The 144,179-nt window shown below is 43.1% G+C and overlaps 1 protein-coding gene across 2 annotated transcripts; it reads left to right on the top strand.

Moving 5' to 3' along the window:
• The first annotated feature begins 29,885 nt into the window (after positions 1-29,885).
• Positions 29,886-104,741, top strand: atl2 (atlastin GTPase 2). Of its 2 annotated transcripts, XM_068044529.1 has the most exons (14): positions 29,886-30,009; positions 58,160-58,407; positions 75,460-75,594; positions 84,677-84,781; positions 85,247-85,297; positions 86,155-86,211; positions 87,286-87,378; positions 88,203-88,341; positions 92,128-92,255; positions 92,371-92,427; positions 95,040-95,111; positions 99,608-100,039; positions 102,412-102,426; positions 102,557-103,278. In XM_068044529.1, exons 1-14 carry the CDS (start codon positions 29,925-29,927, stop codon positions 102,659-102,661), a joined length of 1,722 nt encoding a protein of 573 aa, XP_067900630.1. In that variant the 5' UTR covers positions 29,886-29,924; the 3' UTR covers positions 102,662-103,278. The 2 variants fall into 2 exon arrangements, with proteins under 2 accessions (XP_067900630.1, XP_067900629.1); XM_068044528.1 differs by lacking the exon at positions 102,412-102,426 and having other exon boundaries at positions 103,185-104,741.
• Positions 104,742-144,179: the final 39,438 nt, after the last annotated feature.

Raw genomic sequence — 144,179 nt, 5'->3', positions numbered from 1 at the left:
TTTAGAAGAGTAAGAGGCGACTTGATTGAAACATATAAGTTCCTGAGGGGTCTTGACAGGGTGGATGTGGAAAGGATGTTTCCTGTTGTGGGAGAATCTAGAACTAGGGTCACTTTTTAAAACTAAGGGGTCAACCATTTAAGACAGAGATGAGGAGAATTTTTATCCCTCACAGGGTAGTGAGTCTTTGGAACTCTCTTCCTCAAAAGGCAATAGAAGCAGAGTCTTTGAATATTTTTAAGGCAGAGGTAGTTAGATTCTTGTTAAGCAAGGGGGTGAAATGTTATCGGGGGTAGGCAGGAATGAATGAGGTTACAATCAGATCAACCGTGATCTTGTTGAACGGCGGAACAGGCTCGTGGGGCCAAGTGGCCTACTTCTGCTCCTAATATGTATGTTTGTATGGGTCCACTGGCATAAGAGTGTCCATGACCTCCTTTGTTCTGCAAATGCTCCATACCTCCTTTTTAGGGATTGCATGTGGCCATGCAGAAGGAAGTGGGATATGGGGAGGGAGGCACCACAAAAGAGCTGGCAAAGGAGGTTAGGCATCACCTCATCCCAACAGAATCATGGCTGCATCTCAGCCACAGACCACCTTCTTTCACAGCTCACCCTCATTAACTAATCCGAGAGTTGACATGAGGATGAGCAATATAGAAAACCCCAGCAGGGGACGAGGGACTTCCATTAGCAGAACTGTCATGTTGATCTTTCTGCAAAGTATGACTATCTCCCTCTTACCACTTCAGGACAAGAGGACCCATAACAAAAGGGAGACCTTGCAGACTGGGGGAGGAATTCCAGACCTCTGGCCTCTCTCGACAGTTGAGGAGGCACTGGAGTTTGTGGGGACCCAGGGCGGCCACCCAGTAGCGGTTGTTGAGACAGGAGTCTCTGCGCAAGAGAGTGAGAAATGTCTTCAAATGACATACAGCACACTTCTGGAGATCCACATCATGGATGGTTGACATGACGAGATCTGCACATCCTGACCCACAGATGTTTGTGTTCTTTCATGCAGGTCAGCGTCCGCAGGAGACTACAGCAGAAGGGGAACATCATTCAACCTCTGAGGAGGAGGAGCAGTCAGAGCATGCACCGTCATATGATTCTCCTGCACCTTCCACCAGCACAGATATTTCACCTCGGTTAGGCATCACCTCATCCCAACAGAATCATGACCATCCATGTCATGAGTGCTTCCATGTCTTAGATGTGCAAGTGCATGGCTTCCTCCATAGAGCGGTTGGCACCCTCATGGAGAGGGTGATGCCACAGATGCGAACAGATCGCCTTGGCCGTGTGTTCAACGCAGCAGTGGCAAGGCGAGAGAAGAACGAGGCGCCTGGAGTCTTCTCCAGCTCCTTGCCCTTCTTTGGTCAACCTTGTAGGGAGGAGGAAAGGCTGACCTCCACAGCTGGAGGCTCTTCTCAGGGCGCTCTGAATGTGGTTAGCAGCTCCTCATCCCCTCCACCAGTGACGCCAGCTCCAGTAGCCATGACGCCTGAGGAGAGTGCTGCACTTATGCAGGAAACCCTCAGGGAGCTGGAGCCCTCCAGGCCTCAGGCAGCCAGAGGATCCTCACCAAAGTCATCACAGGCCAAGGGGCAGCATTATCAGCAACCTGCCTCCAGCCCAGCTGCTAGCGCAAGGGTTACTCCTCAGAAAAGCACTCAAAAACGTATAATGAAAGCTACCTAGACACACTTGGGGTTTCATGTGTGTTTGACATTTGCCATCTGTTTTGTCTTATAAAGATTTTTCGTTATTGAAGTGAACCTGCATTGTAGAAAATGCTTATTCTTTTATGCATTAATTGTGAGTTGCTGATTTCACTCTTCCCCCTTAGTCGCTGCCAGAGTAGGCACAGTCTTCCTTTGGTAAACATCTCACATGGTTAAGCTGGGCACTATGCACGAAACCCAAATAGAAAGGTGACAGACTGAATGCATTGAGGTGAGTCTTTATTGATTTTATTCTGAGTGGCCATCATGGTGGCTGGAAGTATGAGACTGTCTCTTGCCTCTTTGGCCCGTCCCTCAGTTTCTCAGGCCTCGTGTAAGAGGTTCAAAATCCAGTGCTGCCTGCTCATCACCCTCCTCCGCATCCTCCTCATCGATTGAGGAGTGGCGGTCAATCATGTCCTCGTCATGCAAGGCCTCCCCCCTCTTCAGTGCTCGATTGTGCAGACCACACCATGATATGCGAGACCCTCGCTGGGGCATACTGCAGGGCTCCACCGGACTGATCCAGGCAACGGAATCTCATCTTCAGCAGCCTATTAGCCTGCTTGATTGTCACTCGGGTGGAGTTGTGGCAAGTGTTGTACTGCAGTGCGAGGATTCCTCACATCTGTCGGTAACCATGTCTTCAATGGGTAGCTCTTGTTCCCGAGAATCCATCCCTGGAGGCGAGGGGGGCTGGAAAAGCTGTGCCACTTGGGACTGTTGAAATTTGAAGGCGTCATGGCTACTTCCCGAGAAGCGGACATAAATCTGAAGGAAATGCTTTCAGTGGTCACATAGCAACTGAACGTTGATGGAATGGAAGATGTTGATGAAGTTGGCTGGCTGGTCCATTGGAGCCTTGATGGCCACATGCGTGCAATCTATCACACCTTGCACCTGGGGGAATCCAGCGATGGCCCCAAATCCGATAGTCCTCTCGGCCTGACTGTCAAGGTCAGTCCATTGGCATTCGGATTTGAAGGCCATCTTGAACAAAGCATTGGTCACCTCCTTAATGCTGCAGTAGGTTTCTGCTTGCTAGATGCCACACACGTCGCCAGTGGATCCTTGGAATGATCCAGGCGTGTAAAAGTTAAATGCCATGATGATCTTCAAGGTCAAGGGCATAAAGTGACTACCGAATCCCATAGTTCGCAACTCATCCTGCAGCATGGCGTGTAAGTCAGTGACAATCTCCCCGGAGAGCCGTAGTCTTTGCTGACAATGCCGCTCGAACATTTGGAAGTAGCTAATTCAAGTCCGATACACTCTGGCGCAGGTGGACCTTTCTTGGCATGGCCGGCTGCTGCTGCTCTCATCGTGGAGCTTCATAGGCAGGCACAGCTGCCTCCTGGCCCTCCCTCCATTGGAGGCGCTGCATCGCGCCATGGGTGTCCAAAAAGACAGGATGTATGAGATCCATGCTAGGTGATCAGTAGGCCTCCAGAGCACCATCCTTGCAGAAATGAAGTTGCCTTGATAGTTTTGCTTTTGCTACTCCTCTCAACTGTCTTGCTAATGGCCCTCAAGGCCAACCCTTGCTAATAACTAACCCTCTCACCTGATAGGATGGCCACCCGTGCAGAACACCCAAGACCAAGACCCCAACCTGGCACTGCCACCTGAGATCAAGCCCACACGTGCAGAACACCTGACACCAAGCCCACCCAGTACTGACACCCAAGACCAAGCCTACCCATGCAGAGCACCAGACACCAAGTCCCCCGTGCAAAGCGCACAGCACTGCAGGCCAACAATGGCCTCCGCTCCCCACCCCCTCCACCCCGCCTCCCGTATCCAGTGCTGGTCATGTCTGCCTACTCATCACAGCATTGAGGCCTCACCATGGTGCTACCAGCTTTCAACAGTTGGGGATCCGAAGGCATGTGAGGGCCCCCCGTCGTCCACTTAATTTCAAGCTGCTGCCATTGAATCACGTTCAATTACATGCAAATATATTATAAGTAACTGTTCTACAATTTAAATGGCAGTCCTGTCACATCGGGGTGGCACCACCACCTTGGTGCTTTTCCCGCCACTGACTAAATCTGGAACCGACGTCATGACATCAGCCTTCCAGGCGGATGCATCCGACACTATACACCAGCCCCCTCAATGCCTCCATTCCTGCTCATTAAATTCAGCCCAGTATTCCAGATGTGATCTCATCATAGCCCTGTACAATGGTCGCAAGACTTCTTTATTCCTGTACTCCAATCCCCTTGCAATAAAGGCCAACATGCCATTTGCCTTCCTAATTGCTTGCTGTACTTGCTTGCTAATTTTCTGTGTTCCTTGTACAAGCACACCCAAGTCTCACTGAATATCAACGTTTACAAGTTACAAGATAGGTTGTCTACCAATATCCATTATAAGCCCACTGACTCCCACAGCTACCTCGACTACACTTCTTCACACCCTACCTCCTGTAAGGACTCCATTCCATTCTCCCAGTTTCTCCGTCTCCGACGCATCTGCTCTGATGATGCTACCTTCCATGACGGTGCTTCTGATATGACCTCCTTTTTCCTCAACCGAGGATTTCCCCCCACTGTGGTTGACAGGGCCCTCAACCGTGTCCGACCCATTCCCCGCACCTCTACCCTCACCCCTTCCCCTCCCTCCCAGAACCGTGACAGGGTTCCCCTTGTCCTCACTTTTCATCCCACCAGCCTCCATATCCAAAGGATCATCCTCCGCCATTTTCGCCACCTCCAGCGTGATGCCACTACCAGTCGCATCTTCCCCTCCCTTCCCCTGTCAGCATTCCGAAGGGATCGTTCCCTCCGCGACACCCTGGTCCACTCCTCCATTACCCCCACCACCTCGTCCCCGTCCCAGGGCACCTTCCCTTGCAATCGCAGGAGGTGTAATACCTGCCCATTTACCTCCTCCCTCCTCACTATCCCAGGCCCCAAACACTCCTTTCAGGTGAAGCAGCGATTTACTTGTACTTCTTTCAATATAGTATACTGTATTCGCTGCTCACAGTGTGGTCTCCTCTACATTGGGGAGACCAAGCGCAGACTGGGTGACCGCTTTGCGGAACATCTCCGCTCAGTCCGTAAGCAGGACCCTGAGCTTCCGGTTGCTTGCCATTTCAACACTCCCCCCTGCTCTCATGCTCACATCTCTGTCCTGGGATTGCTGCAGTGTTCCAGTGAACATCAACGCAAGCTCGAGGAACAGCATCTCATCTACCGATTAGGCACACTACAGCCTGCCGGACTGAACATTGAGTTCAATAATTTCAGAGCATGACAGCCCCCCACTTTACTTTCATTTTTAGTTATTTTTTCTTCCTTTTTTTTTTGCATTCCTTTTTACATTTTTTACAATCTTTTTTTGCATTTATTTCATTTCATCTTAGTTTGTTCAGTTTGCTTACCCACTGTTTTTTTCAGGTTGTTTTTCTTCAGGTTTGCACTTGCTGATGTTCAATATTCAGTATATTCACACCTAATCTGTACTAATGCTTTGTCTTTCAACACACCATTAACATATTGTTTGCCTTTGCTCCATGACCTTTTGGTCAGCTATGTGGCCTGGTCCAATCTGCACCTTCTCCTTTGTTATCTCTTGCCCAACCCCCACCTCACTTGTTTATAATCTGTGACTTTTCTAATAATTGTCAGTTCCGAAGAAGGGTCACTGACCCGAAACGTTAACTCTGCTTCTCTTTCCACAGATGCTGCCAGACCTGCTGAGTGAATCCAGCATTTCTTGTTTTTGTTTCAGATTTCCAGCATCCGCAGTATTTTGCTTTTATTTACAAGTTTCATGCCTTTTAAGAAATATTCTGCTCTTCTATTCTTCCAACCAAAGTGAATAACCTCACACTTACCCCCCCCCCGCATCTGCCAACTTGTTGCGCACTCACTAAACCTGTCTATATCTCTTTGCAGCCTCTCTGTGTCCTCCTCACAGCTTGCATTTCCACCTACCTTTGTATCATCAGCAAACTTAAATACATTACTCTCTACCTCTTCATCTAAATTATTGATATAGATTGTAAATAGCTAAGGCCCCAGCACTGATCCTTGTGGCACTCCACTAGTCACAGCCTGCCAACTTGAAAATGCCCCATTTATGTCTACTCTTTGCTTCCTGTCCGTTAACCAATCCTCCATCCATGCTCCCCAGCTCCATGAGCCCTTACCTTGCCTATTAATCTTTTGTGTGGCACCTTATCAAATGCCTTTTAGAAATCCGGGTGCACTACATCTACTGGTTCCACATTATCTACGCAACAAGTTACATCCTCAAAAAACTCAAATAAATTTGTCAAACACGATTTTTGTTTCGTGAAACCATGTTGACTTTGCCTGATCATGCTATGATTTTCTAAGTGTATTGTTAAGACTTCCTTTCCTGATGTCATCAGGCTAACGGGCCTGTAGTTCCCAGTTTTCTCTCTCTCCTTTCTTGAATAGCAGTGTTGCTATTGCTAACATCCAATGTGCTGGAACCATTCCAGAATCCAGGGAATTTCAGAAAATCATAACCAGTGCATCCACTATCTCTGCAGCTATCTCTTTTAGAACCCGAGGATGTAGGCCAACAGGTCCTGGGGATTTGTCGGATTTTAGTTCCTTAAGCTTCTCCAATACCTTTTCCCTGCTGGTATCAATTACCTTAATTTCCTAACTCTTTTGAGCCCCTAGATTACCCTCTATTTCTGATATGTTACTTGTGTCTTCTATTGTGCCACAAAATATTAGTTCACTATCTCTGCCAATTACCTCATTCCCCATAATAATTTCCTTTGTCTCTGCTTCTAAGGGACCGACATTTACTTTTAGCTACTCTCGTCCTTTTTATATATTTGTAAAAGCTCTTACAATCTGTTTTAATATTCCTAGCTAGTTTACTCTCGTATTCTATTTTTTCCCTTTTTATCAACTCTTGTGGTTTCTAAAACAGTCTCAATCCTCAGACTTGCTACTATTCTTTGCAACATTATAAGCCTCTTCTTTTAATCGAATATTATCTTTAACTTCCTGAGTAAGCCAAGGATTGATCTTTCTTGCAGAGTTTTTATTTTTCAATGGAATGTATTTTTGTTGAACATTTTGAATTGTTTCTTTAAGTGTTTCCCACTGTTTACTCGCTGCCATACCTTTTAGTCTACTTACCCATCAACCTCAGCCAACTCTCTCCTCATCCCTATGTCCCCATGTGGTGTATAGGGACTTCCAAAAGGTGTTTAATAAAGGGCCACATAATAGGCTTGTCAGTAAAATTTAAGCCCATGGAAGAAAAGATCTAGTGGCAGCATGGAATCCAAATTGGCAAAAGGATAAGAAACAGAGAATAGTGGTGAACTATTGTTTTTCAGACTGGAGGAAGGTATAGAGCTAGATTATGTGCAGGAGGCGGGATTCCCAGTGCCGGGCTGAAGAGGCAGGGGGAACCCCGCCTCTGCATTTTTTCAGACCCCCAGAGCGATCTTCTGGTCTTTTGGGGTCAAAGTTTAAGGAGGCGGGATCCCTGTCCCTTTAAAGAATTTAAAGGGAAGGGGATCCTGCCCCCAAGAGCTTCTGGCCAATCCCAGGAGGATCGCCAGAGGTGAGGTAGATGAGGTAGGGTTGCAGGGGCCAGTCCGAATGGCCCCGGCGAGAGGGGGATATAGGTGGATGTTTGGTCCAGGGGGTACAGTAGTTCCCGGGGGGGATCTCCGTGGACCACAAATTGCCCACGAAAGAGATGCCCCTCCCCAAACCCACAGGGAGGGCACCTCATTTTACAAGGTGTCCTCCCCACGCGGTGGAGGCCCTCCCGCTGCTGGTAAGACCCCAATGGCATCGGGATGAGGCCCTTATTTGGCCGTCAATAGACCACTTAAGGGCCTCAACTTAGAGGCCTGCTACCCAACCCGAACCCGACGGGACCCGACGACATGTGTCAGGTTCGGGTCGGGTCGGGCCCATCTTTGGGGTATGACGTTCGGGCTCAGGTTGGGTCGGGCCGAGTCCAAGTCGAGTCGGGTTAGGTCGGGCTGGACACTCACGGTAAGTGCTCTGCTGGTAAGTATAGAAATTGAAAAAACTTACCTGAGCTGGGAGTCCGGGACGAAACTGAGTCTGTGCAGTGAGCGAGTGATGTCACGATGACGTCATCACACAAGCGCTGCAGCTTTGTGGAGATTCCGAGTCCGAAGGTGAGTAAAGGGATGGTCGGGTCGGGCTTGGGTTGGGTCGAGCCAGGGTGGGTTCGGGTCGGGTCGGGTCGGGCTTGGGGCAAAATCGGAGGGACTTGGGCTGGGTTGAGCTCGGGTCTGCGGTGCTTCGGGTCGGGTTCTTTTTTCCCGACCTGAGCAGGCCTCTACCTCAATTGGCCTCTGGGCGGGTAAGTCATCATTGGCCTATCCCACCCCCGGGAGAATTGGAACTGGGAATCCTGGTGTCGGGTTCCATGTTGGGTGATTCTGCTCCGATTCTCTAGCCACCCCCGCCACAGAACCTGCTGTTGGGATGGGAACAAGATCTGGCCCATAGAGTGGAGATCCCCATGGTTGGTACTAGGACCACTACTTTTCTTCATCGATATTAATGACTTGGACTTGGTTTTACATGGCACAATTTCAAAATTTGAGAATGACACAAAACGTGGAAGCATAGTGAACAGTGAGGAGGATGGTGATAGACTTCACAAGGACATAGATAGGCTGGTAGAATGGGCGGAGAAATGCAGAATAACTAAAGGGTACAATTCTAAAGGAGGTGCAGGAACAGAAAGACTTGATCAAAAAAGGGTGTATTATATTAGCTACTAGCCTACCTTCATACTCTCTTTTTGCCCCCTCTTATTTCCATTTTCACTTCCCCTCTGAACGTGCTACATGTGCACAAATCATTAGAGGTGGTAGGGTAGGTTGAGAAAGCAGTTAAACTGGGTTATATAAATAGAGGCATAGCGTACAAAAGCTAGAAAGTGATGATGAATCTTTATAATGCACTGGTTCGGCCACAACTGGTGTATTGTGTAACTCTGAGCACCGCAGTGGAGGAAGGTTTTGAAGGCCTTGAAGAGGGTGCAGAAAAGATTTACCAGAATAGTTCCAGGAATGAAAGTCTTCAGTTACATGGATAGATTGGAGAAACTGGGGCTGATCTCCTTCTAGCAGAGAAGGCTGAGGGGCGATTTGATAGAGGTAGTCAAAATCATGAGGGATCTAGAGAGAGTAGATAGAGAGAAACTGTTCCCATTATGTCCAAACCCCAACCATCTCCAGCTGCTTCATCAATGATCTTCCCTTCAACATAAGGTCAGAAGTGGGGATGTTAGCTGACAATTGCACAATATTTGCAGCTCCTCAGATACTGAAGTAGTCCATGCCCAATTGCAGCAAGAACTGGACAGCATTCAGGCTTGGGCTGATAAGTGGCAAGTAACATTCGTGCCACATAAGTGCCAGGTAATGACTATCTGGAACAAGAGAGAATCTAACCATCTCTCCTTGACATAATGCCATTGCTGAATCACCCGCCATCAACATCCTGGAGGTTAGCATTGATCAGAAACTTAACTTAGCCAGCCATATAAATACAGTGGCCACAAGAACTGGTCAGAGGCTGGGAATTCTGCAGCAAGTAACTCACCTCCTGACTCCCCAAAGCCTGTCCACCATCTACAAGGCACAAGTCAGGAGTGTGATAGAATACTCTCCACTTGCCTGGATGAGTGCAGCTCCAACAGCACTCATGAAGCTCGACACCATTCAAGACAAAGCAGTCCGCATGATCGGCACTCTGTGCACCTCCTTAAACATTCACTCTCTCCACCACCGGCGCACAGTGGCAGCAGTGTGTACCATCTACAAGATGCACTGCAGCTACTCGCCAAGGCTCCTTCAACAGCACCTTCCAAACCCTCAACCTCTTCCACCTAGAAGAACAAGGGCAGCAGATGCATGGGAACACCACCACCTGCAAGTTCCCCTTCAAGTCACACACCATGCTGCCTTAGAACTATATCGCTGTTCTTTCATTTTTGCTGGGTCAAAATCCTGGAACTCCCTTCCTAACAGCACTGTGGGTGTACCTACTCCAGATAGAACATAGTAGTTCAAGAAGGCAGCTCACCACTACTTTCTCAAGGGCAATTAGGAATGGGTATTAAATGCAGGCCTTGCCAGCAATGCTCACATCCCAAGAATGAATAAAAATATTGCAGAAGTATCAAGAACCAGAGGGCACCGATTTGAGATGATTGGCAAAAGAACCAAAACAACATGAGGAAAAACCTTTTTACATGGTGAGCGGCTAGGATCTGGAATGCACTGCCTGAAAGGATGATGGAGCCCGATACAACTGGGGCTTTCAAAAGGGAATTGGATAAGCACCTGAAGGGAAAATATTTACAGGAAAAGGGCAAGGGAGTGGGACTAGCTGGATTGTCTTTGCAGAGAGGGGCAGGGACTTGATGGGCCGAATAATCTCCTTCTGTCTGTAACCATTCTATGATTTTATGTTACTTGCTTCCAGGTACACATCCTTCCGACTGTTGGAAACAATGCGCAGAATTTAATGCGGCCATTTAATCCAGGTATGGTGGCGTTGGGGAACGGAGAATCATGTTTGATCAATCCGCCCGGAAATCTGCCTTCGTGACATCAGTTCCAGATTTTGTCAGCGGCTGGAAAGCACCAAGGTGGTACTGCCGCCCCTACGCAATGGGAGGCTATTTTAAATTGCTGAGAGGTTGCTTATAACGCATTTACATCTCATTATTTGAAATTTAATGGTTGGCTCTTGATTTAGTGGATGGTGGGCAGCACTCGCCTTTGGGTTTACAACTGTTAAATGTTGGCAGCACCAAGGCGAAAGGCTTGACGGGGAGGCAAACCTAGGCATTGCTGCATAGGTGAAGAGGGTGGGGGTTAGCAGACCACTGTCGGACCGTGTTACTGTGTGCCCTGCAAAGGGCCTCGGGCTCTGTAAGGAGGCTTGGTGTTGGGGACTCGGGGTCTCTGCAAGGGGTCTTGGGGGCTCTGCAAATGTTTTATGTGGATTTGTGGGGCCTGAAATGGGTTACCAAATTGCTGTGTGATATGTTTGGTTGCTCATACAGCAGGAAGAGAGTGCTATCTGCAAGGTTAGGCTTTGTGTACCGTCAGAGACTCCGCCGAGAGAATTGTAAAAAGATCAGTTGCCAAGGCAGGGTCGTTTCTGCATTGACAGCGCTCTGTCGGCCCACAGGTCACCTGGCATGGGTCTCATACACCCTGTCTTTTTGGATCCCCATAATGTGATACAGTGCCTCCGACAGAGGGAAGGTCAACAGGCTACTGTGCCTGTCCGTGAAGCTCCAGGTATGACAATTGCCATGGATCCACCCAAGTGACCATTGAGCAAGCAATTGGGCTACTGAAGATGAGATTCTGCTGCCTCGATCGACCCAAGGGAGGCCTGTAGTATGCTCCGGTGAGGGTCTTGTGTATCTTGTGGTGGTCTGCTGTGTTCTGCACAATCTAGCTCTGAAGAGTGGGGAGGCCGTACACTAAGATGAGATGCCTGTGTGAGATCTGGCGTTTGCTTTAATTGTAAGACTTAGTTCAATTACAATTGGGAGAGCAGATCTAAAAGGGACTTCCAGCTCAGACTAGCTACAAAACCACATGGGTATGAGGGTGTTTTCACAACCTTCACACACTTTATTAAGTTTTCTGCAATAAGCACAAAATCGTGATACTTAGCAAAGGGCAGTGTCAGCAGTTGCATTCACGATGGAACACCAGTCCTCAACCTCCAGTTAACTGGGTGCTTTGTCTCTTGATTGAAGTCTGTCTTCTCTTGATGATGCACACTTTTGGGTTCTTACAAGTTCTTACTTTATTCACCTTTCCCAGCTTGGTTCTGTGCCATATTAGGTCATATTCCTTTTCCAACCTTCTGATTGGTCAGTAATTACTTAACTGCTCTTCTATAATGGTACCTCACTGAAGCCTGGCACATAATCCATGATTTTCACGACCTCTTAGCACCTGGTTTATGCTTCCTTGACTCTATGAGCTCCTTCACAAAAGTCATATCTTGATCCGGTGCCGCCCTGCTGTGGCGTTTTATTCACAGCAGGGGTGCCCAACCTTTTCACGTGAGGGGCCGCATTATAATTTTTTTCCTACATAGGGGGCCGGTGAGCAAATTTCAGAAAGATAAAGGTATTATAAATTTATTTTACTATTAATCAAAAGCACAAAAATGTGTATTTTTGTGAACAAGCTTTAAATGAGAAGATTAATTTATTAACTTACTTTCATGTCACTATGTTGAACACTGATTTAGTGAGATACCTGGCATTGTTTCTGCTTGCAGAGTGGACAATGTCTGCCTGCACACTTGATGTAGCGATGGGGAGTATTCCGGATAGATGACCATCTGTCAGGAATGACCTTGATCGCTCTCTCTCTGCCTCTGTGTCTCTCTACCTCTGTGCCTCTCTGTCTGTGTGTGTGTGTTCCTCTCTGTCTCTGTGTATGTCTCTTTGTCTCTGCCTGTCTGTCTCTTATTCTCCTGTCTGTCTCTCTAGCTCTGTGTGTGTCTTTCTCTCTCGCTGTCTGTCTCTCTGTCTCTTGTGTGTGTGTCTCTGTGTGTGTGTGTGTGTGTGTGTGTGTGTGTGTCTCTCTCTCTCCCCTCCCTCTGTGACCCCTCCACCGCTCCCGGGGCCCGGTTAACCCAGCACCCTGCCCCAGGGCCCAGGTATTATGTCTCCTGGTTGTCTTCTAGTTCCCATATGTTAGAAATAATCACACTTTAGACTTGGAAAGGCTGGACTTCTTTGTTTATTCATTCAGCTTCCATGCTGCCTGGTATAGGACTGCATTAGGCCAGTGTCCTGTTGCACATCACATGACTCTCTGGTGCAGCCGTGAATGTGGCCCTCTGAAACACTTACACATAACAATTAGTTCCTAGTTAATTAGTTACTAGCACGTTACAGATAGTATAACAATATACAACACCGGGCCTGGGCCCTGCCGCCTCCTCAAGTGGCTCCTCCTCGGTGACGGTGGCAGAAATGAAGAGACTGGGGCCCGAGGCACAGGCCGGGTCCGTTCACAGGAATTGCCAGTGCTGGGCCTGGGGCCCAAGCTCAAGGCCAGGAAGGCCGCACTGGGAATGGAGTTCGGTGGGAAACGCTGGCAGACATGCAGCTCAGCCCGGGCGACGCCATCTTAGTAAAGGAGCCAGAACATCAGGTACTGTAGACCATCCACCATCTTGGTTAAGAGGACATGTGCAGTGAGGCGCCTCTGCCATGTCAGTAAAGGAGTTGCAGCCGTTGTCAGTCGCAAGGCTTTGGTGAGCTGGAAGAAGCCAATGGTGGATTTTCAGCAGATATTTCTCATCATTGGTGGGCTGGATGGAAACCTTTTCTGGGCCAGATTCTGGGCCAGACAACCCTGATCCACAGTGACCGCTTAATGGGATTGATATGCGCTTATCTCGTTTCACAGCTTCGTGAACAGACAGGGATTATTTACAGTTTTTTTTACCAGTTAAAATGCTAACTGTCTGCCTGGGTAATCCACAGTCCAACGACTTTTACATAATGGGTCTTTACATAGTCTGAATTAACTCTTTCCATTGCTTCTCGCCATGTCATGACTTGTACAGAACTTTCACTAAAGTCATGCTTTGTGGTTATGTACATACGGAATACAATTTTAACCATTCTACTTAAGGAAATGACAACTAAGTTCGAACAGTCCTATAATAAATAAACTCAATCCTACACCTGAGCAACACTCCACCACTGACAAGGAGGACTCAGAGGAGGGAGAGGAGCAAGCAGCATTAGATGGTGAAGACCTTGCACCAAGGCCAGGCAGATTGAGCAACGTACCAAGGAGACTAGAGACAACCTCAATCGCCTGCTTCCAGCCACCTTGATGTCCACTCACAGAAACTCCAATAAAGACTCACTTTAGCGCACGTAGTCTGTTGTCTTCTTTCCATTTGTGTTCCCTGACTTTCAACCAGCTGCAATGTGCACTAGTGCCTATGGGAGAACATATGTTATTGAGGGCTATGGGCAGATTGGCATTCCACTAAGGGGGAAGGGGGATGTCAGCAACTCACAATTAAGGCGTAATGAAAAAAGGCTTTCAGACAATGATCATTAATGATTGTAACAAAGAATTTTTAATTAATCAATAACTTGCATTTGTTCTACACCTGTGAGTCCCTAAGTGTAGCTAAGTGGTTTTCTTAACACGTTTGCGTAATATATGCTCCAAGCAATGTGATCCCTGCGAAAGCAGCTGAGCTGGAGGCAGGCTGCTGATCAGGCTGTCCCTTGGCCTGAGATGACTTTGGCAGACATCCTCTGGGTGCCTGAGGCCTGGAGAGCCCCGCCTGCTTGAGGGTTTCCTGGACTGGTGCAGGACTCTCCTCAGGCATTGCGGTTGCTGGAGCTGGGCTCACTGGTGGAGGGGCTGAGGAGCCGGTGTCCACACTCGGAGTGCCCTGAGGGGAGCCCTCAGATGTGAAGTGCAGTCTCTCCTCCTCCCTTTCAAGGCTCACTTGAACCTCCCTGCTCACCAGAGAAGGACGAGGAGCAAAAGAAGTCTCCAGGCTCCTGGTCCTTCTCTCGCCTTGCCATTGCTGCATCAAGCTCATGGCCAAGGTGATGGTGTGCAGGTATGTGCATATCTGTGGAATCTGACTCTCCATGAGAGTCGCCAACCTCTCAATGGTGGAATCCATGTGCTCGCATGCCTGGGACATGGCAGCACTCATGGCATGGATGCTCCATCAACTGCTCAAGGCTGAGCATGGGCTCTGACAATGCCGCCAGATGTTGCCTTACCCCTCTTTGCAACTCCAGCATGCCCTGTGCGTTGACACCAGAGGCTCATCATCAGCCTGTGGCTCAACAGCGTCTGCAGTGCTTTCACCAGCTTGTGACCCTGATTCTACAGCCAAATGTAAACCCACCGAGGTGAAAGTACCTGCACTGGTGGAAAATGCAGGAGAGTCATGGGACAGTGCATCCTCTGTCTGCGGATCCTCCTCAGAGGTGAAATTTGTCCCTCATCCACTTGAGGCTCCCGCAGACAGCGACCTGTGTGAGAGAACACAAACAGATGTGGGTTAGGATAAGCAGATCTAATCATGCCAACCAGGCGTGATGTGGGTCTCCAGAGTTGAACTGTATGTTGATGGAAGTCAATTCTCACTCTCTTGCGCGGAGACTCCAGTCTCACCATCTGCCAAGGAGCAGCCGCTCTGGGTCCCTGCCACTTCAAGTGCCTCCTCCTCCGCTGTGGAGAGAGGCCTAATCTTAGGGATCCCTTCTCCAGTCCGTGATGTCTCCCTTGTGTTGTTCCTTATGTGGAGGAGGCTGACAGGACTGGTTCTGTGAGGGCTGGCCGCAGAGGACATCTGCTCGACTTACACCAATGACGTACTCCTCATGTTGACCTGCAGAGGATGTGCAAGTGCCAGCAGATCTACGCCGCAGCATCCTCCACCAGGATCAACTGGGAGAAATGTTCTGGACTCCTGGTGGGTCAGTGGCAGCTGGACTCTCTGTTGGAGGAGCTCAGACGTTTTGCCTGGAGCACCATGCACCTCTTCTACCTGGGAATCATAGCGCTACGAGGACGCCTGGCTGGCAAACTGGCAAGAGCTGGAGGCCAAGGTCACCACTTGCCTAGGGCGCTGGACAGGATTGCTCCAAGTGCTGTCCTACAGAGGTCAAGCGCTGGTCATCAACCAACTGGTGACAGCTATGCTGTGGTACTGGTTGGTCACTTAGATTCCCTTCCTCTGAGTTTGTTGTCTAGATTCAGAAGAAGCTCGTTGACCTCTGGGACAAAAGGGTGCACTGGTTCTCTGGTGCTAAGAATCCCACTTAGGGTGGCGGTGAGGCACTGATGTGTCTTCGCACCCGGACAGAGACATTCCCTCTTCAAACCCTGCAGAGACACCTGTACGTTGAGGATCCTCCTGGATGGTACGCTCCAGCAATGTATTTCTTCCACCAGCTGCACAGCTTCTATTCCAACACGCAACTCCTGTTTGTAAACCTGGGGAAGAGTTGGGGGCGGTCTCCATGTCTCCTTGCAGAAGCTGCCTTTCTTTTATTAGAAACTGATCAGGGTCAGGAGCTCCTCTCTCAGGAGTGGCAGCTATCCTCTGGGAGCTGCTGCTCAGGAATCCACACCTCCATCAGTAGGGGTCCATGTGGCTGGTGGAGAAGAGGCTCTGGCTGCCAAGATGACCAGAGTTGGGAATATACTGGATGGCAGAGGAGCAGGATAGATGTCGCCAGAGAGCTGGCATGACGTGTGTCCTTGGGTGGCCTACAACTCGTAGCCAAAGTCTTTGAGAATCTCAAAGAGTGGTGCCAGCCCCGATTGCACTTGAGGTGGCTCGGGCATGTGGAACACTACTCCCCCCCACCCCACACTGACCCCCATTTGGACAGAATTTCTCATTGGTGCCAGGCCCTAAACCTCCCTCAGGAATCATGGTCCCACAACTTGAGCCGTCTCTCGGAAATCCCCTCCGTGCCATTCCACTCTATGTGGAGGGGTTTCCTGGACGGGCTGCTTTTGAACACCCTCCACTTTCTCACCCTCGTCTGCCATCCAGCCATACTGTGGCATTCCACCCTTCCATCTGGTGGAGGCTGGGGTCCCCAGTGGGAGGCTCTCTGTGCGGGAGTCTTCCCTTTCTCCATTGAGGACTTGGCATGGAGGGTGTTGCAGCGGCAGTCCCGTGCCATAGACTGTTAAGTCGATTCATAGACTCCCAGGCAGCCTGTAGTTTCTGCGGCCTGAGGAAATCAGTGCTTCACATCTACATAGGATGTATGAGGTTTCAGTCCCTCTGTCATTCTCTCAGGGGGCTACTCTTCAATTTCTGGCTGCACTTCAGTCCCATGCTCCTGGTCTTTGGCTAACTGGTACAGAGGGGAGCGAGCAGATCGGAGGACCTGCTCGTGGGACTGCTCCTGGGCCTGGCCAAGGTGACCATCAACAAGCCCATGCAGCGGGCGGTCATGGGGCTCATTCGGCCCCAATGCCTGCGCCTCTTCCGTGGCTAAGTCCATGTCTGGGTATCACTGGAGAGGAGCACGCGGTGTCTGCCAGTACACTTGAAGCCTTGCGCGACCAGTGGGCACCGGGGGGGGACTGGTGTGCATTAGCACCCCGGGAATGTCACCTTAATTTGATTGGCTTTCCTTTTAAAGCTTTTAGTTTTTGCTACACTGTATTAGTGGTGCCCCTTTCAAAAGTGCCACTTGGTTCTTCTCTAACCTTCTGGTTAGATCAACAGAAGTATAAATAGGAAAAGACTGAAACTGTGGTTGTTCGGTTATGAGGTGCATACTTGTAATGTGCTTCTCTGTAAATAAATGCTTATAGAAGTGTGTAAAGATTGGCTCCAGTAATATCTTTCACCACCTGGCTTTCTTGTATACAACAATATATGAGGATGTTTCCAGGAATGGAGAATTTTAGCTATGAGGAAAGATTGGATAGGCTGGGTTTGTTTTCTCTGGAACAGAAAAGGCTGAGGGGAGATTTAATTGAGCTGTATAAAATTATGAGGAGCCTAGATGGAGTGGATAGGAAGGATCTATTTCTGTTAGCAGACAGGTAATAACAAGGGGGCATAGATTTAAAGTAATTGGTGGAAGGATTAGAGGCGGAGTTGAGGAGTACTTTTTTTCACCCAGAGGATGTTAGGGGTCTGGAACTCACTGCCTGAAAGAGTGGTAGAGGCAGAAACCGTCATCACATTTAAAAAACACTTGGATATGCATTTGGAGGTGCCGCAATCTACAGGTTACGGATCAAGAGCTGAATGGCCCAAATGGCCTCCTTCTGCAGCCTCACAGCTCCAGCAACCCGGGTTCAATTCTGGGTACTGTCTGTGTGGAGTTTGCAAGTTCTCCCTGTGTCTGCGTGGGTTTTCTCCGGGTGCTCCGGTTTCCTCCCACAAGCCAAAAGACTTGCAGGTTGTTAGGTAAATTGGCCATAATAAATTGCCACTAGTATAGGTAGGTGGTAGGGAAATGTAGGGACAGGTGGGGATCTGGTAGGAATATGGGATTAGTGTAGGATTAGTATAAATGGGTGGTTGATGGTCGGCACATACTCGGTGGGCCGAAGGGCCTGTTTCAGTGCTGTATCTCTAAACTAAGCTAAACTAAACTAAATCCTTCCCCGTTTCTAACTTAAATTATGGGCGTAGACCAAGGGGACACAGGTTTAAACCAATAAAAGGTAACTTTATGACTGATATTAGGAAGTTCTTCACGCAGAAAGTGATTGCACTTGGAATGGAATTCACTAGACCAGCAAAACAAAAGCCCTGGTTGTATTTAGAAAGCAACCAAGTCTAGTATTGAATGGTTTTGGATGATGAATTTAAGGGAGACAATGCAAGAGGACTGAATGCAAATGGAGGGCAACAGGGAAAGAATACAAAGAGAGGGCAGGGAGGGAGAAAATTCTTGAACAAATAATGTCCAAATGGTCTTCCTCATCTGTATTTATCTTGTGATCTTATGAAATACAGAACTATAACCTAAATAGCAAACATCATCATTTCACAATGTCAGTCAGCATCTGTGGTCTGCTGAACATGACACAAATCAAGACAACAGGACCTCACACGATTCCAACATTCTGTTCCTCCAAACTCTGATGATTAAAGCACCAGGGAGAGTCTGCTACTCCCCTTCAAGTAATTCATATTACCACCTTTTTTACTGGAGGTAGGAACTCTTGCAAGAATGGGTGTTCCCACTCTCCTTTTCAGACTATAGAGGCAGCTATCAAGACCAGTAGTGCTGGAAGTCTGCAAAGATGGTGGGCCTATGAGACATGGGTAGGTGAGGAGCAGAGGCAATGGATACCAAGAGGAGGGGGAAAAGAAAGCAAGGGGAGGGCAAGGAGAAGAGAGAATGCAAAGGGGACAAAAGGGAAGAGAATACACGGGATGAATCAAAAAGAGAATGCGATCGTAGAGAATGCAAGTGGACATCAAGAGAGGGAGAGAATGTAGCAGGAACCCAAGGGGAAGAGGAAATACTGGGCAGAGGTAGAGGAAGGGGTAAAATGCATTGAAAGGGAAAAGTGTTATGTACCTTGCATGGCAAGAGGAAAAAAGACAGAATTCATGGCAATGGGAGGGATCACGATGTGTACCAATAGGGCAATGAGTGGAGAAATGACAATCATGCTGGGTAATTGCCAGGCAATGACAATCTTCAAGAAGAGAGAATCTAACCATCTCCCCTTAATGTTCAACAGCATTACCATTGCTGAATTCCCCCACCATCAACATCCTGGAGGCTACCATTGACCAGAAACTTAACTGACCAGCTACATAAATACTATAGCTATAAGAGCAGGTCAAAGGCTGGAAATTCTGTAGTGACTAATTCATCTCCTGACTCCCCAGAGTCTGTCCACCATCTACAAGGCACAAGTCAGCAGTGCGATACTCTTCACTTGTCTGGATGAGTGCAGCTCCAACAACACTCAAGAAGCTCGACATCATCTAGGACATTCACCTCCTCCACCACTGGCACACAGTGGCAGCAGTGTGCACCATCTACAAGATGCACTGCAGCATCTTGCCAAGCCTCCTTTGACAGCACCTTCCAAACCTGTGATCTCTACCATCTAGAAGGATCAGGCAGCAGATGCATGGGAACACCACCACCTGCAAGCTCCCCTCCAAATCACACACCATCCTGACCTGCAACTATATCACAGATCCTTCATTGTTGCTGCGTCAAAATCCTGGAACTCCCTTCCGAACAGTGCTGTTGGTGTACCTACACCAAATGGACTGCAGCGGTTCAAGAAGGCGGCTCACCACCAACTTCTCAAGGGCAATTAGCAATGGGCAAGAATTGTTGGCCTTCCCAGTGACGCTCACATCCCACAATTGAATTAAAAAAACACAATCTTCTGACTCAGAGGCAAGAGTGCTACCAACTGACCCATGCCTGACATTTGAAGTATGAAGGAGAGGGTACAGAAGCTGGCAATATTTATATTCAAGAGGAGTGACTTGGGCTGATGTTACTTAAGCATTCAATTTCCTGAAGGGCATTGTAAAGATAAAATATCAATGTATTTAATAGTCACAGATTTCACAAGAGGGAATGATTTCTTGGATGTGCTAATTGTAAAATCAAGCCCTGGATGAATTACTCTCTCTTTCCCACAGAGATTTCAATTTGCAGGGTTAACTTTCCCACCCCTTACCAGGAATGGAGATTGTAAATTCAGGATTCTTGTAAATAAGAAATAGGAGCAAGAGTAGACCATTTGGCCCCTCATGCCTAATCTTCTACAACTCCATTTTCCTGCTGTTCTCATATCTATCAATTTCAGTCTTGAATATATTCAATGATGGAGCATCCGCAACCCTCTAGGGTAGACAATTCCAAAGATTCACACCCCTCCGAGTGAAGAAATTTCTCCTCACTTCAGTCCTAAATGATCAACCCCTTTTCCTGAAGCTGTGCCTCTGTGATCTAGATTTCCCAGCCAGGAGAAACAACCTCTCAGAGCTTGATTTTCAGTTTGGGGTTGGGAACCTGACTCCCAGATAATTTTCAGGTCCCGACCCCATGCTGCATCTGTGTCACTCACGTGACACTATCTTTAAATGTAAATGCCCTAACTGGCCCGCAGGTGAGCTCAACGCCCAATTAGTGGTGCCAAGTGTTAGCATGAGCGGCAAAGGCAGATGGCATCCATGATGGAACCTGCTGCTGCCTTACAGAAGAGAGCAGGCAGCACCTTGGACGACCAGCTGCCTTACCACATAGGAAAGTGGCTATACGGCCAAATGAGAGGTAATGCGCACAATCCAGCACAAGATCACCAGGTCCTGAGATCTTTCACCTCATAAACAAAACTTTAACCTATCCCTGCATTGAACTTGACAGTTGTGCACTGACATGCATCAGAATGTTCGAATTCACCAACTGAAAATTGCATTCTTACTCTCCGTGGCAACAAGCTCCGTTAACAAGCTCCTCAAGGAGCTTAACAGGCCGTTGATTGGAGGTAAATGGGTTCCCAACTCCCTACCCCCCACCCTCATTTTGAAAATTGGAGCACGTCCTGGAGGTGTTGGGATCCAGAGATGCCTTCTGGGAATGCAATCTTCAAGCTGTGTCTGCACCCGTGCTTGCCCCCAAAGTGCTTTGAAAATACGGTCCTCAGCATTTACCCTGTCAAGCCCCTTCAGAATCTTGTATGCTTCAATGAGATCACTTCTAATTCTTTTAAACTCCACAGAGTATAAGCCCAATTTATTGAGCATCTCATAGGACAACCCTGCCATCCCAGGAACCTAGTGAACCTTCGCTGCACTTCCTCCAAGCAAGTATATCCTTCCTTAGATATGGAGAACAGAACTGTGCATCTGTACTCCAGGTGTGGTCTCACCAAAGCCTTATACAATTGTAGCAAGACTTCCTTATTCTTGTCCTCCAATCCCCTTGCAATAAATGCCAACATGCAATTTTCCTTCCTAATTGCTTGCCATACCTGTGTGCTAACTTTCTGTGTCCCTTGTATGAGTACACCCAGTCTCCCTGATCATGAACATTTAAGTTTCACACTTTTTAAAAAATACTCTGCTTTTCTATTCTTGCTACCAAAGTGAATAACCTCACACTTCCCCACATGATACTCCATCTACCATCTTGTTGCCCACTCCCTTAAACTGTCTATACTCTTTGCTGCCTCTTTGTGTCCTCCTCACAGCTTACTTTCCCACCTAACTTTGCATCATCAGCATACTTAGATACATTACTCTCGATCTTTGTCTAAGTCATTAATGTATATTGTAAATAGCTGAGGCCCCAGCACAGATCCTTGTGGTACTAGTTACAGCGTGCCAACTTGAAAATGCCCCATTTATCCCTACTCTGCTTTTTGTCTGTTTACCAAACCTCCATCCATGCTGATATATTTCCCCCAACTCCATGAGCCCTTATCGTGCCTATTAACCTTTTGTGTGACACCTTATCGAAAACCTTTTAAAAAACGAAGTATATTACATTTACCCTTTATCTCCCCTACTAGTGACATCCTCAAAAACCTCTAATAAATTTGTCAAACATAATTTCTCTTTTGTAAAACCATGTTGACTTTATCTAATCATGCTATGATTTTATAAGTGCATTGTTAAGACTTCCTTCATAATAGATGCCAGCACTTTCCTGATGACTTATGTCAGGCTAACTGGCCTGTAGTTGCCTATTTTCTCTCTTCCTCCTTTCTGGAATATGGAGTTACATTTTCTAACTTACAATACGCTAGGACCATTCTAGAATAAAGGGAATTTTGGAATACCATAGCCAGTGCATTCACTATCTCTGCAAATACCTCTTTTAGAACCCTTGGACATAAGCCATCAGGTCCTGGGCATTTGTCAGCTTTTAGTCCCTTACGTTTCTCCAATAATTTTTCTCTGCTAATTACCTTAAGTTACTCATTGTTATTAGCTCCTTGGTTACCCTCTATTTCTGGTATGTAATTTGTGTCTTCTACAATGAAGACAGACACAAAATATTTGTTCAACATCTCTGCCATTTCCTCATTCTCTATGAATATTTCTCCGGGCGCTGCCTCTAAGGGACCTCCCCACAAAGTACTGGAAATACTCAAGAGGGCAGAGCCGAAGTGATATCACCCCTCTGTCCTCGTCATCCTATGCTGTTCCAGTGAAAATGGACATTAGCTCGAGGAACAGCACCTCATTTCAATTAGACACTATACTGCCTTCCGGACTCAACATTGAGTTCAACAATTTCAGATGGTAACCTCTGACCCCTTTTTAATTTTGGATGGCAGTGTTGATGATAATTCTGCTTTTGCCATTTACACCTCCTCTAAACCCATCTTTTATTTCTTTACTTGACCCATTACCTTCTCCTTCTGCCTTGCACTAGCATACGAACATACAAATTAGGAGCAGGAGTAGGCCACGGGCCCTTGACCCTGCTCCACCATTCAATAAGATCAAGGCTGATCTGATTGTAATCTTAGACTCCACATTCCCGCCTACCCCAATAACCTTTCACCCCCTTGCTTATCAAGAATCTATCTACTTCTGCCTTAAAAATATTTAAAGATTCTGCTTCTTCTGCCTTTTGAGGAAGAGAGTTCCAAAGACTCACGACCCTCCGAGAAAAAAAAATTCTCCTCGGCTCTGTCTTAAATGGGCAACCCCTTATTTTTAAATAGTGACCCCTAGTTCTAGATTCTCCCACATGGGGAAACATCCTTTCAACATCCACCCTGTCAAGACCCCTCAGGATCTTATATGTTTCAATCAAGGTGCCTTACTCTTCTAAACTCCAGTGGATACAAGCCCAGCCTGTCCAACCTTTCCTCATAAGACAACCCACCCATTCGGGGCCTTAGTCTAGTAAAACTTCTCTGAATTGCTTCCATTACATTTACATCCTTCCTTAAATAAGGAGACCAATACTGCACACAGTACTCCAGATGTGGTCTCACCAATGCCCTGTATAAGTGAAGCATAACTTCCCTACTTTTGTATTCAATTCCCCTTGCAATAAACGATAACATTCTATTAGCTTTCCTAATTACTTCCTGTACCTGCATACTAATCTTTTGTGAGTCATGCACGAGAACACCCAGAACCCTCTGCGTCTCAGAGTTCGGCAATCTCTCATGCTATGCCTCATAATATGCTTCATTTTATCCTTCTTGCCAAAATGGACAATTTCACATTTTCCCACATTATACTCCATTTGCCAAGTCTTTTCCCACTCACTTAACCTATCTATATCCCTTTGTGGCCTCCTTATGTCCTCTTCACAACTTACTTTCCTACCTATCTTTGTGTCATCAGCAAATTTGGCAACCATACCTTCGGTCCCTTCATCCAAGTCATTTATATAAATTGTAAAATTTGAGGCTCCAGCACTGATCCCTCTGACACACCACTCGTTACATCTTGCCAACCAGAAAATGACCCATTTATACCTACTCTTTGTTTCCTGTTGGCTCGCCAATCTTCAATCCATGCCAAACTGTTCCCCCCTACACCATGAGCCTTTATTTTCCGCAATAACCTTTGATGTGGCACCTTATCAAATGCCTTCTGGAAATCTAAGTACAGTACATCCACCGGTTCCCCTTTATCCACAGCATGTTATTTCTTCACAGAACTGCAATAAATTGGTTAAACATGATTTCCCTTTCTGCCTGATTATCTTGAATTTTTCTAAGTGCCCTGCTATATCGTCTTTAATAATAGCTTCTAACATTTTCCCTAAGACAGATGTTAAGCTAACTGGTGTTTCCTGCTTTCTGTCTCCCTCCCTTTTTGATTAAAGGAGGTGCATTGGCTATTTTCCAATCTAATGGAAATTTCCACAAATCTAGGGAATTTTGGTAAATTAAAAACAATGCATCAACTATCTCATTAGCCACTTCTTTTAGGACCCTAGGATGAAGTTCATCATTTAATCTCTCCTGCAATACACCTAGAACAGGCCTAGGGTAGAAATTTAAGCTCTCCCCCACAGTGGATATGGAGGCGGGAGAGCATAAAATCAGGTGGGATGGTGGCAGGGCGGACCCCGCCACATTCCCACCTCCACCAAAATTAAGTCCGGGGCGGGAAGACCAAGAGACTGAACGAGGGACCTGATATCAGGCAAGGGGGGGGCCCTCTGAGAGCCACCCCTCTGTTCTTACTAACGACACTCCTACACCCCCTCCTCCATGACCCCCACCCCAAGAGATCCTTCCTGTCCTGATCTACCTGTGACCTGGGTCCAGAGGTGTTCCTGGGCCTCACGTAGGTGCTCCACCAGCAGCAGCCACTACCTTTGCAGTGGCACTGGTCAGTGGAAGAGCTGCTGGCCTCTGATTGGCCATCAGCTCTCTGAGGGCGAGACTTCCATCACCAGGGTCCTTGATCCTATGAAAGGCCCACTGCTGTCCACTCAAGTGCCTAATTGGCACTGGATTTGGCGGGCCTTCCACAGAAGAGGCAACGTGGCGCTCTCGATCATTTTTCTGAACCTGAAGACCCCTGTCGCCAACATAAAATCTTGGCCCTACCCTTTTCTCTTCGCCCCCATGCACTTTCCCTATCTCTGTACTTGCTTCAAGCCTGATAATCTCTAAATATTTCCAATTCTGATGAAAGGTCATTGACCTGAAGTGTAACTCTGTTTCTCTCTCCAGAAATAGTGCATGCCCTGCTGAGCATTTCCAGCATTTCCTGTTTTTATTTCAGACCTCTAGTATCCATGGTGTTTTGCCTTTGTAAATTCTCTATATTTGGAATGAGATTGATTTTGACTTAAAATGTGACCTATTTTCATGCTTCACAACTGTGAAAATAAACGCAGCTATATCTTTAAATGAGATTACAGTCTACTTCTTGTAATCAGAAATGTCCATCACCATTTCTGGGACGTAGCAGCTCTGTGGATGTCACATGAACGTACAAGTTTTCCTATTCTGTACTTTGGATGAAATAGCATTGTTTTCCCCTTAATAAAAGCGATTAAGGAAAGCTTTGAGTAGCTATCTTTAGAAAATGACAGGAACAAAATATATTCACAGTGATGTTATTGTTTTGCAAAAAAACAAACTTTCCACCAAAGTGCACTTTCGGAGTATTTCAATTTCAAAAGGATTCACTCCTATAAATGTATATAAGGGCCTTGGTTTTGCGGTCCCAATAGTGGCAAATGCTGAGACCTTCGCCGCAATCTATTTCCTTCAACTGCCAATCCAATTTCCCTTTGAAGTCATTGATTGCCTTTGTTTCCACCACCCTTGTGGGCAGCGAGTTCCAGGTCATTACCACCCGCTGCATAAAAAGTTCTTCCTCATATTCCCCAGCATCTCTTGCCCAAAACCATAAATCTGTATCCCCTAGTCCTTGTTCCATTAGTTAATGGGAACAGTTTCTCATTGTCTAACTTATCTAAGCCTGTCAGAATCTTGTACACTTCTATTAAATCTCTCCTCAATCTCCTTTGTTCTAAAGAGAACAACCCAGTTTTTTCACCCTAACCTTGTAACTAAAATCCCCCATCCCTGGAATCATTCTGGTAAATCTCCTCTGCACCCTCTCAGACTCTCACATCTTTCATAAAATGTGGTGACCAGAACTGGATGTAATACTCCAGTTGGGGCCTAACCAGAGCTTTATAAAGGTTCAGCATAACTTCCTTGCTTTTGTACTCAATGTCTCTGTTTATGAAGCTCAAGATCCCACATGCTTTACTAACCACTCTCTGCCACCTTCAAAGTTTGATGCACATGCACCCCTGTTTCTGTTCAATCTTTATTATTTATTATGTATTAGGTCTGATAGACTCTTGTTAACTGTCTGCTAATATTGTGCATGGAAGATGGCAGGATCCCCAAAGACACATTGTACAGCGAGCTCGCCACTGGTATCAGACCCACCGGCCGTCCATGTCTCCGTCGTGGGAGTCAGTTGCCAGCATTCGCCAGAGCTGGCGGGCAGCCATAAAGACAGGGCTAAATTGTGGCGAGTCGAAGAGACTTAGTAGTTGGCAGGAAAAAAGACAGAGGCGCAAGGGGAGAGCCAACTGTGCAACAGCCCCAACAAACAAATTTCTCTGCAGCACCTGTGGAAGAGCCTGTCACTCCAGAATTGGCCTTTATAGCCACTCCAGGCGCTGCTTCACAAACCACTGACCACCTCCAGGCGCGTATCCATTGTCTCTCGAGATAAGGAGGCCCAAAAGAAAGAAAGAAAAGAAGAGGTCTGATAGACTCTTGTTAACTGTCTGCTAATATTGTGTTTAACTGATGTTACATGGCCTTTGACTAACAAAGTAATATGTCAAACTGACATTTTATGAGTTAATTAAAACCCAGAACCCAGTTCATTTTCATTCCACTGATTTTAATGGAATAAAAATCAATAGACTTACAGGCCTAAGGAGACTAAGTGGGGGAGTGGGACTGACTGAGTAGCTTTGTGGAGACCCGGCATGGACCCGATGGGGCGAATGGCCTCCTTCTGTGCATACATGATTCTATGAATCTATTGAGGGTTGGAACAGCTCTGCACCTTCTGGTGTGTGCACTTGCGCTGAAAACCAGAAATTGCGATGCGCCTCAATGGGCTCCAGAGGAGCATATGATGATGGTCCTGCTGAGCCTCTCTGTAAAGTGGCAAGGACCCGTGAGTCGACAGTTTGGACTGATTGCCCACAGTTATGCTAAATGTTACAACCAGGTGAGAAAGGTGTCAAGGGTTTTTTTTACTGTCTTCACCTGGTCTTATTGTAACAGGGTTTAATTTTAAACACACTATGCTTTGAGCTCCCCCTCTGTGAATCCTTGTTCACAGCTTTCCAATTATAAGGCAAAGAAAGGAGCACACCAGGTTTTCTTTAGGTTTAAAGAAAAGTGGAATTTATTAAAGCTTAAACTTAAACTCTAATACGGTTAAGTCCTACGGATATACGACGCGCCTATGCTAGCATGCACACGTGACACACACATGCAAATAGGGACAGAAAAGAGAAGGAAAATAAAATGGAGAGGTTTGAGGCAGTCTCTAAAGGGGGTTTCTTGTTACTGTTTCTGTGTTTCCAGCTCGCCATAGAGTCCTTGATTGTAGACAGCTCTTACTTTAGTATTCTTCTTAAACCTAGTTCACTGTAGGAGACTTTTCTCTCTTGGTGTTCGTATGTCTTCAATGGTTTCCGAAGCCGGTGCGAGCTAGATGAGAGCAGACAGGAGAGAGGTGTTCTCAGTCCAGGAGCTAACAGCCTTCTGATTTCAAATTCCTTGTTGGAAGTTCAAATTCAAAAAACTCCAACAGTCAGCCAGCCATGTGACCAAACCAGTCCGACCACGACTGTTTCTGTATTCAGCCATCTTAGCAGTTAACCTGGAATGCTAGCCTTTCCACTTGGAGCAGGGAATAGCCCCTTTGTTCTTTGAAGTACTGTCTGTGGATATGCTAATGTCTCTCTCCAGCCAAAGTCTCCAATTGTTTTTTAAAGCAAGTTCTTTCTTCACCAACAACTGTTTAAAATCAATGTTCATGTGGCGAAATTAATTTTCCTCATTCTTGCCTGACATAATTTTTGTGCATGTTTTTTTAAGCTGATATTAGCAGGCACAGAACCTGCTCGGGAGATTCCACACTATAAGTTAATGAAATAAAAACAGAAAGTGCTGGAAATACACAGCAGGTCTGGCAGCATCCATGGAGAGAGAAACAGAGTTAACATTTCAGGTCTATGACCTTTCATCAGAATTGGCAAAGGTTAGAAATGTAATAGGCTTTGAGCAAGTGGAAGTTGGGAGGGGGAGAAGAAGAACAAAAGGGAAGGTCTGTGATAGGGTAGAGGGCAGGAGAGATGAAATGACAAAGATGTCAGGAGATAAAAGGCAAAGGAAGTAGTAATAGTTGTAGTAAAAGACAAAGCATTTGTCCAGAGACAGTGTTAATGGCAGAATAATGAACAGCTCTGTCTAAAAGCCAAAACATGAAAAACAAATTTAAAACTGGTACATGGCTAAAACAGCGATCAAAATGGTGGTCATGGTCTGAAGTTGTTTCATTCACTGTTGAGTCCAGAAGGCTGTAGAGTGCCTAAGGTGGGCTTATAATGAATATTAGTAGACAGCCTATCCCCAGAAATGGAGACAGAAAAATCAAGGAAGTGTCAGAGAGGGATCATGTGAAGGTGAGAAAAGGGTGGAAATTGGAAGCAAAGTTGATGAAGTTTTCCATTTCGGGGCAACAAACGGCACCGATACAGCCATCAATGTACCGGAAAAAGAGTTGGGCGAGGGGGCCTGAGTAAGACTGGAACAAGGAACGTTCGACATACCCCACAAAAAGGCAGGCATAACTAGGACCCACTTGGGTACCCATAGTAACACCTTTTGTTTGGAGGAAGTGAGTGGATGGACGGTTTCTACTTTGGGGAGACCAAATGCAGATTGGGTGACCACTTTACAGAACACCTCCACTCAGTCTGCAAGCATGACCCCAAGCTTCCAGTTACATGCCATTTTAATTCACCAGCCTGCTGTCAGGCCCACATTTCTGTCCTGGGTCTGCTGCAGCTTTCCAGCGAAGCTCAATGCAAGCTCAAGGAACAGCACCTTATCTTCAGATTAGGCACTCTACTTCTTCCTCCTCCCCTCCCCACTTGCACTTGCTCAAAGCCATTTCTAACCTTTGCCAGTTCTGATGAAAGGTCATTTTCCTGAAACATTAACTCTGTTTCTCTCTCCAGAGATGCTACTGACTATTTCCAATACTTTCTGTTTTTATTTCAGATTTCCAGTGTCCGGAGTATTTTGTTTTACTATAAATTAACGAGCCCGTTAACCTATTGCACCCCTCCACAAAAACATGCAAATTTTTTCCAAACAGCTGGCTCTTTTGCAATGCAAACCTCTCGATTTGTAGGGTAGTTTTTTTTTTAAAGTTTAAAACTCAATTTTTAAAAAATGCTTTGAAAGGAGCGAACTCTGCTGTAAAGCACAAACGCATTACTGGCTAACCGATGTGGGAATCAGGTCGGAATGAAACTGATGTCAAACTATCTTTAAAATGAATTAAATATTCTGGATGCGCATATACAATTTTGTACAACTGCCTCCTGTTCTGTCTGTGGTGGGAACACCTGGAAAGCGTGTGTATTGTGTCAAACGCGGTATGCAATCTTAATTTTCATATTTATAAATGTGTCGATCCAGAGTGATTCTTACTGAATTTCTTTTCAGTTGTACTTTTAAAACACTGCAGTTTCTGTCACAGCGACCAGGTGCCATTTATTTAGGAGTGGCGAACACATTCATTTTTGTTCTGGAAAAAAAATTGACCTGTTTTATGATGCCTAAATATTCCGAAAATGAGGTTAAAATTGAATTGCATTGTTGTCATTTCAATTCACATTCCTATTACTGGTCCTTCCGTTCGATGTTGACAACGGATTCTTTTTGCTGTGAATGTAGTTTTTTTTATTACCTTTTGCCCTCCGATGAATGGAATCGGAATGGCGATTCGAAGGACTATGAACCTGTCGTGCACTAGGACCTTGTGCCGCCAGGCTGCGAGGTTCCCCCAGCGGAGCCGCGCTGATAAAAGAGCCGCTGTCAACCTTTGACGTCAGTCACTTTCCTGATTTAAACTGTCAAAGATGGCAGCAGGCACCGAGTGGAGAGGGTCACATATCTGTCGTCGTGGCGGTGGCGACGACGATGAAGACGACACCCTTACCGAAGGTAACAACACGTCTACCAAACTTGTACTCTAAATTTAATCTGGGATCCTCGGCGCGGGAGGAATCCCCCCCTCCCCCCCCAACTATCGCTGCGTCCGGTAAAAGTTCGTTCGTTACTACCTTGGGAGAATTTGAACAGCGCCGCGCGGTTGAGAAACCGCTCGCGTGAAGGGAAAGTGGGGGAGGAGGATTTGGCACCGAGTGATCTGTTACTGCGCAGGCGTGGTGGAGAAGGAGGTGGGGTTGGCGCGGAGTGATCTCTCCCCGGACAGGCGCTGTGAGGAGGTTTGGCTCGCGGGCGGAGAATTGCTCTCCGAGCTGATGTATCTGGTCGCTGGGAAAAGATGCTGTTGAAAACGGCAGAGAGATCCGAGGAGATGCGGCTCGGGCTCAGGAGGTCTCCGGGACGGAGAGCCGGTGAGTGTGATTGGAAGAGGAGAGAAAGGAAGAAAAACGCGCTTCAAGGTTTTAAACGGGGACGAAGTTTTAAAATCTGGACACATGCTGGGGCCCTGAAATCTCGGGGGTCGAGTGGCGCGCACTGGGCGCCCGGGTCGGGTTCTGGATCAAATAAAGAAAACCGTTTACTGCTTCAATGTAAAATAAACAGCAGGTACGGAAAGCCGCTGATCACACGAGCAACAAAGTGTGGATTCCTGACGCGCGTTCCTGCAATTGGGATTTTTAATGTTTCAGCATTTTTTAAGTGTAATTTCCCTTACATCAGCTGCGGCCGGAGTGTAAACAAACCCCTTATGGAGGGTGGGGGAGAGAATCGGCTGAAGTAAAATGAATTGGAGGAGTGTGCTTTGGAGGCGCCTCCCGACGTTGACGACTTGTAGCGAGAAGTCGATCATCCCGCAATGTTTGGTGTCCTGTAGTGTCAGATTCCTGGGAGGCGGCTCTGTCTTCGGCAGTTTTCTTCGCCCATGTATTTGGGGGGGGGGGGTGGTACTATCACGTGCTGCGGTTATTACAAGAAAATTCATTTCACAAGGTATTACCAGTTTGCAACACGCCTGCACTCTGACCTCCTCTGCCCGATGGTGTTCGTTTGCAACTCTGCCCCAACCGTTGTGGGAGAGGAGGGTTCGCGCCCTTTTCATCCGCCAGTGACTCGGTGCTGCTTCACCTCCAAGGTCTCCTACCTTCAGCGTTCCAGTTGCATATTTTGTTGGGGGCTGGTTATATAACAGCACGAAAATACATTTTTATGTTGAGTGGGGGAGGGAGAGAGGGAAGAGAAGTGATTTGATCCCCGGCCTGATTCATCCTGCTTTGACAGGAGTCGGGAGCAGGTGGGCTAAAGGAAGGACTTGCAATGCAAGATATTTAGGAGCTGGCTGAGTGAAGGTATAGCCGGGATATTTATCACGTCGTTTCGTGAAAGTTTACGTATCGCCACATTTCTATTCGATTATTTGATTTCAGTCCGAACTTGTCCAAGACAATCAAATCTTGTAGAAATCCTTTCGGGGTCTTCTGCTGAAAAAAAGAGTAGCAACATGCGGCGGTTGTATTTTTCTGCATTGTTAGTATCCACTTTGGCCTCAAATACCCAGCATTTCCTGCTCACCGTCCTGAATCCCTCATTTCAGTGTTCTTTCGAGCCTGTGATCGACAGCTGTGACCACTGTTGATCTAACTGGGAGGTGTTCGAATTGATTTCCTGTGTAATTTTTGGACACGATGCTTTTTTCCCTCAACTCGAGTGAGGCTGTTAATAGGATTTGGAATGAAGGCCCAAAGTCGTAAATGATGCTACTGTATCTTTTACAGTTAAATGCTTGCAAGATTTTAAAGTGCAAAATTGAAGTAAAAAATACAGGTCCAATATTAGTTAACCACTTGTGCAACATTTTGCATAACTGTTGTAGATAAGATTGTCAATGCCCTTGACATGTAACACATTATTTCCAAGTGCTTAGGTAGACTCTTTGACATCAGGCCCCTCTCTACTTGGTGAGGTGATAATCCTAGGGATGTGGATGATCGTTAAAGCTGGGTGTCAGCCAGTTTAGTGGCACAGCTTTGTGTTGGTTTAATTTTTGACCTGAAATTTGTATTGGAATGAGTAGATCTCTTGATAAGGTTACAGCAGCTAACTTCAGATCCATGTATCAAAATCCCAATAATCCATGTCTATTTAGTGAAAAAGATTAAATCTTATTTTTTATCAGGTATAATGCACATTGGCATTTTATTCAGATTTTCTCTTTTATAGCCTGAAGGTGATCTGTTGAGAACTATTTTCTGTGGGTGCCAATAGCCGTTCAGTATCTTTTTCAAGTGGCTTGCAGATGACCTAGACAGTTTGTGTGTGCTATTTGTGGATGGCATCATGTGCATTCTACAGTCAGTCGAAGTCCCCTCATGTGCTGTCCAGGTGTGAAAATCCCAGTTTTATTTTGTTTACCTCCCTGGCATCACCTCTCAGTGCTATGACAGATTCTTGAAATTAGTCATTGTACAGTCCAGCTGAAACAACAGCACTGCTTAAATATGGTACTCTTGTTGAAATTGAAATGGCAAGGTTTTTTGGGTATACATTCCTCCTTCCAAGTTGTTCTACCTTGTCTTTCTTGTATTTCTCTCGGCTCTGCACCAACTGTGACCAGACATGCAGATGACTTGTTGCAAGCCTTTGCTGATTTCATTGAAGTGACCATTAGAAGATGCATGTAACTGACCTCTCATTACTCAGCTGGGTAACTTGCCTTGAGGACTCTCGGCGGAATTTAAATTTTTTTTATTTGATTATGGGATGTGAGCGTCACTGGCAAGGCCAGCATTTGGTGCCTATCCCTAATTGACCTTGAGAAGCAGTGGGTGGCCCAGTGGTTAGCACTGCAGCCTCACAGCTCCAGGGACCCCAGTTCGATTCTGGGTACTGCCTGTGCGGAGTTTGCAAGTTCTCCCTGTGACCGCGTGGGTTTTCGCCGGGTGCTCCAGTTTCCTCCCACAGCCAAAGACTTGCAGGATGATAGGTTAATTGGCAATTATAAATTGCCCCTAGTATAGGTAGGTGGTAGGGGGATATAGGGAAGGTGGTAGGAATATGTGATTAGTGTAGGATTAGTATAAATGGGTGGTTGATGGTCGGCACAGACTCGGTGGGCCGAAGGGCCTTTTTCAGTGCTGTATCTCTAAATAAATAAATAAGCTGGTGGTGAGAGCATGAGAAATAGGAGCAGGAGTAGACCATTTAGCCCCTCAAGCCTGCCCTGCCATTCAGTAAGATCATGGCTGATCTGTCCCAGGCCTCAACCTCTCTTTTGGGCCTGCTCCGCATAACCCTCGACTCCCTATGATTTCAAAAATCTATCTACCTCTTTTAAATACATTTAGTGACCTAGCCTCCACAACTCTGAGAGAGAATTCCAGAGATTCGCCACCCTCAGAAGAAATTCGTTTGCATCTCAGTTTTAAATGTGACTCGCTGCCTTGAATGGCTGAAGTCCATGTGACACAGGTACACCTACAGTGCTGTTAGGGAGGGAGTTCCAGGTTTTTGACCCAGCAACAATGAAGGAACGATGATTATAGTGCTCAGTCAGGATGCTGTTTGGCTTGGGGGGTGGGGGTGGAATTGCAGGTGATGGTGTTCCCATGTGTCTGCTGCCCTTGTTCTTCTGGGTGATGGAGGTCAATGACTTGGAAGGTGCTCTTGAGTTGCTGTAGTGCATCTTGTAGATGGTACACACTGTTACCACTGTGTGCAGGTGGTGGAGGGAGTGAATGTTGAAGGAGGTGGATGGGGTGCCAATCATGCGAGCTGCTTTGTCCTGGATGGTGTTGAGCTCTTAAGTTTTGTTGAAGCTGCACTCATCCAGGCAAGTGGAGAGTATTTCATCACACTCCTGACATGTCTCTTGTAGATAGTGGGATGGCTTTGGGCAGTTGGGAGTTAGTTACTCAGTGAAGAATGTTTAGAGGAATTTTTGGTGTAGTGGTGATTCATAAAATATTAGCCATTAGGGTGCTTTTGGAGAATTTTTAAGTGGTAAAGTATTTCAGTGTTGCTAGAATTTTGTGAATGTAGTGGAATATTTTGAATAGTTTTAGCTATTTGTTCAACTTGTGTTTGCATAATACCCTTTTTAATATAATGAATGTTTCAAGGTGCTTCAAAGGGTAGAAGGTTGAGGAAGTCATCTTGGGAGGCGGTAACAGAGTGGTCACGGGTTGTTTTTGATTTAAATTTTTGAGGTTTGAAGAGATGTGGCCAGGTGGATTGGTTTAGAAAGGAATTAAGTGTAGGGGCATGATGGAAGGTTATGCTAGGACATATGAGTGAGGATGATACCAAGTTTTCCTTTCTAAGTTAGCTATTGCTGTTTATTGGGTAGAGTAGTCAGGAGCTAGATTGGAAGGGTGTCAGAGGTGTTGGTGGTTCTCATGGTAGTGACTGGGAACTGGAACGGAGATGGGGAAGCTAGTGTTTTGGGGTCAGGGCTGAAGTAGAAAGGATTGATGGGATGGGTTGTATGGTGGGGGGGGGGTGGGGAAAGAGAGGAGACAGCTTCCACCATTAGTGAAAAAAATCCATGAGCTGCTTGCAGTGGGGTGACAAGTGTTGAGGATCGAAGAAGTGGAAGTCATGGAAGACTGTGATTTGAGTTTGATGGTTACCCTAAGGATGAGTAATAAGGATTTGTCTGCATCTCGAGAGGTGATGCTGTTTGAGGTGGTCAAATGAGATCAGATAATGGGCAGTTAGGTCAGTTGCACTGTGCACTCCTGCCTGTCACCCTTAGATTTGAGGCGGTCATAAAGGAAAATGTTATGTTAGGGAGCCGCAGGAATGGGCGATTTGATGGAAATGAAGATTTGCAAGCCAAAAATAAGGCTGTTGGGTAGATTGCTGGAGTTGATTTAATTAGTGGGGAGCTACATGATTGGAGTTGGTATACTTGAGAACTAGATGGGCAGCAGAGCTTGTTTTCCAGGTGCTAAGGATAGAGGGATGGGAATTGAGAAGGAAGTCAAAAAAGTTTTTTAAAAATAAACTACTTTCGTGAACTTTGGACTTTCTGGGGTTTATGCATCTTTCAATTCTGCAGCATTCAGTTGAATTTTAGATATTTACTGTTATGATTTCATGGAGTTAATAGTATGAGTTTAGTCTTGGAAATGTGCAGCTTTGAATCGTAAGCTTTTTTTTTTAATCATGAGAAGAATGGAGTTGATAGATGTGATTGTCCTCATCTAGAGGATGCATCCCAAGTATAAATGACCTGATTTGCAAGGAACCAACCGTAGATACAGAAAACTGTGCCATTGGATCAAGTGCTTCTTGTTATGCAAGTGAAATGCAGGGAGCTGGAGTCACTTGCTGCATCGTGGTACATTTTAGTCTTTTGAAATTGTTTAACATTTCCAGTGAAAAATGTCTTCTGGTATAAGTGGCCTACCAGCACCGGTGAAATAGTCTCTGCATGAAAGATCACTCTTTAAGCTGTAGTTATAGAGGAGTGACAAATATTTAAAAAAACTTCTGACATTTGAAGTTTGCTGCACTGATGATGGTAGACATACTTCTAAAATTGGAGTTCAGATGTTGCTAGTTTTTGAGCAGATGTGATTTTGTATTGGTAGCACAGTTGGAAGCTGCAGCTTTTTGTAAGTGTGTCGCAAGCATGTGAATGAGAAGCATTGGAAATTAATAGATTTCCTTTAGCAGGATCAAAATCCTGTTGCCACTGTCCTCCAGCTTAAAAGTGCTATAGTTCTGGTGGTTGCACTTGATGTTTGTACTTTCAAATTCTGGTGCTTGTGGCACAGTCATCGTCTTCGACAGTCCTTCGGGAGTGAGGATGACTTTCTTCCACTCCAGGGTTGTAGGTCCTTAGTTGACTGAATAGTCCAATTCTGGATTTGCACACTTTGCAATAGATGGTGTTTGGTGAGGCAGCTGAATGGGATGCTTGGATTTCCGAATGCTGCTTCTGTTGTTTGCACTTGGTTGCTGCCTGGGCATGTTGACGTTGTTCGAACTGGCTAGCACCTTCGCAGATGCTTCATTTTGGGCGGTCTTGGGCAAGTGATTCTCACGAATCTGTGGAGGCGTCACATTTTTTTCAACGAGGCTTTAAGCACATCCTTGGAGCATTTCATCTGCTCTCCTGGTAGCCTCTTGCCATGACCTGAGGTTGGAGTAGAAAGCTTGTTTTGGGAGTCTTGTGTCAGGCATGCAGACAATGTGGCCAGCCCAATGTAACTGGCTAGCCATGACCTGTCTTGTGGCACTGTGCTGCCACACCAAAGGCTGCAGATCATATATTGCAGCTTCTCTGTTTGCTTCATATTGTCCCCAAACTTGGTGTTATAAGAAATCATATTGGAACTAATATACTTCAGTTTTATGTGCTTTTAATTCATCAATCCATCAGCATAGTGTAATATATCTCAAAGTGCTCTCTTCAGACACAACTGAACTGCAGAAGAAAAATTCATAATTATTGTGTGGTGTATTCACAGTTTCAATAGAAATTTATGGAAAATACACAACCCCTTCATTACCAAGTTTGACACTGGGTTGAAGGACAGTGGAATTGCTATCAAACTTTATAAATCTTTACTTTTTAGGATTAGTTACACATTTCAATCTAAGTTAAATTCTATGTGAAAGACGAATGTTTAAGATGGAACCCTTCATCCATCTATCTTTCTGTAGATAAACTTCATTTGTATTTCCAGCATTTTCTGTTTCAAACCGTTTTTGTACTCCATTTTAAACCAGTTGATTTTTGATGGATTTGTTCATGCATGTACTTTTCTATGTTCATGAACTTGTAAGAATGAGAAGATAAGTAGAAGCAAAACTTTTCTGGGGTGAGGGGAGGAAAGCATTTGATCAGTTAGTCGTAATCTGATTGATAGTATAACTTAAAAAAAATTCCCCCTTGAGGTAGCTAAGAGCTGTTAGAAGTATTAGTACTTTGCAGCAATGAACAGTGATCCTGGAGGGACATCGTGGTTACAGAATTATTCATATAAATTAACATTTGAGTTTTCATGGGACAGTCTTTTGCAATGTTAGCTGTTATTGATGAGACTGAAACCAGTAAGCTGTACCTAGAAGCAAAGAAATCTTCAAATGTTTGTGATCTACATGTAATTTTATTTAGAAGGATTTTAAAAATATTTGACATCTTTGCATGCTTCAAAATCACTGGTAGATATCTTGATATTCAAATTGAGCTGCTATGGTGATCTCTGTTTTTACACTTTTTTTGTACCAGTTGCATAACTTTGTGCTAATTTACAATAGTGTTTGAATCTGAAGTATTCTGTTATTTCATGGCATTAGATGCACCTGTAAGAGGGGAATTTGTGAATCCTGGATGCACAGTAATCACATCAGTATTTTCTTCCATGAAATGTAGGTTAGCTGATTGAAGACCCACAGCAATTGCATAGTTCTCGAATTGCCAGTTGCATTCTTTAGTATAGTCTACGTAATCTTGCCCTGTAACTTTTGCTAAATTTTTTTTTGAAAGTGAGCTTGATCCCACTTAACCTGAGGTGGCAATAAAATTACTTTTGAGTGAAAATTGTTAATTGGCTTTAAATTCCCAGGTTTAAGGAGATATTTTGCATGAAATCCCAGGAAAGGCTGTTGAAATTTGGGTTAATAAGTTTTGGATCCTTTACTGTAACACTAGGCAAAACTAGATCTTCTGAAGCTTAATTTGCCATTTGTGCATGAGTACTGAGGCTCATACGAAAATTAAATCAGCCAAATGTTGCAATGGACACTATTTTTGAGGGAAATGTAGCTTGTTTTTCATTTTTTTTTGCAATTGCTTTATAATCTGTCAGTGAAACTTGGGGAAAAATGTGTCCCTACTGTTCATTACTACAGAAAAAGCATTACCTATTTGTTAATCCTCCCAGAGCTTACTACATAGCAACAGAAAACTAGAATGTTATACTCGCTGCGCTCTCTCGCGAACACTCTCTCTCAGCTGACATACGTTGTCCAGGCCTCGCTGCCATAGAGCGTCGTACTGAGGACACTGGCTTGAAACACTCTGACTTTTGTGTTCCCTGTCAGTGCGCCATTTTCCCACACCCTCTTGGCCAGTCTGGACATAGCAGCAGACGCCTTTCCCATGCGCTTGTTGATTTCTGCGTCGCAAGAAGGTTACTGGTGATAGTTGAGCCTTGGTAGGTGAACTCTTGAACCACTTCCAGAGCGTGGTCGCTGATATTGTTGGATGGAGCATTTCTGACGTCCTGTCCCATGATCGTTTTCTTGAGGCTGATGGTTGGACCAAATTCTTTGCAGGCAGCCGCAATCCTGTCGATGAGTCTTTGCAGACACTCTTCAGTGTGAGATGTTAATGCAGCATCGTCCGCAAAGAGGAGTTCCCTGATGAGGACTTTCCATATTTTGGTCTTCGCTCTAAGATGGGCAAGGTTGAACAACCTGCCATCTGATCTTGTGTGGAGGAAAATTCCTTCTTCTGAGGACTTGAACACATGTGACAGTAACCGTGAGAAGATGATCCCAAACAGTGTAGGTGTGAGAACACAGCCCTGTTTCACGCCACTCAGGATAGGAAAGGGGTCTGATGAGTAACCTCTATGCTGAATTGTGCCTTTCATATTGACATGGAATGAGTTGATACTTAGTAGCCTTGGACACCCGATCTTTGCTAGTAGTTTGAAGAGACCACGTCTGCTGACGAGGTCAAAGGCTTTGGTGAGAAACGTAGAGGGGCATCTGTTGTTCACGGCATTTTTCCTGTAGCTGGTGAAGGGAAAGCAGCATGTCAATGGTGGATCCCTCTGCTCAAAAGCCGCACTGTGCCTCAGGGTAGGCACGCTCAGCCAGCTTCTGGAGTCTGTTCAAAACGACTCGAGTGAAGACTTTTCCGCACTAAGCTGAGCAGGGAGATTCCATGGTAGTTGTTGCAGTCACCGCGGTCACCCTTGTTCTTGTAGAGGGTGGTGATATTGGCATTGTGCATGTTCTGTGATATTGCTCCCTCATCCCAGTACAGGCAAAGCAGTTCATGGAGTGCTGAGAGTATAGCAGGCTTGGCACTCTGGATTATTTCAGGAGTAATGCTGTCCTTTCCAGGGGCATTTCCGCTGGCTAGAGAATCAATGGCATCACTGAGTTCCGATTTTGTTGGCTGTTCGTCCAGCTCATCCATGACTGGCAGAGACTGGGCTGCACTGAGCTCTCGCTTTACTAAAACCGCATTTTTGTTTTTTGCTGCAGGAATGCAACTTTTTGCTAACACAATTGTTCTACATTTGGTAAAGATATCTTATTGAGTAAGATGAGTCTATACAAAAAGGGTTGAATGTTTTATCTATACTATAAAATCCCATGTAGTCTGCACCTTTAGCTCAGATTTGTGCTTGGTATTTCCACTGATGCCAGCAGCCCTCCAATGTTTTATCATTAGGGACCATTCTTTGGTGAAACTGTGACTATGTTCTTTTTGAATTGTGCTCTCGTTCCTTTTTAAGTTTTACACAGTTCTCATTCCCACAGCTACAGCGTTGGAATCAATTCATAGCACCATATGGTATTTTAAGATATAATCTTAAATAATTTGCTAACATTGCAGCCCCAGTATTCCTTTAGATTCTATTTGGGTAAACATGTATATGATTCTTTAACAGTCTGTTCTTTCCAAATTGTTTAGAGCCCTTCCCTCGCTTTTGACATTTCTGCTGTTTGCCATGCCAGATTCAGCTTGCAATAATTTTAAAAGTAACATTGCAGCCAGAAATGTACAAACTGGTGGGTTTATTGGGGGAGGTGGTTGCTGGTGGTGGGAGAGGGACAGAAATCATAACATAGTGCAATACTGCTAAATCGTTATTTAATAGTATTCATATCTTTTGGATATTTATACAGTCTAACTGTATTCTTTTCCCCATTTTTTGGGAAGCTTGCTATCCCTTGCCGCCTTCAGCAGACTAGAACATGTCAGTTAAGCTGAGCACCTCGTGACACTGACCTAAATGGGAACCTTGCTGCCTTGGGGCCTGAGTCAGCAGGTTTGGACAAATGAGTGATTATGAAATGTAATGTACATTAGTTTCTTACTAGGAACAGGAGTAGGCCATTAAGCCCATCGAGCCTGCTCCGCCGATACGATTCAATAGGATCATGGCTGATCATCCACTTCAATGCCTTTTTCCCACACTATCCCCATATCCCTTTGTCACTGGTATTTAGAAATCTGTCAATCTCTGCTTTAAACTTACTCAATGACTGAGCTTCCACGGCCCTCTGGGGTAGAGAATTCCAAAGATTCACAACCCTCTGAGTAAAGATATTTCTCTTCATCTCTGTCCTCAGTGGCTTCCGCCTTATTTTGAAATTGTGTCCCCTGGTTCTAGACTCCCCAACCAGAGGAAACATCTTACCTGCATCTACCCTTCTATCCCTTTTAAGTATTTTGTAGGTTTTCAATGAGATCACCTCTCATTCTTCAAAACTCTAGAGAACAGAGGCCCAGTTTCCCCAATCTCTCTTCATAGGACAGTCCTGCCATTCTGGGAACAAGTCTGGTGAACTTTCGCTGCATTCCCTCTGTGGCAATAATATCCTTCTTAAGGTAAGGGGATCAAAACTGCACACAGTATTCCAGGTGCAGTCTAACCAAATATAATTATATACAATTGAAACAAGACTTCGCTACTGCTGTACTCTCATCCTCTTGTGATAAAGGCTACCATACCACTAGCCTTCCTAAATGCTTTCTGCAGTTCATGTTAGCTTTCAGTGACTTATTGACAAGGACACCCAGATCCCTTTGTGCATCTACACTTTCTAATCTCTGCTAATTTCTAATACTCTGCACATCTATTCCTCCTAGCAAAGTAGATAACCACAGATTTTTCCACATTATATTCCATCTGCCATATTCTTGCCCACTCACTAAGACTGTCCAAATCCCCTTGACGCCACTTTGTATCTTCCTCACAACACATTCCCACCTAGTTTTGTGTCATCAGTGAAATTGAAAATATTACATTTGGTCCCCACATCCAAATCATTTGATATACGTTGTGAACCGCTGGGGCCCAAGTACTGATCCTTGCGGTACCCCACTCGTCACAGCCTGCCAACGTGAGAATGATCGTTGATTCCTACTCTGTTTTCTGCCTATTAACCAAGCCTTAATTCATGTCAGTATATTACCTCCTATCCCATATGCTTTAATTTTGCTGACCAACCTCCTGTGGAGGACTTTATCAAAAGCTTTCTGAAAATCCAAGTGTACTATGTCCACTGACTCCCCTTTATCAATTCTGTTAGAAACATCCTCAAAAAAAACTTCCAACAGGTTCGTCAAACATTATTTCCTATTCGTAAATCCATGTTGACTAAGCCCAATCAGATCATTATTATCCAAGTGTCCATTTATCACATCCATTAGAATAGATTCTAAAATTTTCCCTACCACTGATGTAAGGCTAACAGGTCTGTAGTTCCCTGTTTTTCTCCCTCCCTTCTTAAACAGTGGGGTGACATTTGTTACCTTCAAATCTACAGGAACCACTCTGGAATCTATAGAATTTTTGAAGATGGTCACCAATGTATCCACTATCTCCATAGCTACCTATTTTCAACACACTAGGATGTAGAATGTCAGGTACTGTGGACTTATCAACCTTCAGTCCCATTAATTTCTCCAATACAATCTTCTTACTAACTAATTTCCTTCAATTCCATTCTCCCTTGTCCCTTGGATCTCTAATTCTGGGTGATTTCTTATTTCTTTCTCAGTGAAGACGGACACAAGGTAATCATTTAGCTTCTCTGCCATTTCTCTACTCTCCATTATAAATTCTGCTGACTCTGCTTGTAATGCACCCACATTTGTGTTAGCCAAACGTTTCCTTTTTACGTACTTATAGAATTTTTTACAGTCTGATTTTGTCTTTTGCTAGTTTACATTCATATTCTATTCTCCCTTTCTTTATCAGTTTCTTGGTGCTCCTTTGCTGTATTCTAAAATCCTCCCAATTCTCAGGTTTACTTCTATTTCTGGAAACTTTATAGGCCTTTTCTTTTAATTGTATACAATCCTTAATTTCCTTTGTTAGCCACGATTGACTGCTTTTACTTTTGGGGGTTTTTAATGCCTTGAAGGAATGTATAGTTGCTAGAAACTATGTAATAATTCTTTCAAGACTATCCATTGCCTATGTACTGTCATACCTTTCAATGTATTTTCCCAATCCACCTCAGCCAATTTGCCCCTCATACCTTCATAATTTCCTTTGTTCAAATTTAACACCCTGGCTTCAGGTTGAAGTACCTCACTTTCAAACGTAATGTAATATTATATCATATTATGGTCACTCATCCCTAAAGGTTCTTTCACAACAAGACTATTAGTTAACCCTTTCTCATTACATAATACTTGATCTAAAATAGCCTGTTCTTGCGTGGTTCCTCAACATGCTGCTCTAGAAAACCATTCCTGACACTCCAGAAACTCTTCGGCCATGGAATTAGTGTTCATTAGATTTACCCAATCTGTATGTAGCTTGAAATCACCCATGATTACTGTATTACTCATGCTACATGCTTCTCTCTAATCTCCTGATTAATACCATGCCCCACACTACCACTACTATTTGCCCCTTGCTGTTTCTTAGCTCCACCCAAACAGATTCCACATTTTGTTCGTCCGATCTGCAATCCTCCCTTACTAATGTACTGATCCCATCCCTTTATCAGTGCAACACCTCCTTTTTCCTTTTTGCCTGTCCTTCTTAAATGTCAAATAGCCTTGAATATTCAGTTCCCAGTCTTGGTTACGCTGTAGCCATGTTTCCATAATGGCAATTAGATCATATCCATTTCCCTCTATTTGTGCCTTTTCAATCATCTACCTTGTTGCGAATGCTGCGTGCATTCAAGTAGAGCGCCTTTAATCTTGTCTTCTTGACATTATTCTAAGCCTAGTTGATGCTTGCCTTTGTTGCGCCTGCCTTCTAATGTCGCTAGCTAATTTTCTACCTCCTGTTACCAGCTTTACTTCCTTCCAATTTGAGCTACCCTTCAGGTTCCCATCCCCCTGACAAGCTTGTTTAAACCCTCCCCAACAGCACTAGCAAATCTCCCTGCAAGGAGATTAGTTCCAGTCCTGTTGAGGTATAGCCTGTCCATCTTGTTCAGGTCCCACCTGCCCCAGAAGCGGTTGCAATGCCTCAGAAATCTGATGCCCTCTCTCCTACACCAATTCTTTGTGTTCAATCGATCAATCCTCCTATTCCTATAGTCATTAGCATGTGGGAGTAATGCTGAGATTACTGCTCTTGAGGTCGTGCTTTTTAATTTCCTTCCTAACTCCCTAAAATCTGCTTTCAAGACCTCTGCTCTATTCTTACCTATGTGGTTGGGAGCAAGGTTGCAAGCATAACAATGAATGGTTCTAATATCAGGGTATGCCTTGGAAAAAATCAAATGCCTGCCTACTATGTTCATTACCCTTTTTTTGAAATCGGGAAAATTGCACAGTTATAGCTCAGGCTAGAAATTGTTAATTGCACTTTAAGAATTAAAATTATACAGAAGCAAGAATAAATCAGCCAAACATAAACAATGCTCAACTTAATCTGCTGGTGTTTCAAACCATTGAGTTCCAGATCTTAGCTTTATCTTGTTATTGGAGAACTGTTAAGATAGAGGAACTTTTAACAGTTGTCGTATCTGTTTCCATTTCAAACATTTGTGCCTAGACTAAACTAAAATGTGTTTAAGAAGATAGAGAATTTTATGAATGAAGCTGGATGAGTAGGTTCCATTATGCCATTACAAAAGCAAAATAATGAGGATGCTGGAAATCTGAAATAAAAACACCAGATTCTAATGAAAGGTCATTGACCTAAAACATCGGCCAGGATTTCACGTTGGGCGGACAGGAATTTTACGGGTCCCCAGGCTTTAACTGTTCTGAGGCGGGACTTCCACCCACTTGAGGGAAGAAATCCTGCCTCATTGATCTGCTGGCCAATCAGTGGGCTGGCAGCTTAGTCCCAGCAGTGCCACTGGGAGCGATGGCCACTGCTAGGACTGCAGCCCAGCAGACCACTGAGGAAGACATCGAGCTTGGAGTCCAGCTAAGTTTTTTTTTTTTTTTTTTTTTTTTTTTTTTGTTGTTGCCTCACCAGGGGCAATCGGTTGGGCTCCAGTGAGGCAAGGGTGGTCGTTTGGGGGGAAAGGTGGGTGTGTTGGGTCTTGGTGGTAGTGGGGGCAGCCCTCCATCTGACACCCTGTGCCCGATGAGCAGCACCAGCCCCCCCCCTCCCCCTCCGAGATGCTTGGAGGCCACCTGCTTTTCCCGGCTCTAGAACGCCCACTTGCCATGTGTCAAATCCGCGTGGAGACGGGCAAAGGTCCTTCAGTGGCCACTTAAGGGCCATGATTGGCCTGGGGCGGACGGACCCCCCTCGTAAAGTGGGTTGGAGGCGGGAGCGGGTCAGAAAAGCCTGCCGAAGCCTCCCACTCCATTTTACTCCACCCCTGCCACCATCCGGTTCATTGGGGTGGTGTAAAATTCTGGCCATTAACTTTGTTTCTCCCTCCACATATGCTGACTGACCTGATGAGTATTTCTAGCATTTTCTGTTTTTATTCCTATACCATTCATATAGAAAGAGGGAGCGTGCATTTAAGAACTAATCAAACTTGGGGTGCTGAAAATATAATGGTCAGTGTTGCTTGTAAAACAAAATTATGTTTGACAAACCTTATTGAATTCTTTGAAGGAGTAGTTAAGGATAATGCAGTAGATATATTGTATTTGGATTTTAAAGTTTTCAGCAAGGTACTGCATAGTAGACTCATGGCTAAGAACAAAAAATGTTGGAAATACTCTGCAGCTCAGGCAGCATCTGTGGAACAACACAACATTTCAAGTCAATGACTTTTCATTGGAAATTTGACAAATCCGTTCTGACCAAGGTCATTGACCTGAAACATTAACTTTATTTCTCTTTCAACAGAGCTGCCCGACCTGAGTATTTCCAGCATTTTCAGTTTTTATTTCAAATTTCCAGCATCTGCAGTATTTTACTTTTTCCATCAGAATATGCGGAGCCAGGGGACAAGTAGCAGAATTAATAACAAGGTGGTACAAAGCAGAAAACTGAGTAGAGGTTAAAGTTAGTTGCTCAGATTTGCAAGTGATCCACAAGGATTAGTGCTGGCACCACTACTCACTATTTACGTAAACAATTTGGACTAGGGAATTGGAAGTATAATTTCAAAATTTACAGATACCAAATTTTGGGGGGGGGGGGGGGGGTGGGTCTGGGGAGGACAGTCAAAATACTGGAAAACGGTACTAAACTTGCAGAATGGGTGTAATTGGCAATTGAACTTTTAAGTTGATAAGTGAGAGTACATTTTGGTAGGAAGAATAAAGAGGCTATATACTCTTGGAAAAGTAAGTGCCTAAATGAGATAGGGGTACAGGTACGCAAATTAAAGTCGCATCACAAGTTAAAAGACGACTTCTTAAAATTAACACCAGTACTTGGTTTTTTTTATTTCTAGAGGGATAGTTTTGAAAAGCAAAAAAGTTACCTTGTGTAGGACCTTGGTTAGACTGTATTTGGAGTACTGCAAACAGTTGTGGACTCCATATTATAATAATAACATAGACACTGGAGAAGATACAATTCTAGTTAATTTTTTTGCATCAAACTATCAGGAAATATTCAAAACATTGGGGCCTCTTTCCTCTAGAAAGGAGAGAAGTGACTGGGGGTGACCTGAGAGATCTTTGAGATTATGAAAGGGTTTGACAGAATAGATGAAGATCTTTTTTCTTGTGGGTAAGACCAGAACTAGGGACCATAATTGTAAGCTAATCGCTAATAAATCCAATAGGGAGTTCAGGGGCAATGTCTTTACCCAGAGAATGGTTAGAATGTGGAACTCGCTACCTTAAGGAAAAATTGAGGCAAATAATATAGATGTATTTAAGGGGTAGTTGGATAAGTACATAAGGGAGAAAGCAATAGAAGATTGGTTAATGGAGTTAGATGAAGTAGGAGGAGGCTCATGTGGAGCATAAACACTGGCATTGACCTGTTGGGCAAAATTGCCTGTTTCTGTGCTTTAAGTATGAAAGTTATTTACCTTTTTTTACTTTGTAAGGTTTGTAGTGTAGTGTATCTAGTTTGGGAATGATCTTGAACTTTTAAACCTTCAATGTATGTTTTCAAACTTATCCTGCTAGTTTTATTCTGAAAATTTTAATATAGGATTTATTTGACTGAGTAGCTCTTTTAGATGTCTGCTGCTTGTCTCCAGGCAACAATGGATGCTGGTTTGATAACTTAGAAGTCATATGCCACCATCTGTTCTCCATCCCAGCATCAACTACAGTTGAAAACCCTAGGTCTGCTGTGACCAAACTGCTAACTTGGTGCTAACTAGCATTGTTGGCAGTCTTGGATGCAATAAGAATGTTTGATGTAGGATGTGGAATGTCAGTGGTATGCTGTTCTTGAGGCAGAGCACAAATGTATCAAGGAACTTTGCTTTGCATCTCATAGAAATGGTTAGTTTCGTGTCTTTTCCTGGTTAATCTATAGTGTATGCTTTCTGGCCTTGATGTCCTTTCTATAGTGGAGTTCTCAAATCTGCATGTAGTAGCCTAACCATTGAAATTGTACATCTACTTGTCAGTAAATTTCTTTCCAGAGAGAATCACTAAAATTATTCGTCTGTTAGCTATTATTTAGCCAGCTAAATGTTTAATGGCTTTAAGCAGTTGAATTTTGGAGGCTGGGCTTAAAAGCAGTTCAGAGTGGTATGTGTTTGACAGCTGTCTGGAGTATCTGTTGAATCTAATTTTGCTATCTGCACTTTGTAGCTGAGTGCATAGCTCCTTGTATGTGTTGCTGAAACAGGGTTGAGATGTCAAAGGCACCTGTTGGGAATTAGTAAAATCACAATAATGAAGTAGACCATATTATTTAGTTAGATTTATGCAGAACATCACAACGGTGTAGCGAAATCTTCTTATACCTGATGTTTTAAACCCTGTGATATGGCCATGCCTAGTTGGTTTGCTGAAACTTGATGTCACAGAATCCTAGAATGATACAGCACTGAAGGAGGCCATTTGGCCATTGAACCTGTGCCAGTTCTTTGAAAGAGTTATCCAATTAGTCCCACTCCCCTGTCCTTTTTCTAGTAGCCCTGCAAATTTTCTCCCTTTAAGTATTTTTCCAATTCTCTTTTGAAAGTTATTTGGTCACCACCCTTTTCGGCTGTGCATTCTAGAGCATTTTTGTTTTTAAAAAAAACATCTCTCCTCTGTTGATAATTGTTTACCAATTATCTTAAATTTGTGTCCTCTGGTTACCTGCTGTCACTGGAAACAGTTGCTCTTTATTAACTCTATCACATCTCCTTGATTTTTAAATACCTCTATTAAATCTCCTCATGACCTTTCTGCTTGGAGGAGAACAACTCCAGCTTCTCTAGTTTTTGTGTAACTGAAGTCTGACATCCCTGGTAATCTTGTAAATCTCCTCTGATCCCCTCCTTGACATCTTTCTTTGTGTGGTGCCCAGAATTGAATACACTACTCCCGGGGCCTAAACCAATGGGTTACAAATTTAGCATAAGGTTCTTGCTTTTGCATGCTATGCCTCTTTATACAGCCAAGGATCCCTCCTACTTTAACAGCTTTGTCAATTTGTCCTGTCACCTTCAAAAGCTTGTATGTATATCCCCAGGTGTCTCTCTTCCTGCTCCTCCTTTTAACATTGTACCTTTTTATAATTAAAATACGTCTCCTGATTCTTCTACCAAAATGGTTAATTCCATACTTTCGCATTAAATTTCATCTGCCATATGTCTGCCATTTCACTAGTCTATGTTCTCCTGAAGTCTGTTATTATCCTCTTTTGTATCACCCTCCATTCACATCCCAACCCTACCTTCTATGTCCACCCACAGGGGGACAAAAACTATCCCCCAATTCACTTACTTCTGCACTTTCACAATCCCAGCTATCAAATTTTGTCCCTCTGCTTGCCAGGACATTGCTGCAGCTACTGATTTGTTCAACTGTTCCTGTGTCTCCATCTTTGCCCTAATCCCCATAAAATCATTACAATCTCTTGCTGTGGCTGTTCCCTGATATGGACTTCATTTCTGCTACCTCAAGTCGAAGGGACTTATTCCTGGTGTCCTGGCCAATATTTATCTCTTAATCAACTCACAAAATCAGTGTATCTGGTCATTAACACATTGCTTTTTGTGGGAGTTTGCTGTGTGCATACAGGCTCCTGTGTTTTCCTACATTACAACAGTGACTACTTCAAAGGTACTTAATTGGCTGTAAAGCACTTTGAGACATCTGATGGTTGTGAATGGGGCTATATAAATGCAAGTCTTTTTCTTTTTTTATTTGAATGGATATGGTGGGCAACTGGTCTGGCCATTCACAGCCAGATCTGGCTGGACCACATACAGCACTATCTGGTCCTGCTCGCATCTGCTAAAACTGCGCACTATTTCAGGATAATCCTGGAATGAAAACATTAGCCTGGGCTTCTTTTCTCTATTGCAAACAGTCTTTAAACTCCTTTCCTCTGCCTCCTAGACCCGTAAGTCCAACAAGTGTGAGGGGCTCATGGAATTGTTTGTCATTAAGGTTGAGACTAGCCTCTGCTGCTTCCTTCCTTCCACAAGCCCACTGGGCCAGACTTCCTCTAAGTGTCTGCCACTGCCCTAGCCCTGAACTTGCATCTTTCCTTTGTTTTTTTCCTGTCTCCCCCAATGTTCTCTCCATGAGATCCACCTCTTGCTTCGTTGACCCTATTCCCCCTAACCTGTTGACCACCCACATGATTCTCTTCATGGTCCCCATATTCTCTCCCCTTCGCTTTTCCCTTCGCTTTTCCCTTCGGCTTTCTCCTTTAAATTTGCTGTAGTCACTCCTTTCCTTAAAAACCAAACCTTGACCCCACCAACCTTGCAAACTGCTGCCTCACCTCCAACCTCCCTTTCCTTTTCAAAGTTCTTGAACATGTCGCCTCTTGAATCCATGCCCATTTTTCTTGGAACTTTATGTTTGAGTCCCCCCAGATCTGGTTTTTGCAGCTGCCACAGTACCAAAATGGCTCTTACCAAGTCTCAAATGATGTATGTGGGTGTGACAAAGGTACACAATCCCTTCTTGTCCTTTTCGACATAGTTGATTACACCATCTGCCTCCAGCACCTCTCCACATCGGCTAGCTGGGTGACTCCATTCTTTATATAATTGTAGCCAGAGTATTATTTGGAATGACTTTTTTTTTCCCCCACTCCCACACTATTACTTCTGGTGTTCCACAAGAATCTATCCTTGGTACCCTCTTATTTCTCATCTTCATGCTGCCCCTTGGTGACATCATCCAAAAACATGGCATTAGTTTTCACACGAGTTGCAGACCTCCAGCTCTGCCTCACTACCACCTCTCTTGACTCCTTCACTGTTAAATTATCAGAGAGCTTATTCAGCATTCAATACTGGATGACGAGCAGAAATTTCCTCCAGTTAAATATTGGTAAGACGGAAGCCATTGTCTTTGGTCTCTGCCACAAATTCTGCTCCTAACTGATGATTTCTGTCCCTCTCCCTGGCAACTGTCTGAGGCTGAACCAGGATGTTTGCAACCTTAGTGTTCTTTTTGATCCTGAATTGGGCTTCTAACCACCTATCTGTGCTGTAGCTAAGACTGCCTATTTCCACCTCTGTAATATCACTTGACTCCTGTCCCTGTCTCGGCTCATCTACTGTCGAAATTCTCATCTATTCCTTTGTTACCTCTAGCTTTGACCATTCCAACACACTCCTGGTCAACCTCCTGTGCTGCCCATGTCCTTACTCATAACAACTCCTGTTTATCCATCACCCCTGTGCTGATCTACATTGGCACTTGGTCAAGCAACGCCTCAATTGAATATTCTTATCCTTGCTTTCAAATCCCTCCATTGTCCCGTCCCTCCCCCTCTCTGTGATCTCCTCTGGCCCCACAACCTTCATACTTGTGCTCATCTAACTCTGGCCTCTTGACCATCCCAATTTTAATTTCTCCACCATTTGTGGCTGTGCCTTCAGCTTTTTTTTAATTTCCAAAATATACTTTATTCATAAAAATCTGTAAAAATTACAGTTTAAAACAGCATCAAGTCAAAAAATGCAAACAGTGCAAAGTTAATCAGTTTCCTTCTATACAATTGAGTTGCCTCACAACCCTTCCATTTCACATTTGTCCTGCCAGATACATTTTTACATTATACAGGAGACAGAAATTTTCCCGATACAGTTCAAGGGTTTCCCATGGATCCAGCCCCTCAGTTCAGCTTGGTGGGGGGGGACCTTACACTGTGGTCTTTCCCCATTGAGCCTTTGCTGCGGCTGCCCCAAGCTTTAGTGCGTCCCTCAGCATGTAGTCCTGGACCTTGGAATGTGCCAGTCTGCAACATTTGGTGGTGGACAACTCTTTGCGCTGGAAGACCAGCAAGTTTCGGGCAAACCAAAGGGCATCTTTCACCGAATTGATAGTCCTCCAGCAGCAGTTGATGTTTGTCTCGGTGTGCGTCCCTGGGAACAGCCCGTAGAGCACAGACTCCTGTGTTAGAGCTGCTTGGGATGAACCTCGACAAAAAGCACTGCATCTCTTTCCACACCTGCTTTGCAAAGACACATTCCAGGAGGAGGTGGGCAACCGTCTCTTCCCCACCACAGCCACCGCGGGGGCATTGTGCGGAGGGGGCGAGACTTCGGGTGTGCATGAAGGATCTGACGGGGAGGGCCCTTCTTGCCACCAGCCAAGCTACGTCTTGGTGCTTGTTTGAGAGTTCTGGTGATGAGGCATTCCGCCAAATGACTTTGACGGTCTGCTCGGGGAACCATCCGACAGGATCTGGAATTCCTTCCCTGAACCTCTCCGCCTCTGTCTCTTTCTTCCTTTTTAAGATGCACTTTGGAACCTACCTTTTTGCTCATCTGCCCTAATTGCCTTATGTGGCTTGGTGTTAAATTTTGCTTTATAATGCTCCTGTAAATTGCTATGGGAAATTTTATTACTTTAAAGGTGTTTTCTCATGAGTTTTGTGACTTCTCTCAACTTTTGACGTCCTGCCATATGTACCCAAGTCAAGATCATTAATATGTAACATAAAGAGCAGTGGTCCCAACTCCAAACCCTGGGGGACATCACTGTATACCTCATTCCACTCCGAACAGCAATTGTTCACCACTACTCTGCTTTCAGTTCCTTAGCCAATTTCATATCCACACTGCAACTGTCCTTTTAATCCCACGAACATCAATTTTACTAATCAGTCTAGTATGTGGTACTTAATGACATGTTATGAATGCTTGTAATGGAATGAAGATTTTAGAATTTATACTCATTAACATTTTGCGTGTAGCAGATTTTGTGGAAAATTCCCATTTTTAATATTGCTGATCTTATTTTGATTTTTATTGAATGCTGGCTTTCTAATCACTCCTTTTTCTGTAGCTTGATTCAGGGTATCCTGTCTCTACCTCCCTGTATTTTTTTTGTAACTGGAATGGCAATAGCATTACTTTTAAATAGAGACTGGGTGAGGTATTTTTATCAATTCTGTTTTAAGGACACGCAGTTTTTATTCTTCTCTTGAAAAATATTTTACATTTTCATTAATTGCCATGTCCCCATGCCTTTTTTCCAAATGATTTGAGATTATATTACTTGAAGGGCTTGATCTGTGAACTTCCATATTTCTGAATGTTGGCTGCACATTTTCCCCAATTTCTCTGCCCCCTCAACATTAAAGATCCCACAGTATTACTGTGAAGAGGAGCTGGGAAGTTTTCCTGCTGTCCTGGCTAATGTCTATTCCTCAACCAATATTTCTTAAGCAGATTATTTGGTCATTAACAATTGCTGTTTGTGGGTCCTTGCTGTGTACAAATTGGTTGCCATGTTTGCTACTTTACAATAATGAACACTTCAAAAGTACTTCATCGACTGTAAGCACTCTGCGATGTTCTGAGGTTGTAAAAGTTGCTTTATAAATGCAAGTCCTTTTTTAAGAACTCCCATTGCAATATTGCAGTAAAATAAATTGGGATTTCTGCTTTGCCTGTTTCTCCTGTTAATTCTGTAACACTTCGAAGCACAATCTTGTGTACTGAATATCGGAATTATAAAATGGAAATATTTCTGGCTCTAATTTGTTTATTATGGAGGTAGAGTACGTGCAAGAAGGATTAGATCATTTATTGGTCAAATGGACTACAGTTTCTTAACAGGCAAAATACTTTTGAAGTTTGTCTTGGCCATGTCATTAGAGTGACCAGATTAGATTTTGATGTTTTCAGGATGAAATTTGGTGACTTAAGATCTTCACAGCTTGTGGAATTGAATGTGTCAAAGTTGTATTAACAGCCAGAGAGCTAATTGTAGCAGTCTATAGCGAGCTGAGTGGCTTTCTGGAGTAATGTGCTTATCAACTGCCCTATTTACATGGAGTTATTTTATGACTTATTTCATTGACACTTTTTCATACTTTAAACCTCTGATAGGCCACATTTTCTGACTTGTAACTGAATTGTAACCGGGAAATTTTATACAAATTTGCAGTAAAACTGGATAAACCTGGTTGGGTATTTGCAGTATTTTTGTTTTGTAAGTTCAGCTACAGCATTATTGGGTGAATCATAACTTAAACGCAAGTTATAAAAGCAAGATGTTGTGGATGCTGGAAATCAGACAGAAAAAAGAAAATGCTGGAAATATTCAGCTGGTTAGGCAGCATCTGTGGAGAGAGGAACAGTTAATGTTTTGAGTCAAATACCTTTCATCAGAACCATTCTAATGCCAGACCAGAGTATTTCCAGCATTTTCTCTATTTTAGATTTAGGTTGCTTGGCTTAAACATTAAACATGTTCATTTCACTATTTGTTACTGGTGTCATAGAAATCACCTAGATGCTGTACAGTTTGTGATTTTCCCACTTGTATTTCTCACTTGTGCTTACTGTAAAAATCAACTCCTATTTAACAAGCCTACATTTTCGATGATCTGCAACTTGACCATGTGCATGAAGAGCCTGGGCTGGCGTCCTGCAGGACAAATGATTTAACATACGTTGAGGCAAGTACTATTTGGGCTGCCCACCCTTCCTCCTTGATCGCTGATGGGAAAACAGGTGGGTCTCGGGCTGAAAGTGGTAATTTATTTAAGTACAAGATATAGGCAAACAAGTGACCAGCAGAGAAAGTTAATTCTAGCTAGCACTTCAGTGCTTTTGAGAACAAAATAAACCCTAAGCTTTTAAGTAACGTTTTTAATGCTCCTTGAGTTCCTAAGGTGACCCATACACGAGGCATGCAGAAGTCAATCTTACTAATTAAACATGGTAGGGTGGCACAGGGGTTAGCACCGCAGCCTCACAGCACCAGCGACCCGGGTTTGATTCTGGGTACTGCCTGTGCGGAGTTCATCTTGTGACCGTGTGGGTTTTCGCCGTGTGCTCCGGTTTCCTCCCACAGCCAAAGACTTGCAGGTTGATAGGTAAATTTGGCCATTATAAATTGCCCCTAGTATAGGTAGGTGGTAGGGGAATTGAGGGAAGGTGGGGATGTGAGAGGGTAATGGGATTAATGTAGGATTAGTATAAATGGTGGTTGATGGTCAGCACAGACTCGGTGGGCTGAAGGGCCTGTTTCAGTGCTGTATCTCTAAAATAAATAAATAAATAAAAAATGGCTGAGATAGTGATGGGAGATGCTCATGTTTAAATAATAGTGGCGAAACTCAGCATAGGTGATCAAGAAAACATTATGCACCTGTTCCTTCATACAAATATAGTTTTCCCCCTTTTCTGTCTAATTACTTTTGGATATTAGGATAAGCCTTATCCTTCACTTTAATACAGGCTAGCAGGCTCATTAGACGTAATCTACATTATCACTACATTAATACAAACCTAGTACATGCAGTACTTGAGGCTGAAGCCAAAGTTGCTCACAACCATCAAACTCATTGGGCCTGGTGAAAGGTTCTCTGACAGTTCATGGTAGTCTAATCAAAACTTGAGTTCCTGAAGTACGCCATCCGAGTCCGTGTGCGTTACCCCTATTAATTGTGAGGTAAGCGTGGTGTTAGTACAGTGTGTGTTCCCAGTACATACAGTTATGTATGCTTGATACATAAGCGTATTAGTGGTTACACAAACTGCTTTCTCTCCTCTCACCTCATGCGCGCACCCACCACCAGCAGCGCCACCCACATGCTTATTAGTAATACAAGCTGTTTGTTATTCTCTGGACATTTCACACATGATTAGCCAAGACTAACCTTCAGAATCCTTGTGTCTTAATCTTTTTACTACACTGAAGCCTTTCTCTAGTCGCACTGCACAGCTGCTAATGCTTGTCTGTCCATTAATTAACGTTCCACTCACCATCCTTTGGTCTTGAATTTTAATCCATTTTAACCCTCACCATTGTCCTTACCTCAGAACGTTCTCAGCTGCTGGTCTTGAAAGGATAGACTGTTTTCAATTTAACGTTTGTCATTTTAGAAAAATAATTTGTTACAACATTTATTATTTCCATTTGATACTGGACTTGTGCTTTTGTCATCATTTGAGGTTTCAAATGTTGTATTGACTTTTGACATTTATTACCCACAAACCCCTGCTTTGTATACTTTGTATTCATTGAGTTTCTATGTAGTTTATATTCTATTCCAGAAAGCTAGTTAAAGAAGGACAGAACTGAGAGACACTTTTCACACACACTTTTTAAATATTTAGTTACATTACAAGCATACACTTCCCAATCCAAAACCACACTTTGTCTATTTATAAGGGGCTCAATTGAATTCCCAATTAATGCCCACCATCTACATACAATTAAACCCAATTAGTGGTGCACTTGGGTTTCTAAAAAGAGATTTGCTAAGGTGCCACATGAAAGGTTACTGCACAAAATAAGAGCGTGTGGTGTAGAGGGTAACATATTAGCATGGATAAAGCACTGGTTAGCTAACAGGAAGCAGGGAGTTGGGATAAATGGGTAATTTTCAGGTTGGCAAGCTGTAACTAATTGGAGTGCCACAGGGATCAGTGCTGGGGCCTCAACTATTTACAATCTAGGACTTGGATGAATGGACAGAATGTATGGTAGCCAAGTTTGCTGATGACACCAAGATAGGTAGGAAAGCAAGTTGTTAAGAGGAGGTAAAGATAGTCTACAAAGGGATATAGATAGGTTAAGTGAGTGGGCAAAAATTTGACATGGAGTATAATGTGGGAAAATGTGAACTTGTCCACTTTGGTAGGAGGAATAGAAAAACCGTATACTATTTTTAAAATGGAGAGAGCTTGCAGAACTGAGATACAGAGGGATCTGTGTATCCTGGTACATGAATCACAAAGTTAGTATGCAGGTACAGCAAGTGATTAGGAAGGCAAATGGAATGTTGGCATTTATTGTAAGGAGAATGGAATAATAAAAGTAGGGAAGTTTTACTGCAGCTGTGCAGGGTCTTGGTGAGATCACATCAGGAGTATTGTGTACAGCTTTGGTCTCCTTATTTGAAAAATGATATAATTGCATTAGAGGCAGTTCAGAGAAGGTTCACTCGACTCATTCCTGGGATGATGGACTTATTTTATGAGGAAAGGTTGAACAGATTGGGCCTTTAACAATTGGAGTTTAAAAGAATGCAAGGTGATCTTATTGAAACATATTATGAGGGGACTTGATGGGATGGATACTGGGAAGATATTTCCTCTTGGGGAGACTAGAACTAGGGGGCACAGTTTAAAAATAAGAGGTCTCAAGATTGAGATGAGAATTTTTTTCTTTGAGGGTTGTTGGTCAGTGGAATTCTCTTACTCAGAAAACATGTAGAGGCTGAGTTAGATTTTTGATAGACAAGGGAGTCGAGGGTTATGGGGGAGAGACAGGAAAGCAAAGTTGAGACAACAATCTGAACAGCCATGATCTTATCGAATGGTGGAGCAGGCTTGAAGGGCTGAAGAGCCTCCTCATCTTCCTATGTTCCTATATGTATGTACATAAAATTGAGAGATATCTAGAGATGATCTAGTGTAAATGTTCAATTTTTTTTTAAGCCTGTTGCACCATTAGGCTGGACCTAAAGTAGTGGTTCCAGTGGTGCACAGTGCACTGTTGTGGGTAAATGCTGTTGGTTCCATGCTAAAACATAAGAATTTTAGAAGTTTGTAAGTTGTGTAAAATTTTGAGAAGTGCATCAGAAGGTTTGCTGGTTTGAGGGAGGAGGCAGAAATGTTCAGAATGCTTGACTTTTGTCATGGGTCTTGTGTACCAAATTAGGAAAATACTATAATAGCCTTGTCGGCCAGAATGAAGGGTACATATGCTATCCTAAGATGCACTAATACAATTCAGGCAAGTAGATCAGAAGTATTATTGCTAATGTGCATAAAGAGCTTGCCTACAAAATTTGGATTATATTACCACCAATGCAAAAAATAACTTCCCTACACTTGAGACTTAAGATTTAAATGCTGAACATCTGACTTGGCGTTGGGCTAGTAGAAGGATACAAAAGTATCTGGTGCTGAATAGTTATTTTGAGGATCCATTAAAAATGAGATTCACAGTTATACAAATTGTTAACCTGCAAATCAAAAGTTAATTGCAAGAATGTAATTTGAAATTAAATGTTCAGGCTGGATTTCTTTTGGGGGGTGGGGAGGGAAATTGATCTAAAATTTCTTGAGTATGTCCTGCAGCAGGAAAGCCAGGTTTTAAAAAAAAATCTAGATGGTGCACAAGTGAACCGTGTTCCAGATGTTCTTGGCATTTTTTTTTTTGAGGCCAAAACATTGCAGACTTTTAGTGAGCCTAAGGATTTGTTTTAAAAATATTCTGAGTAGGGGATGGGTTATTTGTCTATGGGTGAATTCCATCATTGACCACGGGCTGCTCACTGTCGTGTGTTCGCTCTTTATTGTTTCATCTAAGACTGTTGTGATGTGGGACTGTTTCTTCGACATTGAGGTGTATCTGCGTTTAGTTTGCAAGAAAAATGTTATCCTCAAACCAAAAAAATGATCTGACTTGAGCAACGTGCTGGCTAGTAATGGTTAGGTTCGTGTCCTTATTCGTGAGCTTCTGGTTAGCATGTTAATATGCAGAGTGTAAAGATAAAGATTGAATCTTTTAGTTTTAGTTTGGTACTTAACATTTCTTTCCTTTTTTCTGTTGCCTGAATTAAATATTCAAATTTTGCTATGGGTACATGTAAAAATAATCTTGCAGTGTTCAAGAGAAAACTTTAAAGCCACAGGTGTATCTGCATAATTGTAGTCATTGGAGAAGGTGGGAAGGAAAAAATGATGTGGGCTGAGTGTACCACTAGATCATGAGATTCAAAGTTGAATTTACTTCTGCTTCTGAGTTACTTGATGACAATCGAGCCCCAAAGCTTTAATACTTTGCTAAAGTTATAACCCATTTCAAATTTGCTGATTAAAAAGTGAGCAAGTGCCTAAATAGTGTTCTGACATCTTTTTAAAAGTGTAGACTAATTTAAAGGGAGGAAACCAAGCTTAAATAAGCTGTATATAATAGGCAGAGAATAAATTTTAATTTTGAATGTTCCAAAGTGGGTTTAAATTGCTGTCAAATAGTATAAGATTTAATTTAATACTTGGCTCAAGATTATTACTGGAAATATGCATTATTCAGACTTGCAGCTAAGAGTAGCTGCATTGTAACTTTTTTGGTTTGTTTAAAAAGTTGTGATGAACAGAACTGTTTTAATAATTTTGCTTTTTTTTTTTGGTTTAGACCTTCGTAGAGCTCAGCTTTTTATTGTACTCCAGTCTGCCAACTATTAATTGCTTTGCCTGGCTAGGGTTTTTGGGCAGAAAATGTTTTGTCTCTCTTGGGTTAGGCATTTTATTTTTCTAAAATATTTCAACTTTTGATTCCTGATGTGCTGAGTTTAATGGATTTCAATTGGGATTAAATTGCTTTGAAGTGATTCTGGACTAGGAAAAGAAAAATCTAACCAAGTCAAGTAGGATCAAATTGCATTGTTAATATTCATTTATAGCTTAGAACGGCTAAAATATTTTTGGTTTTAAACAGATGAGCCTGGTATCCAGGAGGTTCCAATGAATTCAGACGATGTACCAATGAAAGAGGCAGGACCAATACAGGTAGTGTTGGCACATGAAGATAATCATCATTTTGATTTGGATGAAGCATCCTTGGAGCGAATTCTATTGCAAGACCACATTCGGGACTTGAATGTTGTGGTTGTCTCTGTGGCAGGAGCATTCCGTAAAGGCAAATCATTTTTGTTGGACTTCATGTTACGGTACATGTACAATCAGGTAAAGGACTATGCAACTTTTTTTTTTACTTTAAGCCTAAAGTAAATTATTTTGAAATGTGAATGCTGTTGGAAATATCTTCAGTCACTTAACAGTGACCATTTTATATTCCCATCTGAATGCTTTTATGAGTTAGAAATTTGCTAACAAAAAGCTTGCAATCAGTTGGTTTCAATTGCAACTGTAGTTCAGTCACAACTTGTAGAATGCTTGCTTAATTTTTATATTTTTTTATTTTATTTTTATTTTAGAGATACAGCACTGAAACAGGCCCTTCGGCCCACCGAGTCTGTGCCAACCAACAACCACCCATTTATACTAACCCTACAGTAATCCCATATTCCTTACCACCTACCTACACTAGGGGCAATTTACAATGGCCAATTTACCTATCAAGTCTTTGGCTGTGGGAGGAAACCGGAGCACCTGGCGAAAACCCACGCGGTCACGGGGAGAACTTGCAAACTCCGCACAGGCAGTACCCAGAATCGAACCCGGGTCCCTGGAGCTGTGATGCTAACCATCCAAAAGCACAAGAGCTCTGAACTTTGAATCCATTGCACTCCAGGCTTAAATGGAGAGCCGTAATGTTCTTCAGGGCCAACTTATTAGTAACTTGCACTACAAATTTGCTTTGTTTTTCCCCCTCCTTACATGGAAGTGATTCCTTGATGAGATGGGATACACCTCTCACTCTGTACCTTGCCCAAATCTCATTATTCCTTTGAGCCTTGATTGTGACTGTTACTGTTGATGGGTTATTTGATTGCAGAGGACGTCACAGCTGATCCTGAGTCTGTCCAAATCTGACGTCCATGTCTATTTTCACTGAGTCCGTCACTAACTATCAGGCTTCAGGAGTCCTCATTTAATTAGCTCTCCATAATCCAAGCTACAAGACCATTAATGTCACCTACTGAACAGTGACACTGAAACCATCCTGAATTGTGATGTTCAGGTACTTGCAAGATAAACTTCTGAATTATTTGGCTAACATTTAGTTAGGATATGACTATAGAAATTATTCCCTTAAAATGTAATCTTCAGACTTCCTTTGAGTAGATTTAAAGAGCAAAGCCACCTTGATGTGTTCTCCTTTCTTTCACTCCTGTTTTCCAGCAAAGATGCCAATTATTACCCCGCCTGTAAATATTTCCTCTCTATCCCCTTGCAAGTTTAACAATTACAGTGCCAGCTGTGGCTCAGTGGTATCACGTCTGCCTCTCAGCAGCTTTAACACAGGAGTCTGTGGTCCACGGGCTGTTCCCAGTGACACACAGAGATAAACATCAACCGCTGCTGGAGGACCATCAGTTCGGTGAAAGATGCTCTTTGGTCTGCTTGAAACCTGCTGGTCTTCCAGTGCAAAGAGTTGTCCACAGAACGTTGTTGGTTCAAGTCCCATTCCAGGAGTTGAGCACAAAAATCTGGGCTGACACTCATGCAGTACTGAGAGTGTTGCACTGTCAGAGGTGCCATCTTTTGGGTGAGACCTTTAAACCGAGACCCTGTCTGCCCTGTTCGATGGGTGTAAAAGATCCGAGGGCACTTTTTTTTTTTTTTGAAAAGCAGGGGAGTTCTCCCTAGTGTCCTAGCCAATATTTATCCCTGAACCAGATTATCTGTTTCTGCTGTTCATTATCACCTCACTGTTGTGGGAGCTTGCTGTGCAGAAATTGGCCCTCTTTTTCCACCCCCCACCCCCCTGAAAATTATGCTTCATTCATAAAATTTGTAGAAATATGTTTTCATAAAATTTCAAATTAGTCATTACAGAGAGTGCAATATGTTTCAAGTTCTTTCCGTACAGCATGTGGCACTCTGGTGCCAAAATACAAATGCAGTTGCATGTGATATTGACAGCATACATTTCATGTGAAACACACAGCCTGAGGTGCTTTGCACAGTTTCCAGCCCATCGGTATACCAGGCAGGCTGTAGTATTTTTTCCCCCAAAAAATTTTTAAAAAAACATTTCAAAACAGCACCATGTTGACATTCCAGAAAGTGCAAAGGAAATCAGTTTTCCTCAATACAGGAGTGAGTTGCCTCACAACCCTTCCATTACATTTTACATACAATGTACATTTTACAGCAAAACCATATTTGGTGTAGCCCGAGGGGTTTTCCATGGGTCTAGCCCCTCGGTTCACTATGGCGGGAGGACCTAACACAGTGGTCTTTTCCCATTGAGCCTTTGTGGTGGCTGCCCCAGATTTTAGTTCGTCACTCAGCATGTAGTCATGAAGCTTGGAATGTGCCAGTCTGCAACACTCAGTCGTGGACAACTCTTTGCACTGGAAGACCTGTAGGTTTCAAGCGGACCAAAGAGCGTCTTTCACTGAATTGATGGTCCTCCAGAAGCAGTTGATGTTTATCTCTGTTTGTCCCTGGGAACAGCCCGTAGAGCACAGACTCCCTGTGTTAGAGCTGCTGGGATGAACCCTGACAAAAACCACTGCATCTCTTCCCACACCTGCTTAGCAAAGGCACATTCAAGAAGGGGATGGGCAACAGTCTCTTCCTGACCACAGCCACCTTGAGGGCAGTGTGCAGAGGCAGTGAGATTCTGGGCATGCAGGAAGGATCTGACTGGGAGGGCTCTTCTCACCACCAGCCAAGCTATGTCTTGGTGTTTGTTTGAAAGTTCTGGTGATGAGGCATTCTGGCAAATGACTTTGGCAGTCTGCTCGGGGAACCATCCGATAGGATCTACTATCTCCTTATCCCGTAGGGTCTTGAGGGCATTCCTTGCAGACCACTGCCTGATGGATTGGTGGTCAAAGGTGTTTTTCTGCACAAACTTTCATGAAGGCTAGGTGGTACAGCACCAGTCCAACTGGATGGAGCGTTCCGTAACAATGTGACCCGACCCATCTTTCGCAACACCGGGGACAGCTAGAACCTCCGCATGTAGGGACACTTGGTGTTTGCATACTGGGGCTCTAAGCACAGCTTGATGCAGCCTCACACAAAGGTGGTCATCAGGATGAGGGCGATGTTGGGTACGTTTTTTTCCACCCTTATCCAGAGGTTTGAACATGTGTCCCTCCAGACACTGTCCATTTTGCATCTCCAGATAAAGTGGAAGATGGCTCGGGTGGCTGCCATGGCGCCAGACCTGTGCCACATACAGCAACAATGTGAGCGCCTCACACCTGATGACCAGGTTCCTATCTACAATGGAGAGGGAAAGCTGCTCCCACCGGCTCAGTTATGGTGTACCATGGCTACTCACTCCATCCAGGTTTTGGTGCACACCCCGGCCCTTCTGAACCATATCCCCAGCACCTTCAGGTAGTTTGACCTGACGGTGAAGGGGACAAAGGATTGGTCAGTGCAGTTCCCAAAGAACATGGCCTCGCTCTTGCTGTGTTTTACTTTGGCTCCCGAGCCAGTTCGAACTGGTCGCAGATGATCTTCTGTCTGTGAATGGGCAGTGGATCCGAGCAGAAGACGGCGCTGTCATCCATGTATAGGGAGGCTTTGACCTGAGTGCCTCTGCTGCCTGGGATTGTCACTCCTCTTGTGCCTGCATCCTTGTTGATGCAACAAACAAGATGGGAGAGAGGACTGTCCTGGCTGACTACAGATTTGATTGGGAAACTTTCCAATTCCCACCCATTGATTGAGACTGAGCTGCTGATGTTTGTGTAGAGCAGTGTGCGATATCCTATCAAAAGCCTTCTCCTGTTCCAAGCTGATGAGGCAGATGTCTGCCCCTGTCCTGTACATAGTCGATAGTCTCGTGCTACTCGGGGATACGATTAGAGATCTTCCTGCCGGGTACAGTACAAGTCTGGTCAGGGTGAATCACCAACTCCAGAGCAGGCTTGATCCGACTGGCAATGACTTTGGGCAGAATCGTGTAGTCAACATTAAGCAGGGAGGTGGGCTGCCAATTTCAGATTTTCGCCCTCTCTCCCCCTTCCTAGATGAGGGTGATGATGCCTTCCCTCATGGATTGTGGCATGCTGTCAGCCAGAAGCATACTCTCGTACACTTCTAGCAGGTCTGGGCCAATTCCCTCCCAAAGAGCCAAACACAACTCAACCGGTAAGCCGTCGCTTCTGGGAGTTTTACTCGTCTCGAAGGACCTGACTGCCTTTGTCAGCTCACCCAGAGTTAGCGGTTTGTCCAGACTCTCCTGCATGCTGTCATCTAAGGCCTCCATGATAGATGACAGGAAGGACTGGGAGGTCTTGCAGCTCGTGGGCTTCACATTGTACAGCTCAGCATAAAAGAATTTGCTAATCCTTAGTATGTCCGACTTCAAAGACGTTACCGACCCATCCTCTTCCTTCAGGTTGCTGATCACAAAGCTCTCTGTGTACCTTTTGGAAGAATAAATGCGAGCGGACTCTGGACCGAAAGATGATGATTTTGGAGGCTTCCGTGGCAAAAAGCGAGGCTTTCACCTCTTGGAGATCCTCCTTGACCTCGACCCTCATCGACTGCAGTTGGAGGAGATTTAGCATTCTTTTCTGGCGTGACATTTCCCCCCCCCCCGCCCCCACGATTTGAGGATAAAGAAGCTCTTGAAGTTCACCTTGATCGCTTCCCACCAGTGCACCAGAGACTCAGTGGGGTTTCATGGTTCTCCAACCTTTTGTAATCCCTTTGGAGTTCTTCAGTGTTCTCTGGGGTTAGCAGTATAACATTCATCTTCCATGTCCCCCTGCTAACCCGCTGGCTGTCCTGTAAGTGACAGTAAGCCAGTAAGAGGCAGTGGTCAGAAGAACATCGTGGATCTGACCGTAAAGTATGGGATACAAACAGGAAGTCAATCCTGGAACGGGCATACCCGTCCACTCGACCAGGTGTATCTACGCTGCGCTCCATCTGCAGCGTTGCTGAAGACATCGTGCAGCTTGGCATCTTTTACTGTTTCCATTAGGAATTTGGACGTAGCATCCAATTTGTTGTCGACCCTGTGGGATCGTCCAGCTGCGTTGATGCAGTTGAAGTCACCACCAAGACTGACCGACCTGGATGTCGCCAGCAGCAGTGGGAGCAGCTGGAGGACGGTCAGCCGTTCGCTGCATTGAACTGGGTTGTACACGTTGATTAACTGGAGTGGAGCATTGTTGTACATTACATCTGCTATGAGGAGGCGACTGCCCACCACCTCCTTAACTTCGGAGATGAAGTTGCCTCCCACTGTCGATTACCCAGGCCGGAGGAACAGGAATCAACTCCCCCTGAACAGATCGATGGCCCATGGGACCACCATTGCAACACTGCCTGTAGGTGTTGAGGTGTGGAATTCCACAAACAGTGGGTTGGCTTTGATCTTGGCGACGTAGTCCAAGGTCGAAACACATTGCATAGTGGATTTAATGCTACGCATGTTAATTGAAGCAATCTTTATATCCATTTTAAAGTTGGTTGTTGCTTCCCTCACCTGCTGTCCTTGCTAGTCCCAGTCCTTGGGTTAGTTCCTGCATACCCATTGTGTACACAAGTTGTTTCACATTTGTATAGCTCAGAAACCCCTCCTGGTTATTCATGGGGGGGGTTGTTCCACTGGGGTAATATTGGGGGGTCTTGTAGGCAGCAAGGCTTGGGCTGTCCTCTGCTGGAGCTATCTTTCCCCTCTGTTCCTCTTGAAGATATCACCTGCTGCCGGCTTCCTGGAGCTGGAGTGCGCCAGACCCTTTGTTGCTCTTGGTCTCCCAGAGCTGGAGTGTGCTTGGTTCGGCGCTTTGGTGTTGGGGCGTGCTAGCTCTATCACAGCTTCCAGTGCCCTGGAGCTGGGGGACTTTCTCTTCCAGTTCCTTTTTTGAGTCCTGCTGCTTTTGCAGGTTCCTCATCCAATGAGGAGGAGCTGCTGTAGTCTTCTCAGACGTTAGCCTCCTCTTGCCACTGGTTTGGGTGGTGGCCTGTTCCTCCTTTTGGAGGCTTCTTTGTGGTTTTCCTTTTTAGCACTTGCCAGTGACCTGTTTGTCCATCTGCTGCCTCCTCCTGCATTGATTCTGTCTGCAGAGGAGGAGTTTCCAGGCACTGGGTAGGTGTTGGGTGGCTGATTGCAGCTGCTCCCCTTCTTATCAGATGGGCTTTTCTCGTTGTGGGGAGGATTGCTTGTCTCCTTCCCAGTAACAGACGCGTTTACTGTACCTTCTCCCGGCCTTTCCTTGGCTCTTTGCCTGTGCATAACTGAGGCAGTGTTTGGGGCAGGTTTTGTAGAGGTGGCCTGCCTCACCACACTGGTTGCAGCACACTCTGTTTACAATCCTTGGTCTGATGGCCTTCCTCCGTGCAGTTCTTGCAGACGATTGTGCTGCCACGTGACCAGATTTGCCACAGGTACGACAAACTCTGAGCTGCCCAGCGTAGACCAAGAAGCCTCGACTTCCCCCAAAAGGAAGCTGGAGGGAGAACGGATGATGGCTCCGTTGGCACCGACCTTCAAGGTCACCCTGACCTGACGCTTGCTGGTCCAAATCTCAAAGGAGTCCTTAACATCAGTGCTTCTCCTTGCCACCTTGACGTACCTGGTGATTGAAGAGTACATCCACGACACAAATATGGGGGTTGTGGAGGTGGATTGTCACCACCCAGGCGCGTAGCGACGGCAGCGTGAAGATTGGCTCCACTGTGAGGAACGACAGTGGCGCCTGGTTTCCCCTCTTCCTAACCACCTTCAGAACTTGATGCATCCTGCCACATTCTTTAATGTCACATTGAAATATCCACTGCTGGGGAAGTCTTGCAGGCAGAAGTTGTCTGCAGCTTGGAATCCACAGCAGTCGATCAGGATTTTCTTTATGAAGATTCAGTCAACAGGTGCACCTCCTTCATTATCCTTCACCCCCATCCGAACGGTGTTATGCGCTCCCTGGCCTGAAGCTCTAAAATTGTTTACAGGCATTTTGCTCAAAACTTACCTGAAACCGGATCGAAGACCACTGATTGTGGTCTCTCCCCTGCCAGGTAAGGTAAGGCCGGCCTTGGACTTTGGCCTTGCTGGTTTCCTACAGTACACGTCAAAAGTACTTCATTGACTGTAAAGCGTTTTTGGGTTGCAAAAGACACTAATTGCAAGTATTTTATTGGATGACATTTTATAGGGAGTTTGTGAAACTCTGTTATCCCATATGGTGTTCATATTTAGTTCAAATCAAACGCTAGTATTTACTAGGGAAATGTTGCCACCCTTTTTAGGTCCATATATAATATGCAAATGACTTGTTTCCTCTTTGCATATTTATAGGTCTGAATTGATCTCCTGTTTTGCACACAAATGCCTTTTTAGTATTTTTTTTTTTTTAAAAATACAAACTATACTTGCCAACGTTTTTGTGTGGTACAAGTATTGTTACTGACGCTCTAATCTTTGCAATTTACGCCCCATAATATTTGAGAGAGAAATGCCCCATTGGAGGGTTTTATTTTTGGATAATTGAAGTTTAGTGGGTCTGCTAATTACTGGAAACAAGGTGCAATAGCTTGACTCGTTCTATATTTAACTTTGGCTAAACATTAGTTTCATTGTTTTAATGTTAACGTTGTGCAGCACTTGACTGCTAAATTAATCAAAACTACGTACAAATTGCTTTAAGTGGCGATTTGAAACTGAATGGGAGACTCCCAAGGATAGCCAGAACTAAAACTAGGTAAACCATTTGTGTTGTGCTTTTCCTCCAGTTAAAGTTGACAGTAAGCTCTGGTTCTGTATATAATCCTTGTGTAATTTTTGTTTTTTGTGCTTAAAAGCTGGCAATGAGCCATATATTTTTAAATGAATGGAACTGTACACTCCAGGAACTTTTTGAACCATTTAGTTCTTGGCATGTAGGCATCTGAGCACTTTTGTACAGTATAGTTACTTGCGCAAAAGCAATTGGGTGACATTTGAATAACATCCAAAGCTCATGCCACACAACAATGTGTTCGATTAAAAATGACATCAAAGGCTGAACTGTGCAGGCAGCTACTTTTACTGGATGGATTTTATTTCCTATTAAGGTACAGAATTTGGCATTAGTGAAAATAATGGAGACACTCAAATAAAACTTGGTATACTTGTGGTGTGATTGTACGGAACATACGAAATCTGAACAGGAGTAGGCCATACAGCCTCTCGAGTCTGCTCTGCCATTCAGTAAGATCACGGCTGATCTTGGACCTCAGTTCTGCTTTCCTACCTGATTTCCCCCATATTGTCAGCAAATTAAGTCCCTTCGTCAAAGTCATAATATAGATTGTTACTATCTAAAGCCCCAGAACTCCCCTAGTATTAGCCTGCCATTTTGAATTGGCACTCTCTTTTTCAGTCTGATCAAAATATTGTCTTGCATTGCCGTGACTCTTTCTTTAAATTTATTAGTTTGAGTTAAACTCTTTATCACTCTCTATCATCAGCCCCCATCCCACTTGGCAAGTTTAAGATGTATTAGGGAGGTGATATTCTTTCATACCTCCTTCATTTCAAACTAACAGTTGCAATCCAATTTTGCAGTGAATTGCGCTTTTTCTACCTTTTACTACTTTCTCTTTTCCCCCGAGAGTATACACAAGCAAGAAAAAGTCCATGAATGCACAACCGGAGCCAGAATGTCTGCAGCTTCTCAACTAAAATGAGCATGCACCCATAATTGCTATTTACTGAATAGCAAATAATTTTATACCTGCAGAATAATCTACATCAGATGGCATAATGTTGCGAACTTTGCATAAAAAGGCATCATTTCAAATTACTGTGAGCAACATCAAGAGTACCTGCTTAAAATGTGTATTTCTTTTTTTGAATTTGTTACTTTCATAGTTTTATTTTTCAGCAAAAGCAGTGCATTAGGATTAATAAGGGCTATGAACCCTGAAAACCAGGAGGCATAATTTATTTTCTTATCTATGTATTTTTGACATGTTCCCAGGGCAATGTTTTTTCATTTTGGGGAATTGCCAAGTCAGGTTGGGGTTCAGCACTTTTTTTAAAAAAAAAGAAAATGCTGAAAATACTCAGGTCAGGCAGCATTTGTGGAGAGAGAGAGAGAAACATAGTTAACGTTTCAGGTTGACGACCTTAGAACTGGAAAAAGTTAGATACCTTGGACGTGCAAGCGGAGTGGGAGATGATGGTTCAGGTCAGGAAACTAGACGCCCTGGTTCACTGTACCTCGAGCTTCATTGGTACAGCAGCACCTCTTTCAGTTAGGCGCTTTATAACCTGCTGGACTGAACATCTCTCTTTTCTGCCCCCTGCCCCTTTTTCTTTTTGGATGGCAGCTGTTTGTTTTTTCCAGACCCTTTTTTTATTTGTGTTTCTTGTCCCATTACCATCTCCTTTTGCCTTGCACCCTCATCCCTTTTTGTCATTTAATCTCTCCTGCCTTTCATCCTGTCATAGATCTTCTCTGTTTCCTTTCCTTCCCTCCCCCTTTTTCCCTGTCTCTATACTTGCTTTTAAAACCTGTTACATCTCTAACTTTTTCCATTTCTGCTAAAAGGTCATCGACCTAAAGCATTAACAGTTTTTATCGCTCCACAGGTGCTACCAGACCTACTGAGTACTTCCCTCAGCTTCTGTTTTTTATTTCATTTCCAGCATCTGCAATACTTAGCTTTTGTGAGGAGTCTACCAGTTTGGCCAGCATCTTGGCCACATAAAATACATGATCCAGGATTGCCTTCCCTGCCACACATACTCCTTTTCCCTCCATACATTGTTGTAATTGGTGCACGCAATAGTATAAACTTCAGTCTTTCTCATGTAAAATATGGATTAGATTTAATGCTGAGCTATTGAGTATTTTTCAGGCTCGACAGACCTTTAGTAACTTCTGTAGCAGTTTGCTACTGAAGTTCTGGTTGTAAGCAACAACCAAAGCAGCATAGGATAAATTTAATTCTACTTTAGAAATAGCAAAAATGAACTTTTGTTCCATATTGAAACACTAAACAAAATGCTTATTTAGTTTCCAGATAGCCTGGTGTTTGTTTTTTAATGAAAACCTGCCCTGATTTGAGCTGTTGAATAGTCAGTTTACCCAGTTTGTTGTGCACTCCATAGTAGTTGAAACCAATTAAATTTCATTTTGGCGAAATGTTAAAAGAATTAAAAAGGAAAATGAAATCATGAGCTGATTAAAATTGGACAAATGTAGTTCCCTAAATCATGATGTGGTTTTACAGGTGAAAACTGGCTATAATCGTGCAAAATATTTTGGTGTCTCCACTTCGTATCTATCTATGCATGCCTCTTGGAAAGATTATTCTGCACTTCTGAATAGTATATTCAAGCATTCTCTGATTTCTATTCAAAGCTTAAGTTCTGTAGGTATTTTTGAACCTCAAATTGAAGAAGCCATGCATTTGGACTGTACTGACCTTGCATCTCGTGAGAACAAAACTTGCACTTCATTTTTGTGTAGTGAAAGCTAATGCTTTCAGAAAAGTTTGTTATTGTGGAATATGCACAGTTTCATGTTTTCCCATTTCTTGGTAAACAGGTTAATAAAGCAACAGTAATTTCACTCGCACTTAATCAACGTAAACAACTTGCATTTACATATTGCCTTAAATGTAGAAAAACATCCCGAAGTCCTTCAGAGGAGTAATTAGGGTGGGGGAAAAAGCTAAAAACTGTTAGACAGAATTGAGGGAGAACTGAAACCCCTGTTCTTTTACCTTTGCTGTCTGTAATCAGTGTGTTTTTGAAAAGGAAGATGTGTGTGTTTCTTAACCCTTGAGTGTATGGTCAATTTGAAAAACCAGCAGCACGCTTTTCATGGGTTTAAATTTTTATTTTTATTCACACATGCAACCCAAAAGTCTAACGCTATGTCTCTTGCACTCGCTTGTGCTGTTAAAAAGAATAGTACACTTTTACAAATTACAAGCAAAGGAATAGTTCAGAAGTGTCATGGTTCTGTACTTTTCTCTCCGGGACATATGTGGTGTCTTTAAGGTTGGCAAAGGATCAGTACTGTTTTAAGAACCAGCAGGCCTCTGGAATTACCGAGAAGGTGCATTTTCGTGCCTTGAATACAACCATTTGGAGACTGCAATTCAAAGGGTGCATTCTTGTTACCGTGGATACAGCCTCTTGGATTGAGCATCATGTGATCCATTTGCTACAATTCAATTTTATCCTCTTTCAAAATCCTCCCAAGTACAATAAAAAAATTTCTCTACTGAGGTATCTTTATTGCTTTCTTCTCTCAGCCTCTGAGTGACTTCTTCTCAATCTCAGTGATTTCAATCTCCATCTCAACTTGTCATGTTCTTTTTCCTGAGTTCACTACCTTTTATCTTCCCTAAATCTCTGTGTAAACTCCCCAACCCATATTCAGAGCTGCCCTCTCAACCTTGCCATCTCTCGATGGGACTAGCAAGACCATGTATCAGTAACAGATAAGGCCATCTCTGATCACTTCCTTGTATCACTCTCCACATCCACATCTCCCTTCCACACCCCACCCGTACCTCATTCTGTATCTGTCCCTGGAAAAAAAAAACTATCCCCCTATTCAATAACAACTCTACTTCCAAAATCTCAACTTTGGCCCTCCATTTGCCACAACATTTCTGCAGCTACTGATTTGATCAACTGCACCTTCACCTCCACCTTTTGATTCCCTAATCCCCAATAAATAGATCGGTCTCTTTTACCCTGGCCGTTACCCTGATATGGCCCTAGTCTCCTCTTCCTTAAGTCCACAGGACGCAGACTTGAAAGGATATGGTAAACAACTGCTTTAGCCATCCATCTCTCCCTCTCCTTGGGTCTCCCTCTCTCCCTCTCTCTCTCTCTTTTTCTTTTGAAATAGCTCTTATCGGTCACAAGTAACGTCTTATGTGACTGACGATGTAAACTTTCCTTCCTTGTCGAACTGACACAGTTGACCTCGCCATTCTCCTCCAATGCCTCTCCACTGTTGTCTAGCTGGGTGGGACTGCTCTTACCTGGTTCCATTCTTAGTATCTAATCTGCTTTGGCCTCCTTCTCTCGAGAGACAATGGGTATGTGCCTGGAGGTGGTCAGTGGTGTGTGGAGCAGCGCCTGGAGTGGCTATAAAGGCCAATTCTAGAGTGACTGGCTCTTCCACAGATGCTGCAGAAAAATTTGTTTGTCGGGGCTGTTACACAGTTGGCTCTCCCCTTGCGCTTCTGTCTTTTTTCCTGCCAACTGCTAAGTCTCTTCGACTCGCCACACTTTAGCCCCGCCTTTATGGCTGCCCGCCAGCTCTGGCGAAAGCTGGCAACTGACTCCCACGACTTGTGATCAATGTCACAGGACTTCATGTCGCGTTTGCAGACGTCTTTAAAGCGGAGCCATGGACAGCAGGTGGGTCTGATACCAGTGGCAAGCTCGCCGTACAACATGTCTTTGGGAATCCTGCCATCTTCCATGCGGCTCACATGGCCAAGCTATCTCAAGCACCGCTGACTCAGTAGTGTGTATAAGCTGGGAGTGTTGGCCGCCTCGAGGACTTCTGTGTTGGAGATACGGTCCTGCCACCTGATGCCAAGTATTCTCCGGAGGCAGCGAAGATGGAATGAATTGAGATGTCGCTCTTGGCTGACATACGTTGTCCAGGCCTCGCTGCCATAGAGCAAGGTACTGAGGACACAGGCTTGATACACTCGGACTTTTGTGTTCCGTGTCAGTGCGCCATTTACCCACACACTTGGCCATTCTGGACATAGCAGTGGAAGCTTTTCCCATGTACTTGTTGATTTCTGCATCTAGAGACAGGTTACTGGTGATAGTTGAGCCTAGGTAGGTGAACTCTTGAACCACTTACAGAGCGTGGTCGCCAATATTGATGGATGGAGCATTTCTGCTGTCCTGTCCCATGATGTTCATTTTCTTGAGGCTGTTGGTTAGGCCAAATTCGTTGCAGGCAGCTGCAAACCTGTCGATGAGACTCTGCAGACACTCTTCAGTGTGAGATGTTAAAGCAGCATCGTCAGCAAAGAGGAGTTCCCTGATGAGGACTTTCCGTACTTTGGACTTCGCTCTTAGACGGGCAAGGTTGAACAACCTGCCCCCTGATCTTGTGTGGAGGAAAATTCCTTCTTAAGACTTGAACATATGAGAGCAGCAGGGAGAAGAAAATCCCAAAAAGTGTGGGTGCGAGAACACAGCCCTGTTTCACGCCACTCAGGATAGGAAAGGGGTCTGATGAGGTGCCGCTATGTTGAATTGTGCCTTTCATATTGTCATGGAATGAGGTGATGATACTTAGTAGCTTTGGTGGACATCCAATCTTTTCTAGTAGTCTGAAGAGACCACGCCTGCTGACGAGGTCAAAGGCTTTGGTGAGATCAATGAAAGCAATGTAGAGGGGCATCTGTGTTGTTCGTGGCATTTCTCCTGTATCTGACGAAGGGAGAACAGCATGTCAATGGTCGATCTCTCTGCACGAAAGCCACACTGTGCCTCAGTAGATGCGCTCGGCTAGCTTCTGGAGCCTGTTTAAAGCGACTCGAGCAAAGACTTTCCCCACTATGCTGAGCAGGGAGATTCCACGGTAGTTGTTGCAGTCACCGCGGTCACCTTTGTTTTTATAGAGGGTGATGATATTGGCATCGCGCATGTCCTGAGGTACTGCTCCCTCGTCCCAGCACAAGCAAAGCAGTTCATGTCGTGATGAGAGTATAGCAGGCTTGGCACTCTTGATTATTTCAGGGGTAATGCTGTCCTTCCCAGGGACATTTCCGCTGGCTAGAGAATCAATGGCATCATTGAGTTCTGATTTTGTTGGCTGTACGTCCAGCTCATCCATGACTGGCAGAGACTGAGCTGCATTGAGGGCAGTCTCAGTGACAACATTCTCCCTGGAGTACAGTTCTCGGAAGTGCTCAACCCAGCGGTCCATTTGCTTGCGTTGGTCAGTGATTATGTCCCCTGATTTAGATTTGAGGGGGGGCGATCTTCTTGATGGTTGGCCCAAGAGCTCTCTTAATGCCATCATACATTCCTCTGATGTTTCCGGTGTCTGAGGCCAGCTGAATATGACTGCATAGGTGTTGCCAGTAGTCATTTGCGCAGCGCCTGGCTGTTCTTTGTGCAGTGCTTCTGGCTACTTTAAGTGCTACGGATGTTAACTCGCTGGGGGCTTTTTTGTAGTTCAACTGTGCAATGCGCTTAGCGGCTATGACAGGGTCCAGCTCTTCAATATGAGATTGAAACCAGTCTGCATTCCTCTTCACACGTTTGCCGTAGGCGGTCAAAGCTGACTCCATGAGGGCGGCACAGTGGCGCAGTGGTTAGCACCGCAGCCTCACAGCTCCAGGGACCCGGGTTCGATTCCGGGTACTGCCTGTGTGGAGTTTGCAAGTTCTCCCTGTGTCTGCGTGGGTTTTCTCCGGGTGCTCCGGTTTCCTCCCACAAGCCAAAAAGACTTGCAGGTTGATAGGTAAATTGGCCATTATAAATTGTCACTAGTATAGGTAGGTGGTAGGGAAATATAGGGACAGGTGGGGATGTTTGGTAGGAATATGGGATTAGTGTAGGATTAGTATAAATGGGTGGTTGATGTTCGGCACAGACTCGGTGGGCCGAAGGGCCTGTTTCAGTGCTGTATCTCTAATCTAATCTAATCTAATCTAGATGGCGTCTCTGATGTGGGCCCACTTGGTCTCAGCATCCCCTGTGGGAGTCTTTTGAAGGGCTGTTACAAGTGAATTTAGAAATTTTTGTAACAGCTGTGGATGAGAAATTCTGCTCGTGTTGCTGCGCGGGTGGCCCTTCTGCTTGGAGTGATGCAACTTCTTTGGTCTGAGTCTAACCTTGCTGCACACCAGGGAGTGGTCAGTGTCGCAGTCCGCACTGTGGAAGCTGTGTGATTTGAACACTGTTTAAGGAGGCTCGCCTTGTGACAATGAGGCATAGTCAGAGAATCACTTGCAATCACCCTGCTCCTGCTTAGTTACCTCTGGTGACTCCCAAGGATCTATCCTTGGTCCCCTCCTATTTCTCATCTACATGCTGCTCCACAGCAGCATCTGAGAGTACAGCATTAGTTTTCACTTGTACGCTGACAACACTCTGCTCTACCTCACCACCGCTTCTCTTGACTCCTCCACTATGGCTAAACTCTCTGACTGCTTATCTGACATCCAGTATTGGTTGAGCAGAAATTTCCTCCAATTAAATATTGGGAAGACTAACGCCATTATTTTCGGTGCCCGCTCCAAACTCTATTCCCTAGCTACTGACTCCATTCCTCTCTCTGGCAACAGTCTGAGATTAAGCCAGTCTGTTTGCAGCCTTGGTGTTCTATTTGACACCAAGATGAGCTTATGACCTTATTTGTGCCATCACAAAGACTGCCTATTTCCATTTTTTGTAACATCACCTGACTTCACCCGTCTTCGCTCATCTGCTGAAACCCTTATTCATGACTTTGCTACCTCTTGACTTGTCTATTCAAGTGCACTCCTGGCTAGTCTGTTATATTCTAAACCTGGTCATCCAAAACTCTGCTGCCCGTGTCTTAACTCTCACCAAGTCCCATTCCCCTATTCCCATGAAGTTGTGGCTTGCGCTGCTGACTGCAAAAAATATACAAACTTACCAAGTTCGTAGTTTGCAGGGAGAACTACTTGTTCTTCCTGCAGCAGGGTCTACCATTAGGATGACCAGCATGGGGTTCCAGCGTGGCGTACTGCTAGCATAGCCATGCCCCCTTTTGATGTCGCAAGCTGAAAACATGCCCCTGTAGTCTGTTCAGCTTAATGAAAGGTAAGTTTATTTTAATGATTTTTAATAAGCAGTAAGGGTCGTATCTGGTAACCAGGTAATATCAGGAGATAAATGTATGGTACAAGTCAGCAAAATTGTTTCTTGACTCTGGAATTGAAATTTTGTATTTGGCGGCAATTATTTAAGATTGTGTTTTTCACTGTGTCTGACAGCGAGAACAAGCAGCAGAAATTGCATTTCATGCAGATTACTAGAAAAAAAAATCATAGGTCGATTTAGTTTTAAAACCTCAAGGGAAAAAAATCAAATCATTGCATGGAAACCTATTTGGCTGCAGATAGTTTGGAATACAAGAATTAGGAGCAGGAATAGGCCATTCGGTCCCTCTAGCCTGCTCTGCCATTTGATAAGATCATGGCTGATCTGATTGTGTCTCAACTCCACTTTCCTGCCTGTCCTCATAACCCTTGACTCCTTTTGTTGATCAGAAATCTATTTAACTATCTATTATATTCAATGACCCAGCTACTGCTGCTCTCTTGGGGGGGGGGGGGGGGGGGAAGAATTCCACAGACTACCCTCAGAAAAAATGTTCTCCTCATCTCAGTCTTAAATGGGAGACCCCTAATTTTTCAACTGTGTTCTAGACTCTGCCACAAGGGGAAAGATCCTCTCTGCATCCACCCTGTCAAATCCCCTCAGGATCTTAAATCTTTCAATAAGGATCACCTCTCATTCTTAACTCCAGTGGATTTAGGCCCAACCTTTTCTCGTAAGATAACCCCTTCAACCCAGGAATTAGTCACCACATAATCTCCTCAATTCTAATAGCCCTGCATTCTGTGTATTGCCAATTTTCCAAATTGCGTTCAGAAGCTGAATTCAGTTTATTAGTTAAAGTTGCTATCTGTCTTGGAGTTTAGTGGGTCTGAATGCAACATTTGAATCTTGGGGTTGCAAGAGCTTGCTTGTATGCTATCCCTATTCACGTTCTGGGCAAACTTGCCATTGTAAATTACATCTCCATTCTGCATGAGATCTATACCCATGTTAGTGAAAGTTAGTTCCTTGTAGAACCTTAGGATTTGACTCTCCATAAACTAGAACAGTGGCATAATCCCATATCCTTTTTTTTTCATGTTACAAAAAGTAATTGCATCAATAATTTAATGAGACTTTTTATATAATCCAATTTCATTCTTGTGGCAAAAAAATTAAGTTGGTCTTGCAGAAAGTTCTAAAATCAAGGATTTTATTGATAGATATGGAAGGGTAGCTTGAACTCTTGGGGCAAAATTCAAAAATAGCCTATTGCTAGCAAATTCTCCAACATATGAAACATTTTTGCAACTATTTGTACAAGTTCTATTTGTAGTATTTGTTTTTCCTCTCTGCAGAATCCTGGTACGTGGCTGGGTGGAGATGACGAGCCATTGACAGGGTTTACTTGGCGAGGCGGATGTGAACGAGAAACTACTGGTATACAAGTTTGGAGTGAAGTTTTTGTAATCAACAAGTCTGATGGAAGCCAGGTATGCTCAACAATGAACTTTTACAAAAACATTAAATACTTCACTGGTACCATTTTGTGCATGTTTAGTTTTTTTTAAATATGGGAACACTATCTTCAAATGCTCTAAATTGCCCTAATGTGTGCCATTCGTTCTGAGCTAGTTAACGGCAGCCAGAAGAGCAAGAGGTTAAAAGCTATGCTAAATCAGCCATTTGTCATTTTTGGAAGGGAGGAATTTGAAGTGGGGAAAAGTAAAAAATGTAAAAGCAATCCTTGTCCATATCACTGCTTCCTGTGGCTACCAGTAATCTCTGTTTTAAGGATACATTTAGCCTGCAAACGAGATTCTTTCTTATAACTTGTAGCCTACCTTGAAGCAATTCTCATTACTGGGTTATTTTCATATCTCTCTACACTGCCATAGTCTTGAGTGGTAATTTACTAGTGCAATATTCAAGGGTCGCAAGAACACAAGAAATAGGAGCAGTAGACCATATGGCCCATCGAGCCTGCTGCGCCATTCAATACGATCTTGGCTGATCTTGGTCTTCTGTTCCACTTTCCTGCCTGTTCCCCATATCCCTTGATTCCCTGCAAGACCAAAAATCTGTCTATCCCAGCCATAAATGCATTCAATGATGGAGCATCCATAACCTTCTGAGTAGAGAATTACAAAGATTCACAATCCTTTGAGTGTTGAGTAATTTTGCCTCATCTCAGTCCTGATTGGCCCTTTATCCTGAGACTGTCCCTGTGTTCTAGATTCCCTGACCAGTGGGAACAATCTCTCAGCTTCTACCCTATCGAGCCCTTTCAGAATCTTGTATGTCTCATTAGATTGCTTCTCATTCTTCTAAACTCCAGAGAATCGAGGCCCAGTTTACTCAGCCTCTCATCATGGGACAATCCCCTCATCCCAGGGACCAATTTAGTAAATCTTTGCTACACTGCCTCCAGTGCAAGTATATCCTTTCTTAAATGTGGAGACCAAAACTGCACACAGTATTCCAGGTGTGGTCTCGCCAAACCCTGTACAATTTTAGTAAGACTTTATTCCTGTACTCCAATCCCATTGCAATAAAGGCCAACATGCCATTTGCCTTCCTAATAGCCTTCTGCACCTGCATGTTAACTTTGTGTGTTCCTTGTATGAGTAACCCCTAGTCTCTCTGCACATCAACACTTACCAGTATATTCTGCTTTTCTGTTTTTACAACCAAAGTGAACAACTTCACACTTCCCTACATTATACTCCATTTGCCATCTTGTTGCCTGCTCACTTAACCTGTCTATATCTCTTTGCAGCCTCTCTACATCCTCCCTGCAGCTTATCTTTCCACTGAGCTTTGTATCATCAGCAAACTTAGATACATTACTCTCTGTCTCTTCATCCAAATCATTAATATAGAGTGTAAATAGCTGAGGTCCCAGCACTGATCCTTGTGGCACCCCACTATTCACTGTCTGCAAACTTTGAGTAATTTGTAACCAAAGAACACCTCAATTTAGCTGCTTGGATGATTTTCCTCTCACCACGTGGCCCCGCTTTCCCAGGTTCCATTAAGGATACTCCCAAATCTCTCACTCCTGTAACTGCTTATGTAGGCTAATGTAATGAGACAGGATTAATTAATAACCTCATAGTAAAGAATCCTCTAGACATGATAGAACTTCACATTCAGTTTGAGGGTGAGAAATTTGGTTCTGGAACTGGTGTTTTAAACTAACTTAAAGGCTTTACAAGGGTATGAAGACAGAGTTCGCTAAAATGGAATGCGAAAAATAGGTTAAAAGGTAAGATGTTGGAGAAGCAGTGGCAGACATTTTAGAGATATTTTATAATTCAAAGGTATCTTCCGTGGGGAAAGAAAGACACTGAAGAATGCACTATCCGTGGCTAACTAAGGAAGTTAAGGATATCAAATTGAAAGAAAAGGCATACAATGCTGTGAAGATTCGTGGTAGGTCAGAAGATTAGGAAAATTTTAAAAACCAGCAAAGGATGACTAATCAAATAGAGGGAGAAGAGTATGAGAGTAAACTAGCAAGAAATATAAAAACACAGTAAAAGTTTCCTCAGGTGTCTAAAAAGGATTAGTGTTGGGGGTAAACCATTAGCATGGATAGAGGATTGGCTAACTATCAGGAAATAGGCAGGATAAATGGGTCATTTTTAGGTTGGCAGGCTAATTAGTGGAGTGCCACAGGGATCAGTGCTGGGCCCTCAACCATTTATGATCTATATTAATGACTTGGATGAAGGGACCAAGTGTATTGTAGCCATGTTTGTGGATGATACAAAGATAGGAAAGCAAGTTGTAAGGAGGACATAGTGTCTCCAAAGAGATATCAATAGCTAAAGTGAGTGGGTGGAAAAAATGGTAGATGAAGTATAATGTGGGAAAATGTGAGGTTGTCCACTTTGGCAGGAAGAATGGAAAAGCATATATAATTTGAATGGAGAAAGACTGCAGAATGCTGCAGTACAGAGGGATCTCAGTGTCCTTGTACATGAATCACAAAGTTAGCATGCAGGTACAGCAAGTAATTAGGAAGGCAAATGGAATGTTGGCATTTATTGCAAGGGGGTGGGGGGGTGTTGGAGTATAAAAGTAGGGAAGTCTTGCTACAGCTGTACAGGGCATTGGTGAAACTGCACCTAGAGTACTGCATACAGTTTTGGTTTCCTTACTTAAGGAGGGATATACTTACATTAGAGGCAGTTCAGAGCAGGTTCACCAGGCCAATTCCTGGGATGAAGGGGTTGTCTTATGAGGAAAAGTTGGGCCTACACGCATTGGCAGTGACCTTATTGAAATAGATTCTGAGGGCTTGACAGGGTAAATGCTGAAAGGGTGCTTCCCCTTGTGGGGGAAATCTAGAATTAGGGCCACAGTGTCAAAATAAGGAATCTCTCTCTTATGACTGAGATGAGGAGGAATTTCTTCTGAGGGTCATTAGTCTTCTCAGAGCAGTGGAGCCTGGGTCACTGAATATATTCAAGGCTGAGTTAGACAGATTTTTGATCTACAAGGGAGTCGAGGGTTACGCTGGGTGGGGGAGGGGGGTGCGGCAGGAGTGTCGTGGGGGCAGCAGGAAAGTGAGAAGATATTCCATTTTGTGGGACGTTGCCACCAGTATGGGACCAGAAAGAGCTGTACTGTTGAGACAGGCTCCACCTGACCGACAAAGGGATCTAATGGAAAGGATTATAGGGCTATGGATAGGACTTCAAAATAGCCATCTATTCTAATCCCATCTTCCAGCACCTGTTCCGTAGCCTTGCAGGTTACAGCACTTCAGGTGCAGGTCCTGGTACCTTTTTTAAATTAGTTGAGGGTTTGTGCCTGCACCACCGATCCGGGCAGTGAGTTCCAGGCACCCACCATCCTCTGGGTGAAAAGGTTTTTCCTCATGTCCCATCTAATCCTTCTACCAGTCACCTTAAATTTGTGCCTCCTGGTAATTGACCTCTCCACTAGGGGAAGCAGGTCCTTCCTGTCTACTCTATCTAGGCCCCTCATAATTTTGTACACCTCAATTAAGTCACCCTTCAGTCTCCTCTGTTCTAAGGAAAACAACCCTTGCCTTCCAATCTTACCTCATAGCTGCAATTTTCCAGCTCTGGCAACATTCTTGCAAATCTCCACTGTACTCTCTCTAGAGCAATTATGTCCTTCCTGTAATGTGGTGACCAGAACTATACCCAATACTCTAGCTGTGACCGAATCAGCATTTTATACAGTTCCAACATTACATCCCTGCTTTTGTATTCTATACTTCGGCCAGTAAAGGAAAGCATTCCATATGCAGTGGTTAGCACCGCAGCCTCACAGCTCCAGGGACCCGGGTTCGATTCTGGGTACTGCCTGTGTGGAGTTTACAAGTTCTCCCTGTGTCTGCGTGGGTTTCCTCCGGGTGCTCCGGTTTCCTCCCACATACCAAAGACTTGCAGGTTGATAGGTTAATTGGCCATTATAAATTGCCCCTAGTATAGGTAGGTGGTAGGGAAATATATAGGGACAGGTGGGGATGTGATAGGAATATGGGATTACTGTAGGATTAGTATAAATGGGTGGTTGATGGTCGGTACAGACTCGGTGGGCCGAAGGGCCTGTTTCAGTGCTGTATCTCTAAACTAAACACTCTATCTACCTGCCCTGCCACCTTCAGGGACCCGTGGACATGTACTCCAAGGTGTCTCATTTCCTCTATCCCTCTCAATATCCTCCCATTTATTGGGTATTTCCTTGCTTTGTTTGCGCTCCCCAAATGCATTACCTCACACTTCTCTGGATTGAATTCCGTTTGCCACTTTTCTGCCCACTCAACCAAGCCATTGATATCATTCTGGAGTCTACAGCCATCCTCTTCACTGATAACTACAGGGCTAATTTTTGTGCTGTTTTGTGCAAATTTTCCAATCATGCCTCCCACATTTAAGTCCATATCATTAATATATACCACAAACGGCAAGGAACCCAACACAGCCCTGTGGAATGCCACTGGAAACTGCTTTTCATTCACATAAACATCCTTCGACTATCACCCGTTGTTTTATGTCACTGACCCAATTTTGGATCCAACTTGCCACATTCCCTATATCCCATGGGCTTTTATTTTTCTAACCAGTCTGCCATATGGGACCTTGTCACATGCCTTACTAAAATCCATGTAGACAACATCCACTGCACTACCCTGATCAATCCTCCTTGTTACTTCCTCAAAAAATTCAATTATGTTAGGAAGACACAACCTTCTCTTAACAAATCTCTGCTGACTATCCCTGATCCGTGCCTTTCCAAGTTACAGTTTATCCTATCTCAGAATTAATTCTAATAATTTATCCACCATCGCGGTCAGACTGACCGGCTTATTATTTGGCCTGTCCTTCACATCTTTTTTTAAACAATGGTACAACATTTGCAGACCCAGTCCTTTGGTACCTCGCCTGTATCTAGTGAGGATTTGAAAATGATCCTGAGAGCATCTGCTATTTCCTCCCTGGCTTCCTCTAAACCGCCTGGGATACAGACCAAACGGCCCTGATGATTTATCCACTTTTAAGGATGCCCGATCCTTTTAGTACTTCCCCTTTCATTATGCTTATCTAATATTTCACACTCCTCTTTAACTATGTCTCCCTCTCTTTTTGTGAAGACTGAGACAAAGTACTCATTAAGAACTCTGCCTACATCTTCTGCATCCGTGCATAAGTTACCTTGTACATCTGATAGGCCCTACCCTTTCCTTAGTTATCCTCTTGCTCTTAATGTACTGAAAACATCTTTAGGTTTTCCTAGATGTTACCTGCTAATATTTTTTTCATGTCCCCTCTATGCTTTCCTAATCTTTTTTACTTGACCCCTGCGCTTTCTAAAGTATTAAGTTTTTTGTGATAAGCTTTATTTTTCTGCTTTATCTTGCCCTGTATGCTTCCAGTAAACCAGGGGCTCTGGATTTGGCAGTACCACCCTTTTTTCTTATTTGGGACTTGTCTACACTGCCCGTAAAATCTCACTTTTGAATGCCTTCCACTGGTTTGCCACTGATTTTCCTTGAAGTAGTTGCATCCAGTCCACTTTCGCAGCCATGATCTTGTTGAATAGAGGAGCAGGCTCAAGGGGCTGCGTGGCTGCCTCCTGCTCTTAATTCATATGTTCGTACCCCATCCTCTTTTTTTTTTTTTTTCTCGCGCTCTCTCTCTCGCTCTCTATCCTGTCTGACAACTCTATATCCAGGGATGATGAGCTGCCATTTTTGCCCCTCTTTAAGCTAAGTTTCCATTATAGCAGTGATATTATGCTGCCATGTGTCTCTGTGCCCTCTGCTCGTTTGCTTTATTTGCTATAATCCTTGCATTTTAATAAATGTCTTTTAACACTGCCAAATTCCTGTGCTGTACACTTTTTAACCTTTTGCTTCTTCTGTCTTTCAGAGTCACTCACTAATTTTCTGCCTCCCGTTCCCTACTCTGAATTTGTCCTATCTGAAACTTCCCTCTGATTCCCATCCCCTGTCAATCTAATTTAAACCATCCCCAACAGCACTTGCAAACCTTCCTGCAAGGATATTCGTCCCAGTCCTGTTCTGGTTTAGATTGTACAAGTCCCACCTTCCCCAGAATCTGTCCCAATGCCCCAGAAATTTGAAGCCCTCCCTCCTACACCATCTTTCCAGCCATGTATTCTCCTATATACTCACTAGCACATGGCCTTGGGAGTAATCTGGAGATTACTCCCTTTTCAGGTCCTGTTTGCTAATTTCTTTCCCAACTCCCTAAACTCAGCCTGCAGGACCTCCTCCCTTTTTCTACCTGTATTGTTGGTACTAATGTGGACCACGACCTCTGGCTGTGCACCCTTGTCCTCCAGAATGCTTTGTAGCTGTTCAGTGATATCCATGACCCTTGCACCAGGGAGGCAATATACCATCCTGGAATCACGTCTGCGACCACAAGCACCTGTTTGTTTCCCCCTGACTATAGAATCCCCTATCACTATTGCTTTCCTGTCTTTTCTCTTCCCTCTCTGCACAGCTGAACCACCTATGCTGCTCTGGTCATGATTCTTGCTGCACTCTCCAGAGGAACCCTCTCTCCTGGTACTCAGAACTGAGTACCAATTAGAATGCCTTCCAGAGACTCCTGCAATACCTGCCTTGTCCTTGTCTGTCTGCCAGCCACCCAATCCCTCTGTACCTGTGCTTTCTTAAGTTGCAGGGTGACCACCTCCTGAAACATGCTATCCACATCTCTCTCTCATCTTCGCGAATGCACCTCAGTGACACCGGCTGCTCCTCTAGTTCCTAGATTTGGGCTTGAGTTTTTGCATTTGGTGGCACTTTCTGCACATGTAGTTGTCCAGGACATGGGTAGGGTCCTGGAGTCCCCACATGGCACAGGATGTGCATTCAATGGGTGTGAGCAGCCCTGCCATGCCTCAAATTATTTATTTACTGCGCTAAAATTGGAAGTGAAATAAACGCAATAAAATAGTTATAAATAAAACAAATGAGTAACCACCTACTGACTACTGGTATTTTAGCTTCTACTTAGTAGACTTAAATGTTAGCAACAAAATAAAAACCAGCAGAAAAAAGAAAATAAAGTAAGAAAATACCTACCAGATACTCACCGACTAGTTCCCTGTGCTTTGCTGCTCTCTGTCCCCTCTCGTGCTGTTTGTAGCTCTGAAGTCTCTCCCAGCCAATCACCTACCTGCTTCCCTGAGATGTCTTTGCTGTTGATGTGGAGGTGTGCTCTGCCGCTGTGTCTCTGCTGGTGGTTCCCGCGCTGTTTTAAACTCCTCTCCCAATGCAATTTTAAAAGAAAGTATAAAAGGAGTGTTGAAAATAAAGTAAAAGTAACTACTGTTAAAGATGAATTTAACTGTCAAAAGCAAAGCTCATGAGATCTAAAATAAAACTGGAACTGGAGGCAATAATTCATACTGAATCAGATGCAGTAGGAACAACTGAAATATGGCGACACAAAATCCTGGGCTGGCCACAAAACATTGCAGGCTATAATGTAATTAGGACAGGGAAAAGAAGAATGAGGTGAGGGAGCAGGGTGGAGCGAGGTGGGCAGGTTAGCTGTATCAAATTAGAGACAACATAATGGCAGTAGAAGAGAAGGGACATAACAAGAGATTAGAAACAGAATCCATATGAATTGAAATGAAAGATAAGGGATTGACCATGCTAATAGGTGTATACGGAAGACCACATAAATAGTGGAAAGGAGGTAGAGGAAGAAATATCTAAGTAATAATGTGAACTGAAGAAAGAGCATAGCATAATCGTGGGCGGTTTTAACTACCCCTAATGAACCAACTAGAGGTGGAAAAAGGGGCAAGGGAATGGTGTTTTACAATGTGTGTAAGACTTTTTTTTTCATACCCAAGATATAAAAAGCTCACTGTGAACATGTCCATTGCTGGATCTAGTAATGGAAAATAAATTTATTTAAATGTTAATTTTATTTATATTTCCATATTTTTATGCAATGCAATTGCAATGCCTTTACTTTTGGAATCCTTTAAATTTTAATTTTATCCCCTTGAATCTAGCTACTCTGATATTTACTATTGCTCCTTAGTTTAAATTTCTTAGCATCTCCTTGCCCCTCTGCATTAAACTCCTCTTGCCATTCTGTTTAGCAGAATCATCCAACTGTGATCACCATGCTCTCTACTCTGTTACCCCTCTAATAAACACTTTTTTGGAAACACTAATTACAACTAGTCAGTCAACTGACAGCCCCAATAATTAACACCCAGTCAGGATCTCAGCTGATTTTGTTACCTGCTACTGCCTTGCACTTTGAAAGTAAGAAAACCACTTTAAATTTCAGTGTGATCACACCATATCTAATAGCCCCCCCCAATACTTGAATTCCCGCTCTGTTCATATCTCTACTGTGTTTAGCAAGCCACTCCTTTTTAGTGGATTCATCCACCTCTGTCATTAAGTTCTGTGCTCAGTGGCAGCTGAGATTATCAAGTAGCTAATCTTGCACCTGAATAACTCCAGTTTCCTATTTAATGAACTGAAATTAAGTTGATCTTCAAGTGCAATTTAAAAAAATATAAATTACTCAATTAGATAAATACTTGAAGAGAAAACAATTGCAGGGCTATCGTGATAGGTAGGTAATGGGACTAAGTGGATAACTAAGAACGAGCACAGGCACAAAAGGCTGAATGACGTCTTTCTGTGCTGTATCATTCTGTGATTCATCAAGGCAGCACTTGCAGTGGTATCTTTCCTGGCAGTTCTTTGTATATATGCAGCCCGCTACCTTTAAGTTTTTTTTTTTAAATTTTAAAATCCTACCATAGTGGCTGGTAGCCATCTTGGTTCCCTCATATGTAAACTAGCTCTCATTGTAACACAGGCTTGGAAATGACATAAAAATGACCAATGAACAACTTGGGTCTGTGCTGAAATGCATTTTGAATGCAGTATGTTAACTGAAATAAACACCATTGCAGCAATTTAAGTAAACAGATTATTCCAAATTACCAAATGCTGGCATTTTCATGCATGTCATTTAAAAATAAACGATTACCTCAAACTTTGGAATTATTTCCTTCTAGGTTGCAGTGCTTTTAATGGATACTCAGGGGGCCTTTGACAGTCAGTCAACCATAAGAGACTGTGCTACAGTGTTTGCTCTCAGCACCATGACAAGTTCTGTTCAGGTAAAGATCAAATTTCCAACTGTTTGGGGATGCAGCAGTTTTTGTCCTGTTTGCTATTACATTATCATTCATTGGGGGTCTCAGAGATTTTTTAAAAAGCCAGTTTTAATGTTTAGTAATTCGGTAGTTTGTCTTTAAAGAATGTGAGATTTCGATAATAGATTTAATACATGTTAAATCAAATTTATGGTCAGTTAGACAGCTTCTCAATACAATAAGTAGCAAATGTCATAAATATATTTAGTATTGTAAAATTGTCTGGAATGCACTGGGTGGTGAAAGATTCAATAGTAACATGAAAAAGGCATTGGATATATGCTTAAAATTTGCAAGTCTATGTGGAAAGCGTAAGGGAATGGGACTAATAGGATCCTTTTTCAAAGAGCCAGCACACGCACAGTCGGCCATTTTCTGTGCTATATGTTTCTATCACGACAAGTGTTTTTATCTAACTTTCTGTTGTAGGTATACAATTTGTCTCAGAACATTCAAGAAGATGACCTGCAGCATTTGCAGGTATAGTAGCCATTTTATTTCCAGGGAAATCTTGATATATCGGACTTTGTTTTAATAATTTGTTACATTGAAGGTCTGGCATAATTCTGACTTCAGGCACTGAATTGCGTTGGAATTTACTGGAGTCTGATTAGTTATTTTGGCCCTGTTTTTGTTTTCCTGCACATTAGCTCTGACCCTTTCTGCTAAGCTACCTCCTTTTAGTATTCCTAAACCTTCCCAACATTGGTCTTCTGCTACTGATGTAAAAAACAATATTCTTCTCTGTCCCACATGCTGACAAGGAGATAGTCAGCACTGGGTAGCTCTTTGGAGTTAGTGGAGACGGTGGCATAGGAAACATCTGTTCTCTGCCCCTACTGGGGAAAAAACTGATGAGCCCAGTACTATAGGGATAGTGCTGACTCTCGTTTTACCAGGTAGCTAGTAGACCAATCCTCACTGTAGAGGCTAACTCAATATCTGTCAGGCTAGGTTAATGAATACAGATGTCGTAAGTAAATGGAGGCGGGGTTTGTGTGTGTCTGGAGAGAAGGACTCCGCAGAAGCTGTTCTTACTGAGCTCCTTGAACTTTGGTATATTCAAAATCTATTGTTCAGTTATAATTTCTAATAATACACGTTGAATCAAATTTATCATCAGTTAGCCAGCTTCTCAATGCAATAAGTAGCTAACTGATGAGGAGCCAGCAAATGTCATAAATATATTTAGTAATGCAAAATTATCTGGAATGCACTGTCTGGGTTGTGAAAGATGCAATAGCAACTAGAAAAAGTCATTGGATGTATACTTTAAAATTTGCAAGGCTATGTGGAATCTACCATGTGCAAACTTTTTTGTTTTTGCCCTTTTGTAGCTCTTCACAGAATATGGCCGACTGGCTATGGAGGAGGTGTATCAAAAACCCTTCCAGGTTTAGTATATTTAGTATATGACTTGTATTGTGACTGCATTAAACACTACAATTTAGATATTACTTATGTGACCTTCCTTCACTGTTCCATTCCTTCAGAGTCACTAGGATTTTTACTTAGGTACCCAAGACTGCATTGATGAGAATTGAGTGTTTATTTCTAAGATAATTGAGTATGTATTTAAAACAGTTGGGTTTTACTTTGCCAATAAACTTCTAGATCCCCAAGTATCAAACTGGAACTGCAGATCATGGCAAAGCAAATGCTTAAATTTAGCTATATAACCAGCTAAAATATTTTTCGTTCGGCTATACAGCTGAAATTTACTTTCCAAGGAAGGGCATTGTTAACGTTGATTTAAAGATACCTGATTGGCCTATTTTGAGGCAGCTGCATTTGTGAAAAATTTACATATTTAGCAAATTATATTAAGAACAAAGACTGTTAAAATATATGCCTGTAATTGTGGATTTTTCCATTTTCTAATCATAATGGGACTAGTATCCACTTGTCTACAACTTTGGCATTCTTGCTGGAGTCATAAGATCATACTTGTAAGTTCCACTGAGATTTGAGCACATAATTAGGACTGATACTTCAGTGTCGTGCTGATGCAGTGCTCCACTGTTGATGTTGAGTGAAACATATAAACAGATACTATTTGTCTGTTCAAGTGACGTAAAAGATTCTTTGGCCATATTTAAGGCTGGGATAAACAGATTTTTGATGTCTCAAGGCATCAAGGGATATGGCGAGCAGGCGGGAAAGTGGAGTTGAAGCCCAAGATCAGTCATGATTGTATTGAATGGCAGAGTAGGCTCAATGGGCCGTTATGTTCTACTCCTGCTCCTATTTCTTGCGTTATCTGGTCATCTATCTCCTTGCTGTTTGTGGGGCCTTGCTATGTGCAAATTGATTGCTGTGTTATATACATTATATTTCAGAAGTAGAATATTTGCTATGAGGTGCTTTGAGACATCCTGGTGACCTAAAAGGCTCTGTGCAAGTGCAGATTCCTTTTTAAATTGCTGATAGTAAATCAAAATTAAATTAAGTGTATTCTTTCTACGTAGACTCTAATGTTCCTAATAAGAGATTGGAGTTATCCCTATGAACATCCTTATGGGTTGGAAGGAGGCAGGAGCTTCTTGGAAAAACGGTTGGAGGTAAGGTTTTAAATGTTATCCTCAGTCTTGCATAACTTTCTTTAATGCTTTAGGCACATGCTGTACATCAATACACCAAGTTGATTAGATTTATTTTTTCTCAGCATTCCTATAATCTGGAGAAGAATCCAGCATTTTAATAGGTTGAAGTTATGTGGCTAGGAAGATAGGAACAGGAGTAGGCCATTCAGCCCCTCGAGCTAATAGCCAAAAGTGCCCCCTGCTGGCTAAATGAGACTTTTGTTACTGTCTTGGGAAGACGTAATAAAAGGATTGCGCTCTCAGGGATGGTGGTTGTGTTTCTTAAATAGCTGGTACTAGACTGAGGAAGGCTAGAAACCAATATTGAATTAGAGGCATTTGTTTTGATTTGTGTTCCTGCCAAAGAAGCAGAATATTCTCACTTTTAAAACTGCCTTATAGTAGGAGTATGTGCTGTCGCTGTTGTATTTCCAACGTATAATTTAATTTCTCTCTACCCCACCTTATTCCTGCCATGGATTGTCATGTGAACTGTTTCCTCTGCTGATGTTGGTTTGACCTACCTGTTAGAGGTGCAAAACAAGGTAGCTCAGGTGTCCCTGCAGCATTTTAATTTTTTTTTTTTAAGCAAGTGCTTAGTGTCTGCTTGGTGCTTTCTGTCTTTTAGTACCTTGCTAAGGGAGTCTGGCAGGAAACTTATTCCAGGAGAAAAAAATAATTGCTTCAGTGGACCATGCCACTAGGTGGTTCCTGTTGATAACCATCTTTTGCAATGAATAAAGCAGTAAAAGGGTCAGTGACTGTTATGTTTCTTCAGTTGACTATATTATTTTGTCCCTTAGATAAAGCAAAACCAGCACGAAGAGTTGCAGAATGTGAGGAAACATATTCATTCCTGTTTTGCCAAGATCACCTGCTTCCTAATGCCACATCCAGGCCTGAAAGTTGCCACAAATCCTAGTTTTGATGGAAGATTAAAAGGTATCTGAAGGCCCTCATGGTGCTGCTGTGCACTTAAGTTGCATGCATATATTTTCTGGATGATAAATTCTCTCAATCCAGAAGAGCTGGTTGGTGTGACCAGATTTGGCTAGATGTTTGGCATCTTTTGACTTCTATTTTGTGTATTTATGAAGAGACCAGGAATCAAAAGTTCAAAACGATATATTTACATGGACCAATGTTTTATTTTATGGTTCCTTATTACATCCCTGAAATCCTGCTAGACCTTGTGGTTCTGACTGGAGTCGCTCCCACTCTCGCTCATTCTCTCGTTTTCTCTCGCTTGTTCCCGCCAGCTCGTTCCCGCTGTCTCTACTTGGCATAATGGAATATTCCTATCATGTTCTCTTGCATTTTAACTATTCTGGGAAAAGATGTGTAACTGTATTATGAAAACACCTCACTTAACTCATCAATTTTCTTTACATTGAGCTTTGTTCAGTTGCCTTATAAATGTATGCTCCATTGCTGGTGAGATTATTAGTGACATAAATCCCCTTAACTATGACCACCACGGCCACGTGCCTGTATAGGTGTCGCCTTTAACAACACCAGTTTTATTTTTCCTGTTGTGTTGCTGACAGCAGTTCTATATGTTCATACAGAATTGTAAGTATTGCATTTAAACTTCAAATAAACAAATCTCTTTTTGATCAATAAAAGTTAAAATACCTGAAAGGGCACATTCAAACTGACAGTTCAAGGCATTACCTCTGAAAATGATCACTGATCTGAGGTAGTGTTGTGCAAAATCTGAAGCTGAATTTCTAAGATATTTGTATTCACCTTCCATAGAGATTAATCTATTTTCCATCCCTATATTAGAATTTGGCATAAGATTTGACTTGGTAATCATTAAATGGGAGGAGCTCCAGCCAAGTCTTTAATGTGTTGAGCTCTAACTAATAAGTGATTTGCCTCCTATCACTCTAATCGATGCTTTTCTTGGCAATTCGTCATCCAGTCACCCAACCCAATGATCTTTTTAGATAAGTATTCCCCAAGGAGAGGTTGACCACTTGGCTGATTCTGAAAAATGTCTCTAGTTTTCCTGGCCAGGAGAAATGACAGAAACGTCATAAATAAAGGCTTGTTTCTCTGATTTTAATAGAATTAAATATTTAAGCACTAAATTACCTTTCATGGCCCTGTTCTGTACCCTGTACTTTGCATCTGTCACAGTTCTTACAGGAATCTGATTAGATATTTAGCTCTGGAGAGAAATAGACTTCGTTTTCTATTCAGTGGTGAAATTTTCCACACTAGTCAATGTTATGGGTTTTATGGTGATACTTTTATGGGTTTGGTTTTATGTTCAGAAATTGTAATGATCCAATGAACTTGCTTTATTTGGAGCAGTTAACTGAGAGGTTAAGAACTGATTTTCCCAGATAATTTTGAAGATGCATGTTCCATCAAACTCTCTTGGTCATCTTGCCTCCTACACAAAATGATTGCTATTGTGCTCTCATAATTTTCAGTGTCAAATGTATTGCATCTTCGTCACACTTATCTGCTGACCCGAATAACAGTATTTGAAGAATTTTTGATAGGATTTTAAACATTATTGGTCTAATCTTCTAATATTTTGGATTAAAAATTAATCTTTCAGATTTGCTATTTAAAGATGAGTTACTGTTGCAAACCTCATCCTCTATAACCCAAGTTAATTCATCTCCATTTAAGAATTTGTGAAACCGATGCTGCTGTCTAACTCTTGTTTAGATTTCTGTCGACCTTAATCAAGAAAGGTGTTCCGACCTCCACAGTTGCATAAAACACTGAAACCTACAGCTGCTTAATTACTCAATTAAAAACAGCTATGTCTCCACTTCTGGTCTTCAGTGGTAGAGCTAGGTTTTTCCAACTTATGGGGTGTTGGGATGCATTGAATTTAAGATTTAGATATGAGAGGAAGGGGACTGAGCTGGGGAATGCTGACTTGGGTCAAAGTTGGGGTCGGGAATAGCAGACTCTCAGACCAGTCCTGGAGGCCAAAAGCTGTTAACTAAGTTCCTGGAAGGAAATGGAGGCAGTCCTCCAGCTCCAATAGACAATCTTACTGATATTCGGAGAGAATTATGACCCAACCCCTCTCTCACTCTGGCTCTGCCACTGCTACTCTTAGTTCTTACTGTCACCCACGGAATGGTCAGGCAGCCTCAAACCCTAATGTCACGAAGAGCTTCTGGTCTATGCTGGAGTGTAGGCCACACTTGTATTTCTGGTCTTAGGTCTGCTTTCCTTCCCTCTCTGACCCTAGCTGAGTTTAGGCTAGAATCTCCCCCCCCCCCCCCCCCCCCCCCACCCCAGGATTTCTGACCATGGTTGTAAAGTAGCCGGTATTTTTATGTGCCAAATAAATTTATCTTCCACAGTTGTACCTACTCGATGGCTGCTTTTTTTTAACAATATGTTTAACCATTTTGGCCAGATTCCGTTTACCACAGGAGCCTTTGTGTGGTTTATAGCAAGGCATTCCTAACTAGCCTGTATTTAAATGCAGATTAAGATTGGAAAGGAAGGACACTACATAAAAAGTAGAAGCAGGAGTAGGTCATCCAGTGAACTACTTTTTGAAGTGTACTTACTAATGTTACAACCAGGTGAGAAAGATGTCTAGGGGTCTTTTACTATCTTCACCTGGTCTTATTTAACAGTGTTTAATTTTTAAACAAGCCATGTTTTGAGCTCCCCCTTGGTGAATCCTTGTTCACCGCTCTACAATTATAAGGTAAAGAAACCAGCACATCAGATTTTCTCAGGTTTAAAGAAGAAAAATAGCATTTTATTAACACTTAAACTCTAATTTGGTTAATGGATACACGCTGCGCCCACGCTAGCATGCGTACGTGATACACACATGACAAAAAAGGAGCAGAAGAAAAGATAAGTAGAACAGTTTGAGGCAATATCTTATTACTGTGCTTTGAGCTCACTGCAGTCCTTTTGTAAGTAGTCTTGCTTTTCGTTGGGGCCCAGTATTCTTCTTAAACCTTGTTCACTGTAGGAGACTTTTCTCTGTTGGAGTTCATATGCAGTGGTTTCTGAAGCTGGTGAGAATGAGATGAGAGCAGACAGGAGAGAGGTCTTTTCAGTCCAGGAGCAAAGAGCTTTGAGTTCAAATTCTCTGACAAGTTCAAATTTCAAACAGCCCCAGCTGCCAGATAGTCATGTGACTAAACTGGTCTGACCAGATCTTCTGTGTATTGGGGAAGCAGGGACTGTATCCTTTGTTCCAACGCTGTCTGCTAGTACGCAAAAAAGGTCTTTCCGGCGAGGGGCCTGGCAATTCCTTGTGATGGGCCCTCTTTTCTTCCTAGCAGCAATTTTAAGTTTCAATGTTCATGTGGCGAAATAATGTGTGCCTCATTCTTGGCAGGTGGGGGGGCCTGCATGACACTATTGTAACGTAAGAAATGTGGCAGACCATTTATGCACATGTGTGGTCAACCAGAGTAGTTTTGGCAGTAAGCATAATTTAAAATCACTACAGTATACTATACATGGATGTTTAAAATATATGGATGTGATTGTGTTGCATTAGTATTGATATTTTTAAGGCTGATGGTCCAGTCGTTTTTAACCCTTTTCTGTTAACCTGTGACTGGAGTACCTAGTTTGTCAAATTCTTGGAATCCTTTTGAAAGCATTTGCACCATAAAACAAGCTACTGGAATGAGAACTGCAGTTAAATATGTTTACTTTAGGAGTAGCCTTGTAATGTACTATGATTTGCAAATACTTAGTATTTTGTCCCAATAGATATTGATGGTGACTTCAAGGAGGAGCTCTGCAATGTTGTGCCATTTCTACTGTCTCCTGAAAATTTGGTAGAGAAGGAAATAGGAGGATCCAAAGTGACTTGTCGCGATCTTGTTGAATACTTCAAGGCAGGAAACATGAATAGTTTTTTTAGTTTATTCATTCAGATTTTTTGTGACGGTGCTTTTATTTCAGAAGGTATTATCATATTAATGATCCTGTAACTCCTTTTGTACCCTTCAGGCTTACATCAAAATTTACCAAGGAGAGGAACTACCTCATCCAAAATCTATGCTACAGGTACTTTAATCTCTATCTTTAAAAAGCTGTAGCTTCCTGGTACTAGTATAATCAAGAAAAGTGTTCTAATTTTTCTTGTCTTTGTTGACCTGCTATAGCCTAAATTGTTTAAAATGGTGTTTTAAAGTGCTTGCAGTTATGACAAAATAAAATAGTAAAACAGTATATTGCAGTTTCATTGGGCCATGGCTTTCAAACATATAGATTTGCTTGGCGGTGGGTGGAGAGGAGAACAGAAGAAGCATTCTACATTGATCAACGTTTAAAACTTTAACTCTGGAATATTGATCCTTTGACATAAACATTCCAAAATCCTCCAATATGGAAATGAATATTGCAGTTGGTGAAGGAAATCAAACTTCCCTTCTTCCCCACCGCCCACCCCCTTCTCTTGTCCTACCCCCTCCATTTTGTAGTCAAGTCATTTATTAATTTGCAACTCGGCTGGATATTTGAGTTAATCATGGTTTTTATGTACTTACAATGTTGTATAGATGTACAGAAGTATTTAATGATTCTAAATGGAAATTTCCCCAATTCATGGAAGACATTTTATAAATACATGATGTCTGTATAGAGGTTGAGAATCATTATGAAATAACTATATCTCAATTGAAAGATCTCCATTTTAAGTTTCTGTGCAGCATGACTTAATATATTGACCTAAATCAAGCCCTTCCAAATGACATTAACTCGATAATATATTTGAAATCAGCGGTTGAGTTATAACTCCCAGCTGATCAGATGTATGACAATTTTGCTGAGTCACTCAAGTACACCAAGAGGAAACTTAAATTTTTGTATGAAATACCATTTTGTTGTCCTCTTGCTCCAAAACTCAAGCAAACTGGCAAGAATATTTGCAATGGATATACTATCACCAGTGAGAAGATCATAAGACTGGAATGACTTGCTCCCATATACTTGCCATCCTGAAGGGAATGCATGTGCCCTCTATCAAAGATGTGCAATGATCAGAGAAGTATGAGAAATTACATAACATCCAATGGAGTTCTGGTACCTTAGCTTTAAGCTTAGCAGCTAGCTGCATTTTAAATATCCAAATGTTATATTTTCTATACTGCCCTGCATGCGAGGTTATTCAAATGTTGATCTCTGAACAAAGTTGTTACTAATTCTAAGATCTTAGTGTTTGATTTTTAAATTGTGCTCCAGGCCTACTTTTGAAGTACCTCTGGATTTGCTTTTCCATATACATTTGGGGTTGTACCTTTTTTTTTTTTTAAACCATTGTAGACTGTAGATATTGCCTCAGATTGTATACTTTGATCAGTCTAGCTTGCACCGCGCACCCCCCCCCCCCCCCCCACCCCATACCTGCACAGTGAAAACTAGTCCACACACTCTGTCCTTGCCAATACCACCAGAAATGTGGGGCTGCATTTTGAGAGTCCGCTGCCAGAGTAGGCGGCGGACATAAAAGAATAAAAGCGCCCTGCCTGCACGGGCAGCATGTCTGAGCCGCCGCGGTTTCCAACGTGGTAGCTCACTTGCATGGCTGTGGTGCCTGCCCCCCGCAATGACATGCAGGGGCTGGGCGAGCCATCGCGGGCGACTGTCTGGCGCCAATGCGCAGGCACCGGTGCCATTTTTTTAAGGGCTTGCAGCCCCTCGTAGATATTTCAAAATTAAAGGACCAGCTAAGTCACATTGCACCAAAACATAATTTCATGATGCTAGAATGCATTCTCTCAGCCCCCTAATGGCATTTCCGGCTATTCGTGCCCTTTCCATGCCCCAGAATGCGAATATTTAGAATTTGCCCTTTTTTTTTTTTTTCTCCCCTCCAAAGTTTGGCAACTTTGCTCTTTTATCCCTTCCCATCACCCCCACCCTGAACAATCTGCATTATTTTAACCTCTCTCCCCATGCCCCCGCGCCCCCCCAACCCAGGTGTCGTGCCACCTTTCCCTGAACTGGGATTCGAAGGCGCGGCGTTGTCGGCCACCCGAATGAAGATCAGTGTGGCAATTTAGGAGGCGACGGGACCCTCATTAATTCAGGTTTGTAAAGTACTTTGCATATTTAAAACAGGGGTCCTGTCGCTGAGCAGCAGGGAGGCCACCACGAGGCTTCACCATTGCCATCTGGGTTGGTGGCGGGCCTCCACCACACCAATCTTCATTGCCCCCCTGGCACCAACATTCCCGACGGCAGAGGGGCTTTAAAATCCAGCCCGTGTTCTCTACTCCTGTTGTATATCTCAGCCTTCAATCAGCTTTAACATATTTAGTTGTGAGAGGAAGTGAAATTGCAGCACTGGTCCTGCACCTTTGCTGATCTCATCATGAACACTGCTCACCAGAAATTCAATCTCCTGGATCCTTGCACAGTTATCACACTGATTTCTCCAGAATTGAAAACATTTGAATGGGGAAAGGCTTTGAATTGGAAACTGCAATTGGTGAATGTCTGATTTAGTGGCAATTTGCAGTTGTAAATTATGTACAACTGTCACTCTGCAGGTTGGTGGTTTTCAGAAAGTGCCTTATGAGATTCATTTGCAGTGCTTTGTGGGTTTGTGAAAAGCTCTCCTCTCAGGCAAAAGGTTGTAAGGAGAAAGATCATTTAAAGCAGTCATTGTTTTATAGGCAACAGCTGAAGCCAACAATCTAGCTGCTGTTGCAGGAGCGAAAGATGTCTACACCAAAGCCATGGAGAAGGTATGTAACTGTTGCCCTGTGCAAAATTTCTCTCCTAAATTGCTTGTATTCATCTAAAATATAGTGCATATATCTATCTTGGTATGGTTTTTTTATTCACATGCTATGTGTCTCATTTCCACTGCTATACCTTCTGATATACCAACCACTTCAAATTGAAGGAAGGAAAATTTTTAATACTATTGCATTCATTATGCAAGGTTAGAGTAAACAACAATAAAAGCAAAATACTGCAGATGCTGAAAATCTGAAATAAAACCAAAAGGTGCTGGAAATACTCAGCAGGTCTGGCAGCATCTGTGCAGAGAGAAGCAAAGTTAACGTTTCAGGTCAGTGACCTTCCGTCAGAACGTCATTTAGAGTAAATAACAAACCTGTTTCAGGCATTTTCTACCCATCAGTGATTATTGGCGATCTATACAAGATCCATTTTTCGGTCTGTAATTTACCTAGTTTTAATTCAGTGGCATTTTATTATACTAACAAATTGATTACACCAAAGATGTTTTCTGACTTAGGAACTTGCAATGTAGTATGTATAACTGCTACTTGCATCCAGTTAATAAATGTTCTATGCTATTTGGTGAAGACATTTCTAACATGTAATAAAAGGTAACTCATACTTGTGTTTTTCCCCCACTGTAACTATTCTGTGTTGCAAGTTGGTTTCTGCTCACCTGAGTTGTGACTGTTCCTAAACCGCAACCTATTATCCTCAACTTATAATTCCAGATATAATGGAGTCAAATGCTAGTTTTTAATTTCATAAAGCCAGAATGCTTTTCAGCTCCACAGTGAAGAAACAGCTAATCGCATTTTTTTAAAATCCTGCAATAGATTGAGATGATCCTTTTCAGTGATCTTTAATGCATGTGTAAAGCACCCCATATATTGAGTTCCAGTATAAGCAGCTATATTTCACTTTGGGTATCAGGGGTGCTCCCTGCTTGTGATTGTCTGTCTGGTCTTTGAGCTCTGCACAGAGAAGTAGTTTCTATGTAGAATCGTGTCTGTGCCACCTCTTTGAAATACCTGTCCAGTTCATCCCGTACACCTACTCTTTCCCCATAGCCCTGCACATTTTTCATTTTAAAGTATTTAATAGTTATTATTGAATCTGCTTCCACCACCCTTTTGGGCAGTGCATTCCAGAATCTCATAACTTGCTCCATAATTTTTTTTTCTTCGTTACGCCTGTCCATTCTTTTGCCAACACCTTAAATCTGTGTCCTCTGGTAACTGATCCTTCTGCCATTGGAAACAGGTTCTCTATCAAACCAATCATAATTCTGAACATCTTTATTAAATCTCTCCTTTACCTTGCCTGCTCTAAGACAAACAACTCTAGTTTCTCCAGTCTTCCATATAATTAGAGTCTTGCGTCTCTGGTACCACTCTAGTAGATATCCTCTGTCCTTGCTAGGCCTTGATATCTTTCCTAAAGTGTGGTGCCCAGAATTGGACACAATACTCCAGCTGAGGTCTAAGCAGTGTTTTATAAAGGTTTGCCATAACTTTATTCTTGTGCTCAATGCCTCTATTTATTTATAAAACTCAGGATCCTGTATGCCTTTTTGCCAGTCTTCTCAACTTGCCTTGCCACCTTCAAAGACTTGTGTATGTACACCCCCATGTGTATCTGTTCCTTTGCCCCCCCACCCCACCTCTTCAAAATTCTGTAATTTTGTTTATATTGCCTCTCCTGATCCTTCCTACCAAAAATAGATTCACTTCACACTTCTCTGCATTTGAATTTCATCTGTTGTCTGTCTGCCCACTTCAGTCTGTCTGTGTCATCCTAAAGTCTGTTACCACCCTCCTCACTATTAATTGAGTTTCATGTCCTTGGCAAATTTTGACATTTTCCCCTGTATACCCAAGTCTGTTTTTTTTTTTTTAATTCTTCCATGGGATGAGAGATAAATATATATCAGAGGCCTGATCCTGGGGGACACCACTGCACATTTCCCTCCAGTCTGAAAAATAACCATTCATCACTACTGTGATTTATGTCCCTTGGGCAATTTCATTTCCTTTACATTTACATTTACATTTCCTCAAGTTAGTTAAAGACTATTTACCTTTAGCAAATCTGCACTAATTCTCATTTATTCACTAATATTATGCTGTGCTAATTAATTTAGTCCCAGATTAATGTCTCTTGAAAGTTTCCCCACACCAACATTAGGCTGATTGGCCCATAGTTGCTGGGTTTACCCCTGATTTTTGAACTAGGGTGTAATTTTGGAATCCTCCAGTCCTCTGGAAGCATTGCCATATGTAAAGATGATTTGAAGATTGTGGCCAGATCCTTTTGCCATTTTCACTTTAACTTTCTTCTTAACTTAGAGTGCATCCCATCTGGACCAGGTGGAATTTCTACTTTTGAGTACTGCCAACCTTTTTTAAGTACCTCCGATCTATTTTTGTCCTAACCAATTTCTCTACTACTTCCTTTTACTGCAACATTGGCAGCAATCTCTTGTCCAGTGAAGACATATGCAATGTACTTATTTAGTACCTCAGCCATGCCCATTCCCTTCACAAGATGATCTTTTTGGTCCCTAATCACCCCCTACCCTTTCTTTGACTACCTTCTTACTATTTATAAGTTTTTATAGAAGACATTTGGATTCCCTTTTATGTTAGTTGCTAATCTATGCTGAATTGGAAAATTGAAAACTCTACTATTTTAATAAGGTGAGATGGAACCAGGCAATTATAGACCAGTTAACTCAACATGTGTCAGAAAATTACTAGTCAATAATTAAGGATAGTGATTTGAACACCACCTTTGAATGTGTGATGGGTAGGTCATGCCTGACAAACCTGATTACATTTTTTGAAGAAGTGACTTTAGTAGACCAGAATGTCTGTCTGTCTATAGATGTATGTTAAATGTCTTCTGGAAGTTCATAAAGTCCCTTATAAGAGGCTATTCACTAAAGTTGAAACTCATGGAATTGTGGCAAATTATTGACCTGGTTAGGAAATTGGCTGAGTGGCAGGACACAGTAGGGATATGATCAGATACTCAAATTGGCAGTATGTGACTAGTATCTCCGAGATCTGTGTTGGGGCCTCAACTATTCATTATATTTATTAACTAATTGGATGACTGGATAGAGAGGCACATTTCCAAGTTTGCTGATGACATTAAAAATAGGTGGCATTGTAAGCAGAGTAAATAGAAGTGTAAAATTACAAAGTGATATTAGTTAACTGAGCAAAGCTGTGGCAATTTGATTTTAGTGTAAGCGAGTGTGAGGTCTACTTTTGACCAAAAAGGGGGTACTTTGTAAATTGTGAATAACTAGAAACAGTGGAGACCCTTTGAGAAGTGAAGTTAGAAAACACATCTACATGCAAAGCATGGTAGATATTTGGAATTCTCCTGCAAATGGTGGCTGATCCTTTGTTAATCTTAAATCTGAGATTCATAGTATCTTGCTAACCCATATCTCGATATCTTTTTGTTTTAAGTGCAGATATATAGGGTTGGGTCACAAATCTGCCATGATCTCGTTGAAATGTAAAACAGGCTCAAAGGGCTAAATGACCTACTCTTCCTATATACTCTGCCTCTCTCATTTCCTTTATTGAAAGTCTTGCAACTCGAGGCTAATTCCTGGTGCTTTGATACCAATGAGATGGATATGAATGTGGATGATTGTCATGTTCTGACTCAAAACTAGATTTATTATCAATGGGTGACCCCTGAAGTCTTGTGACTTAATTTTTTTTAATTTAATCTCTCAAAATAACTAATGAACACTGAAGGTACTGTTACAGAACAGGAAGATGATCGTGTGAATCATTGAAGGGAGTATGGGTAGAACAACTAGAGGATTATTGGTTAAATGAACGTACAGAATCTGATGTCCTGTCCAATGCAACTGCTTTTTTAATAAGTTAAGCAAAAGCAATTTTAAAAGCAGTTCAGATTTGTGGAATAAGACGTTACCAAATTTTGGCGTGGGGGTGGAGGGATGGTGTCCGTCAGTGGGAGGCGGGGGACACGATGGATAGCTTCCTGACTACCCATGAATAGGGATTTACATGTTCTGTTGAAACAAGAGGTTAAAATGGATCAGCATGCTCAGTATATGGACCTGAACTATGGGAGAAAATGGATGGACTTTGGATGCATGGACTACACTTAGAAGTTGAGTAATCTCTTTCCACTCAGCAGTCAGCACAGTGACAGATTGTTATCGCTGGTTATTTGATATGTTTCCTGTCCCAAAGTAGATATAGTGTACACATCAGCACTGGAGGTCAGTAAGCTTATTTTGTTTTGTTTTTTTAATCAGCAGAACTAGAATCAGTACACACACTCCTTTTGTACTTCAGACAAGAACTTTCAGTTAGGCATTCCACTTAAAATAGAGTGGAGAAAATGCTTGCATTTGTCTTCTAATTGTAGACTAAATGCGTAGTATAGTGCTTAGAAATAGCATTGTATTTAGGAAGTGTAAATATGTTTGTTCTTGCAGTTCTGTGGGGGAGATCAACCTTACATAGCGCCAGCAGATCTGCAGCAAAAGCACCTGACCTTGAAAGAGGCTTCTATCAAGCAGTTTCGATCTATCAAGAAAATGGGTGGGGAAGAGTTCTGTCTGCGCTACCAAGAGCAGCTCGAGCAAGAAATGGACGAGAACTATGCAAACTTTGTAAAGCACAATGACAGCAAAAATATTTTTTATGCTGCCCGCACACCTGCCACGCTTTTTGCTGTGATGTTTACCATGTACATAATCTCAGGAGTGACTGGATTCATTGGTTTGAACTCAATAGCTTCTTTATGCAATCTTGTGATGGGAATGGCTCTGATATCCCTCTGCACCTGGGCTTACACTAAGTATTCTGGTGAATTCAGAGAATTTGGAACAATCATTGATCAAGTGGCTGAAACTATATGGGAACAGGTTAGTATACTCCCTCACACCCCCTCCCTCTTATTGCCACTAAAGTATGTTTGGTTTAATGTAGAAAACAATCTATACTCAATTTTAAATATTTTTTTAGATAGTTCTTATTTATCATATGAATTGCTGACCTTTTTATAGTGGGATTTAATACTATATGATTACAGTCTTAGCTGGTGAGCAGTTTACGCTGTGCTTTTCTAAATGTCACTTTGAATCATTTGGGGGCAGGTTCATAAGTATATGATCTTCATTGTGCTGCTGAATAAGAAATTTGCTTTAATTCTTCAACCCCAGTTTAACATTTGTCAGTCTCCTTCCCATCATGCTGCTTCTGCTCCTTTTCTGTCTGTGTGGCAAAATTAGATGAATTTTTTTAAAATCTTGAATTACAATTGACAAGATTTAGTAGATGACCTTTACTTTGATTTATTTACTTTGATTTACTTTGATTTTAATCACCTGTCCTCGGAACATCCCAAAGTGCTCTATAGCCCATTAAGTTCTTTTGTAGTGAGGTCACTATTGTAATGTAGGAAACATGGCAACCAATTTGCACACAGCAAAGCCCAATAAACAACAATGGGACGATGCCCTGATGTGTTTTTTAATAATGTTGGTTGAGGGGTGAATAATGGCCAGGACCTGGGGATAATTCTTCTGCTCTTCGAAATAGTGTGATTGGGATTTATGCCCACCTGAGAGGGCAGAAAGGGCCTCAGTTTAACATTTAATCTGGAAGACTGCACCTTGGACAGTGCAACGCTCCCTCAGTACTGCGCTCGAGTGTCAGCCTAGATTTTGGGCTCAAGTCTCTGGAATGGGACTTGCACTCTCATCCAGGTCAGAAGTTTAAGTAGCTGAGCGAAGGCTGCCATATCCCTCTCCATTTGTATTGTCTACAGCTGGAGAGTGATCAGGATAGACCAGATTAGGAGGAAAACTAGAGTTCAGTGGCTTCGGTTCAGTCTTTTGGCTACAATTTGGAACCACACAAGCTTGCACAAAATTTCTCTAACTGGAAATGGCCTTTTACTGTCAAATTAGTCCAAAGCTATGGCTGCACATGTCATTCTAAGAGTAAAACGTAAATAGAATGTTTAATGCAGCAACTGCATTAATTAAAACAGCCTTGCTTCATGCTGTTTTTGTGGCTGATTTTGATTAGGATACTTAATGTAGCTGATCTCTTTCAAACAAATGCTTGGAAAATTTATTTTTATTCTGCTTGTTGTGATGCTCCAAACTGGAATATAGATGCTCTGAATAATCAATGCGAGAGCCCCTCTCATTTGAAGTAAGCATTGCAATATTAACTGTACAGCATTCAGTTAAGTTTGTAGTTGTAGACTGAGCAGCATAGATAAGCACAGAACTGAAGGACACGAGGCTGCATAATGAAGTTAAGGAAGGTACTGGTAGATGGAGACAAGCTACTAGATTTTAAAAGTGGAAGCGAATTGAGTGGTCTGCTCCATAGGAACCTTGATTGTACTGTGCTATGGCTAAGATGTACCGCTTAGCTGTGATCTTCCAAGTGCCAAGTGCCAAATTCCCAATCTCTGCCATGAACTGCAAGTGACACTCTGGTATTTCTCCACAGGGTAAGTGTTGCTCTGTATTCTCCTGGTAGGTGATTCCAAAGTGACATTGGTCACTTGTGAGCAGAGCATCCTGGATCAAGGAGTTGTAGGACAACAACACTCAGCTGAACTTGGGGCTAGTCAAGTAATGACCAGACCTACAGACCAGAAGGTCCTGGTTCAATTTTTAGTGTCTGCTAAATTAGTTGAGAGTGACCCAACTGCTTCTGATAGCAATCAAGATTTTGGTTAGGGGGGTAGAAAAATCAGCTTTGCGAAGATGTGTTTTGATTTTCTTTTTAAAACAGATCTTTATCTGGCCTTTCCAAAAGACAACTTGATTTGTTCATTGTTGTATGCCCACTTGGGATGGATTGACACAAAATTGAACAAATGATAACTGCAACTGAAGTAACTATTTTCAAATAGCTCTTAATATGACACTAGTGGGAATGAGATGAGGAATTAGATGATTCTGACTGTCAAGACACAAACACCAGTTGGGTGAAAGATGGTTAAGGTGGGTCCATAGCTGGGACAATTTTGGAAGGGGCTTTGGGAGTAGGTGAAAGCTACACCTCCATTTATCCAGTGTCCCATATGAGGCATTTAATATGGATCTCTGTTCTGGAGTAAACCAGAACAGAAATTCAGCCAGAGCAGATATTTAATGTTCTGGCGGCTGTTATTTCCATGTTTCTTAATTGTTGGTTCCTAGTCTTTCCATGCCTAAACTGATCACTGCATACTTTAACATTTTTTTTTTCTTTCTTTCTCCATGCAATCCAGAGGAGTCCAAAGAAGGTGAAAACCTTGTTTTCTGGCTTATTACCATAAACATAAACTTTTAAAAATATATTTCAGTCTTCCCAGTTGGTAACTGAATTGACACATCATGTTTTGGTGATCACTAATTAACAACTCCTTGTTTTAGGTATTATGCAAGCTGTTCGCTTCAGCTCGAAATAGAGTGATAAATCGTTCTATTACATCAGCACTGAGACTTGCGTCAAACAACAACAACAAGAAGAAAAACTAGCTGTTGCGCTTTAGTCGTCATTTTTTTGGCAGGGGGTGGTGGTTGGGAGTGTGGACCTTTTACAAACTGGTCAGGGTCTTGCTGTGCAACACAGGCTGTAAAATGTACATGGCTAACGCAATGTAGGATGCAGATCTGCTCATTTCTTTTTAAGTGACTGTTAAGAGGGCAGGCAGACCCACTCAAAGGAGAATCATGGTAAATGCATCTTGATTCAAACCATTAATAGTTTTGTGAGTTTATTTTTTTATATATAAACCATGTATTACCCATTGTATTATATGCCAGAATAGCGCAGGCTGCTATATTTTCCATTTAACATTCTTTTTCCCTTTAACGCATCGGGTTGAACTTAGTTTTCCATTCCAATTTTCCTCCTCATTCCTTTCCATTCAACATTCTTGTAGCTATTCTGCAACTATTTAATGAACATGGTATTGCTGTTCTCTTTCTGTTTAAAGCATGTTTTTGGTTACCCCATTTTAAGTCTCCCTTTCTTTCTTTTAACATTCCCATATTACAGGTGTTGAAGCCACTGAGTGACAATTTGATGGAGGACAACATAAGACAGACTGTAGCAAACTCCATCAAAGCAGGTTTGACTGAACAGGGCTCCCAACATACCAAATTAAAGACAAACTGACAATCTCTTGTCTGGTTCTATTGGTATCAGGCGCTTACTGTAGGTTACAGACATGGTGAATCAATTTAGAATTAGTCTGCATAGATTTTGAAGTGAAAGACCCAACTTCACTGGACACTGCCAAAAAGGTCCGAAGAGCGAAGAAGGAAATGTTCCTGGAGATGGATGATTTTTTTCAATGGGTAGGTAGTTACATCACTAACCAGATTGTTCAGGGGTATATTACATTTGTAATTTGTTACTTTTTGACACAAGAACACTAGTCAAATTTCCTTTTCAGGTCTTCTTTTTTGTTTGTGGATTTATGTGTGAAAGGCTGGTTTGCACTGTAGTATATTGTACAGATAAATCAATGGGATCATTGAAGTAGCAATGCATAGTAAAGCTTGAAATAAGCCAATTCATTTTTTGTTAATGCTTTGCTTGTATTACCAGTATTACACACTGCATGAATCCAAGCTACACAGGCCATTGGATTAATTTAAGAGGGCAAAGTTACTGTTAGATGGGGGTAATTGAAGCTTGCCATGCCTTTTTCCTGAAAGCAGCCCTAGAACAGTTGTGTGAATCAGTGACAGTCGGAACTGCTGGGAGATTTTACCATTTCACTACTGCCACTTGAATCCATCCAAAATGCCTTTTTTCCTTTTTTGAGGGACAGGGAGGGGTAAACGATCCAAAAAGAACTGTTGCCTGTAGCTACCAGTTAGCATTGTCTGTACAGTGCGTTTATTTTTTTTAAATTTAATTTTCTATCAAATCATTGAGGTGGGGCATGTATATTAAATATAAATATATAAATACCAAATTTTGTATCGAAGTTTTTGTAGTTAATGACAAAATCTGGTACAGTGGTAGGCTCCGTGCAGTTTATGTAAAGGAATGTTATTTGTGATTGATGTAAACATAAGTGCATCAAATTTGAGGTTTTGATATATTTGTGATATTACCTGCCTTGAGCACTGCAATCCCACCCCTTATGGCAAAGCAATGGGAATGTTGGTCGTGGAATTCGGTTGTCTTCTGTTGCATTTTAAAGTTATTTCCTGTAATTTATTTTTCAATACATAATTAAAGTACTATATGAAATTCCCTGCTTCTGATTACATTTTTCAGTGAAATGAGTAAATTAATCTTACAAGATGTGCTGTAAAGGAGATTAAATATCTGGGGAACAGTGTTTAAATTTCATTTTTTTTAAATCTGCCATCTCTCCAATTAAGTTTAACTTATAAAATGTACCTCCACGTTGGCTGTATTTAAATGTAAAAATGTCTCCTTTTGTGTGCGTGCGCATAAAATTATATTAAATACAAGCTGCTTAGACACTGACTGACTAAAGTTTCAGAAAACCATGCTGCAAAATATTCAGGTATTTCAGTATTGTATAACACAGCTTGGATGGAATAAAGAAATTTAATTTTTCTATTAGTAGAACATCTTGCTTTTTAAAAATTCTTTCATGGGATGTGGGTGTCACTGGCAAGGCCAGCATTTATTGTCCATCTCCAATTGCCCTTGAGAAGGTGGTGGTGAGCTGCCTTCGAGTCATAGAGAGATACATCACTGAAACAGCCCCTTCAGCCCACAGAGTCTGTGCCGACCATCAGCCACCCATTTATACCAATCCTACACTAATACCATATTCCCTACCACATCCCCACCTTCCCTCAATTCTCCTACCACCTACCTATACTAGGGGCAATTTACAATGGCCAATTTACCTATCAACCTACAAGTCTTTGGCTGTGGGAGGAAACCGGAGCACCTGACGGAAACCCACGTGGTCACAGGGAGAACTTGCAAACTCTGCACAGGCAGTACCCAGAACTGAGCCCAGGTCTCTGGAGCTGAGAGGCTGCGGTGCTAACCACTGTGCCTTCTTGAACCCTACTGCAGTTCATCTGGTGCTGTTTGGGGATGGAGGGGGGTGGGGTGGAGTTCCAAGATTTTGATCCAGCCAGTGAAGGAACAGTGATATATTTCCAAGTCAGGATGGTGTGTGGCTTGGAGAGGAACTTACAGGTGGTTGTGTTTTCATGTGTCTGCTTCTAGGTGGAAAAGATCATGGGTTTGGAAGGTGCTGTCGAAGGAGGCATGATGAGTTGCTGCAGTGCACTTTGTAGATGGTGCACACTGCTGCCAATCAAAATGGGCTGCTTAGTCCTGGATGGTGTCGAGCTTCCTGAGTATTGTTGGAGCCACACTCATCCAGGCAAGTGGGGAATATTCCATCATACTCCTGACCTTACATCTTGTAGATGGTGGACAGGCTTTCGGGAGTTAAATGGTAGGTTACTCGCTGCAGAGTTCCCAGTCTCTGACCTCCTCTTGCAGCCACAGTATTTACATGGCTGTTCCAGTTCAGTTTCTAGTCAATGGTAACCCCTAGGATGTTGATAATGGGGGATTTAGCAATGGTAATGCCGTTGAATGTCAAGGGGAGATGGTTAGATTCTCTTATTGCCTGGTACTTGTGTGGCATGTATGCAACTTGCCACTTATCAGCCCAAGCCTGAATGTTGTCCAGGTCTTGCTGCATTTGGACACTGACTGCTTCAGTATCTGAGGAGCTGTGAATGTGTGAGGTTCAGTACCAATCATCAGTGGACATCCCCACTTACGATGGAGGGAAGGTCATTAAAGCAATTGAAGATGGTTGGGCCTAGAACACTACCCTGAGGAACTCCTGCAGCAATGTCCTAGGGCTGAGATGATTGGCCTCCAACAACACAATCATCTTCATTTATGCTAGGTATGACTCCAACCAGTGGAGCGTTTTCCTTTTGATTCCCATTGAACTTCAGTTTGGCTAGAGCCCCTTGATGGCACACTCAGTCAAATGCTGTGTTGATATCCAGGGCCATCACTCACCTTGCCTCTGGAGTTCAGCTCTTTTTATCCATGTTTTGACCAAGGCTGTAATGAGGTCAGGAGCTGAGTGGCTCGCGCAGAACCCAAACTGAGTGTCGGTGAACAGGTTATTGCTGTTTAAGTGGCACTTGATAGCTCTGTTGATGACACTTCCCTTGACTTGCTGATCAAGAATAGGCTCATGGGGTGGTAATTGGCTGGATTGGATTTGTGCTGCTTTTTGTGATTAGGACATACCTGGACAATTTTCCACATTGTCAGGCAGATGCCAGTGTTGCAGCTGAACTGGAACAGCTTGGCCACGGGCACAACTAGTTCTGTAGCACAAATCTTCTGTACTACAGCCAGGATGTTGTCAGGACCTTTGCAGTATCCAGTGCCTTCAGCCATTTCTTCATATCATGTGGAGTGAATCGGATTAGCTGAAGACTGGCAATGTGATGCTGGGGACCTCCAGAGGAGGCAGAGATGGATCATCCACTCAGCACTTCTAGCTGAAGATAGTTGTGAATGCTTCAGCCTTGTCTTTTGCACTGTGCTGGACTCCCCCATCATTGCGGATGGTGATATTTGTGGAGCCTTCTCCTCCTGTTAGTTGTTTCATTGTCCACCACTATTCATGACTGGATGTGGCAGGACTGCAGAGCTTCGATGTGAGCTGTTTGTTGGATTACTTAGCTCTGTCTGTTGCATGCTGCTTCTGCTGTTTAGCATACAAGTAGTCCTGTGTTGTAGCTTCACTGGGTTGACACCTCATTTTTAGGGATTCCTCGTGCTGTTCCTGGCATGCTCTGCTGCATGCCTCATTGAGCCAGGATTGGTCCTCTGCCTTGAAAGTGGTAGAGTGAGGGGTATGCCAAGCCATGAGGTTACAAATTGCGTTGAATACAATTCTGCTGCTGCTGATCCACAGGACCTCATGGATGCCCAGTTTTGAGCTGCCAGATCTGCTTTGAATCTCCTATTTAGCACGGTGATAGTGCCACATAACACAATGGGGAGTCCCCTTTGAAGATGGGACATCGTTTTCACAAGGATTGTGCACCAATACTATCATAGACAGAGGCACCTACAGCAGGTAGATTGGTGAGACAAGGTCTCATGGGTTTTTCCCTCTTGTTCATTCGTTCCCTCACCCCTTGCTGCAGGCCCATCTGGAAGATATGTTCTTCAGGAATCAGCCTGCTTGGTCAGTAGTACTGAGCTACTCTTGGTGACTTGATATTGAGGTCCCCCACCCAGAGTACATTCTGTACCCTTGCCACCTTCTGCTTCTTCCAAGTGGTGCTCAGCATAGAGTACTGATTCATAAGCTGAGGAAGGGAGATAATCAACAGGAAATTTCCTTGCCCATGATTGACCTGATGTCATGTGACTTCATGGGGTCAGGACTCTATGTTGAGGACTCCAGGGCAACTGCCTCTCAACTGTAATATCACTGTGCTACCACCTCTGGGACCAGACATACCCAGGAATGGTGATGGTGGTGTCTGAGACATTGGATGTAAATTATGTTTCCGTGTGTATGGCTGTGTCTGGCTGTTGCTTGACTAGTCTGTGGGACTGCTCTTCCAATATTGGCACAAGCCCCCAGATGTTAGTAAGGAGGACTTTGCAGGATTGATAGGGTTGGGTTTGCTGTTGTCATTTCCAGTGCCTAGATCAATTCTGTCCCGTTTTATTCCTTTTCAACTTGCGTGTAGCACTTTTATACAACTGAATGGCTTGCTAGGCCATTTCAGAGGGCAGTTAAGAGTCCACCACATTGCCGTAGATCGGGAGTCACATGTAGGCCAGACCAGATAAGGATGGCAGATTTCCTTCCCTAAAGTACATTTGTGAACTCTATCCTTTCCACTTAATGAAACTGAACAATTTGAGAACTACATGGTAATAACTGTCCGTTGGATAGTGCTGTAAATTATTTAAATCAGATCTATATTTCAAAGACTGAACAGTTGGAACAGTCACTTGTCCCATCAAGAAGATCCACAGTAGATTTGCACAACAGTTCTTTCGGCTATTTCAATCTTCCAGAATACCAAACCTGTTGCCTCCTTGTTCCTATTTCTTCATTGTTTAACACCACAGCCAAAAGACTACCTCTAACAGTACAGCATCCCCTCACTACTGGCCTGAAGTATTAGACTTAATCATGGAGTGGGGATTGAATCCAGAGGACACTCTCATATAAACTCTCTTGCACTTCAAAGTGTAATTGTAAACAGGAAGAAACTCTTTGAACACTTGTGCATTCAAAGTAATAACTGGCTCATTTTAATTAATGAAAACGTGCTGGAAATACTTGCTCAGGTAACGTGAAGAAAGAGAAACAAAGTTAATGTTTCAAGTCATAACCTTTTGGCAAAACAGGCAAGTGTTACAGCTGTAGTACATAGGGAAAGGGAGTGGAAAGAAAAGGGAAGGTCTGAGGGTGAAAGGTAGGTGGGATTAAATGACAAAAGGGATGGTAGTAGGAAATGAAAGAAAAGATGGGTGTAGGAGTGCAAATGATAGCAAAATCAACAGCTGCAGTCTAGAAAAAATGGGAGCAGTAGTTATGAAATTTGATGTCAGTCATTTTTGACACAGGAGGCTAATCGGCCCATCAAGTCTGTCCCACTCCCTCCCTCCCTTGCTCGATCACCGTAGCCCTGCAAATTTATTTTCTTCAAGTGGCCATCCAACTTTCTCTTGAAATCATTGATTTGTCTCTGCTTCCACCACCCTTGTGGGCAGAGAGTTTCAGGTTATTACCACTCGCTGTGTGAAAAAAATTGCTTCATATTTCCCCCTGCATTTCTTGCCCAAAACTGTACAGTACCTAATCAAAAGTTCAAGGAACAGCACCTCATCTTTCATTGTACTTCATTAGAACAGCATGGGAAGCTGGGGCAGAGAATTAAAATAGGCGAATGGAAATTGGGTCACGCTTGTAGATTGAATGGAAGTGTTCCACAAAGTGATCATCCAATCTATTTAGTCTTCCCAATGTAGGGGAAACTGCATCATGAACAACGAATACAGTATACTAAATTGAAAGTACAAGTGCATTACTTATTCACCTGAAAGAGTGGTAGGGGCTCTGGACTTTGGGGTGGGTGGCGGTAAAAGGGCAGGTGTTGCAAATCCTGCACTTGCATGGGAAAGGGGAGAGAGTAGTGAGGTTGATTGAAGAGTAAACCAGGGTGTCATGGAAGGAACAGTCCCTTTGGAATGCTGAAAGCGAAGATGTTGGTGTAAATGGTGGTGGTTGATGCATTGAATATGGAGGCTGGTGGAATGGAACTTGAGGACAAGGGGAGCCTGATCATGGTTCTGGGAGGGAGTAAAAGGGTGACAGTAGAAGTGGGAAATGGAATGGACATGGTGGAGGGGAATCCTCACTTGTAGAAGAAGGAACACGTTATCGGAAGCACTGGTGGCTTGGTGTCATACTTTTGTTTGGTAAAGCTCCTGTGAAGCACCTTAAGAGGTTTTATTATGTCTAGCACAATATAAATATAAGCAGTTGTTTGGTAGTACAGAACTTGAGAATTGCTGAAAATAGAGACATGTCAAAGCTTTTTGTCTCTCACTCATTAGGACAATCTGCAAGAATACCAATGTAAGGGAAAACAACTTTATACTATTTGGGAAGAGAGTGCTGATTGGTTGGCAAGTGAACTCTGGTAGAGGTGTTGCTATGGAGAATGCACCAGCTCTCTGGCAAGTGTCATGCTAGGCCCCCACCTGCCAAGAATGAGGCACATTCATTTTGTCATGAATATTGATTTTAAATTGTTACTGGAGCGAGGAAATGACTTGTTAAATAGATCAGCTATGACTGCAAAATACATTTGCATATTAACATGGTGCTTGTGTAGACAAAGGATCATTCCCTGAACACATTCAACCCACAATGGATGCGGATCACTGGGCAGTGAGGGGGTGGCGAAGCGCATTCCAAGCCCCGCTAAGATGATGCACTCCACAGGGCCAAGACATGGTCAGACCAGTTAGTCACATGACTAACCTTGGCAACCTGGGGTTTTCTGAATTGTACAAACAGTTTGAACTGAGTGTCTGGGTGCTCCTGGATTGAGAAGATCTCTCTCCTGTCTGCTCTCCTCTCTTTCTCACAAGGCTCTAAATCCACTGAAGACACATGAGCCCCAAGAGAGAAAAGTCTACAGCAAACAAGGTTTAAGAATACTGGGCCCCAACAAAAAGCAAGATCTACCTACAATCTATGAGCTCGAAGAACCGTAACAAAAACTGTTCTGATATTGCCTCAAACTTTTCCACTTTATTTTTCTTCTGTCTCTATTTGCATATGTGTATCGCGTACGCATGCTAGCGTGAGTGCGCTGTGTATCCATAGGCATCAACTGAATTAGAGTTCAGGTTTAATAAATATCAATCTTTCTTCTTTAAACCTAAGAAATCCTGTTTGTGCTGGTTTCTTTGCCTCATAATTGGAAAGCGGTGAACAAGGATTCACCAAGGGGGAGCTAAAAACACGATGTGTTTAAAACTAAACCCTGTATTGGTAAGACCAGGTGAAGGCTGAGAGGGACCCCTATTAACCTTTCTCACCGGGTCGTAACGCAAGCAATAAACTGTCTCCACCAAAGCATCCTAGTCTCAGTGTCTTTTTCACAAAGAGGCTTGGGAGTTTCTCTAACATTGGTAGCAGAGGATGGTTGCCTGAAAGTGAAAATTGGAGACTAAAATTTGTTTTCAGACTGGAGATTAGAAGTGGAATTTTTTTTTGTTGAGAAGGCTATAATTGGAGTTTTTTAAGAAAGCCAACTGAAACCAGGTGGAAGGTGTCGAGGTATGATTTTCCACTGCTGTTTTGTGAAGCTGAGCCTTGCGATCAATGCAAGAATGAAGTTGATCTATGGACACTGGTTATGTCTTTACCAAAAAGGAAGCAAGGAATAGCCCTTGCACTTTCACTTCCTGCCAGGAGCGAGATCAGGGGCAAAGTGTTCTGAGCTCAAGGCTCATCATTTGGACAATCTTAAAATTTATGGATAAAGTTTATATGAATGATGACTTATTGAGCGCCTATGAGGCGTGGTTAGACTTTGATAAATTTAGAAAAATGGATGGTTCTTCCATAGAAGAATATATTAGTGTTTAACCAACTATATGCAAGGTTGCAGTGATTCTACTTGGAAATTCTTAAATCAGTACTTGCTTTCAAATTATTGGATTGTGCTAGGATATCAAACACAGATAGGCTCTTGGTATAAACTGGAGTTAGACTCAAAGAAAGAGAGATGCTTTTTGATCAGATGTCTGATGCCCTGAAAATTTTGGGGGGGAAACATTCCTTTCCGGCCGCTTTCATGGCACAAATAGGCTCTTCAGCAGTGGCACCAAAGGCAGAGGATACAATGCTTGCAGTATTTCAAGGCCATTCAAATATGGAGCCCAAACATCAGTGCAAAACAAGAATCTCACACAGAACAAATGAGGATAGAGACACTTTTTTGGCAGCTATAATAGATGTCAGGATTTGGGCAATTATGGCAGAAGGATGAACCCCATGAATAACTAAGGGGTGGTCAATTGATAGAAATAAATGAATATGATTTGATAGCTATCAGACGTGGTTGCAGGATGACCAGGACTGGAATCTCAATGTTCAAGGATCTTTGACGTTCTGGAAGAATAGGCAGAAAAGAAAAGGGGGTGGGGTAGCTGGAAGGGATCAGTGCGTAATGATATAGGTGTAATAGATCATGATGTAGAATCAGTTTGGGTGGGAATGAGGAATAACAAGGGAAAGAAATCATGGGTGGGAGTGGTCTATAAGCCCCCGAGGAGTTGCCTCTCTAGGACAAAATATTAATCTGGAAATAATGGAGGCATGTAAGAAGGGCACTGCAATTATTATGGGTGATTTTAATCTGCATATAGACTGGACAAATCAAATTGCAAGGGTAACATGGAAGACGAATTTGTAGAGTGCATCAGGGATTGTTTCTTAGAACAATACGTTGCAGCACCTACCCAGGAACAGGCTATTTTAGATTTGGTAATGTGTAATGAGGTAGGATTAATAAGAGATCTCGTAGTTAAGGATCCTCTAGGGGGAAGCGATCATAACATGGTAGAATTTCAAATTCAGTTTGAGGGTGAGCAACTCTGGTCTCAAACCAGTGTCTTCAACTTAAACCAGGGTGATTTACAGAGGTATGAGAAAGAGTTGTCTAAAGCAGGCTGGGAAAATAGATTCTGAAAACAAGAAATGCTGGAAATACTCAGCAGGTCTGGCAGCATCTGTGGAGAGAGAAGCAGAGTTAACATTTAAGGTCAGTGACCTTCTTCAGAACTGGCAAATATTAGAAATGTGAAAGGTTATAAGCAAGTAAAGTGGGGGTGGGGCAAGAGATAACAAAGGAGAAGGTGTCGATAGGACAAGGTCACAGAATGTCATGGAGCAAAGGCAAACGATATGTTCATGGTGTGTTGAAAGACAAAGCATTAGTACAGATAGGGTGTTAACGGATTGAAAATTGAATTTTTTGTTCATGTTCGTACTTGCTGTTCAATTTTCAGTCTGTAAGAAGGAAGGACTCAAAGAGAACGATGAACCACCACCCGTGGATAACAAAGGAAGTTAAGGAGAGTATTAAATCAAAAACAAAAGTGTACAAAGTGGCGAATGCTAGTGGTAGGCCAGAGGATTGAGAATTTTTTAGAAACCAGCAGCAGATGACTAAAAAACTAACAAAGTGGGATAAAATTAATTGAGAGTAAATTGGCAAGAAATATAAAAACAAACAGTAAGAGCTTCTACGGTATATAAAAAGGAAGAGAGTAGCTAATGTAAGTGTGGGACCCTTAGAGGATGAGACTGGGGAATTAATAACAGGGAACAAGGAAATGGCAGATAATTTAAACCAATATTTTGCATCAGTCTTCACAGTGGAGGACACTATAAACATCCCAACAATAATAGATGAGCAAGGTGTGAATGGGAGGGAGGAACATGTAACATTCTCTCACGAGGGAAAAGGTGCTGGACAAACTGATGGGATTAAAGGCAGACAAGTCGCCAGGACCTGATGGCCTGCATCCAAGGGTTTTAAAAGAAGTGGCTGCAGAGATAGTGGAGGCATTGGTCATAAAATACCAAACCTCACTGGATACCAGGGTACCAGCAGATTGGAAAACTGCTAATGTGACGCCCCTATTCAAGAAAGGAGGGAGACAGAAAGCAGGAAAGTATTGACCAGTTAGCTTAACATCTGTCATTGGGAAAATGCTAGAGTCTATTATTAAGGAAGAAATAGGATATTTAGAAAAACATAATGCAATCAAACAGAGCCAACATGGGTTTATGAAAGGGAAATCATGTTTGACAAATTTGTTAAGAGTTCTTTGAGGATATAACAAGCAGAATGGATAAAGGGGAACCGGTAGATGCCACATAAAAGGTTATTGCACAAAATAGGAGCTAAGGATTTTGGGGGTGTTGTGTTGCCGTGGATTGAGGATTGGCTAACACACAGAAAGCAGAGAGTCGGGATCAATGGGTCTGTTTCAAGTTGGAAAGCGTAACTAGTGGGCTGCCACAAGGATCGGTCCTAGGTCCTCAACTATTTACTATCTATAAATGACTTGGAGAAAGGGACAGAGTGTAGTGTATGCAAATTTGCTGACGATACAAAAATAGTTGGGAAGGCATGTTGTGATGAGGACACAGAATCTGCAAAGGGATATAGATAGGTTAAGTACTTGGCAGATGGTGTTCAATGTGGGGAAAGTGTGAGGTAATCCACTTTGGTAGAAAGAATAAAAAGGCAGATTATTTTTTAGATGGAGAAAGACTGCAAAATACTGCAGTACAGAGGGGTCTGGGTGTTCTTGTACATGAAACACAAAAAGTTAGCATACAGGTGCAGCAAGTAGTTAGGAAGGCAAATGGAATTTTGGCCTTTATTGCTAGGGGGTTAGAGTTTAAAAATAGGGAAGTCTTGTTACAACTGTACAGACCTGGAGTACTGTGTACAGTTTTGGTCCCTGTATTTAAGAAAGGATATACTAGCATTGGAGGCAGTTCAGAAAAGGTTCACTAGGCTGATCCCTGGGATGAAGGGGTTGTCTTATCAAGAACGGCTAAACAGGTTAGGCCTTAATTCATTGGAGTTTGGAAGAATGAGAGGTGATCTTATTGAAACATATAAGATTCTAAGGGGGCTTGACAGGGTAGATGTTGAGACTATGTTTCCACTAGTGGGGGAAATCTCAAACTAGGGGACATAGTTACAGAATAAGGAAGGGGGCGCACATTTAAAACTGAGATGCAAAGGAATTTCTTCTCTGAGGGTGGTGAATCTCTGGAATTCTCTACCTCAGAGTTGTGGAGGCCAGATCGCTAACTATATTTAAGGAGGAGGTAGATAGATTTTTGAAACCTCAGGGAATCGAGGGTTATGCGGAGCAGGCCCAAAAGAGGAGTTGAGGCCTGGAACAGATCAGCAATGATTTTATTGAATGGCGGGGTGGGCTTGAGGGGCTGAATGGCCTACTCCTGCTCCTATTTCTTATGTTAACAGGTGTTTCCGATGTGACTCAAAAAATCATTATTGTTTGCATTGTCCATGAAGGAATAACAGGGTTATTGAGATGACAGATGACGTGGAAGGCGAGGATGACGCTACTGAGCAATCGGAAGGAATTGTACTGGTCACTAGAAGCTTCAGTCCAGTAATGAGTGTCCTAGTCACAGATTCGTTCAATTGTGCAGTACTAGACAGTGTATGTGGAGTGGACTGGTTAAGGTGTTACAGGCTCCTTTAAGTAAGGCCCATCATGCTTGAAAGAGCTTTCCAATTAATTCCACTCCCCTGCTCTCTTTCTCTCCCGATAGTCCTGTAATTTTGTTTCCCTTCAAGTATTTATCCAATTCTTCTTTGGACATTACTGTTCAATCTGCTTTCACACCCCTTTCAGCCGATGCATTCTAGATCACAAGTTTCCTGATGTCCATTCTGGTTCCTCTGCCACCTTAAATCTGTGTCCTCTGGTTGCTGACTTTTCTGCTACTGGAAAGTTACTCCTTATTTACTCAATCAAAACTATTCATGATTCACTGCACAGTGGCGCAGTGGTTAGCACTGCAGCCTCACAGCTCCAGCGACCCGGGTTCAATTCTGGGTACTGCCTGTGGAGTTTGCAAGTTCTCCCTGTGACCGCGTGGGTTTCCTCCGGGTGCTCCGGTTTCCTCCCACATGCCAAAGACTTGCAGGTTGATAGGTAAATTGGCCATTATAAATTGCCCCTAGTATAGGTAGGTGGTAGGGAAATATAGGGACAGGTGGGGATGTGGTAGGAATATGGGATTAGTGTAGGATTAGTATAAGTGGGTGGTTGATGGTCGGCACAGACTTGGTGGGCCGAAGGGCCTGTTCCAGTGCTGTATCTCTAAAAACTAAAAAAACTAAAAACTAAGGTCAAAGAATATGGTAGTTCTGCCTGTTTCAGGTTTGGGGATGACAAAACATTGAAATCACTAAAAAGAGTGGTAAGTCCATGTAAAATAGCAGGGGTAAACCATTTTTAGTACAAATGTAGTATCCAGTGACATACCTTTTGCTGTTAAGTAAACAGTCTATGAAAAAAGGCTCAGATGAAATTGGATATGGAATATGATAAGGCGATTGTCGGTGGGAAATCTGTAGCTATGCGGTTCACACAGTCGGGACATTATTGTGTTCCTTTAGCGAGCCCTAACATCTCTAAGCAGGATGTTAAAGTAGTATGGCATCCGGGGGTAGGGATTTAAAGGAGAAAAGCAAATTATTTCAAAACTACATCGACAGTTTGCACATCCCTCGTCATAAGTTGAAGATTTGTTAAAAGATGCGGGGGTAATAGATGATTACACTAAACTTAACGAGGGTATCAGTGAAAAATGTAATATCTTAAAAAAAAAAGGAGGATGCCATCACAACCCATAGTGAGTCTCCCATTAGTAAGGGACTTTAATGAAACCATAGCGATGCACTTGAAGGTATGGGATAAAGCCAAAAACATTTTTCTTCTACACTTAACAGACTGAATCTAGTCGCTATATCTATAAAGAGTAATTTATAGTAAAAACAAAAAAGTAATAGTGGACAAGATGATGGAAGGATGAATAGGAACGGGTCTGGGAGCACCGGCTAGATTTCTAACTGACAAAGGAGAAGAATTTAACAATGACGAGTTTGGGAGTATGTGTGAAAATATGAATATTGTAGCAATGCACACGGCAGCAGAAAGTCCTTTTTAGTAATGGGATTTGTGAGAGAAATCACACTGGGGTTGACAAAATGCTCTGAAAAATTTTAGTCAACCAACCAAATTGTAAATTGACAACCTCTGGTGTGGGCAGTACATGCAAAAAACACACCCCAAATGATTGGGGGCTACAGCCCCCATCAATTAGTTTATGGCAGGAATCTGAAAATACCTTCGATAATGTGGGATCATTCCCCAGCTTTAAAGGGGACTACAATTAGTTGAATTTTTGCAGAACATTTCAAAGCCATGCATGCAGGGAGAAGAGCGGAGGTATCTGAAAAATTCAGGAGAGCTTTGAGGTATCGGATCTCTTTCCCACGGAACTGAATCTTGTGAAGACACGTAAACTCAGAACAATCTCCTACGTGAACAACGTTTAAGACTAATACTGGGCCCCAACGAAACGCAAGACCATATCTTCAATCAAGGACTACAGTGAGCTCAAGAAACAGTAACAAGATATTGCCTCAAACTGTTCTACTTATCTTTTTGTCGGCTCTTTTCTGCCCCCATTTGCATATGTGTATCGCGTGTGCATGTTAGCGTGGGCGCGTCATATATCCGTAGGTACTAACAATATTAGAGTTTAAGTTTAAGGTTTAATAAATTTCATCTTTGTTCTTTAAACCACAGCCTGTTTGTGCTCATTTCTTTGCCTTATAATTGGAAAGCTGTGATCAAGAATTCACAAAAGGGGAGCTCAAAACGCATTGTGTTTAAAATTAAACCCTGCAAAAATTAGACCAGGTGAAGATAGTATCAGACCCCTAGACACATTTCTCACCTGGTCGTAACAATAGTTAAAAACACCTTAGCTGCTGAGAAACTTGCACTGATAGAAGCGATAGATATGGGTACGTGTTTGAGTATTTTAAAAGAAGTCTTTTATAAAAGGCAATCGGAGAAAAATTTCCTATGGAATGATGTATAGATATCCATTCTCCCTGGGACAATGACCATTCAACAAAAAGTGTCACTGAAAAGAAGTTGAGGATCAATCAAGAAGTGTTGAAGAGAAAAATAGAAATTTCCAGAATAAAATGGGTCGACCTAAGTCATCAGTTGTCTGATTGTTTTACGAAGAGAGGTGCTTGTTCAAAGAAATTGTTGGATGTCCTCGAAGAGGGCTGTCTTGTGTTGTGATGAGTTAGGAAAAAGTGGAAATTTTTAATGTTAAGATAAATTTGTAATTCTTTAAACAGGTTTTTTTTGTTTTTAAAAACAAGGGGGAATATACAGTATGTTAATGGCTGGTGCTGTAGAAGGTTGGTATAATGTAAGATGTAGAAAAATATCATTCTCTTTTTATATATATATCGATGTATACATATGTGTATATTATATGTATATTTGTATATTTTTTGTGTGTGTGTGTGTTTATATGTGTATGTTATACAGCACAGGAACAGATCCTTCGGCCCACCGTGTCCGTGCCGGCCATCAAGCACCATCAAGCGTTCTAATCCCATTTTCCAGCACTTGGCCCGTAGCCTTGTATGCTATGGTGTTTCAAGTGCTCATCCAAATACTTCTTAAATGTTGTGAGGGTTCCTGCCTCTACCACCCCTTCAGGCAGTGTGTTCCAGATTCCAACCACCCTCTGGGTGAAAAGATTTTCCCTCAAATCCCCTCTAAACCTCCTGCCCTTTACCTTAAATCTATGACCCCTGGTTATTGACACCTCGGCTAAGGAAAATGTTTCTTCCTATCTACTCCATCCATGCCCCTCATAATTTTGTCAATCTCAATCATGTTCCCCCTCAGCCTTCTCTGCTCTAAGGAAAACAACCCTAGCCTATCCAGTCTCTCTTCTTAGCTGAAATGCTCCAGCCCAGGAAACATCCTGGTGAATCTCCTCTGCACCCTCTCCAGTGCAATCACCAGTGTGGTGGCCAGAACTGTACACAGTACTCCAATGATGGCCTAACTAGCGTTTTATTCAGCTCCATTATAACCTCCCTGCTCTTATACTCTATGCCTCAGCTAATAAAGGCAAGTATCCCATATGTCTTCCTAACCACCTTATCTACCTGTGCTGCTGCCTTCAATGATCTATGGACAAATACGCCAAGGTCCCTCTGACACTCTGTACATCCTAGGATGCTACCATCCATTGTATATTCCCTTGCCTTGTTAGTCCTCCCAAAATGCATCACCTGCCACTGCTCTGCCCATCTTACCAGCCCATCTATATTGTCCTGTAATCTAAGGCTTTCCTCCTCACTATTTACGACACCACCAATTTTCGTGTCATCTGCAAACTTACTGATCATATCTCCTATATTCACATCTAAATCATTAATGTACACTACAAACAGCAAGGGTCCCAGCACCGATCCCTGCGGTACACCACTGATCACAGGCTTCCAATCGCAAAAACAACCCTTGACCATCGCCCTCTGCCTCCTGCCACTAAGCCAATTTTGGATCCAATTTGCCCTGGATCCCATGGGCCTCTTACCTTCTTGACCAATCTCCCATGCGGGACCTTATCAAAAGCCTTACTGAAGTCCATGTAGACTACATCAACTGCTTTACCCTCATCTACCCACTTAGTCACTTCCTCGACCATATTCAATCAAATTTGTTAGACATGATCTCCCCCTGACAAAGCTATGCTGACTATTCCTGATTAATCCCTGCCTCTCCAAGTGGAGATTAATCCCTACCACTGATGTTAGACTCACTGGCCTGTAATTACCTGGTTTATCCCTACTACCTTTCTTGAATAATTATACCATGTTCACTGTCCTCCAGTCCTTTTGGCACCTCTCCTGTGGCCAAAGAAGATTTGAAAATTTGTGTTAGAGCCCCTGCAATCTCATCCCTTGCCTCGCATCATAGCCTGGGATACATCTCATCTGGGCCTGGGGATTTCTCCACTTTTAAGCCTGCTAAAACCACTAATACTTTTCAATACTAATTTGTTCAAGTATATCACAATCCCCTTCCCTGATCTCTACACCTACATCCTCCTTCTCCATAATGAACACAGATGAAAAGTAAAACCTCACCTACGTCCTCCGACTCCGCACACAGATTGCCACTATTTTTTTATTCGGATGTGGGCGTCGCTGGTTAGGTTGGCATTTATTGCCCATCCCTAATTGCCCTTGAACTGAGTGGCCATTTTAAGAGTCAACCACATTGCTGTGGATCTGGAGTCACATGTAAGCCAGACCAGGTAAGAATTTCCTAAAGGACATTAGTGAACTAGATGGGTTTTTTACAACAATCGACAGTGGTTTCATGGTCACACTAGACTAGCTTATTAATTCCAGATTTTTTTATTAATTGAATTCAAATTTCACCATCTGCCGTGGTGGGATTTGAACCCACGTCCGCAGAGCATTAGCCTGGGCTTCTGGGCTACCATTCCAGTGACATTACCACTACGCTACCACCTCTCCACTTTGGTCCCTAATGGGCCCTACTCTTTCCCTGGTTATCCTCTTGCCCTTAATATACTTATAAAATACCTTGGGATTTTCCTTTATCTTGCCCACCAGTGTTTTTTCATGCCCCCTCTTCGCTCTATTAATTACTTTTAATTACCCCCTACACTTTCTATACTCCTCTAGGGCCTCTGCTGTTTTCAGCCCTCTGAATCTGCCACAAGCCTCTTTTTTTTTTTCCTTATCCAATCCTCTATATCCCTTGATATCGAGGGTTCCCTGGACTTGTTGGTCCTACCCTTCACCTTTACGGGAACACGGCCCTGAACTCTCACTATTTTCTTTTTGAATGACTCCCACTGGTCTGATGTAGACTTTCCTACGAGTAGCTGCTACCAGTCCACTTTGGCCAGATCCTGTTTTATCATATTGAAATTGGCCTTCAGTACCTTTTATTTCCAGCCCATCTTTGTCCTTTTCCATTACTACCTTAAATCTTAGAGTTATGGTCACTATCCCTGAAATGCTCCCCCAGCAACACTTCTACCTCTAGTCCGGCTTCATTCCCTAAGATTAGGTCCAGTACTGCTCCTTCTCTTGTAGGACTTTCTACGTACTGGCTCAAAAAGCTCTCCTGGATGTACTTTAAGAATTCTGCCCCCTTTAAGCCTTTTGCACTAAGACTAACCCAGTTAATATTGGGGAAGTTGAAATCCCCTATTATTTTTACACATCTGAGATTTGCCTACATATCTGCTCCTCTATTTCTACCTGACTGTTTGTTTGGAGGCCTGTAGTACACTCCCAGCAAAGTGATTGATTGCCCCCTTTATGTTTTTAAGTTCTACCCATATGGCCTCATTTGAGGAACCTTCCAAGATATTATCCCTCCTTTCTGCAGTAAATGACTCCTTGATCAATAGTGCAATACCACCTCCTCTTTCACTACCTGCCCCCCCCCCAACCCGGCTGCCCCCCAACCCCTGTCACGCCTGAAAATTCTATACCCTGGAATATTGAGCTGCCAGTCCTGCCCTTCCCTCAACCATATCTGATAGTAATAATATCATATTCCCATTTGTTAATCAATGCCCTCAATTCATCTGTCTTACTTGTAAGACTCCTTGCGTTAAAATAGATGCAATTGAGCCATGCAATTATTCACTTGTGCCTTAACAGGTCTATATTTGCTCTGCCTTCCAGACTGACTTAGCTTCTCTTCTTTATTTGGCTGTGCATCATCCCCTACTGTACCTCCACTCTGTATCCCATCTCCCTGCCAAATTAGTTTAACCCCCCCACTAACAGCACTAGCAAACCTCCCTGCAAGGATGTTGGTTCCGTTCCGGTTCAGATGCAACCTGTCCGACTTGTACAGGTCCCAACTTTGCCAGAAACAGACCCAGTGATCCAGGAAACTAAAGCCCTCCCTCCTGCACCACCTCCTCAGCCACGCATTCATCTGCTCTATCCTCCTATTCCTATACTCACTAGTACGTGGCACCAGGAGTAATCCAGAGATTACAACCTTTGAGGTCCTGCTTTTTAATCTGCTACTTAGCTCCCTAAAGTCTTGTTGCAGGACCTTATTCCTTTTTCTACCTATGTCGTTAGTACCAATGTGAACCATGACCTCTGACTGTTCACCCTCACCGTTCAGAATGTCCTGCATCCGCAGGAAATCTTAGTGTCTAATAAAATCATACAAATGTATCAACATTCCTGGTCAGAATATCATAAAATGTTAATAGAAATCAGTATTCCTCTGTTTCAAAGCTTTAGCAGGTCTTCTCCCCACTCTGCATCTACAGACGATTCAGGAAATTAAGAACAAAGAACAAAGAACAAAGATAATTACAGCACAGGAACAGGCCCTTCGGCCCTCCAAGCCTGCGCCGATCCAGATCCTCTCTCTAAACATGTCGCCTATTTTCTAAGGTTCTGTATCTCTTTTCTTCCTGCCCATTCATGTATCTGTCTAGATACATCTTAAAAGACTCCATCGTGCCCGCATCTACCACCTCCGCTGGCAATGCGTTCCAGGTGCCCACCACCCTCTGCGTAAAGAACTTTCCACGCATATCCCCCCTAAACTTTTCCCCTTTCACTTTGAACTCGTGTCCTCTAGTAATTGAAACCCCCACTCTGGGAAAAAGCCTCTTGCTATCCACCCTGTCTATACCTCTCATGTGGGTTAGCATCTGGTGGGTAGGAAGAGATAGATTGTGACCCGATCAAAAACTGGGTTTCAGTGCTGAACACCAGTGACCGTGATGACACCTTGGGGGAAATGCAGTCTAGTGCACATATATAACCCTGGGACTAAGAATTGCTCGGGTTGGGGAAGGGCAAAGAAAACTGTAGAGGGGATTTGATAGGGCCATAGACAGGTGTTTCTGCAACTGTGACACGAATACCACATGGTGTGTTGATGCTAGGGTAAAGGATATCACTGAGGGGATGCAGGATATTTTGCAGGAGAAGGGAAACAGCCAGGAGGTTTTCCATACTAAAGTCAAATGGGAATAAAAATCAGTAAAACTATCTCTGGTTTTTAAATGTATTAACCCAATGATGCAATATGGCCATATAAATTTTTTTTCACTAGTTTGCAGTCACTAAATCATAGAATGCTAAAATATCACAGGACTGCAAGTCTCATGTAACTAGAATAAAGTTGCTGTGATGCTTTCTTGTATTGTTACTTTGATGTTGAGATGATCAGCAACCATTAGTTTAATGTGTAGTTTCATTTTATTAACAGCATTTACACTTTAGAATTGTATAACCACAGATACCCTGCTCAGTTTAATAAAACAAAATTGTTTTTTTTTCAAACTAGCAAGGTCCAATGATCTGTGCAGTAGGAATTAATAGCTTTCTGTCCAGTCAGAGAGATTTTGTCATCTACCAGGGAACACCAGAACTTCTCCTTTACTTTGCTGCTGTAATTGAAAGACCTGCTGTTAGCTGATGAAAATAGAAAGGAGAGCTAATCTTTTGATAACATGAGACGAGGAAGAATAATCTGAGCATGCTTAACTCTATTCACCCATCCACTAACTGATGCACACAAATATTTTCAGGGTAATTTATATGGTTCCATTCCTCATGTTGGAGGAAGAAAAAAATTATCTCCTTCATTCTCTACTCAGCTCACTGATATAATCCATGGCATAATGCAGTAAGGGTTAAAGGCCTACTTACTATCTTGAGCAAGTCAGGCAAGGGGGCCTAGTTGAGAGATCCAGTTTGAGAGTGGCTGCAACTTTAGTAATAAGTGGCCTTAACCAATGAGACAGATCAAGGTTGTGGATGCTGGAAATAACTTTTTGCCACATTCCCTCTGACTCAAAGTGTTCACTGAAACTCAACTGGTAGCACTCAGAAACAGGAGGAATAAATGGGTCCTTCTTGGGATGGCAGGCAGTTACTAGTGGTGTACTGCAAGGATCAGTGCTGGGACCACAGCTGTTCACAATCTATATAAATGATTTGGATGTGGGAACCAAATGTAATATTTCCAAATTTGCTGATGACACAAAACTAGGTGGGAATGTAAGTTGTGAAGAGGATGCAAGGAGGCTTCAAGGGGACTTGGACAGGCTAAGTGAATGGGCAAGGACATGGCAGATGGAATATAATGTGAATAGGTGTGAAGTGATCCACTTTGGAAGAAAAAAACAAAGATGGAGTATTTTTTGAATGGTGAAAGATTGGGAGGTGTTGATGTCCAAAGGGACCTGGGTGTCCTTGTTCGTGAGTCACAAAAAGCTAGTATCCAGATGCAGCAAGCAATTAAGGCACGTGGTATGTTGGCCTTCATTCCAAGGGGATTTGAGTACAGGAGAAAAGATGTATAATTATATAGAGCCTTGGTGAGACCACACCTGGAGTATTGTGTACAGTTTTGGTGTCCTTATCTAATGTCATGGTCCTGTAGTTTTTTTTTCAGAATATGCGGTTTGCCTTTAAGGCTTGCAAGGGATCTGTATTGCTTTAAGAGCCGGCAAGCCTTAGGAGTTATAAGAAGGTGCATTTTCGTTGTCTTGGAAACAGCCACTGGGAGTGAGCCTGATGCAATACATTTGTTACAATTCAGTTTTGAACTGGCTGAGAGTTGAAGACAGTTTGAAGATACAGATAGCTGTGGTGTCAGCCTGAAAAAGAACTCTCAACCATTTAAACTGAAGGAAATAGGATTTTTGTCTGTTTAATTATTATCTCAAAATTCTAAAACATCAAGACAAGACAGATCTCTGGTAATTTAAATTGAAGAAAAGGAAGTTAGACTGTGACAATCTTTTATCCCTCAAAAACTCTAAAGTCAGATTGATTCTGTTGAAAGTGTTTGAAAGTTGTTAATTGTTGAAATTCGCTGGACGTGGAACAACATTCTGTGAGGACTTGGAACAACACTGGACTGTAAATTTGCAAGGATTCTAATTTTCTATTTTTAAATGTTCATAGTGCTTAAGAATTTAGTTCTTCTAATTAGAGTTAATTTGTTGATTTAAAGACACCTGGTTTGGTTAGCCTCATTCAGGGATTAATAGATGGTACAATTTGGTGGGTCCCTTTCTTTAATTTGGAAAATTTTTAAATGATATGTTAGCCAATCTGTGAAACAACAGGACTGAATTAACAGTGTGTTGGTCCCACCACAATCAGAATCGTATATTTTAATTGGGGGCTTTGACAGGAGCGGTCAGTCGTAACACTAAGGAAGGATATACTTGCCAAAGAGGGAGTACAACAGAGGTTTACCAGACTAATCCCTGGAATGCCGGGATTGTTTTATGAGGAGAGATTGAGGAAACTGTGCCTGTATTCTCTAAAGTTTCAATGAGATCACATCTCGTTCTTTGAAACTTACAAAATTCTTACATGGCGTGACAGGGTAGCTGTGGATAGGATGTTTCCTCTTGCTGGTGAGTCCAGAACAAGGGAACACAGTCTCTGAATAAGGGGCAGGCCATTTAAGACTGAGATGAGGGAGAATTTCTTTACTCAGAGGTTGATAAATCTGTGGAATTCTCTACCCCAGAGGGCTGTGGAAGAGCATGTTCAAGACCGATGCTAACCACTGAGTAAAAAAAGTTTTTTCCCTCATGTTGCTGTTGCTTCTTTTGCCAATCACCTTAAATTGATGTCCTCTGGTTCTCAATCCTTCTGCCAACAGGAACAGTTTCTCCCTATCTAGTCTGCCCAGACCCCTCATCTTTTTGAATGTTTGTAAAATCTCCTTTTCTGTAGTCTCTCTAATGCCTTCACATCTTTCCTAAAGTGTGGTGCCCAGAACTGGAGACACTATCCCAGTTGATGTCGAACCAGTGTTTTATACAGGTTTATCATAACCTCCTTGCTTTTGTACTCTAGGATCCTATTTATAAAGCCCTTATACTTTATTAATAACTTTCTCCACCTGCCCTGCCACCATCAATGATATGTGCGCATATACCCCCAGGTCCGTCTGCTCCTGCACCCCCTTTAGAATTGTACCCTTTATTTTATATTGCCTCTCCTCAATCTTACAACCACTTTACACTTCTCTGCATTGAATTTCATCTGTCACTTGTCCACCCATTCCACCAGCCTTTCTGTCCTCTTGAAGTTTATCGCTATCCTCACAGTTCACAATACTTCCAAGTTTTGTGCCATTCACAAATTTTGAAACTTTGCCCTGTGCTAGTCTAGATCATTAATATACAATCAAGAAAAGCAGAGGTGCTAATACCAACCCCTGGAGAACCCCACTATGTACCTTCTGCCAGTCCGAAAAACAAACATTCACCACTCCTCTGTTTCCTGTCACTTGGGCAATTTTGTATCCATGCTGCTACTGTCCTTTTTATTCCATGAGCTTCAACTTTGCTGAGAAGCTTGTTATGTGGCACTTTATCAAATGCCTGTACATGACATCACATGCTTTACCCTCGTCAACCCCCCCTGTTACCTCATCAAAAAACTCGAGCAAGTTTGTTGAGCACTATTTTCCCTTAACAAATCCATGCTGGCTTTCCTTAGTTAATCCACATTTGTCTAAGTGACTTAATTTTGTCCTGGATTATCATTTCTAAAAGCTTTGCCACCACTGAGGCCTGTTGTTGCTGGTCTTATCCTTACATCCTTTTTTTGAACAAGGGTATAACATTTGCAATTCTCCAATCCATCCATGTCTCTAAGGAGGAATGGAAGATTATGGCTAGTGCCTATTGTCACGTATATTGATCATCCTAGACTGGGTATTGTGTAATGAGAGAGGAATAATTGACAATCTAGTTGTGTGAGACCCCTTGGGGACGAGCGACCATAATATGACCATAACAAGATGGAGAGTGACGTAGTTGATTCTGAGACTAGGGTCCTGAATCTTAATAAAGGAAACTACGAAGGTATGAGGCGCGAGTTGGCTATGATGGATTGGGAAATGTTACTTAAAGGGATGATGGTGGATAAGCAATGGCAAACATTCAAAGAGTGCAAGTATGAACTGCAACAATTGTTTATTCCTGTCTGGCGCAAAAGTAAAACGGGAAAGGTAGCCAAACCATGGCTTACAAGGGAAATTGGAGATAGCATTAGATCCAAGGAAGAGGCATATAAATCTGCCTGAAAAAACAGACCTGAGGATTGGGAGCAGTTTAGAATTCAGCAAAGGAGGACCAAGGGATTGATTAAGAAGGGGAAAATAGAGTACGAGAGTAAGGTTGCGGGGAACATAAAAACTGACACTGTTTCTATAGGTATGTGAAGAGAAAAAGGTTGGTGAAGACAAATGTAGGTCCCTTACAGTCAGAAACAGGGGAATTTATTATGGGGAACTAAGAAATGGCTGACCAACTAAATGCATACTTTGGTTCTGTCTTCACAAAGGAGGACATAAATATCATACCAGAAATGTTGGGGAATGCAGGATTCAGTGAGAGAGAGGAACTGAAAGAAATCAGTATTATTAGAGAAATGGTGTTGGGGAAATTGATGGGATTGAAGGCCAATAAATCCCCAAGGGCTGATAATCTATATCCCAGAGTACTTAAGGAAGTGGCCCTAGAAATAGTGGATGCATTGGTGGTCATCTTCAAAGATTCTATAGACTCTGGAACAGTTCCTACAGATTGGAGGGTAGCTAATGTAACCCCACTATTTAAAAAGGGAGGTAGAGAGAAAGCAGGAAATTATAGACCAGTCAGCCTGACATCGGTAGTGGGGAAAATTCTAGAGTCTAGCGGCACAGTGGCGCAGTGGTTAGCACCGCAGCCTCACAGCTCCAGGGACCCGGGTTCGATTCTGGGTACTGCCTGTGTGGAGTTTGCAAGTTCTCCCTGTGTCTGCGTGGGTTTTCTCCGGGTGCTCCGGTTTCCTCCCACAGCCAAAAGACTTGCAGGTTGGTAGGTAAATTGGCCATTATAAATTGTCACTAGTATAGGTAGGTGGTAGGGAAATATAGGGACAGGTGGGGATGTTTGGTAGGAATATGGGATTAGTGTAGGATTAGTATAAATGGGTGGTTGATGGTCGGCACAGACTCGGTGGGCCGAAGGGCCTGTTTCAGTGCTGTATCTCTAATCTAATCTAATCTAATTATAAAAGATTTTATAGCAGAGCACTTAGAGAACAATGGTAAAATTGGACAGAGTCAGCTTGGATTTTTGAAAGGGAAATCGTGCTTGACAAATGTACTAGAATTCTTCGAGGATATCACTAGTAGAGTTGATGAGGGAGAGCCAGTGGATGTGGTTTATTTGGACTTTCAGAAGGCTTTTGACAAAGTACCACATAACAGTTTAGCATGTAAAATTAAAGCGCATGGGATTGGGGGTAGTGTACTGCGATGGATAGAAAATTGGTTGGCACACAGGACACAGGACCCGAATAAACGGGTCTTTTTCCAAATGGCGGGCAGTGACTAGTGGGGTACCACAGGGATCGGTGCTAGGACCCCAGCTGTTCACAATATATATTAATGATTTAGGTGAGGGAACTAAATGTAATATCTCCAAATTTGCAGAGGACACAAAACTGGGTGCGTGGGTGAGTTGTGAGGAGGATGCAGAGAGTCTTCAGGGTGATTTGGACAAGTTGAGTGAGTGAGCTAATGCATAGCAGATGCAGTATAATGTGGATAAATGTGAGGTTATCCACTTTGGTAGCAAAAACAGGAAGGCAGATTATTATCTGAACGGCTATAAACTGAGAGAGGGGAATATGCAGCGAGACCTGGGTGTTCTCGTACACCAGTCGCTGAAGCTGAGCATGCAGGTGCAACAGGCAGTAAAAAAGGCAAATGGTATGTTGGCCTTGATAGCGAGAGGATTTGAGTACAGGAGCAGGGATGTCTTGCTGCAATTGTACAGGGCCTTGGTGAGGCCACACGTGGAATATTGTGTGCAGTTTTGGTCTCCTTACCTGAGGAAGGATGCTCTTGCTATAGAGGGAGTGCAGCAAAGGTTTACCAGACTGATTCCTGGGATGGCAGGACTGACATATGAGGAGAGATTGAGTGGGTTAGGATTATATTCGCTGGAGTTCAGAAGAGTGAGGGGGGATCTCATAGAAACCTAAAAGTCTAACTGGACTTAACAGGGTAAATGCAGGAAGGATATTCCCGATTGTGAGAGAGTCCAGAACCAGGGGTCATAGTCTAAGGATACGGGATAAACCTTTCAGGAATTCGATACTACAGAAAGCAGTTGAGGCCAAAACATTGTATGTTTTCAAGAAGAAGTTAGATATAACTCTTGTGGCAAAAGGGATCATAGGATAGAGGGGGGGAAAACGGGAACAGGTTACTGAGTTGGATGATCATAATGAATGGTGGAGCAGGCTCGAAGGGCTGAATGGCCTACTCCTATTTTCTATGTTTCAATATGTACAAGTGCGACAATTTAAAAAGTATGGACAAAATCTGAAGAGTTATAAAAACTGACCTTGTCTTTTAAAAAATTGACTTTTTTTTTTAAAGTGGATAGTGTGCTCCAAAAATGGCCACATCTCCTAGCAGGAGGCGAGTTGTAACACTTTTATACCTTAAAAGTTAGGCCGCAGAGAGAGAGAGAGAGAGAGAGAAAGAAATAGAGCCAGGAAGCTTGATTCCAGTAAAGCAGAATGGACGGCCCTGCTGCAGAATTCTACATCTTCACTTTATACAGCAGTGAACTAGAAGTGATCCAGTGTCTTCAACTGAACTTTCAACCAAGACAGAAATCTACTAACAGCTCAGGCCTGCAACCAACAAGAACTCGACTTCCAAGAGAATTCAGCAGGTTACTCTGACCCACCTCCCAAAACCTAACCCACACCTAAGGCATTTGGTAAGGTTCCCCATGGTAGGCTGGTGGAGAAAGTGAAGTCGCATGGGGTCCAGGGTGTACTAGCTAGATGGATAAAGAACTGGCTGGGAACAGGAGACAGAGGGTAGTAGTGGAAGGGAGTTTCTCAAAATGGAGACGTGTGACCAGTGGTGTTCCACAGGGATCCGTGCTGGGACCACTGTTGTTTGTGATATACATAAATGATTTGGAGGAAAATATAGGTGGTCTGATCAGTAAGTTTGCAGACGACACTAAGATTGGTGGAGTAGCAGATAGTGAAGGGGACTGTCAGAGAATACAGCAGAATATAGATAGATTGGAGAGTTGGGCAGAGAAATGGCAGATGGAGTTCAATCAGGGCAAATGCGAGGTGATGCATTTTGGAAGATCCAATTCAAGAGTGAACTATACAGTAAGTGGAAAAGTCCTGGGGAAAATTGATGTCCAGAGAGATTTGGGTGTTCAGGTCCATTGTTCCCTGAAGGTGGCAACGCAGGTCAATAGAGTGGTCAAGAAAGCATACGGCATGCTTTCCTTCATCGGACGGGGTATTGAGTACAAGAGTTGGCAGGTCATGTTACAGTTGTATAAGACTTTGATTCGGCCACATTTGGAATACTGCGTGCAGTTCTGGTCGCCACATTACCAAAAGGATGTGGATGCTTTGGAGAGGGTGCAGAGGAGGTTCACCAGGATGTTGCCTGGTATGGAGGGCGCTAGCTATGAAGAGAGGTTGAGTATATTAGGATTATTTTCATTAGAAAGACGGAGGTTGAGGGGGGACCTGATTGAGGTGTACAAAATCATGAGAGGTATAGACAGGGTGGATAGCAAGAAGCTTTTTCCCAGAGTGGGAGATTCAATTACTAGGGGTCACGAGTTCAAAGTGAGAGGGGAAAAGTTTAGGGGGGATATGCGTGGAAAGTTCTTTACGCAGAGGGTGGTGGGTGCCTGGAACGCGTTGCCAGCGAAGGTGGTAGACGCGGGCAATATAGCGACTTTTAAGATGTATCTAGACAGATACATGAATGGGCAGGAAGTAAAGAGATACAGACCCTTAGAAAATAGGCGACAGGTTTAGATAGAGGATCTGGATCGGCGCAGGCTTGGAGGGCCGAAGGGCCTGTTGCTGTGCTGTAATTTTCTTTGTTCTTTATAGTCGCTTACCCCTTTTTTACTTGCTATCTGTCTCTTGGGGGAGGGGGGAGTGGATGTGTGTGCACGCAAGTGGATGCAGTTGCAACAATTTTAGGATAAGGCGTATTGATCAATAAACAATTTTCTGTTTTAAACTTACAAGAAAACATGTCGCTGTCTGTTTATTGGACAAATAAAACACAAAGGGTCTTATTAACCCTATTAACAAAACACCTGAAGTCAGGTGGGAGTTGAACAGGGGGAACCACCCAAATCTCACCACGTGGCTGTAACACTATACAATTTCCCCCCTTCCTTCCCTCAGTATTCTTGGATGCATCTCATCCAGTCCTCGTGACTTATCAACTTTAAGTGCAGCCAGCCTATTTAATACTTCTGCTTTATCAATTTCTTTTAGCCCATCCAGTACCTCAAATACCTTCTCTTTCAATATGACTTAGACAACATCATCTTCTGTGGTAAAGTACCTCATCCATGCCCCCTGCCTCCACACATAAATCCCCTTTTAGGTCCCTAATCGGCCCTATTCCTTTTACCACCCTTTTACTATTTATATGCCTACAGAAGACTTTTGGATTCCCTTTTATTTTGGCTGCCAATCCCTTCTCAAACACTCTGTGCTTCTCATTTCTTTCCCACTTCCCCTCTGAACCTTCTCTTTTCAGCCTGACATCTGTCATATACATAATAATATAAAAGCAAAATACTGCGGATGCTGGAAATCTGAAACAAAAACAAGAAATGTTGGATTCACTCAGCAGGTCTGGCAGCATCTGTGGAAAGAGAAGCAGAGTTAACGTTTCGGGTCAGTGACCCTTCTTCGGAACTGACAAATATTAGAAAAGTCACAGATTATAAACAAGTGAGGTGGGGGTTGGGCAAGAGATAACAAAGGAGAAGGTGCAGATTGGACCAGGCCACATAGCTGACCAAAAGGTCACAGAGCAAAGGCAAACAATATGTTAATGGTGTTTTGAAAGACAAAGCATTAGTACAGATTAGGTGTGAATATACTGAATATAGAACATCAGCAAGTGCAAACCTGAAGAAAAACAACCTGGAAAAAACAGTGGGTAAGCAAACTGAACAAACTAAGATGAAATGAAATAAATGCAAAAAATGTAAAAAGGAATGCAAAAAAAAGGAAGAAAAAATAACTAAAAATGACTAAAAATGAAAGTAAAGTGGGGGGCTGTCATGCTCTGAAATTATTGAACTCAATGTTCAGTCCGGCAGGCTGTAGTGTGCCTAATCGGTAGATGAGATGCTGTTCCTCGAGCTTGCGTTGATGTTCACTGGAACACTGCAGCAATCCCAGGACAGAGATGTGAGCATGAGAGCAGGGGGGAGTGTTGAAATGGCAAGCAACCGGAAGCTCAGGGTCCTGCTTGCGGACTGAGCGGAGATGTTCCGCAAAGCGGTCACCCAGGCTGCGCTTGGTCTCCCCAATGTAGAGGAGACCACACTGTGAGCAGCGAATACAGTATACTACATTGAAAGAAGTACAAGTAAATCGCTGCTTCACCTGAAAGGAGTGTTTGGGGCCTGGGATAGTGAGGAGAGAGGAGGTAAATGGGCAGGTATTACACCTCCTGCGATTGCAAGGGAAGGTGCCCTGGGACGGGGACGAGGTGGTGGGGGTAATGGAGGAGTGGACCAGGGTGTCGCGGAGGGAACGATCCCTTCGGAATGCTGACAGGGGAAGGGAGGGGAAGATGCGACTGGTAGTGGCATCACACTGGAGGTGGCGAAAATGGCGGAGGATGATCCTTTGGATATGGAGGCTGGTGGGATGAAAAGTGAGGACAAGGGGAACCCTGTCACGGTTCTGGGAGGGAGGGGAAGGGGTGAGGGTAGAGGTGCGGGGAATGGGTCGGACACGGTTGAGGGCCCTGTCAACCACAGTGGGGGGAAATCCTCGGTTGAGGAAAAAGGAGGTCATATCAGAAGCACCGTCATGGAAGGTAGCATCATCAGAGCAGATGCGTCGGAGACGGAGAAACTGGGAGAATGGAATGGAGTCCTTACAGGAGGTAGGGTGTGAAGAAGTGTAGTCGAGGTAGCTGTGGGAGTCAGTGGGCTTATAATGGATATTGGAAGACAACCTATCCCCAGAGATGGAGACAGAGAAGTCGAGGAAGGGAAGGGAAGTGTCAGAGATGGACCATGTAAAGGTGAGAGAAGGGTGGAAATTGGAAGCAAAGTTGATAAAGTTTTCGAGTTCGGGGCGGGAGCAGGAAACGGCACCGATACAGTCATCAATGTACCGGAAAAAGAGTTGGGGGAGGGGGCCTGAGTAGGACTGGAACAAAGAATGCTCGACATATCCCTCAAAAAGACAGGCATAACTAGGACCCATGCGGGTACCCATAGCGACACCTTTTACTTGAAGGAAGTGCGTGGAGTTGAAGGAGAAGTTGTTCAATGTGAGAACAAGTTCAGCCAGGCGGAGGAGGGTGGTGGTGGATGGGGACTGGTTGGGCCTCTGTTCCAGGAAGAAGCGGAGAGCCCTCAAACCATACTGGTGGGGGATGGAGGTGTAGAGCGATTGGACGTCCATAGTGAAGAGGAGGCGGTTGGGACCAGGAAACTGGAAATTGTCAAAATGACGTAGGGCGTCAGAAGAGTCACGGATGTAGGTGGGAAGAGACTGCACCAGCGGAGAAAAGATAGAGTCTAGATAGGAAGAAATAAGTTCAGTTGGGCAGGAGCAGGCTGACACAATGGGTCTGCCGGGACAGTCCCGTTTGTGGATTTTGGGAAGGAGATAGAAGCGGGCTGTCCGGGGTTGCGGACCACATCTGTCATATACACCCTTTTTCAGCTTACTCTCTATCTCTTTCATCCCAGGAGCTCTGGCTTTATTTGTCCTACTTTTCCCCATCGTGGGAACATACATCGACTGTACCTGAACTATCTCTGCTTTAAAGGCAGCCCCTTCTTTAGTTAGTTTTGCCTGCCAATCTATTTACCTGCACCAGATGTGTTCTCACCTCATTGAAGTTATCCGTCTCCCAATTAATTATCTTTACTCTGGATTGTTCCATCCTTTTTCCATAGCCAACCTACACCTTATGATACTATGATCGCTGTCCCTTAAGTGTTCCCCTACTGACACTTGACCCACCTAATTCCCCAAAACCAGATCCTTCTCCTTGGGCCAGAAGTATACTGATCTAGAAAATTTTCCTGCACTTCAGAAACTCTTCGCCGCCCGCATCCCCTCCCATCACCACCCCCCCAAGCCAGCCTTTACTATTCCAGTCCATATTAGGATAATTAGCGTTCCCCCACTATAACTATATTGTTTTTGCATCCCTCTGTAATTGCCTTGTGAATTTGTTCCTCTATCTTTCCTACTAGTTGGTGACCTGCAGAATACACCCAGCAATGTACTGGTACCTCTATTGTTTCTTAGCTCTAACTAAATAGATTCTGTCCTTGTTCCCTCTTGGACATCCTCTCTCTCTAGCACCATAATGTTCTCCTTAATCAATACTGCTACCCCTTCCTCCTTTCTTTCATTCCCTATCTTTCCTGAACAACTTGTAACAAGAAATATTTAATACCCAATCTTTCACTTTTTTGAGCCAGGTCTCTGTTATCACCACATCATTATCCCATTATCTAAATGGAAATATAGAAAGCCACATATTCAAATTTGCCAATAGCACAAAGTTGGATGGCATTTTTTTAAATTCATTCATGGGATGTGGGCGTCACTGGCCAGGCCAGCATTTATTGCCCATCCCTAATTGCCCTTGAGAAGGTGGTGGTGAGCTGCCTTCTTGAACTGCTGCAGTCCATTTGGGGTAAGTATACTCACAGTGCTGTTAGGAAGGGAGTTCCAGGATTTTGACCCAGCGACAGTGAAGGAACGGTGATATAGTTCCAAGTCAGGATGGTGTGTGACTTGGAGGGGAACTTGCAGGTGGTGGTGTTCCCATGTATTTGCTGCCCTTGTCCTTCTAGTTGGTAGAGGTCGCGGGTTTGGAAGGTGCTGTCTAAGGAGCCTTGGTGCATTGTAAGCAGTATAGCTGGAGATATAGATAAAGTACAGGGCAAAATTGTGGTAATTGGATTTCAATGTAGGCAAATGTGAGGTAATCCATTTTGGACCTATAAAGGATAGGGCAGAGTACTTTCTAAATGGGGAAAACAGTGGAGGTCCAAAGAGACCTGGGGGTCCATGTACTTAGATCATTTAAAATGTCATGAATAGATAAAGAAAATGATCAAAAGGCTCGTGGATGCTAGCCTTTATAGCTAGAAAACTAGAATCCAAGCGTGTAGAGGTTATGCTTCAGCTATAGAAAGCCCTGGCTCAAGCACACCGGGTGTACTGTGAGCAGCTCTGGGCATCATACCTTAGGAAAATTATATTGGCCTTTGAGGGAGTGCAATAGAGGTTTAAGTTATGTGGAGAGATTATACAAACGAGAGTTGCATTCCCTGGAAGGTAGCAGGTCAAGAAGTGATTTGATCAAAGTTTAAGATATTAAGAGAAACAGAGTGTCTCTTTGTCTATCCTATTTCTGCTAGGTGGGGGCGTCTAGGACTAAGGGGAATTAGAGTCAGACCTTTCAGGAGTGAAATTAGGAAGCACTTCTACACACAAAGGGTGGTAGTAATTTGGAACTCTCTTCCACAAATGGCGGTATATGCTAGGTCAGGTGTTAGTGTTAAAACAGATTGACAGATTTTTGTTATCCAAAGGTATTCAGGGATAGAGGGAAAAGGCAGGTTTATAGAGTCAGGTCACAGATTAGCCATGATCACATTGAATGGCAAAACAGGCTTGTGGGCCTAAATGGCATACTCCAGTTCTTGTGTTCCTGGAGGCATAGAATTTAAAAAAAACAGTAAATTGGATTTATAGAGCATTTCTAATGTGGTAAAATATTGCAAGGAGCATCATAGAACAAAATATGAAACTGAACCACATAAGGAGATATTAGAGCAGCTGTCCAAAAGCTTAGTCAAAGAGGTAGATTTTAAGGACCATCTTAAAGGAGTGAAGAGATGCTGAGAGATTTTGGGAGGAAATCCGAGAGCTTAGGGCCTTGGTAACTGAAGGCATGGTCACCAATGGTGAGCAATTAAATTCAGGAATCCTCAACAGGCCAGAATTGGAAGAATGCAGGTACCTTGGAAGGCTGTTGGGCTGGAGGAGATTACAGGGATGAGGAGGGGTGAGGCCTTGAAGGGATTTGAAAACAAGTATGATCATTTTAAGATCATGGTGTTGCTTAACTAGGAGCCGCTGTAGGTCAACATGTGCAGGGATAATGAGTGAATGGGACTTGGTACAAGTTAGGACAAGGACAGCAGAGTTTTGGATGATCAAGTTTATGGACGGTAGAATATGGGTGGCCAGCCAAGAGCATGTTAAACAGTTAGAGCAGAAATTATGTTAAACTTGTAAACAATATTGCTTAGACTATACTTGGAGTACTATGAACCGTTCAGATCACCATATTATAAAAAGCATTTAAAAGCATATGCAAGAAAGGATTTACTAGACTATCAGAACTGAGAGGTTATACCTATCATGAAACATGGAACCAGCTGGGGCTCTTTTCTCTAGACAAGAGAAAACTGAGAGGTAAACCTGATAGAGGTCTTTATTATCAAAAACTTTGATAGGGTAGATGTAGAACAAATGTTTCCAGAGACCAGAACTAGAGCCCATAAATATACAAATAAATCCAATAGGATTTTTCAGAGAAATTCCTTTACCCAGAGAGTAGTTAGAATGTGGAATTCACTACCACAAGGAATAGTTGAGACACATAGCATAGATTCATTTCAAGTGACTCTGGGTTCAGAACAAGTATGTTCCCTTAAAGAAAAAGGATGGGACTAATAAATCCAGAGCTCCCTGGATATCAAGGGGCTTAAAGGAGAGGATAAAGGAAATAAAGGATACTTATGACGATACCAAGCGCATTTGATGTTGTCTATGTGGAGTTTAGCAAGGCCACCAAAGTAAAAGCCCATGGGATCCTAGGCAAAGTGGCAAGTTGGATCAAAAATTAGCTCAGAGGCAGGAAGAAAAAGGTAATGGTCAATGGGTGTTTTTATAGCTGCAAGACTGTTTCCAGTAAAGGTGTGCAAAAGAAACCCGACCGAGTCCAAATGCCGGACCTGGAAGTCCGACCCGACCCAGCCCGAACCCGACACGTCGTTGGAACCCCTCGGGGTCGGGTAGCAGGCCTTTACCCATGTACTGATTGTAAAGGCCTGCCATCTGACCCGACGGGATCCAACAACATGTGTCAGGTTCGGGCCTGGTCCTGTCGGGCTTCAGGCTCCAGAATTCGGACTGGGGTTGGGTTTCCTTTGCATACCGTTAGTTTCCAGTGGGGTTCTGTAGGGCTGAGTACTAGGTCCCTTGTTTTTTGTGGTATATATCAATGATTTGGACTTGAGTGTAGGGGGTATGATTAACAAGTTTGCAGATGATACAAAAATTGGTCATGTGGTTGATAACGAGGAAGACAGTTGTAAACTGCAGAAGGTATCAATTGTTCCAATCTCATGAGAGGCAAGCAACTTTTTAAAGGAGAAATTCAAACTCCCAGTTATTAACTGAAAGAATTATGCCACAAGATTTCACATTTTAAACAAAAACCTTTACTGTACAAGAGTTAAACAAAGAAAGCACTATTAACACTATATTTTGTAATCACATACTTTAAACTCAAAAATCTCAACAGAACACTCCCCACTTAACTTTTATTCCCACCCGAGTCCCCTATACTTTACAGGATCTTGAGGGTTAATTCACTTCTCCTGGGACCAATCCATGGCATACCGCAGTTCTTGGGAATTCATTCTGCTTCTCCTTAGTTTCTCAGCTATCTTCAAAAGTGAGACATTTTTTGGAGATTCTCCCGCTTAACAACCAGCTAGGCAAACCCTCCAGCCCTACTACTACACCTCACAAATTTGGATTTCCCTAGCCTGAGCAAGGGCCTCAATAGCATCCTTGTGTAGTGACTCCAAATCAGAAACACTCCTGGTTCCTGATGGTCTTTCTGCTCCTTGTCCCAGCTTCTGGCAGATTCTTTCTCTGCTTGGTTCAATCTGCTCCAAAACACAGACTGCCCCTCTGTGAGCAAAGAGATTAAAAACCCAAAGCCAAAAGGCATCTCTTTGGATAATCTATCTCCATAGCGGCACAGTGGCGCAGTGGTTAGCACCGCAGCCTCACAGCTCCAGGGACCCGGGTTCGATTCCAGGTACTGCCTGTGTGGAGTTTGCAAGTTCTCCCTGTGTCTGCGTGGGTTTTCTCCGGGTGCTCCGGTTTCCTCCCACAAGCCAAAAGACTTGCAGGTTGATAGGTAAATTGGCCATTATAAATTGTCACTAGTGTAGGTAGGTGGTAGGGAAATATAGGGACAGGTGGGGATGTTTGGTAGGAATATGGGATTAGTGTAGGATTAGTATAAATGGGTGGTTGATGTTTGGCACAGACTCGGTGGGCCGAAGGGCCTGTTTCAGTGCTGTATCTCTAATCATAATCATAAAAAAAAATAATCATAATCAACATGGTAGACTTGAGCTGTCCTAGATAGAAATTTAAACAAATTAACTCCAACTCCAAAGCATCCCTTTGATTCTGGATACACACATGAACAACTTATATTGCCAACAAATACAGGGCAATTCCCTTCAGACTGACCATCCTCAGTTTCCCAACTAAACAGGCCCACCTGCTGTTTTATGGCTCTCACCACTCTTACTCTGACCCTGTAAGTACACATGAAAAGACCTTTAAAGTGTAACTACCTTGGGTGGTTTGGCAACTTTTGAATTCCAGAGTTTCAATTATCTTACATTTACAAATTTAATTTCCCCCAAACTAGAAGTTACCTCTAAAAATATTACTATAAACTGTCACACTTACGAGAATTGTGACGATGAGAGAAATACAGACTCAAACTGAAGAAACATAAAAATTGACTTTACTTTTTTTAAAAATGGACAATGCTCCAAAAGATGGCTGCAGTTGTACTCAAACATTGCCACACTGTCTGTTTAGAACAAAGGATGCCTAACTAGATCGAGAGGTGACAATTACACCCAACCTGAAACATTCCTGAATTGAATGGGTTCTACTGAAACAATGTAGGTATGAAGTGGAAACATCCTAAGTGGATTATTTTCATCCTGGGCCATTGTGTGATCATCATGGGGGAAGAAACCAAAGCATCGCCTACCAGAATATAATGTGACAAACTTTTACCTTACAAAGGCAGCCCTAGAGAGAGAAAGAGCAAGAGAGAGAGAAAGAAGCATCACCAAAAAACTTGTCCAGCTAAGGGCAGGAAGAAAATCGAGCAGGCCGGAAGGGAAGCACCCTGCTGTAAAGTCTACATTTCCAACCTATGCAACAGTGAATTGAAAATGATCGTCTGTCTTCAAACTGAACTTTCCACCAAGAGAGAAACCAACCAACAAACACCTCAGGCCTGCAACCAACAAGAACTTGACTTCCAAATGAATTCAACAGGTTTACTATGAACCCTGGAACCCTACCTCACTTGAAAACCACTTACCCCTTTTCCTCTATGTTTCTTCCTGTGTGTGTGCGCGCGCGTGAATGCCTGAGTGGATGCGGTTGTGACAATTTCAGAGTGAGACATATTGCTCAATAAATAATTAATCTTCTGTTTTAAACCTACAAGAAAACCTGTCGCTGTCTGTTTATACGACAACTAAAACACAAAGGAGTTAAACCCGAATAACAAAAAACACTTGCTGCATTCAACTGGAAGTTGAACAGCGGGAACCACCCATATCCCTCACCACCGTAACAAAACCATGAACTAGATGACCATAACAGAATGGACTAGTCAGGTAGGCAGAACAGTAGCAAATGAGAGTTCAATCCAGAGAAGTGTGAAGTAATGCATTTGGTGAAGGCTAACAAGGCAAGGGATTACAAAATTAATGGTAGGATACTGAGAAGTATAGAGTAACAGAAGGACCTTGGAGTGCATATCAACAGATCCCTGAAGGTGGGTGGACAGATAGATAAGGTGGTCAAGAAGGTATACGGGATACTTCCTTTATGAGCCGAGGCATAGAATGCAAGAGCAGGGAGGTTACGCTGGAACTGTATAAAACACTGGTTCGGCTACAGCTGGAGTACTGCGTGTAGTTCTGGTCACCGCACTATAGGAAAGACATGATTGCACTATAGGGGGACAGAAGAGATTTATGAGGATGTTGCCTGGACTGGAGAATTTTAGTTATGAGGACAGATTAGAGCAGCGAGGGTTGTTTTCTTTACAACAGGGAAGTCAGAGGGGAGTCCTAATAGAATTTGGATTATGAGGGACCTAGATAGAATGGATAGGAAGACCCTATTCCCCTTGGTTGAGGGCTCCATAATCAGGGGCAGAGATTGAGGGTAAGAGGTAAAAGGTTTACAGGGGATTCAAAGGGAAATGTTTTCACCCTGAGGGTGGTGAAGATCTGGAACTCACTGCCTGAAAGGGTGGTAGAGGCAGAAACCTCCATAATATTTAAAAAGTACTTGGTTATGCACTTGAATTGCCATAACCTACAAGGCTACGGAACAAGAACAGAAAGTGGGATTATGCTGGATGGCTCCTTGTGGTCCGGTGTGGACATAATGGGTCAAATGGCCCCCTTCTGTGCCGTAAATTTCTATGATTCTATGATAAATGCGAGGAAAAAAGGAATAGGATATGTTGGGTGAAAATGACCTATTTCTGTGCTGTAAATACTATATAGATAACCTACTAGCTTCATCATGTTCTTCCACTTTCAACACTTTGGAAGTTTACACCATCAGATGAAAATTCATTAGGTCCCCGAACAGCTGCCTAAGTAAAGCCTTTCAAGATTCACATAGCAAAATCAGAAATTTGACAAGAGGATATACATAGAGACATAAAAGAGCAGTCGGTTGGATACATAAATAATATCTTATTCTGTGTGGATTTCTAGACAGGATGGAGATTGTAATCTGTTTACCACTTTCAGTTTAACAGCCTGATCGTTGACTGATAGAACCTCAGCACGTAGTGACATTTGTTTTTGCATACTGGGGTTCTAAGTACAACTTGATGCAACCACATACTTAGATGGCCATCAGGATGAGGGCGATGTTGGGTACATTTTCCCCCCCTTTATCTAGAAGTTTGAACATCATGTCCCTCCGGTCCATTATCAATGCCAGATAAAGCAGAAGATGGCTCTGGTGACCGCCACGGCACAGGAGTGGGGTATGGGCCAGACGAGTGTTGCATACAGCAACAACATGAGCGCCTCGCACCTGATGACCAGGTTCTTACCCACAATGGAGAGAGAACGCTGCTCCCACATGCTCAGTTTAGGGTGTACCCTGGCTACTCGCTCCTTCCAGGTTTTGGCACACGCCCCGGCCCCTCCAAACCATATCCCCAGTGCCTTCAGGTAGTCTGACCTGACGGCGAAGGGGACAAGTGATCAGTTGGCCCAGTTCCTAAAGAACATGGCCTCACTCTTGCTGCGATTTACTTTGGCTCCCGAGGCCAGTTCGAATTGGTCGCAGATTCTCATCAGTCTGCGAACGGATGGCAGATCCATGCAGAAGATGGCAACGTCATCCATGTATAGGGAGACTTTGACCTGAGTGCCTCCACTGCCTGTGATTATCACTCCTCTTATGCCTGCATCCTTCCTAATGGACTCAGCAAAAAGTTTGATACAGCAAACAAACAAGACAGGGGAGATAGGGCAGCCCTGTCTGACTCTAAATTTGATTGGGAAACTTTCTGATTCCCACCCATTGATTGAAACTGCGCTACTGTTGTTTGTGTAGAGCGGTTGGATCCAATTGCGGATTCCCTCCCCAAACCCCATTTTGGAGAGCACGTCCAACATGTAGGTGTGTGATATCTTGTCATAAGCTTTGTCCTGGTCCAAGCTGATGAGACAGGTGTCTACCCGCCCTGTCCCATACTAGGTGATCGTATCCCGAAGCTATCAGAGATCTTCCTGCCTGGTACAGTATAGGTCTGATTGGGGTGTATCACCAACTCCAGAGCAGACTTGACCTGCCTGGCGATGACTCTGGACAGAATCTTGTAGGCTACATTGAGCAGTGAGATGGGCCGCCAATTTCTGATTTCTGCCCTCTCCCCTTTCCGCTTGTAGATGAGGGTGATGATGTCTTTCCTCATGGATTCTGACTCGCTGCCGGCCAGAAGCATACTCTTGTACATTTCCAGCAGGTCTGGGCTGATCCAGTCCCACTGTTACTTAGAGCAATACGTCACAGAACCTACCCGGGAACAGGCTATTTTAGATCTAGTAATGTGTAATGAGGTAGGATTAGTAAGAGATATCATAGTTAAGGATCCTCTAGGGGGTAGCGATCGCAACATGGTAGAATTTCAAATTCAGTTTGAGGGCGAGCAACTCTGATCCCAAACCAGTGTCCTCAACTTAAACAATTACAGAGGTATGAAGAAAGAGTTGTCTAAAGTGGGCTGGGAAAATACACTAAGGGGAAGGTCAGTGGATGAGCAGTGGCAGACATTTAGCAGATATTTCATAATGCTCAGTAAAAATTTATCCCGGTCAAAAAAGACTCGATGAGAAGGATGAACCATCCATGGTTAACAAAGGCGGTCAAGGAGAGCATCCAATCAAAAGCTAAGGCATAGTGGCGCAGTGGTTAGCACCGCAGCCTCATCGCTGCAGCAACCCGGGTTCGATTCTGGGTACTGCCTGTGCGGAGTTTGCAAGTTCTCCCTGTGACTGCGTGGGTTTCCGCCGGGTGCTCTGGTTTCCTCCCACAGCCAAAGACTTGCAGGTTGATAGGTAAATTGGCCATTGTCAATTGCCCCTAGTATAGGTAGGGGAATTGAGGGAAGGTGGGGATGTGGTAGGAATATGGGATTAATGTAGGATTAGTATAAATGGGTGGCTGATGGTCAGCACAGACTCGGTGGGCCGAAGGGCCTGTTTCAGTGCTGTATCGCTAAATAAAATAAATAAAGCGGCGAAAACTAGCGGTAGGCCAGGGGATTGGGAATTTTTTTTTAGGAACCAGCAGCGGATGACGAAAAAGCTAATAAAGAGGGAGAAAATTGATTATGAAAGTAAATTGGCAAGAAGTATAAAAACAAACAGCAAGAGCTTCTACGGGCATTTAACAAGAAAAAGAGTAGCTAAAGTGAGAGTGGGACCCTTGGAGGATGCGACTGGAGAATTGATAACACAGGGAAATGACAGATAATTTAAACCAATATTTTGCATCGGTCTTTATGGTAGAGGACACTATAAACATCCCATAGATATCAAATAAGCAAGGAGCTAATAGGAGGTAAGATCTTGTAACAGTCTCTATCACAAGGGACAAAGTATTCGACAAACTAATGGGACTAAAGCAGACAGGTCACCAGGACCTGGTGGCCTATCTCCAAGGGTTTTAAAGGAAGTGGCTGCACAGATAGTGGAGGCATTGGTCAAAATATTCCAGAACTCACTGGATTCCGGGAGGGTCCCAGCGGATTGGAAAACCGCTAATGTGACGCCCCTGTTCAAGAACGGAGGGAGACAAAAAGCAGGAAACTATAGGCCAGTCAGCCTAACATTGGTCATTGGGAAAATGCTAGAGTCCATTATTAAGGAAGAAATAGCAGGACATTTAGAAAAGCTTAACGCAATCAAACAGAGTCAACATGGTTTTGTGAAAGGGAAATCATATTTGACAAATTTGCTGGAGTTCTTTGAGGATCTAACAAGCAGAGTTGATAAAGGGGAACCAGTAGATGTAGTATATTTGGATTTCCAGAAGGCATTCGATAAGGTGCCACATAAAAGATTATTGCACAAGATAGGAGCTCACGGTATTTGGGGTAATGTATTAGCATGGATTGAGGATTAGTTAACTCACAGGAGACAGAGTTGGGAATAATGGGTCTTTTTCAAGTTGGAAAGACATCCTTGTGGCACTCCACTAGTTACCAGTTCTAGGGCCTCAATTATTTACTATCTATATGAATGACTTGGAGGAGGGGGCAGAGTGCAAAAGATCCAAATTTGCTGACGATACAAAAATAGGTGGGAGGGCATGTTGTGATGAGGAGATAAGGAATCTGAAAGGGGATACAGTTAGGTTGAGTAAGTGGGCAAAAACCTGGCAGATGGAGTTTAATGTAGGAAAGTGTGAGGTCATGCACTTTGGTAGGAAGAATCAAAAGGCAGTCTATTATTTAAATGGAGAGAAACTCCAAAAAAGTGCAGCACAGAGGGATCTAGGTGTTCTTGTGCATGAAACACAAGAAGTTAGCATGCAGGTGCAGCAAGAAGTTAAGGCGGCAAATGGAATTTTGGCCTTTATTGCTAGGGGGTTGGAGTTTAAAAATAGGGACGTCTTGTTACAACTGTACAGGGTGTTGGTGAGGCCGCACCTGGAGTACTGTGTACAGTTTTGGTCCCCATATTTAAAGAAAGGATATACTGGCATTGGAGGCAGTTCAAAAGAGATTCACTAAGTGGATTCCTGGGATGAAGAGGTTGACTTATCAAGAACAGCTAAACAGATTAGGCCTTTATTCATTAGAGTTTAGAAGAATGAGGGGTGATCTTATTGAAACATATAAGATTCTGAGGGGACTTGACAGGGTAGATGTTGAGAAAATGTTCCCACTAGTGGGGGAATCTCGAACTAGGGGACAGTTACAGAATAAGGGGACACTCATTTAAAACTGAGATGCGAAGGAATTTCTTCTCTCAGAGGGTAGTGAATGTCTGGAATTCTCTACCACAGAGAGTTGTGGAGGCTAGATCACTGAAAGCATTTAAAGAGGAGGTAGATA

The sequence above is a fragment of the Heterodontus francisci genome, chromosome 13 (assembly GCF_036365525.1).
Source record: "Heterodontus francisci isolate sHetFra1 chromosome 13, sHetFra1.hap1, whole genome shotgun sequence".
Taxonomy (NCBI): domain Eukaryota; kingdom Metazoa; phylum Chordata; class Chondrichthyes; order Heterodontiformes; family Heterodontidae; genus Heterodontus; species Heterodontus francisci.
The sequence above is the reverse complement of the archived record's forward strand: the minus strand, read 5'-3'. Positions and strand labels throughout refer to the sequence as shown.

Bases quoted from the DNA above. Each gene is read 5' to 3' on its own strand.
- atl2 (XM_068044528.1), top strand. From the start codon at position 29,925: ATGGCAGCAGGCACCGAGTGGAGAGGGTCACATATCTGTCGTCGTGGC. The intron at 85,298-86,154 runs GTATAGTAGCCA...GCCCTTTTGTAG, and splicing joins ATGACCTGCAGCATTTGCAG to CTCTTCACAGAATATGGCCG. The intron at 100,040-103,184 runs GTTAGTATACTC...CCCATATTACAG, and splicing joins CTGAAACTATATGGGAACAG to GTGTTGAAGCCACTGAGTGA.